Source organism: Martes martes, assembly GCF_963455335.1.
Source record: "Martes martes genome assembly, chromosome: 5".
Taxonomy (NCBI): domain Eukaryota; kingdom Metazoa; phylum Chordata; class Mammalia; order Carnivora; family Mustelidae; genus Martes; species Martes martes.
In genome coordinates this window covers 53,157,709-53,301,887 of record NC_137892.1, presented here as the reverse complement: position 1 = coordinate 53,301,887, position 144,179 = coordinate 53,157,709, and positions in this window count along the sequence as shown.

The window sequence follows — 144,179 nt, the reverse complement described above, 5'->3', positions numbered from 1 at the left end:
GAGCACTTACTATGAGCAGTAAAGGGAATATGGAGATATTAGATATTAACCGCAGAAGTCTTCAGGCAGAAGGAAATTAACATTATTGAGGGTCAACTATATCCTTTACTTCTGGATTGAGGATGTTTCTATCAGCACACTGATATAGACAATACATGGCTGCATATATGCTTCGCATAGACTCTGTAGCTATTTAATACATGGTATGAGCTCAAAGGATTGGAAGTCATTTGTGGCTGACCACAGAAGGCTTCATGGGGCAGTTGCTGTTTCTACTTGGAAAACCTAAGATTTTAGTTGATGTCTTTGGAGGCTACCCAAGGAGATGGAGATGGTATAAGCAGTCACTAGAATCTAAAAAATCTAAATATGTTTAGGGAAAGAATATAGTCTAAGTTCCCTAGAAAGAAAGAATCCTCTAGAGGTCTGTCATAGAGATGAAGTTGGGAGCATATGGTGAGGTCTTTAATGCCAATATGAGGCTTTTTATTAACTTGGTAGAGAGGTGGAGGCTATAAAGGTTTGATAAGGACATGTTTTAGGAAGATCAGTCTGTCGGAGATGCATATGAAAGACTGGATTAGGAAAAATTGGGGGGTTGTGTGTCCTATTGGAAGACTAACAACTAGATAATCTAAGCAAAGTTTACAGATTTCAGTAAGACACTGATTTTAAGTTCAGTATCAGGGAATATAGAGGCAAAATTAACAGAAGTACAGCATCTGAAAAAAAAAAAAAAACAGGTTGGAACGGCAGGGTGTGTGCAGTTGTAGGTTAAGTTGAGTTGGAGATGACCTCAGTGTATATGTACAGAGAGGTGGTGCTTTACTAAGGTATATCCTATACACAGTCAAGACGAGGCAAGCTCCATCCCATAATCTGCAACAATGAGCAGTATTACAAATTTCCACAACCGCCACATACAACAACACTGTCTTGGGGCATAAACCTTCTTCAAGTTCAACTGTGAAATGGAAATAAGTTGAACTTCAGTAATTCTTTTGATAAAATTATGAATATTTGCCAATGCCAAAGGAGAGCAGCACTTGATTTAATACTTTTCAGAAATGCATAAAAGAAATAAATAGAAAAACACAAGTATTTCAGGTCTGCTTGATTTGTTATTGTTCAGGGGGAAAAAGCTGTAATTATTTCATCTGGTTAAAAGAGAGAAAATAGTCTAGGGCTATACTGAATAAACCAAATTTAGATAAACTGTCCAAATAAAAGGAAACACAATATTGTAAGTTAAAATTTTATACCTCCCAGTCAAATAGTTTTAAAAAATTTCCCTACCCTTGCAGTTTACAAAATACCCAGGTGCCAGGTGGAGAGATGCCTATCCCTCACTGGCTCCTTGTCCTTCCCACATCCCATATCACCTTCATTCTGCCTCCTGCTTCCTCCTATATTGGTAGCACAATATGAACAATGTTTAGGCTTATTGGCTACAATATAAATATTTAACAAAGTAAGTAGAAGTTTAGCCACATGTCTGCCACTAACTTCACTTGTAGGAATATGATTAAGTTACTGTTTGCTTAATTAACCTCTAGGTCTGACTCATCATAAGGATTTAATAGTATGAACATTTTTAAACAACAAAACAAGGGTATCAACCTAATGATATGCATAGAGATCACTTTAATGTGTTTATTTGTATAGGTATCATTGCAATGACAAATCCATCCAGATTAAACAAGACTGAACAAAGGATAATTTGCAAGCACCTACCACCTGAAAACTTGGTCATGTCTATTTTAGCTAAACCGACATGGAAACTAAAGTCATTATCTGGGCAGCTAGAGTTTTGAAAAATGCTGTAACTACTTGAATATTTCAGGAACCGTGTTCTTGGCAAAAGGTATGAATTTTCTGGATTGTTAATGACATTTCTCCAACTTTACTTTGTTGTAGTAGATCTTTGTCTTTACACCGAAAACCTTATGTAACACCCCAGACTCTGTCTATTGCGTTGTTTCCACTAAACATGTTCAAAAAGTGATTGATCATATATATCTTTAGTGCTCCAGAGGAATGGAGAGTGAGAAGTAATCTTACAAATTTATTAATATTAACTGGTTACAGGAGCTACAATTTTGCTTCAGATGCCTGTCAGCAAAATCTCCATCTGAAATTACCCATTTTAGTTAATGACACCATCTTTTTTCTCTGACCCAATTTTCATAAGTACAAAATATAAATAATATCACAAATTCCCAGATATGTCTCATTATACCCATATCTCCAGTTCCATTTTAATAAAGACTTTAATCAACTCACATACAATTTCCAACTGATCTTATTGCCACTGGACTCTTCCCTCTCCGACTTTTTTAAGACTTATTTGCCAAACTAGTCCTCTCAAAAATCTGTTTGATCATGCATTTCCAAAATTTACAACATTTCTGGTACTTATTATATATAAATCCATAATCTCCAACAATCTGGTTCTATCTATGTAATTTTTTCTGCCTATATCATTTCATTTTCCATGACCTGCCAGCATGTGTCTTCAACTCATGTTTGATGAGTTTCATTCATATTTTCTGCCTCTTCCCCAACCAGGAATTCCTCCCATCCCTAAGACCCACCTCAGATATGGTTCTCCCTGGAATGTTCACTTGCCTTACAAACTGCACAAAGTTTCCTCCTACTGTCCATTTCACTTATCTTACAATTTCAGATTCTGCCTTGTGTTATTTTGTAATTCTTAAATGGAGTAAGTTCTTTCATATACAAATTCAGTTGCCTTCATAAAGAATGCACGTTATATTTGTATCTGACACAACTCAAAACAGAAAGGTGATCACATAATGGTTATTCAAACCATTAGTTAGATAATTTTAGATGAAGCTGGTACAGCCACTCTGGAAAACAGGAGGGAGTTTCCTCAAGAAGATAAAAATAGTGCTACCCTATGACCCAGCAATTACACTACTGGGTACTTACCCCAAAGACAGACATGTAGTGATCCAAAGGAGCACCTGTATACCAATGTTCATAGCAACAATGATTACAATAGCCAAATTGTGGAAGGAGCCAAGATATCCTTTAACAGATGAATGGATAAAGAAGCTGTGGTCCATATACACAATGGAATCTTACTCAGTCATCAGAAAGGATGACTACCTACCCTTTACATTGACATCGATAGAACTGGAGGGTATTATGCTAAGTGAAATAAAGTCAATCAGAGAAAGACAATTATCATACGGTTTCATTCATAAGTGGAATATGAGAAAAAGTGCAGAGGATCATAGGAGAAGGGAGGGGAAACTGGGAAGAAATCAGAGAAGGAGACAACCATGAGAAACTCTTGACTCTGGCAAACAAACTGAGGGTTGTGGAAGGGGAGGTGGATGGGGGGATGGGCAACTGGGTGATGGGCATTAAGGAGGGCATGTGATGAGCATTGGGTGTTATACACAACTGATGAATTATTCAACACTACATCCAAAACTAATGATGTAGTATATATTGGCTAACTGAATTTAAATTTTAAAAAAAGATAATTTTAGATCATATGCTATTCAGTCTGATAATGATTTTCCCATTTCCCAAGTCTTATTTTATTAGTTGACCCTAATCATCTCATTTCCCTCCATTTGTTTTAAATGTGTTAGTTTTTAATTCTACTTTTTTTTTTTTTTTTTTTGCCATCAGTATTATTTATACCATTCTTGTTTCCAGAAAATTTCTTGGCTTACAAGAACACAATTTGGTCTTGCTGCACACATTAGAACTAAATAAAAAAAAATTAGAAGAATATAAAATGTTACCTAAATTCAAATGTAAATAAATAAGATATAACAAAGTGATTTAGTAAGCAGATAAGCACCATGTTAAATTTTTCAACTGGCTAAGATTTCCATGCATATTTGATTTCCTTTCTTTACTTTGTGAACCTTAAGACCATCTTCCAATGGGGGTGCCTAGGTCGCTCAGTAGGTTAAGATTTGACTGGATTTTGGCTCAGGTCATGATCTCAGGGTTGTGAGATGGAGCCCCACATTGGGGTCCCCACTCAGAAGGCAGTCTGTTAGAGATTCTCTCTCTCTCCCACTCCCTCTGTCCCTCCTTTCCCCACTCATTCTCTCTCTCTTTCTCAAATAAATACATAAATAAATCTTTAAAAAAATACTTTCCAATATATTTGGTTCAGTAGTGATTCATTTTGTTTTAGTATTTTTATTTTTCTCTTGCTTTAATTTAAAAAAATCTATAATTTCAAAGAATTTAAGAGTCAAATAGTTCTACAAAGTTCGTTATGAAAAATAGCAGACCCCTACCCCTACTCCCACATTTTTCCCTCCTTGTGGTTACTCTTTTTATCTCTTTATCTCTTTAGCTGATTATGGTGTTATTTATCACCATGTCTCTCATATGCTTTTATTGGTATTTTTAGACAATTAGATTGATATAATTCACTGTATCTCAAAATAACATGATTTTTTTTGGCTAATTTTTGAGCAAGTCTTAGGTATCATTTATTTACGTACATACTACATAAGGTCAGCATTCAAAACTCTCTCCTCCCACTCCTTTATTACTCCCAACTCAGAATCATTCCATCTATGTCCTGCATCACCTTAGTTACATTGTAACCTGTTTAGATTAATATCCAGAGTATCTATTATTATGACAATAAATTTAACTCAAAGCTGATCCATATAATAAACTTAGTATTTATGTCCATTTTCTTTTTCTGTAGTTTTCCCTATAGTTATCACATATTTCTTGTTTCATTCATTTGCTTGGTTCCTTCCACCTTTATTACTAATTCATACTCTTTATCAGTTACTAAATCTCCACTCTAGAGGTTCAAAGACATCAGGTATGCTATCAGTTTCATCTACTTAAAAAGGAAGTTTTCTTGGAGCCTCTGACCTTATTCTTTCGGAGTAGCTTCCATGTACAGGTAGTGCACAGCTCTCATCTGGGAGCTTCCCTTCACTACCTATCCTTGTCGGTGGATCTCTAGCTTTGGCAAATCTCATGTCTTTATTTTTTCTGTTCTTTTTCTCCTTTGACTAGTTGCACACATTCTTCCATCTTATTAGATAAACAAATACATGACTTGAGGAAGTGAATAGTCAAAATATCCTTGATTTTCCCATCACTGGTAGCTTGGCTAAATGTACACTTTTAATTGGAAATTATTTTTGTTTAGAATTTTGTTGAAGTCAGTTCTCTATTGCCTTTTATCTTTCAATGTTATTCTTGAAAAATCCAGAGTTATTCTAATCATATATAGTAGACCTGTTTTTTTTTCTTTTCCCTAGATTTATATATTACTTTTTCTTTCATTTGTCTGCATAGTTGGGAAATTTTTTGATGGCATGCTTTGGTATGACTCCGCTTTCTACCTTTATGTAGAAACTCAGGAAACCAATACAATCTGCAAAAAAATTATCTTGGCTTATTCCAAGAAAATGATTAATGTTTTACTTTCTTGTTTTTCTTTAAATTTCCTATGGAATCCTTATTTTTCAGATATTGGACCTCCTGGACAGGTCCTCTAAATGGCTTAGCTTTTTTCTACCATTTTTAGTCTTATTGGCATTTTTCTGGGAGATCTTCTTGAATTTATCTTCCAATGCTTTACTAACATGTTTTCTCTCAAATTTTACATTTTCAACCGCTCTTTTTTTCTCCCTGTTTGTCCATTTTTGCAGTACCCTATTCTTGTTTCATGGTTAAAATGTTTCTTTTTTTTTTTTAAGTTTTATTCTTTGTCATCTGTTTCCTATCTCTCTTTTTCTGATGGTTTTGTTATGATTCCTGTAATATAAGTCAGAGGCTAACACTATAGTCTTTGGTTGTCTGTCAATATTTTTAGGGAATTATATCATTTTTATAAATATTTATTTATTTGAGAGAGAAAGCACAAGCAGAGAAAGGGGCAGTGAGGGAGAATTTCCAAGCAGACTTCCCACTGAGCCTGGAGCCCAACATGGGGCTCAAATCCACATCCCATGAGATCATGACCCAAGCAGAAACCAAGAGTCAGATGCTCAAGCGACTGAGCCATGAAGGCACCCCAATAATTATATCATTTCTGTTTCTCAGTTTCTAAACCCACTTCAAGAAAGGAAGTACAAGGCTTCTGATACTTAAAGATGAAGAGTAAAGAAAAAATAAAAATGTATATTATATATAACTTTACCCTGATAAATTTGAGGGTTTAGTTGAAAAAAAATTAAAGAAAAGTCAGTCAAAATAAGCCCTTTTAAATATTTTTTTAAGATTTTATTTATTTATTTGACAGAGATCACAAGTAGGCAGAGAGGCAGGCAGAGAGAGAAAGAGGGAAGCAGGCTCCCTGTGGAGCAGAAAGCCGATGCAGGGCTCGATTCCACGACCCTGGAATCATGACCTGAGCTGAAGGCAGAGGCTTTAACTCACTGAGCCACCCAGGTGCCCCAAAATAAGCCTTTTTAATAACTGAAGGAAAATAGTCATTTGCTGCAATATTTGGGAAAACTTTTACTCTAAAAGAGAAAAGACTTAAAGAGAAATCAGTTTTCTAGCCGCCAAATAGTTTGCCAGATAAAGAAAGTAGAAATTTTTGGCCCATAGAGTGCTTTCAGAGCAAATGAGATTTGTAGTTCTCTCCAAATGTTCTGTAGGAATTTAGATTAAAGTTAGAAAAATGAAAACCTCATTCACAACTAACTAATTTTAAGGGTCTATTAATATCTAGAATCTGCATATTCTTTAAGAGATAGGTAGATAGGTAGATACACAAATACATGATTTTATTCCTAAAGACAGTTTATCACATCTCTAGCATATTAGTTAACAAAGAAAGAAAAATAAGCACAAGATTAGTCAAACAAACACTACAGATAATTATTTTCAAATGACCTTCACATAAAGAGTAAGTTCTAGAATATAAAAAAGCTTAAACTAAAAACTAATAATTCTTTAAATTAAGTAAAATTTATGCATGTAAAATTACTAAATATTGTATTTATAAGAAAATTTGAGAACAACTTTTTAAAAAATTGTTACTTCAGACTTAGATTTAAAAATCATTCTCAAGCCTACAAAGAACCATAACAACACGATTCAAAACTGAACAAACTGAGTTACCAAAATTTTTTAAAATTCATTAAACAATACAATAAAAAAAACACAAAAAACCCAAATAAACCATGCAGAAGAATCAAAATTAGAATGGTATGTCTTATCTACTAACACAAAGAACAGTTATTCTTGGAGCTTGTTCCTTATTTGATTTCTCTTTGAGTCATAAGCACAGTAAATATGAAAAGACTGACAAATACACTTTACTAAATCCCAGAGTTTACAGGTATTAGCTGGAGAATTTTTAAACTTTAAAGTAATGTTTGTAAGAAAAAATAAATAATGTCTTAGATTAATTCAGTTGGATGTGGATTTCTTTCCAAAATGTTCAACAAAATTGATGAAAATGAAAATAATCTGAAGCCAATTAATACTTCTAATTTGAATAAATATTGTTTTACTAAACACATAAACATTAAATGCTATAAGAAGCAGTAACACTGTACACATTTCTGAGATATGCATTCTTTTATCAATGCATCTATCAAATATATGTACAAAATTTAAAATACACAAACCTCCAGCACCCTCTTCTTTAAACTTTTCAACCAACTTTAACTTAGAACTGAGTGACTCAGAAGAAAGTCATTGCTAGAATGGCATAAGATCCCAGAAAGTCTAGGCCTGTGACAAGGAGGCTTTCTTTGGTCTAAAAGAACAGCCTCCAATTCAGTCATCAGGCTTGTCTTCATTGTCACAGTCAATGCTGTTTTGCCTCAAAGAGTACTGGGAATGACATGAAAAGCATGGCCATGCTGAACCAACAGATAGAGCTGAAGATAAGACCCTTCTCTGAGAAGAACTGTTTCCAACAAAATATATTCAGTTCGTTTGATTGAAGGCTGGGCATTATCATGGAAAGGGAGTCATATTAGAAAGTGAGAGAACTGAATTCTGGTCACATCTTGGTCACAAATTCTGGGACTAAAACATTGAACCTATCTGTGTGCCAGTTTTCTCATTGTAATGGATTATGGTATATAGTGAAATCAGGTTGGGAAGTGGAATGAATTACAGAAGAAACTCTTATTAAACAAGAATAAATTTCAACAGCACACTTCATTGTCCAAAGTGTCATTACCAGAGGTAGTCATACTAAAAGAGACGTGGCAATGAGAAAAATTAGATAAGGAGAGGGGAATAAATAAAAGGGACAAGAAACCTACTTGACAGACAACTGACCTCATTTATGAAGTGTGGGAAGGATGGAGATCATTTCTCAGTCCAACCATTTCTACCATCAGCCATCTGACACTACTAGGCAGAATGTAATGGTTTTCTTTCCCAAGACTATGAAGGTGAAACTATCAGCTAATCAACCATCTTCAATCTAGATATCTACCTACACATAATGTATTCACTAAAAGATCTCTTTCTCAAGCTATTTGAAATGTTCTTCAAGAAGAAACATTTAGTTTAAACATTTCAAACTAAATTATGAAGTAAAGAAATGCTTTTACTTCGATTTTTCAAATCTCTTTGCAGACACTGTTAGTCTTCAACTTTATACAAAATTCACAGACATGATTTTTTTTTTTTTCATTTAAACCAAGGGTACTCAATGTATTTTCATTGATCAAGAAGAAGACTAGAAGCTGTTAAAAGTGAAATTTTGAGGAGTGTCTGGGTGACTCAGTTGGTTAAGTGTCTGACTCTTGATTTCAGCTCAGGTCATGATCTCAGGGTTGCAGGATCGAGCCCCACCTCTCCCTCTCCCTCTGCCCCTTGCCCCTTCATTCTCTCTCTCTCTCTCTCTAAAAAGAAAATAATGTAACTTTAAAAGAGACAAAAATAGACTCACCAAAGGATATACAATAAAATTTTTCACAGATTGTTCATAATACCATACTAAACAAGAAGGTATTGTCATTGCAATATCTGCATGAGAATGCAAAGAATAATTCCACCAGATTTTTATACCAGAATTCTAACAATTCTAGTCATGAGAGGTATTGTAAGCCATGGTTTCTGTAAATGGTACAATTTTATTTTTTGTTGCCTCTTTGTTTTGCAATGATACTGGCTATGTGCCTGGTGCCTTTTATAAGAATACATTTCTAAGTAATATTTAAATAATTTAGCTTTATTATATGGTATTTACAGGAACAATAATAGATATTCATTTAAAACATCATTTAATACTGTACATAAGTGTCTAGTTCCTTCCTTTTTCCCTTAATGGTTAATGGAAAAATCACTGTAAATTTTGAGGCATTAATAAATTTACTAGATGCTTTTTTTCTCTTTCTCTAAGGTTAACTAACTTGTTTTTAAATTCAGCATTTGTTAGGTTCTTCAATTCCAAGATTAATTTTTTTTGTTGCTCTAATGTAATGTTGCATATTCATTTGCAAAACAAAGACACATGGGCAAAAACTTCTGCAATATTGTCTGTCTAGGGACAGCTCTGAGGATTACAATATGCTCAGCTCTCAATTTTTTGAAACAACTTAGGGATGCAATCTTTAGTTGAATTTCAAAATGGATTCTAATTTTTACATGGATCCTTCTGGCAAGGAAATTCTGGGTACCTTAAGGAACTGAAATAAAAAGTATAAGGCATAGATTCTTGAAATCCCCCCTCCATCTAGATGAAAATGAGCATAGGAAAACATACTGTGATAATCCAAAACATTCATTATGAAAATCATGTAAGATTTGAAACTCTCTCTGCAAGCTGCATTTGATTACAAACTTCTCTTGGGACTATGCCTAGGTATTCTTGGGCTTGTGACCAGACTACATTGCTTAGCCTACCAACCATTACTGAACATGCTTTAATATTACTCAACTCCACAAGACCTATACTGTGGAAAAGTCCACCTTTGGCATACTTTCTACATAGCCCTGATTTCTTTCCCCAAAATGTCATATTAAACTTAGTAGTATTGTTAAAATGCTCACTGCCCATATATGCTGTAAAACTGCTGCTCTTTTTAGATTTCTGAAAGCAACACTTCTTTTTCCATTGGCACTCCATTAATATTAATCTCTCCCTCTTCTGTACCCATAGGTATCTGATGGCAATGCTAGCTTTACTCACACTGCAGAAGGAAATGCCCTGAATCTCATCCAGTAAGGACAGTAAGTGAGTGGCCTGGAATGAAAAGGAGGCTGCAGAAGGAAAGACGCAGGCAAAAGGGAGAAGCAGGGTCATACAGAAAATAGTTATTTAAATTATGCTATATTGAATCTTATGACCATGTATATTCACCAGAAATAGTATATAATCGAAAAATAACTAGGTCAAAACTGTTTTTCTCAGGCAGAGTATGGCCTGGGGTATGGACTAGAAGGGTACCCAGTCCTAAAGGAAAGTTGTAAAGAGGACTTTATATTCATACGGCAAGGGGCAAGGAAGGAGAAATTTTAGATTAATAGTCCTATAAAACACACTTTCATATAACTTAATGTCTCTGTTTCAAACTTTAGTTCTTCTTTAATTCTTAGAGGGTGATGATAATCTCTTAACTTTAACATTTAAGATCCTCCTTAGTTTGACTCCAAACTACTTTTTCAGATAATTTAACATGTCGTGACAGCTAGACAATTTACAACTTTGTTTTAATATTTCTTTCGTCTCTTCATCCTCCCTCTAAAACATCCTCCCCTGGCTTCTTTACTTAAGCAAACCCCACTAATCTTTGAAAATACAGTTAGAAGTCTTCTTTGATCCTTTTCCTGCTTACCTCAACTGTATTTATGAACTCTCTTCAGTGACCTCACCTTCTTCTAACATCCTAAAACCCCGTGTAATATTTATTTATTCATTAAAAAAATGCTTATTCAGTTCCCTCTGGTATAAAAGTGCATACCTGTACAAACAGCAGAAGTATAGTCCTCTAAGATTACAAGCTAGAAACATTAACACAAAGTCATATACAACTACAATTCAAAATATAAATGACATAGGTGAAGTATAAACATGGTGCTATGGAACATCAGTGAGGGAAAACTACTTTACATAGAAGACATAAATGTAACTTTAGCAGGCATACTTAAAGTATTTCTTGAGGGTGTGCCTACGTGGTGCAGTCAATTAAGGGTACAACACTTGATTTCGACTCAGGACGTGATCTCAGGGTTGTGAGATAGAGTCTTGCATCAGGCTCCATGCTGGACATGGAGCCTGCTTAAGATTCTCTCTCTCTGCCCCTTTGCCCCTCTGTCTCTTCCCCCAATTAAAAAAAAAAAAAAAAAGTCATTCTAGTTCACTGCTCCTTGAAGTACTTTTAATATAACGCACTATGGAATTATATTTTCAGCTTGCTTACACTCTGTTTTGTAAGTCCTTTTTGGATACAGGGCCTTTCTCAGTTAGTTTACCTCTGGCTGAAAGTAACAAGAAATCCCGATTCAATTAGCTTAAACAATAAAAAGCTTATTTAACAAATTTAGGAAATCCAGACATAGCATAGTTTCAGGGTTGGTTAAATGATCATTAAGATCAGGTACAAGGCAGGGATGTCCCCTCTCACTATCCCTTTCCAACACTGTACTGGGAGTTCTAGCTAAGGCAAGAGCACAAGAAAAGGAAATAAAAGGCATACAGATTGGGAAGGAAGACATAAAACTCTTTGTTTGCAGGAGATATGATTATCTATGTAGGAAATTTAAAAGAATCAATAAGAAAACTCCTGGAACTGGGGCACATGTGTGGCTCAGTTGTTTCAGCATCTAACTCTTAGTCTCAGCTCAGGTAATGATCTCAGGGTCCTGGGATCAAGCCCTGCATCAGGCTCTGTGTTCAGAGAGGATTCTGCTTAAGGATTCTCTCCCTCTGCCCCTCCCCCTTCCACTCTCTGTCTCTCTCCTCTCCCTTTCTCAAACAAATAAATCTTAGGAAGGAAGGAAGGAAGGAAGGAAGGAAGGAAACTAACTCCTGGAACTAATAAGGGATTATACCAAAATTGAAGGAAACAAGGGTAATTTGTAAGTCAATCATTTGTCTATACACCAGCAAAGAACAAGTAGAAATTGAAAGTAGAACCACAATATAATTTAGATTAGCACCCAAACAATGAAATACTTAGTTATAAATCTAATAAAAAGTGCACAAGATCTATAGGAGGAAAACTATAAAACTTTGATGAATGAAATCAAAGAAAAACTAAATAAATGGAGAGATACTCCATTTTCATGGACAGGAAGACTAAATATTATCAAGATGCCAGCCCTTTTCAATTAGTTCTATAGATTCAATGCAATCCCAATCAAAATGCCAACAGCTTATTTGTGGATATCAACAAATGAATTCTGAAGTTTATATGGAGAGGCAAAAGACCCAGACTAGCCAACCTGTTCTTCAAGGAGAAGAAAAAAGTTGGAGAACAGAAACTATGTGACTTCAGGACTTACTATAACACTAGGATAATCAAGATAGTGTGGTAATAGCGAAATAACAGACAAACAGATCAACAGAAAAGAATAGAGAGCACAGAAACAGACCTACATAAATATAGTCAACTGATCTTTGACAAAGGATCAAAAGACAATACAATAGAGAAAAAAATAGTCTTTCATCAAATAAAGCTAAAACAAGTGGACATCCTCATACAAATTAAAAAAAAAATGAATATAGACACAGACCTTACACCTTTCACAAAAATTAACTTAAAATGGATCGCAGTCCTAAATCTATAATGCAAATCTATCAAACTCCTAGAAAATAACATGAAAAATCCAGATGATCTTAGGTTTGGTGATGACTTTTTAGAAGAAATATCAAAAGGCACAATCTACAAAAGAAAGTATTGATAATCTAGAACATATTAAAATTTAAAACCTCTGCTCTGAGGAAGACACTGTCAAAAGAAGAGGATGCACAGACTAAAATGTTTGCAAAAGATACATCTGATAAAGGACTGTTACTCAAAATAGGCAAAGAACTCTTAAAATGCAACAATAAGAAAATGACCAATCCAATTTTAAAAACTGACCAAAGACTGTCGTAGCCACCTCACCAAAGAATATATACAACCAAAGAAGACGTACAGATGGCTAACATACACATACAGAGATGCTCAACATCACTAATCATCAGGGAAATGTAAATCAAAACTATAATAAGATATCACCTCACAGCTGTTAGAATAGCTAGTGTCAAAAAGACAAGAAACAAAATATGTTGGTGAGATTTTACAGAAAAGGGGAACCCTAGTGTACTGTTGGTGGGAATGTAAATTGGAGCAGCCACTATGGAAAACAGTATGGAGTTCCTTCAAAAAATTAAAAATAAAACTACCCAGCAATTCCACATCTGTGTATTTATCCAAAGAAAACAAAAACACCAATTTGAAAGATACATGCACCCCCATATTCATTGCAGCATTATTTACAATAGCCAAAATACAGAAGCAGCCAGTTTTCATCAATGGATGAATAGATAAAGAAATATATCCATAAACATGATGAAATATTATTCAGCCATAAAAAAGAATGAAATTTTGCCATTTGTGACAACATGGATGGACCTCATGGGCATTAAGTGGAGTAAGTCAAGACAGAGAAAGATAAATACCAGATGATTTCACTTACATGTAAATTCTAAGAAACAAAATGATTGAACAAACAAAAAGCAGAAACTGACCCATAAATACAGAGAACAAACTAATGGTTGCCAGAAGGAAGGAGGGGTGAAGGAATGGGCAAAATGGGCAAAGGGGAATGAGTGAGGGAGGTACAGGCTTCCAAGTACAGAATGAATAAGTCATGGGGATGAAAGGCACAGCACAGGGAACATAGTCAATGATACTGTAATATAGTATGGTGACAGATGGTAGCTATACTTGTGGTGAGCATAGCATAATGTATAGAGTTGTTGAATCACTGTGTTATATGCCTGAAACTAATGTAACATTGTGTGTCAACTGTACTTCAATAAAAAAAGAAGATATATGAATTACAACTATGCATATGAAAAGATGTTCTACATCATATGTCATCAGGGAAATACAAATTAAAACAATATGAAATACCATTACACACCTATTTGAATGTCCAAAATCCAAAGCACTGACATCATCAAATGCTGATGAGGTTGTGCAGCAGTGAGAAGCCTCATTCACTGCTGGGGGGTGGGGAAAGAATATGCAAAATGGGACAGCTACTTTGGAAGACAGCTTGTTGGTTTCTTAAAATCTGAACACAACCTTAACATATGATACAGCAATCATACTCCTTGGTATTTACCCAAAGAGGCTAAAAACATGTTCACATAAAAACCTGCACAAGGATGTTTACAGCTGCTTTATTTATAATTACCAGAACTTGGAAGCAACCAAGATGCCCTCAGTTACGTGTATAGATAAATAAACTGTGGTACATTTAGATAATTGAGTATTATTCAGCACTAAAAAGAAATGAACTATCAAGCCCTGAATAGACATGGGAGAACCTTCCACATATAGTACTAAGTGAAAGAAGCCATTCTGAAAAGGTTAAATCCTGCTTAATTCCAACCATATGACCCAGAAAAGTCAAAACTATGGAGACAATAAAAAGATCAGTGGTTTGTCAGAGGGTAAGGGCATAGGAGGGAAAGTGTTCTTAGGAGAGTGAAAGTACTCTTTATGATACCACAACGAGAAAGACACATGTTATTAAATGTTTCTGCAAACCCAGAGAGTATACAATACCAACAGTGAACCTTAATGTGAACTGTGGACATAGAATGATTATTATGTATCTGTGTAAGTTCATCAATTATAATAAATGAACCACTCTGGTTGGGAGATGTTGATAATGGACGAGGCTGTGCTCGCGTGGGGACACAGCTATATAGGAAATCTCTGTACTTCCCCTCAATTGTGAACCTAAAACTGCTCTAAAAAAACAAAGTCATTAAAAAAAGCCATTCACAAATGTTTTACAATAATATCCACATTTTGCAAGAGATCTGTGAAATGGATTATGTATTTTTATGTTATTAAAACTCTTCAATGAATTTCCACTACATTTAGAATAAACTCAAACTCATTAATGCAGCCTAAAATAAAATACTGGTCATTTCTAACCTCTCCAATCTCATTTCAGACCACTACAGCTCTTGGCTCTCAAGCCATACTAGCTTCTTTCTTTCCTTCATCTATACTAACTCATACTCCATATTGAGTCTTGCCCTTGGTTTTCTCTTGATTTGGAAACCTGTAGCCTCAATATTGAACAGCCAGCTTCTAGGAAAAACTTAGTGTTAGCATCCTCTCCACAAAGAAGTCTCTCCCGACTACCTAATCTAAAGCAGATTCCCTTAATCTTTATATATGATATCACTGCTTACTATCTTTAGCAAATTATCAATATTAAAAATTATCTTGTTGGGACACCTGGGTGGCTCAGTGGGTTAAAGCCTCTGCCTTCGGCTCAGGTCATGATCCCAGAGTCCTGGGATGGAGCCCCACATCGGGCTCTCTGCTCAGCAGGGAGCCTGCTTTCCCCCTCTCTCTCTGCCTGCCTCTCTGCCTACTTGTGATCTCTGTCTGTCAAATAAATAAATAAAATCTTAAAAAAATATTATCTTGTTAACTGTTCTGTGCACTCCTTTATCTTTGTCTATGTAATTCCTCTATAATAAAAGCTTTACAAAAGCAGGGATCTGGCTTATTTTATTTACTGCCAAATTTCTAGCACCTAAAGCAGTACCTAGCATAAACTACTCACTCAACAAATATTTGTTGAATATATGAATATCTATTTTCCTGTTTTCTCTAAAAATATGTTTATTTTTTAAAGATTTTATTTATTGATTTGAGAGAGAGAGAAAGAGACAACAAGAGTGAAGGGGAGGAGCAGAAAGAGAGAAGGAGAAGCAGGCTCCTCGCGGAGCAAGGAGCCCAAGGCGACTCAATTCCAGGACCCGAAAATCATGACCAGAGCTGAAGGCAGACACTTAACCAACTGAGCTACCCAGAGGCCCCTAAAAATATGTTTAGATGAGGATGGCAAATGTAAAGTAGAAACTGTTGTGTAGAGAGACAAAGATATGAATTGTCTTCTAAAGTTAATTTTATAACATTCTTCATAATCAACATTGTATTTCTGAAATCTTTTTCTCCTACCTAACTCTGTCAAAATAACATGCAGCATTTTCAAGTGAGCATATTTTTTGAAGTAAGTCTAGAAACCAGATTTGGCTACAATAGCATTTTTGCCCTTCTTATTTGGGAAAAGACTCTCATCTATAAAATAGAGCAGAAAGAATCCTTGTGAACTTACATGTGCTGCTTTTTCCATCCCAATGCATTTCTACCCTACCATGAAACATTAAACATAAGAAAGTCATGGAGGACCTAAAGGAGGTATAGGTACGTAGTTAATGCCCATTACCTTCATAATCTTCCACTCTCTTGTATTCCACTCTCACAATTCATCAGTCCATGAGTGATTCTATGTGTTCATAAATATCGCCTAAATTAACCAATATCCCTCAGAAATCAGAGGCTAAAACAAAACCTCATGTACTACTGTTTTATCAGAGAATGCAAACCCAGGGAAGCATAAGTGAGAGAGAGCAGAATGAGGCTAGGAAGAATAGACAAGCTAACAATTAGATATTTTTATGGAGCTGGTATCACATACAACTGGTTGCTGAACGTTGGAACCCAACACATTCACCATCAAAATGAAAAGTCTCTCTTGGTCACCAAAAGGGGAATATTTTTATCTACTAGTTCCATTCTCCATTGGTCAAAAGTTTGTTCTGCAGAATGAAGAGTTCTGGCCTCTAGTCCTCTGTTCCTTGTCTCCTCCCACCTGCACTTCTGGATACTTGTATAAATGCTAAGCTGCTCTATTAGGGTCTTCTTTCTCAGTATTACCAAGGAAGCCAGATGGCAAGAGGAGAAAACCTCAACATGATCATAAGAGGATGTATGGTCAAGTGATGTCTGCATGTAATTTGTCAGAGTCTAAGCAGAACTGGCCTCCTCAGTGGTGCCTGAGACAGGACAAGTTGCCAAAACAATGGAGACAAATAGGTACTACAGATCTCAAGTGAGCCTGGTACAATTACCCACTCCACTTTTCAGTCCTGAGTAAGTAATCTTATTGTAAATCTTGGAAAAAGCCGTAATTATTGAAATGGAAATGGAAAGCAATAGAATAAGAAGTACCTACCTTTAGGGGGAAAGAATCTCTTTATTGACTGATGGTTTTGTGACAAGTATTGGGCTGAGCTTTCTTTTAAGCACTTTCCATATGTTAATTTTAAGGTAGGTGAAAGTGAGGTCCTGCTGTTGAGCAGTCCTCTCAAAGCTTCTAAGAATCAGAAATGCTTTGGACTTTGGGCTACAGAAAGGAAAATGGGGGAAAAAATGAGAAAACAGGAAAGCAGAAAGAAAAGTGAGCAGGAGAAAGAAGTAGTCAAGTAGTTCTAGCGACTGTCCCTAATTACTTTAGGAGCGATTCAGAAACATCTGTGCCGCTGATATTTAACCTTTGACCTTAAAAGAGGGTCTAGACAGAAGAGGAAAGTGAACAATCATTTAGAAGGTAGGGACAGTTCAAATCAGCTATTGAACGCCGCAAGAAAGTACAAGTAAACCTTAATCAAAAGAACTTTGAAAACTTGATTAAAATAAGTACCATAAAAGAATCACTAATAAGTTCAAGCCCCAATATTAAAGAGGCCTGAATGCCTTGCATAACCAACTCAGGATGGTGAAAGACAGGATGATCATCTTGGTGGTTTTTTCATAGAATTACATAGCCAAAAGGAACTTTGGTGATCATGGGATCTCAAATCTTCAAATACGGAGAAGGAACTACAAACTTGAGGAAGTGAGTGACATATCATATCTATATATCTATATAGATATATAGATATGATATGTCACTCATTTATATATGTATAAATATATATATTTATATATAAAATGTCATTGGGCAATGACATTTTAGGCAAAAGTACACATGCAAAGAAATGTGTTTACTTCTTAATATTTGAACACAATTTTTCCCTAGTCATAAAAAAAGATTTACTGACCTGATAGGAAATTACTAGCTAAAATCAAACCCACAAAGAACCGTTGGCTACTCATTGCTTTGTTTCATCCTATTCAAAGGCTCCCATAAATGCTAAATCTATATCTATTCATAGAACAATGAACGGCCAGCTTCTGCTCTAATGTACCACATTATCTACATTGACCAGATCGCTGCAGAATCTTGGCAAGGATTCCTTCTGTTAGAAAACTAATTCATTGCAGGCAGACACATATTTATGCTTTATTTATGTCTATTGGACAAAGGATTATTAAACAGAATGGATGTTAAGATTACATCAAAAGGTCTGACAGAAGGCAGACCTTCAGAGTGAAGACTCTGTCCTCCCTTAAACTCAACCCAGTGAAGTCTCTGCGACGAACCCCACATAGACACACAGCCTGCTAGTTTCGCGATCACATTTGTCAGGGCAGAAACAGAGGGTTCACGACTTAGTGAAAAATCTTGCCCTCCTTTTAAACAGGATCATAAACAACCTTATTTTGTTTTGTTTTACCACATTGGTAGTGCTTCTGCTGTTCTAAAATCTGTCTGTGCCGCAAGGGTCCTGGAGGTAAGCTGCTGCCAGGGACGCAAGTGCCTTGACTTGCATTGACTCCCGGTGACCTCCCTGCAGGCAAAGCCCTGAGGACACCCTTCTGGAAGTACAGGTAGAGTTTAAAACACAGGTCCTGCCTGTATGATATTTTTAAATTGGCAGAGTTAAGAGAAAAAGAAGCAAAAATTATTACTAACATGCTTCATTTTCTCCCAAAGCGCCTCAAGAGTCTCCAGAAATATTTAGCAACACTCCCACTGCATTTGTATTATTTAGATTTATTTTACTTGGAATAAAGTCATTTCTTTCCAACCCACATGTCCGAGGTTTCTCATTATCCTTGGAGCAGTCACATGACAGATGGTAATGGCTTCTTCTGTGCTGAAAAATGTCAATTGTCACGCTGTAGAGAGATTTTACATTGTGTTCGAAATCTGCTGCAGAGAATGGTGTCAGTCTTTTAAACACGGCAAAAGGCTTGACCCTACTATTTCATCTGAAGAGCGAGTACTCACAGCTGAGAGGGATGTAGAAGGATCTGACTGCATCTGAGATATTAGCGAAAATATGTTATTTTTTCTTCTGATATTTGGGTGATTCAGAAAAAGAGCAGTGTGTATGGGGGAGGCATTATTTTGTAACTATTGTTGTTATTGTTTTTATATATGTTTGATTGGGTACTTGCTTTTTTTTTCCTCTTTTTTCCTGAATTGTGTGTAAAATTATGCCTACAAACACGAGGTATTTTAGATGCAGGCTGTTCTACCAAAGCACGCATAGAAACTTCTTTTTCTCCTACAAATAACAAATCTCTAACAAGGACCCTAGCAAATGTCTTTGGGAGTGTACCTTTATAGACTTGTTACTTTTATTTTATGGAGAGTAGAATCAAAGTAAATTTTAATCACTAAATGAATGCTTGTGGAAATTAACTGAGACAAATCTAAAGTGTGAGTTTCACTTGACCTCAGTAGGAACAGAGAAATAGACCCTGTGGCTCTAGGTAAATGTATCATGTGAGTTATTCCTTAATTTAAAGGGATAACTAATTTCACCATTCACTCACCTCTTTCTAAAACTGAAACAGTTCTGCAAGAATATTCTACTTAATCCCATTCTTCCTGATTTAAGTTGAATGATTTAGTTCAATAAAAATTTCTTGAGCATGTACTGAGCTCTAATGATACAAAGATGAGTAAGATCAAGATAGGTATACAAGTTACTTTAACATAAATCAAGTACTACTTAAAGGTATAAGCAAAATGGTTTAGAATCAGAGGAGATGGATTGATCAGCAAAGTTTTCAAGTAAAAAATAAGATTTTTACCAGCATCTTAAAAAATAAGTGTGGTTTCACCAGATGGAGGTAGGAGATGTGGAAAATCATTTTAAGTAGTAGTAAGAGTGTGAAGGTATCAAAGTATATGGAATACTTGGAAATATTTGGAAAATGTAAGTCATGGAGAAGCTATCCAAGGTGTCTGCTGTGTATTCAATGGCTTTGTTTGTTTTAAGCAAACTCGTCTTGGTATTGAGAAAATAACCTTGAGAGCACTGAAAAAGAAATCCATTTGAGGGGAGAGACACTGGGTCGAGTGGCCAGTTAAAAGGATCTCTATAATATTTTATAATAGATAAGGGCCTGGACTAGAAGAGTTATGTATATAGAGAGAAAGATAAGATTCGAAAGTAAAGGAGAGAATATGAAACAAACTGGATGTGGGATTTGAGAAAGAAATGAATCGGAACCTTTAAAAAAAGGTTTAGAGGGAGCAAGAAAGTTAACCAGAAGAGCTAATTAGAAACAGTATTCAGTCAAGTTAATGTGTTCGGCTGGGGTATTTTGAATTTGAAAGACCCAAGGCAGAAAACTTTGACAACTAACGACACAGTACTTTTCCCTCTCTGAGTGGGGGATTTAGATTTGGGGGGCATGAACCCAAGTGACAGAGAAGGCACGGGAGCAGATGAGGTCCTTAGAGAGGAGGTGAACTAAGTCAACAGCTGCAGGAGCTGAGCTGAGGAGTGGCTGTCTTCTCACCAGCATGTCGGGTCAGTACACCCTGCAGGCCTTGGCATATTCCATCTCCTAGGGCCACTGCTGACTTCTTGGTCCATTTCTCAGGCAAATCCCCACAGATTGCAAGGCCTGCAATCTTTAGTAAAAACCTCAGGTCCTAGTGAAGTTTACATCAATAAGCTGAGAATAAAAATAGAAGGTAGAATATTCCCCCTTAGCAATTTGGTTCAATTTTATTCCTGAAAATGATATTTATATATATTTGAGTTTTATCATTGAATTAGGCATGTAAAAGCTCTGCCTTTTATTAACTTTGATCATCAAATTATACACGATTTTTTTCTGTTGAAAATAAGTAAAAGCATTTCAGATTTTTTTAACAGTGCTATCTAAAGGCTAATATTTACTTAAGTCATTCTCACCTCAACATACACTATAGATAGTTTTTAAAGCTAGTGAAAAATCTGTCTATATACTTTACTCTTTGGCACCATTTTCCAGTGTTCACTGTTAATAACTTCTTCAGAATTAGATTACCACTTTGGTTTAGCACCTTACCTACTAAAGAAGCTCAACTGTGTTTGAGTATATTTTTTTCTTGGCTTGGGAAGTATTGAGTATAGATATTAAATTCAAAATTTCCTTTCCCGGACATCCAGGTGAAAAACGGGGGGGGGGGGGGAATCAGTATAACATTTTAATCAATGTTTAATTAAATCAATTTAATATAATTTAACACAATAATTAGTTTCCCAAGTCTAGCCATTCCTTGCAGTAATTCTAAACATTGTGTTTAGAATGCTATATACTATCTCACTTTTGTGGGTGATATGGGGAAATAGGAAAGCAAGGAAGTGATGCATGGATAACTAAGAAAAAAAATGCAGAAACCTCTGTGGTTTGTGATATGTGTTATAAGACAGACTTTAATAAAGCTTTCTACAGTACTTATTCTAATGAGAAAATTATATTCCAGACAAAAGGGCTAGCATAAATTGTCAGAAAAGTAAGAGCACATGGTTTGTTGTGTAAATAAGAAATAAATCTTAAAAATCCTAGAGTGGTCTTCGTAGAGCATTTAGTGTGTTCCTGTGTAGCCAAATCTCTGAGAGAGAGAAGGGACTCAACTTTCCCACGATGGCATAAGGAAAAGTAATAGGAATACAGCAGCCGCCGCTGATCAACAACTAACATCTACCAGAGTCTTTACCTTTGCAGAACTGACCTCAAATTACTGGAGCTGCTTTACCAGCAAAGCTAAAGAAGGAGAAGTTTCTGGGAATTTATACTGTCATTCCTTCCCTGACCTCCCCTCCCTCTTGTCCCTCTCCCTGCAGGGACTGATCGGTGCCAGAGTATGGAGAACCCAGATCCTTTGCTGACAGTAGCACCAATGGTGCTGTGTAATTTATGCTCTGGAGCTCCCCCGGGGAAGAATCAGGTTGAAGCTTTGCCTGTCTGACATTATTTATATATTCCCACTTTGATTCTTCCCCATCTCTGTCTTGCTCCCCTCTCTCCCTTACTGGATTTTCCTGGAAGCTCTGCCTTGATACATTCCATGCACACAAATCCTTGTCTGAGAGTCTGTTCTGGAAAGATACCCAGGATCATATCATGGAGTATCGTGAATGCCAATCTAAGGTTTCTAACTGAAATTGTTATCTTCCGAGTATTCAGCATGGTTTAGACATTGTCCTTTCTTGGCAAGTTAAATTCTAAATAGAAGTAGGCATGCCCCTAACATTTGTGGGGTTTGAGGCAAGAGTATTAATAAGACCCACATACCATAAATTAAACTAAAACCTCTAAAAAATGTGCAATATTTACTCTCCTATCTTTGTAATAGTTATTCAATATTGTAAAGTTGTCCACATTTGTGAATTCAGAATCACACAATGAAATGCAAAGAGAGCCAAGAAAATGGATGCTAGATACAAAGGGGAAACAATACATTGTTATGTAAGATTTTTTTTTCTTATCTAGGTAACACCCAGTCAAACCCTTTCACATTCTAACTCTTGGGCAGTGATACCATGCTTGATCCTTTATATCATTCAGTTACCTTTTATCTTAAAAAGGGTGGGAGGATGTTGAAAAGCATTTCCTGGGGCCCTGTACTATGCTCATCATGAGAGTAAACATTAAGGGATATCTAAACATCTGTGCCAGCATTACGTGCCCAATCCCAAGTATCCAAGGTGCCTATTTCCTTAATAAATTGTGTGTGTGTGTGTGTGGGTGTGTGTGTGTGTGTTTATAATCAGTGGGGCATTCTAAAACACAAGGTCAGGGCCTCACTTGCCCAGCTCTAGGGTTATATTAAACAGGAAAATTGCCATTTCAACTTTATTTTATGAGCACCATTTCCATGGGAAAATATGTTGAAACTGTTCTTTCTGAAGTTTTAAAAAGTGGAATCAATACGTAAAAGAATAAAGATTAGATAGTGTTTCAATAGAAGTTACAAACTGATGCACATGGTTTTGTAAGTTAAAATGCATTTCATCAGCTCGATCTCTTTCATATGAAAGATACTTACATTGACATACAATCCAGAATATATGTAAGCCACATACAATTTCAATGAACCTATATTTACACAATGCAAACAACAAAAAGACAAATTTTCCTTTTGTCTTGGAATTCATTACGGTAGACAGCATATAATGCCACCAGAACATTGTTTACTTAGTGGTATCGAAAAATAGAATTTCAAGAATATTCTTCAAGAGGTATTTATAATAAAAAGTAGTTCGATTCAGTAATGCATAGTAAGGTTAAGTTAGTGCCCCTTGAAGGATGTTTTATTCTAGTAAAGGACATCATTTCAAATAATATAGAATACAACTTACATGTTCTAACCCAAAAACGTAAGCTATGTGACAGAATGAAAAAGAATATAACAAGGAGTTTGGAGTCACTAGCTATTGCCCCAGGAGGGTCAGTAAGGCATTTAAGTCTGACTCTAACCCACATGCATAATCTCTCCTCTTTGGCAGGACCATCATGCAAAAGCATCCAGTGTTGCTATTAGAACATTGAATTGTAGAGCAAACATTTTATACTTGCTTGTTGAATAAATGAATAAATAAAAGATCAATCCATTTTGACTGTTACTTCCAGAATTGTAGAATGAGGAAGCTTACACTACTACTGAATAATTAGTTGTGTTTGTATACATTTGATCCAGGTTTGGGAATAATTCAATAAAAATAGGACCTCATTATACTATTCAATGTAACATTTTGAGATGGTTTGTATCTCTTTTCGTTTTCTAACCAGCAGGTACTTACACCCGAAATAAACTACCTGCAGTGCTATGGTTAACAGTAAGTTGAGGGGGATGTGATAATAGAATCCTAGGTAATTAATCTGTATTTCCTTTACTAGTTCTCAAATTTTTGTTACACTGCAATGCATTTACACTCCTGATTCAGAACTTCCAGTTCTCCTCTTACTGTGAAGAAAAAAAAAAAAAAAAGTGCATAAGCTATCTTGGGATATTCAAAACGCTGTGCATCTTGTGCCTGTACAGATCATAAGACTCTTTGTCTGAACCTCGTGTTACTTGCATGGAAAAGCATGAGTAAGTTTTTCTCTGAAGTTCTAAAGAAACGTCAACATGCATATGCTTGAAAGCAAATGAGCCACGAATTACAGAACTTCTCAGCATGCTGGCTTGTCCAGTCTTGGCTCTCAATTCCTTCTAAAACTCTTGGCTTCCGCGAAATAAATGTCATGTGCAGATTTTGTTCATAGCCCAGCAAAGGTGTCCCACAACTTTACAATGGTTTGCCCCGGCCTCAAACAAAATTGCTTGTGTCGGGGTAGAGATTAAAATATATAAATAAATAAATTTGTATTTGTATTTATATTTATATTTATATTTATACTTATATTTATATTTATGTTGATATGACTCAAGCCCAGATACCATTTATCACTATCCTTTCAATGTATTTTTTCAAAACCCAGGGCATAGGTCTGCCTGAAAGTTGAAAACATTTTTGACAATAACTTGGAATTTCCTCCACCCTAATATACCAGGTTCAAAATAAATTATGGAACCATCTTAATAGTGGATAGAGAGCTCCAAAGCAACTGCCTACACACGGACTATCTTACAGAAGACAGCAATACCTGGAGTGGGCAGAATAATTGGTAATGATGGTTTTTTAGGTAAATATACTGTTGCCATTCAGCTGAAAGGCAGAAATTTAGAAGAGTAAGCTTTAGACAATCATTTAAGAAGAAGAAATCAAATAATAAAATGCAATATAATGCTTATATGTTGGCAAATGTGAAATTTTTTTAGTCTTCACTTTCCCTCATGGGGAAAAAGTATTTGTTTTTGCTTACACATTTTTTAGTTTAAATAAGTTATCTCAAATATTTCAATAAATTTGCAGTTTTGAATCAGTTTAAACCGAATGAATGCTTATCCCTGTGGAATGTATTAGAGAGAGAAGGCAAAGTTCTTTATACTTCCTTCAATAACTCAAAATGTAATTGGAAAGACAAGATAGACCCATACAGATTAGTTTGTACTTGAGATATTTACAAATAGAGTTGGAGGAGTGTTTTAGTCTCCCCACTTAGATACCAAAGATCTGTTAAGGCACCAGAGCTAAATTTCCTTGTCGATTCATAATGAGCATCCAGTCATAACATTCTATCATCTTAAAAAGCTTGTTGCCTTTCCCTAGGTGTTAGGCAGGCAAGATGTAACTTGAAATTCATCTGACCATATCAGAAGAAACCAAGAATTCAAGATTAGTCTAGAAAGACCTAGATCTCTCAGTATTCATGGGTGGATTGATACCAGATGGCAAAATTCACTACAAGAAAATATAAGCTACTCCCAGGATAAAGCAGTTGAGTTAGTGGCAAGGTGAGTTATCCTGGTTCTCCCCACTTTCTCTACTTCTTGGTCATGAAGTGTGGGCATTGATAAGGTCCAGTTGTGAAAGGGGTGAGATCTACAGAACATGCAATGGCAGTCCGAAGGAAAGATCTCAGAGATCTTGGAATATGAGACTTTAAATGAGACTCAATGAACAATATATTTCTCAAGAAAAAAAAGGAAATATGGTCTTCGCATTCAACAGAAAGGACTTCGTCAGGTAACACTTGCAACAAAAAGTCTGCATTATCTAGTTTAGATAAGAAGGCATTTGATAGCTTTCATCAGTTTTGATGTTTGAATGCCAAAATTTACTTGACTCAAAGAGATTTCTTTTACTTAAATTCTTACTAAAATTTCTAATAAAGTCATTTTCCACTTTTCCTCTACTTTTCATAAAATGACATAATAAATAAACAAAAACAGGCAATTCGACACAAATGATAAATTACAAAGACTCTTTTTTTCTGGTATATTGAAGGTTAAGGACAGTTATATACAGATATACATAATTCCTCAAAGTTTTAACAAGACTGGCATTTCTTTCCAAGTGACTGCCAGGTTTCAGTTTTTGGGGAAAAGAAGGAAAGCAAATTGCAGCTTTAATATCATTACATTTTGCAACGCTAAGAATATTGGAATGGAAAGAAAGATGGTGCTATTTAACATATGTGGGAAAGAATGGGAAAGAGAACTAGTATTGGGTGGGCAGGGGAATGAAGACAGGTGGAAATAGTGAATCTGATCTTACATTTGACACATCATTAGTTGTCATGGAAGTATAATAAATTCCATGTGATTTTTGACATTTCAAATGGAATATGTGGAAGACACTGGAGATTTATGTGCTGAGCAAGGCCATCCATAGATACAAGGATCTCATCATAAAAGGAATGCTTAAAGTTGACAGATGCAGCTTCAAAAAGACTAGGAGTGGTGTGCTTGACCTGGTTTGTACAAGCTTGTGAGGACAGCTGTTGAAGTGTCAGAAATTTTGCAGGCAATTTTAGATGACCATTATTAAAAATTAAATGATAGAAACATAATTAATGAATTATATTATAAGGTAATAAATATTCAAAATACATCACTTTCAAATTATTTTACTTTTTTATTATCTATGCTCTTGAAATTATTTATGTACATCTACTGGACAATGTATTCTTACAATGTGTGGTACAAATGACAGTTGTGTCCTTTTCCCAATTCCTCACTTAGTGACATAAAGTGGGCAGTTAAAAAGCTTATTTTTACAATAGACTGCAGGCAAAATTTTGGAATTATTTGATAAAGTAATCCCCCAACTTAGAATGAAATCTTTATAGGAAAAGCGGATCCACATTACAATTAAACTGCTCTATAATAGTTTCTGGTTAGACTTAACGGTAGAAACTGAGGCCTCACTATAAGTGGTGATTGAAAATAAAAGCCTAGAAGTATCTGCATTTCACTTGATTACTATTAAAGAGCCAATAGACTTTTTTCCTTTCATTAAGGGAGGTAATGTTCCTAAGGAATTAATGAGTTTCTTCATCAGTTCTTGGGGTGCTTATAAAGTTCCTTTGAAATAACTCATCAAATGGTCATTTATACCCACTCTAGAACAGTATGCCAGAGACCTATAGAAATGATCCTTTCCTTCTTTTTCCTAGGTAAACAACAGAGCGGGCCCTGTTTAACCCCAAAAGGATTAATTTTTCAAATAAGTTGTGAAATTAAGATTCTTCTTAAAAATTATTAGAAAGGGTCCCTTCCCCCCCTTTTTTGGGGGGGGAAAAAAAGGGACCCTTTCTAACATTGCATGTTAGAAACCCTGTTAGAAAGGATATCTCTTCACATAGTAAGTAAAGGAGATGAAGGAGAAAGCCCTCAAGTTACTTCCAAACTCTCACAGGAACCCAGCGCCATTTCAGACCTGCGGTATAGAAAATGGGCTGAAGGCAGTGGGAGGATGTTGTAAGGACCAGCCCTAGCACATTCCAGCAAACTCTATTTTGTTTGCTCAAACTCCATTCCTAAACCTGTTGGCATGGATTTTCAGAGACATGTATTTGAGAGTTAATCCAAGAATAAGAACAGCTAAAACATGAGACAATATTTCAGAAAAGATCTGAGGACAATAGAAATATATATATTATTTCCTCACCTCAGAAGAAGCCTCAGTTATTTTGAATAGGAAATCATAAAATTTAAGTTAAGGAGAAAACTCAGAACATATTAGATCATCCAAGTTCTCTTAAAAGAGACAACGAGTACCAAGAGAAAAAAAAATAAAGATGAGAAATCCTTCCAAACTCCAGAGGCCTATTTAGTCGGCAGGTGACTTTCCAAATGTTGCTGTTACATTCCGTGTATATGTACTCTTAGCCTGAAAAGTAAAAAAAGATTTCAGGACTTAAACAACTCGTTATAGCACCTGGCTTTTTAAATTATGGAAAAAGTTGCCTGTAACCTAGTTTTCTTGTAAATTAGTTTTCAACTACTTTGGTTGAGTTAAAGGGTGTTGTCGTAGTAACTTATTTCTGGCAAACTCCAAACACCCATCAAACTCTTCTTTAACCAAAGCAACACAATCTTTTCCTCTACCCAAACCAAAGCAAGCAAATCATTTAAAAAAAAAAAACACAAAAAAACAGTGCTTCCCCCCACCTCGAAGATAAAAATGCATGGTGGATAGACTGAAAGAAAAAAAAAAGATGAGGAAGTTAGAAATCACACATGGACAAAGAGAGAAAAGGAAGTGATGCCATAATAAAAATGGTGAACTTTCGGAATTCAATGGAGTCTTTGCTGACCCTAGTGGTTCAGCCTATAGAACCAACAAAGGAAGAATTCTGAGGAGGCGTGAACTTTAAACAAAGGGCTCTTAAGTGCAGGTTTCACATGATAAAGCATTCACTCCAGCACTTCACTGGCTTCTTCAAGGATCTCTTCTAAGACTGAAAGTAAAGTTTATAAACAACAAAACAAAACACACACACACACACACACACACACACACATACACACACACACACTTTCTTTATCCCAATCAGCAAGGCAGGTGCCAGGTGCTGTGACTGTGACTTCTACAATATTGCCCCTATTCCCCCCACACCGCCCCACCCTCTCCACCTCCTACCACCTCCAACACTCACCGCTCCAAAAAAAGGGTAAAGTTAAAGAAGAATGTGTCTCACCTGAATGCCTGTGAATTCCTGTGCTAGAATTTTTAGTATTTTACCAAAAAAGAAAGTTGGTCATTTTGAAATATATAAAATGCAATCCTATTTAGAGCAACGGTGAAATCAAACATTGTGTGCTCACTGTGAAGTCTGCAACATTTGACAAATTGTAATTCTGTTCTTCGCAAACTTCTAAACACTTCCTGCTAAGTGACAACAAGCTTCAGCAAGTTTCTACAAACCTTCTGCAGCTTCTTCATCTCACTATAAAGAACAGATGCCGTTTAGGGGCTGCTGTGAGCTCTTCTGTTCTCTGTACAATATGTACACGTACAAAAAGGAATTCACATTCGATGAAAATGTGATAGCCAAGGCCTCCAGAAAGCTTTAGCAGTAAGTGCACAGCACTCCAACAGCTGGCCTAAATCAAGGGCTCTCTGTCAATCACTGAGAAATGTGACAGACTTGTAACTTCGTGGCAAAAGCGACAAAATTTACAGTTTTAGAGAATCACATCAATAACAAAATAATTTGTGTTGTTAAAATATACAAAGATGCTCCAAATTGTTTTCTAACAAGTTTAATGAAAGTGAATGTATATTTTCATATTTAATATTAGAAAAACTAAAAAAGTAGGTAAATAAATATAGTTCTAGTCATTTTCATGTAAATCATTAGAGAAAAACATAGACATGGCACTATTTCTTACCATGAGAATTAATGCCAATAAAATTCAAGTTATCAAAAAGGAGCGAGTGCATTCTGGGAAATTCAAGTTTACTGTGTACTTGATTTTCAAGTTTATTTTTTTAGTAGATTCAGTCCCCCCAAATACATATCTACTCACAGAGTTCAAAAATAGATATTTGCCAGTATAAAAATTTATTTTATAGGATTTTATATGGATTTTATTGTGCAATTTAGAATTTTATCCAATAGCCTCAGAAACAAGGTTTCTGTCAGACCTTGTGTTCTAGTCAATAAAACAAAAATCATTCCAAGTCTCAAACAGTGCTTCCCAGATATTCATGTTCTTAAGATCTTGATCTTAAGATTCATCTGTGATACTTGTCAAAAATAGCAATTACCAGGCCTCTCCCCTAAAAAGTCAAAGCAGCAGATTTGGATTGGGGCTCCCCAGGCAATAATTAGAATCAGACAAGTTTGTCACACAGTAGTCTTTAAAAAAGAAGACTGAGAAAACAGTTTTCTAAGAAATTTACTGGTATACAGTTCTAATAATTTTTAGTGCCTTAGGACAACTAAAAGAAAACAAATACATAAATCAAAAAGGGAAAAAAACCAAAATCATAACTTGATAGTAACTGAAATATTTCCATACCTATTTCTTTAAGTAAGAAATAAAGAAAAAAGAAGGGGAGTTTGGAAATCAAGTCAAAAATAGAGGGGAAAATATAGCCTTTATTAAACATACATATCACTTAGGTTTATTAGGTATATTTTGATACAAGATGTTCCATATATATGTATTATATATAAGTACATATACATATATATAATACACATATACAATACATATATAATACATACATATATGGTATATATATACATAATACATATATATGCCCATCTTGTACCAGAATTACTATATCCGTACGCTATCATATAGCATATATATATACTCATATATACAAATATATAGTTTTAGTGATAAAATTAGATCAGTATATATGAATATATACTCTCTATATATATGTATTTATATATGTACTACATAAAAGACCTAATTTTACCAGTAAAACTATATGATTTGGGGTGAGAGAGCCAATATTAGGAATTTTTTTCCCCAGGAAATAAATTACATATGTGATATCATAAATTTCTCCATACCATTCTTTGTTACACTAGATTTCATAATTGACATCTTCTAGATTGCAATTTAGGTCATAATTGGTAAAAACAGGTATTATTTGGGTTCTAAAAGCTTGATAAATATTTTGATTTAGTGCTTTTGTTAATACTATTTTTGTTAATTTTAATTAAGTCAATAAATGAATTAAATGTGAGAGGCCAGACAATATAGTGCTCTATCACTTATTTGTTCTATAATCTTTAGCAAGTTTCTTGATGTCTCTGAAGTTCATTCCTCTCATTTATAAAATGGTATTGGCAATAATGCCTGGCTCTTAGGTTTGTCATGAAGATTAAGTAAATTAAAAGATTTAAAGTACTCACAGTAGAGCCTGGCATATGGTAACTGCTTGATAAATATTATTAGTAGTTAAAGCAAGATGGCATCATGTTTTCTCAAATAACATGATCTCTACAATGACCACAGAATTTCACAAAACAGGAAATTTCTAGGAATAACCGTGGCACAACCAATAATTTCATGAGGACAGGGAAGCCTGAGTGGCTCAGTTAGTTAGGTCTGTCATAGGCTCAGGTCATGATCCCAGAGTCCTGGGATCCAGTCCTGCATCAGGTTCTTGCTCAGCAGGAAGTCTGCTTCTCCCTCTACCTGCCACTCTTCCTGCTTGTGCTTTCTCTCCGACATATAAATAAAAAATCTTTAAAAAATAATAATAATAATTTCACGAGGACAAAGTTGAAAACCTGAACAGTAACAGGAAAACTCCTTATCATTTAAATTTCATTAGATATGCTTTAATTATTCGAGGAAAAAAAAACAGACTAAGTAGAATAAAGTCCAGATAAATTTATAGAACATCATAGCTGGAAGAGAATTTAGAATCATAGAGCATCGTTTTGTTATTACTCAGATAAGTAATTTGAGGCCCAGAAAGCAGAAGGACTTAACCAAAATCTTAACGAGAATTGGTTTCTAAATCTGATAGGTAGGGTGGGCCAGAGTGACTTGGTTTGGTAATTCTGTTCATCACAAATTATCTTCAAAAGATAATCCAATACAGTATTTTTTCTTTGCTTTGTTTTTCCTAACAAAGAGCTAACAAAATTTAAACAAAGAACTAAGTTTCTAGCCAAGTGAGCTGGATTTTATTGTTGAGGGCCAGTCCCAGAAAGAAGATGGGTAATGGGAAAGAAACGAAAGGAAACGGTACCATTCCAGGCTGGGTGAATACTGCTGGCTCAAGCACAGTCTCTTGAGGGAGGGAGGTACTGGATATATTTTTATACACTTTAGGTAAATAAAATTTGTACACTGAAGATAGGCTTGAAGGGATTCTTTTCCTTTCTTAAGGCAATCATCTGTTAATCTTTGTTTTATTCTGTTTTGTTAGAACCACTCCTCCCTACCCCCACCTCCTTGATGAGTTTAAAACTGATTCTCCCTCCTGGCTGCAGAAAGTAGAGCTGGTGGCTGGGGATAAGCCAGACCTCAGGCAGAGAATCCCTTATCTATAGAGGATGCTGCAGAAATGGACACAGAACTCTAGTGAGGCCAATGAGAGCCCAAGAGGCTGAATTTTCAGACTTGGATTTCAGCTACTGGGACTATCTCATTTACTGAGTGAGGGCATTGATAATCCTAAGAATGTGCCACTCTGGAGGAAGTGAAATTCAGAGATGAACCCATATGGACCCCAAACTTAAGCTACATTTGATACCAGAAAGCTTCCAAGAGCCAATTTCTCACGTGCCAGTAAAAAACGCCAGTAAAAAAAACCAGATTTTTGTATCACTTACTAACTCACCTGTAAATGAACCTATGTCACCTTGTTGGACACTAAGGTGGAGGCCCTGGCCTGTGTTGAGGTTGGCACTGGAACCAGAACAAGCCTGGGCCTGCAGATAGAGCTCATCAACTGATGGCAAAGGAGGAAGAAAATGAGACAGGACTGAAATACAACCAAAACAATGGTTCTCAGGCTGGTTGCACATTAGTATAGTCACCTGCTGACCTTTGAAAATATACTCAGCCCCTCCCTTACAAGATTCTAATTTAACTGGTCTGAGGTAGAGCCCACACCTCAGATGATTCTAGTGTAAGGTCAGGGCTGAGAACCATGGCCTAGAATCCCAAATCCATGAAAAATTTCTCATTTCCTGACAACTAATGGGGAGTCCTCTGCACAGTGAGAAAGAACTTGGGCTGTGGCTTCATGTGGGCCCAAGTTTGAATCTTACAGTGCTTCTTGCTAGTCAGTTTGCATAAGTCTCTGAAACTCTTAAAACAAGAAGTTGGTTTGAGTTTTGCCCTGTTTTAAATGTATAGAAAGGGAAGTACTTGTTCACACTGCTGTGAAGATTAAATGAAATAAAGTAAGTCTTCTTTTTTTTTAAAGATTTATTTATTTATTTGAGACAGAGAGCATGCACCAGGGTGAGAGGAAGGGGAAGAGGAAGGATAGCATCCCGAGCAGACTCCCTGCTGAGCTCCATCCCACCATCCTGAGATCAAGACTCTGATGGAAGCTCAAACCACTGAACCACCAAGCAAGCCCCCTGAAATGATATAGCTCTTAACACATGGGCTTGACATGTGCTAAGTACTCAAGTGTTAGCTGTCTGGTAAAGGAAGGAGTAGTACAAAGCCAGGCTCTGCAGGCCGTGGCATCAGAACTCTACTCAAGAAGTACTCCATGTATGGCTTTGGACAAATAAGTTTCCCTTTCTGAGCTTCAGTTTTGTGAGTTATTCAATAGTACAATAAAATGACGCATTAAAAGATGTAAACATACATCTTTAGTTGGTTACATATATCAGATATGGTAAGTGACATTGCCTAGAACATAGGAGTCATTTTTTATTTTTTCAGTGTTCCAAGATTCATTGTTTATGCACTATACCCAGTGCTCCATGAAATAGGTATCCTCCTTCATACTCACCTCCAGGCTCACCCATCCCTCCCATCCCCCTCCCCTCCAAACCCTTCAGTTTGTTTCTCAGAGTTCACAGTCTCTCATAGTTCATCTCCCCCTCTGATTTCCCCTAACTCACTTCTCATCTCCGTCTCCCAATGTCATTTAAATCTTAGTTTGCAGTCTTATATTTTACTTAAAGCACAAATACAAGAAAACCACAACTTCTCTGATTACAGGAATAAAAATTTAAAGTTAAGTGAATTTGTGGGAGGTTTCACATAAGCATGGAAAGCACATGATAGAAAATTGATTCCCTTGGGTGAATTCATACTTCCAAGATAACTAACAGGAATCCCAGATCACCGGTGACAGAAAGTACAAAATGACAACACTAACAAAGAAATATATTACATGAGAGTTAAACTGACCTTTCCAGAATAGCAGGGTCAGGCTGAAGGATGAAAAGTATGTAACAAGAACACTTCTTACAAATGAATGAGAAAAACAAAAACCAAAACACACACACCACAAACAAAACAAAACAAAACACCCAAGACATCACAGGATGATTTCTTAACCAAGCTTTGGTAACCTGTCCTGTTGATCTCATTCAGACATAACGATCCCTTCCCCTATCTCCATGGTGCTGGTTACAAGGAAGGGCTGACTGAATTGATTGCTTAGTGAGCAATAAAATACATACATGAGAAAATAGATACACACACACACACAGGAATAAATAAAATAAATAATGAAGATCAACTTTAAATAGAAACATTGGTTGATGGCATTTCCACATAATCCATACCTGTTGGACGTGAACATTGAGTTGCAGCAGTTCTATGTACTTGAAGAATATTTTTGAAGAGTTCAACTTCACTGGGAGCAGACCTGTCACTGCCCGCCTTATTAGGGAATCCGATAATCTACAAAATTAGCAGAGAACAATGAAAGTAAATCTAAGCTTAGGAAGTAGAGTAGAAACTTTAGGATGGAATTTAAAAAATAATGGCAAACAATTATTCATTAAATACCCTTTGACACTCTAGTGTGAAATAAGACCAGTACTGAATAACACAGACATAATCACGACAGGTGAATTTTCTGAGATACATGTAGAAGGTGAGTTTGCTCTCCGGAAGTGGGGTGTCAGCTCTGGGATGAAGGTTAGTGACTTCTCTAGCAACATTCACAGGAACTCTGGATGTGTCAGCCAGGCCTGCATACTCTTTGCACTCAGTCTCAAGTCTCAGTTTTGAAATGTGTGAAAATCACCAAATTAGACAGTGTCATGTGAAAACTATGAACATTTTCCTTCTTGTTTTTAATTATTGGAAATTATAATTGACCTGTGTAAGTGATATCTGATGCATTGCTTAAATAGCCAAGCTCTGATGTGAACTCCTTTTTCATTGTTAATGAAGAAAGGGGTATTTGCTTCGGTAACCCAAGTGTGACAGAGGTGTCAACTACAAAAAAACATCACATTTTTATCCCTGAAACAAAGAATATTTTTTCTGTTGTATATTTTTTTCACTGAGGCACCATATGATCTATAACCATATGATCTACAAATCTGGTTTCCTTCACTCTGAAAATCTCAGGGATTAGAAATATTCTCATTCTTTCTTAATTACCTTACTCATTTCCAAATTAAGTCTATCTTTTTAATAATCAATTTGCATTCAAGTTCTGAATTCCTTCATGGCAGTAAGCCAAGAATGAAAGAAAATATTGTTGGTTAAAAAGGCTATAAGTGAAGCTAAGGAAGCCTGATTTATTTTTGTCCATTCTTGCTCATTTGTGCTTCAAGAGGGGTTTTTCTTAATTTCCCTTCAGTCAATTCATCTTTCTTCCTTCCTATAAACTTTAGGTAAGACAGCTGGATATCTTGGGATTCTGCATCTTCTACATCAGCAAAACTCAAAGTCTGTGCTATGAAAGGGGTGTGATTCTGTTTAATCACAGTGTTACATAACTCTGCAGATTCTCTAAGGTGTAGAGATATTTAGAGGCGACAGTAAAAGCATTACAATTCCACCAAGTGTTATACAGAGAAACCATGCACAGGGAAGGCTGAACACAACTAGTAGGAACATAATGAACTATTATTTTTTCTCTACATTTTGATCAAACAAAAATAGCTAGTTGAGATTTGGTCACAAACTTGCGATGCTGTTAAAAGATACCTATTCAGCTGACAAATAAATCCTGCATACTATTTATGGATGTTCAGTACTTTCATAGAATATACATTAAGTAGGAATTTAAAAAAATTCAAATGGACTAATGTGCAGTAGATATTTTTAGCCCTTCTTTGAATGAAAAAGACATTGACATATTTAGAAACGTGGCTAAATTCCCTGCATTGTTTTTCTTTTAAAGTATTTCTAAAGCCCTTTTTCACCGTGACAAGAGTATAGAGATAGTAGTACAAAGAACAGCAGCAGCGGCAGCAGCAGTAATAGTAGCACTAGTAGGATTTAGGTAGTGTTTTTAAAAATACACACTACTCATGGTATCCTTATGAAATTGCTTACAAATGAGAAAGCTACTGTTACACAGGTAAGAAAAATAATGTCATGGTGAAAATTTAAAGATGAATATAGCATTTTATAAAGTTTTGAGTTTATAAAGTTTCACCAGCAACTCTGAAATTTTATGATAGTCAAATATACCAGCTTGGCTTGCCAGCAGATCTTAAGACTTATTCAAATACAGCAATTAAGAGAGTGGATAGTAATTAAGTTGTGTTGATGGAAGGATAACGTAAGTCAGCCTCTCTTCAGCAAAAGTTGGAAATCATAAAGTAGCAAAACAAAACACCATACAGTAAGAATGAGGTATCAACAGAAATATTAGTACTTGGGATCCTTCTACTAAGAGCTGATTTCTAAGACCCCAGAGTAATGTAATACAAATCTACTTACACATTTTGCTAACCCCTAGCGATGAAGCATGTTGGCATTGTTGGGTAGAAATATAATATCTCCACAGAATACTTAGGAGGAAGTTCTGACGTAAATTTATATAATTCAAAATTCTTTCAACTTTACATTATCATTTAAAATCTCTTTTCATTTCAAACTTTCCTTGGGTAAAATGTGATAAGTCACATTCATAAATTCTGAGCAATGTTGTTAAGGAATGAGTTATAGTATGTTTTTCTTCAAGATTTCTTTCAGCTATATCTTTAGTTCTTGCTATAGTCTTATATGCCTCTCTAATAAACCACCATTTGGAATCTTTTCAAGATGGGATGCAAAATAAATGAGATTTTAGCAATATTAAATAAGACTGTAGTAATAAATCAAAGAAGAAAGCACTTTGTTATCTTTCCTGAAGAATATGAGGAAGCAAAAGATCAACTTTTACAAAATGATTCCCCAATTATAAAATGTTCTAAGACAAAGATGGCAAATTTGTGGTACTTAGGATACTTCCTCACAAGAGAACAGCCATCCCCCCCTCAAAACATAGTAAATATCATTCATTTTTCAGGACTTTTTCCTGCTGAGCATAAATATGGCCCCTGAGTTCTTCTCAATACTACAATCCAGATAGCCTTTAGCAATTGTTGGCACATAAATTCAAGTTTGACATCATAATCTATAGGAGAATTTAAGATCTACTAAATAGGATAGCCGATCTCACAAAAATAGTTTGCTATAGAAGATAATTCGTAATATCATAAAAATGTCACTTCTAGCAAATCCAAAGGAGAGACTAATGCAGACCAAACAGATCATGTCTCCTCAATTTGAGAATTTCCCTCTTAGGATATTATTTAAACACTTATTTTAGTTTCTTTTATTGATACTGCTGCTACTTTAGTATTTTGTTTGCTTGGGGTTTCAATATCCAAAAACCAGTATATCTGACTTCAGTTTAATAATTTAGATTAATAATACCTTTATGGACCCTAATTTTTTCTGGTCTGCTTAATGCAAAATATATGGTTTATTATTTGTTTGTTTCACGGTTATTTTGGTGTGTTTCGACTTTAAAATAAACTTTCGAAGCTAAAAGAACTTTCAAGAGATTTTAACACAAATGACAAAAGCTGAATATATGCCCCCAGAAAAAGCTGTCCTTTTACTATGGTGACACACAATGTTCTGATACATCTGATACGAAGTCTGATACAAAGTCCGAATCTAATCTACATTTCTAAGTGAATAAACAGTAAAAGACAAACCTTCAATAATATATCCAGTTAGGAGAGAATTCATCAGTATCTGTCACATGCCTGTGAAATATGTCCATTTGTCCAGGTACTTCCTCATCAAAATCTAACATAAAAAATATCTGAGTATTCTTAAGTTCACCCACACTTAATGATACAGAGAAATATTTAAGATGTATTGGTGCCTAGAGAAAACCCTTGCTTTAGGAAAAGAAACAGATAAAAAGTGCCCTAATCCTTTGTGCTGAATGGTTGGTGAAATTCTGAACATTTTTATGACACTTGTTCTGGAAGTAACAAGAGCAGCTCATTTAACAAGCTGATAAATATTTCTTAATGAGCCTCTTTGTACCAAACTGATATTTCTAATTAAAATAGAATGGGGCATCTTGTTTATAAGAATGCGGGCTCAGACTCCATTTAGATTTTCTTTTAAATTCTCAGAAGAATTCTATTGCCATAGCCCAAATTGCTTAGGTTAAACACTATGACTCACTGAGGGAATAATTTGGAAAATGCTAAAATTATAAAAATGTTTCCCCCTTAAAAGAGCATCTGAACCTGGCATCATTGATAGAATTATACAGGATAACTTCTCCTGGCCTCTAGGAACAACAGTCTTCCCCCAACCCCTGGGCCTCTAAATTAGGTACAACTTTCTCCTTTGTGTTCCGGCAGGCACATACTACACACTCCATCCAGCTGTGTCCATTTACCCATGGTGTACCCACCCACCACAGCTTGCTTTACATTCCAATACAAAATATATCTACTCAACACTCAGCAATTATATTTGCAGAAGCTGTTTGGTATATACCATCTGTGTAGAGATTACAAAGGGGCACATATTCCCTCAAACAATTTATAATATCTCAGAGCTGACTATGACAGGGTGTCAAGTTAAGAGCCAGACAAGACTTGAGAGGCTAAAGGGACTCCTGTGACCTACTTCAATGGCTGGGAAAGTCTTAAGATGTAAGGTAGCACTTCAAAGAGGCTCTGATCAAGTATTCCTTGCTATTTATTCTTCACGAAATTCCTTATGGGGATTATTTATGGGACATAAAACGACCACAAAATCTCTGTGGTTTCCAACAAGTATTTATTTCTCATTCATGACTTGTGTTCACTGCGGGTCAGCTTTATCTCTGCTCCAGGTTCAGAGAGCATTCTCCCTGGACTCAGGCTGATGGGGCAGTCATGAATGAAGCATTGCCTGTCCTTGAGGCAAAGGAAAGAAAGAAAGAAAGAACACTGTGAGTCATGCACTGGCTCAGAATCGTCTGCTAGGAAGTGGCTCATCACTTTCACTCACATCTCATTTGCCACTGCTAGTCCCTGGGTGATGCCTAAGTTGAACAGTGCAGGGCTGTGTAAGCCTCCTCTGGGAGGGGGTCCCCTGGGCGAAACAGTGAATACAGTAGAAGGGTTCCAATCTTCCACAGCAAGTCAAATAATCTCCACTGCTAATTTTTACAAGGTAGAGAAAGGCCAAGAATTATTTTAGTCAATTCTATTACATAAGCAAGTAAAGACAAGAGTGATAGTTATTGGGCACCTCCCAGGCTAAGTACTTTACATAATTATTACATAGAATCATCTCAACACAGAGTTGGATGGCATCAGCTGCTTGATTTTATGGAGGAGAAAATAACCATGCTAAGGAATGATAATGTTATGCTGAAGGCCATGAATATCAGATTGCAAGTGAATTTGATCCATTAAGCCAGGTATACAAAGTGTCATCCTCATCATCAAAAATATTTATTAAGAACTCATTTATATGTGATAGGAATTAATGCAGACATAGCCCCTTGAGAGTTGACAATCATATAGGCACATTTAGTACATGCACACTTTTAAAAATGACAGAATAAAACATGAATACAATACCCAAGTCAATGGGAAAATGTATTCAGTCCATAAAACAAGGTAAGAATTTATGAAATTTATGCATATATAATAAGAAAAATAGAAAGAAATCCATTCACTTTATCACTACCTTAAAAGCTCTATAACATTAGAGGACAAAGGCTAGGTGGAATCTCTAGGAAAACTAATATGATTTCTTAGTATTTTTAAGTAGCTCAACAAAAGGGAAAAGAGTAGCATTCATGTCCTCAACTTTGTTCTGAGAATAGTAAAACAACAAGGCATTTTTAAAATCACATGCATGCAGATTCCCCAAATCGACTTGGTAATTAATGATTAGGCCAGTCAGTCTCTATTTTTACAAAATAAACACATTTATTTCTTTAAACTACAGTAATTCTCCCTTGATAATGCTAATCACAGACAAATATTTTCGCTTTTCATCTGCACCCTTTTTGTATACATAATTCAGTGTGCTAGGCCTCACTTACTCACACAAAGCCATGTTTCTGGTTACACATTTGACTCTTACATGTTGAACATGTTGAACCACAGCATGAGCAGTTGGACACTACCTTGGATATTAAACTTTAGTTTCACAAGTATTACCTAAGGATCTTGTAAGAAGAAAAAATGAAAAAAGATTTCATCCTGTTCCTTCTCCATTCTGGTTCAATCTCTTCACTATAGAGAGGAGTCTAGGAATCAGCAGTTGAAATCAAGCCCTGGGGTGGGGGAACCTGAGGGCTTTCCCAGGCCACAAGAGGAAAGTTGACTCTCCATTGCTCCTCTGTTCTAATGCCACATTTTGATGGGTATTTCTAAGGATGTTTTATAGCACATTTTATTATCTCAGGCTAGAATGTATTTTCATTTTACACTGTAGGAGTGAATCACTGAATCCTCCAAGAAGCTATGAGAATGTGCATATTCAAGGTGAATTTTCAGGCTCAAAAAAAAAAAAAGTTTCTGCTTCTCGATTACAACAAATATCAGCTGATGGAAAAGCAATAAAAGTATCATGGAAGGAAAATCAGGAAAATCCAAACAAGCTCAGCTTGCAATGAAAAATTCTGATTTGTTCAATATAGGATAAGAAAATTTGACATTATTTTTGCTCCGAAAGGTAAAAAACTGCTATAAGGATCCTTATGTGCATATTTTCAAAACAGTGATCTAGCCTATACCATTAACATCTGGCTAAAGGAGGAAAGAACTTCCTAACCACGTCTCTTCATGTGCTCTACCTCAGGCCAAGCTTGGCCACCACTGGCGGTCCCCTGAGCCTGCCCTGGTTCCATTTGCCTTCTCTCTTTGTTACTTCCCACCTGTTCCTTCACCTCAGCATGTTTGAATCACAACTATTCTTTAAGACCCAATTCCAATGCTACCTATATCATCTATATCACTCCAGCCAGAAATAACCAATTTCTCCAACTTCCTGTGGTACTTTCTGTCTGCTCTGACATAATTAACTGGTTTCACTTTAATTCTAATTATCTTAATTCACAGATGTCAGTTTATTACTATAAAGCCAGAGCCAAGGACTCACTTATCTTTATATTACCTAGAGTGCCTAGTACAGACAAATATTCCAGTGTGTACAGAAAACAGATCAGTGAAGAAAGAAAGCATATTAAAATACTTCGATTACCAGTAGCTTCTCTAACTGGATGTAAGTGGAGACAGAGAAGAAATTGTTAAGAAAATATCTTAATAAAGATGAATATTTCAATTGTTTTAAATCAAATTATCTCAAACTCAACATCAACGACATTTTGAAGCAAACAGTTCTTTGTTGTGAGGTGATATCCTGTGCATTATAAGATTATTAGCAAGTGTGTTTGGCCTCTATTCATGCCAGTCACAAATCCTCCTTCAGCTGTTACAGCCAAAAATGTCTCCAAGATATTGTCAAATGACCCCTAGGGTACAAAATCACCACTGGTTGAGAAGAGTATTTAAGAGTATAACTGTTTTCTAGGACTACACAAGAAAAAGCCATGTATTTACCTGTTACTCATAGAGAATGGAGGAAAAGTTCAAGATATAGTAGAAACACTCTCATGGGAAAGACATCTGTGACATAGAGAAGAATGTTTACGGTGCAGTCTCATGTTACAGAGAGAATGAGAAAAATGACAGAAAAGTTGAGATGAGCAGCTTATATTATTTTCAATAGGGAAAAAGGTAGATACTGAAAAATCTGTGTTGAAAATCTTGTCTCTAAAAAAACAAGTTTTTGAAATATTTCCTGAAGTTGCCAGAATTTAGGAAGACATAGGTAGTCACTAGGATTAAATATGGGCCCAATTAAGGTCAGATTGCACCACACCGACTTCATTTCCTTTTATGAACATATAAATAAATTGGAAAATACTGAATGTAAACCATAAGAAATTTGATAAAAACTGGAACACCTTTTCAAAGGTGTTGGAACAGAAACTGAATGCCACACACTTGGGAGTCTTCTTTTTTTTTTTTTTTTTAAGATTTTATTTATTTATTTGACAGACAGAGATCATAAGTAGGCAGAGAGGCAGGCAGAGAGAGAGGAGGAAGCAGGCTCCCCATTGAGCAGAGAGCCTGATGTGGGGCTCGATCTCAGGACCCTGAGATCACGAACCAAGCTGAAGGCAGAGGCTTAACCCACTGAACTACCCAGGTGCCCCAGGAGTCTTTCTTCAAGAAAATGTATGCAGCAGATAAACAAGGAGACCTTCTATCGCTAAGATTGTACAACTGAAGATAGTACACCATAGTCAGGTCACATGTTCTTTTCTCATTTATTAAACTTATGAGGAAGAGCTCCTGGTAGTGCAGTCTGAGGATCATGAAGGAGTGGAAACTCACCCAGCAAAAATACATAAAATGAAACCTGAAAACTAGGATGCAGATCCACCACTAGACTGTAAGTTTCAAGAGGACAAGAATAGCACTGCTTTAGCTAGTTATTTACCTGGCCCATGGTAAGTGCTCAATAATTATTAATGAGGAAATGAATGTCACCATCTAATTTTACTCTACTTATTCACAAAGGTGGGGTGGGTGTCACTTGAGGAGCCAGAAGGCTACACCACACTTATTCCCTGATTGCAAGTTTGAAAGATATTAGACAACGTGAGAAAGGGCTTCCTGGAGGCTGCTTCTTTTGAAGCGATTCGTATATGAGCAAAACTATTATCCTCTAAAGATGCTACATTGGTGCTCTCCTAGCAGATGAGTACATACTACACACAATTTATCCCTTCCGTGCATGCTACCACCTCGGTGTGGAAAGTACAGCGGACTGTCTTTCCTTCTTTGACACAAAAGAGAGGAAGACTCAAGAACAAACATAACCATGCAGTCTGTTAGCACTCTCTGAGGGTCATGCTTACGTGTCCTCACATTTTCAGGGCAGAGGAAGGGGGTGGGAAGCCGAGCATGACAATCAATATCAAAATTACAGCTCCATGATAAGAAATGCTGTCAACGTGGTAATGACTTGTTTAAACATTTATTAAATCACTTCACAACAAATAGTAACACATGAAGTGTTATCTTCACATTTCACAGCGACATCACTTCTAAGCAGGAAAAAATGCTAGCCAAACTGTTTTAAAATCCTCATCAAGATATTATTTAGTTAATATTGAGGGGCTTAATTATTCTTGTTTGTTCACAACCTTTTTATAAACAAATTTGGCAACCAATGCAAGCATGGATGTATTATTATTGCTGAGAAAATAGAAGTCTAATATCAGGAGATTCAATATTAGAATATGCACGACAAAATAATTTTAACCCTTTATGTACTTCTCAGGCCTTCTCTATTTTAGTTTGACTTTCTATGACCATGGATTATAACAAATTATTATCAATGACAAAATCGTCACTAAAATTTATAAAAATCATGTGAATTTACTGTTCAATCAAATGTTGCTCTTTTCATCATTTTTCAAATTTATACTCCAAAGAAAAGAAACAAAGAAAAGGAATGAATTTTTTTTAAAAACTACACTCTTACTGGTCTAACCCAAAATGCCCCCCCCATTTTGGTACACACATACACGCACACACACACAACATACACACATATACATACATACACTTCTCACAAAGACTATTGACTGGCTTAGTCACTTTTTTAGAAGAGGTCAAAGAAAGTTATTGATAATGTAACACTTCTGTGTCTGCTTATTACCTGAGTCATTTATCTTTGTATTAACTGGGATATAAGGTTAAGCTGTCCAAACAAAGAGGACCTGGTTGAAAGATTCAAGGACATCAAGTTCAGAATAGGTAGTTTAAGGCTAGAGTGGCGGTTCCACAAAGCTAGAGACCCAATATCTTTCTTTAATGTCACTTCACCACCCACTGGAGTGTCGCTTGTCCACAGTTGATGGTGGTTCACCACCATGTCTACTGTGTCCTCATCCTAGCATAGAAAATTTGTGTTGGGTGGGGAGGAGTATAAAACAAAACTTGCCCTTTCTCTAAGGGCACTATTTAGAAGTTGTTCACATCACATCCCTTTGACCAGAACATAGTCACTCAGCCATTCTAAAATGCAAAAGAGATTAGAAAATACTGCTTTGATCTTGCAGTAGCCATGTGCCCAGCTATAATTTGAAGGATTCATTACAAAGGAAAAAGGAGAAATAGATACTGGGGATGTCTATAAGGCTCTGACAGACTTTGAACTATTTTTAGTATTTGACCCAAGTTCAGTCTTGCTGTTACTCTAGGAAACAGAAAATGCTTTCTTTGATTAGACAAAATACCTGATTCCAAACATGGCGAAAACAGCCCATGCTGGAAGACACTAAATAGGTTTTTTGTTTTAATTGTCTGACAAATTTTTCTCAGAGTGGCATATTCTGATCTCAGGTCCAAAAAGTTCTGACTGGAATGAGTCTGTATGCCACAGAGGCCTGGATGTTAGCTGTGACCACCATTTCTGTCACAAATGAGAGCACATTACAAAAGCAGGCATGATTTTATGCTGAAGTGAATTCAGGAGGAGCGGATATCCTCCCCTTTGCCTGACAAAGCATAAATCTTTTAGACACCTCTTTTTTCTTTGGACTCTGTGATTGGCTGAAGCTCATGTAGCTCATTAGTGGCAGATGCAATGACATCTACAGTCTGATTCCCAGTTTGGTACTTCTTCCACCACATCAAAGTGCCTGTAATATGGCAACCTGTATCAATAGAAATACAATGACCATGCTCAGGTTATTACATTGATATCCAAACAGTCCAGTGGGGGGCAATGGGATAGTAAAAATCTAGAGAATCAGAAGAGATTTTTGTTCACAAGAAAGGCTTAGACTTCTCTGCACTATAAGCTCCCCGAGGACAGGATCGTTGTGTGTTTTGTCTACTGCTATTCCTGTCACAGAGTACACACCAATATTTGTAGAACTGATGAACAGATGCCACCCCCAATCTCTACGTGAAGCTCAAACTCTGTAAACCCTGCTCTTATATTGGCTGTTCTTAGAGCAAGCAGCTCCCTTGGAACTGGAGGCAGCATTGTGCAAGAGCTCAGTCCTTGTCTTGGCCTCCCAGTCATTCCTGAGGAGCAAGGGTACAGCCATGCCCCCTTCTCCATAGGAGCAGCGTGGAGCCATCTAATCACATATATACACCATCAGTTCAGAGTTTCTCCTCCGGGAACATTTTCCTTGTACTGTCTAAAAGTGTTTTCTTTTCTCTACTGCCTCCCCGAACTCCCCATCTCTTCCACTTCTCTTTAGATGTCATAGTCAAACTGATCCTTCCTTCTCACTTAACCACACCCATATGTTTTTAAAAATAGAAAGTATTCTGAACTAATGAGTAACTCAACACTGAAAAATTCTCTAAGTAATTCAGCAGTCCCTGAAAATACCCTGGACCCTAACTACCCAATTGTAAAAATTCCTATTCACCAGAGATGCTCATGATGAACTACAAAAGACAAGCTATAAAAGTACTGTGGAGCTATCTCTACGAGTGAAAGAAAATGAAAGAAAAAGGGAAAACAGAAAAAGACAATTACAGTGCCTTGATTCTGCTGTTACAATAATAACAACTCAAGACTACTGAATTTTTGTAGTTTACACAATCCTATGGTGCACATAATTAAACCAAAACTCAGTATTATTAAGTGGGTTATTCAATATGATATAACTGATACATCTTGGAACATAGAACCAGACTGAAGCCTTTTGAGTCTAAATGTTATGTTCTTGTCAATACATCATGTTACTTTTTAAAAAATCAACATAAATTATAAAATCATAAAAATAAAAAAAAGCCTTACATCTTCTGGAAGTCAATGGACCCAATAAATACAACAGAATTTTTAAACAATGGTTTTATAGCCTAGTAATTTATCTTGGTCACTTAAGACATTTTTTTACAAGTAATTTATTAATAATAATAAGGTGCTATAGTTCAAGAGGGACTAATTTTTCTATAACTTAAATGTAGCTGTCATATACACTCATTCACTACAAGACACTTTTTTGGGTGGACACGAGATCTGTACAGTAATAGCTACAACCACCTGGACAGCATTTGCACAGAACTCTGCCTCCTCAATGATAGTGTACCTCAAAGAGAGGGACAGCATTTTTGCATGTGTCATATGAGAACCTGAGAACATCCTGGGTAAGAATAAAGAATCTGGGGTTACGAATTTTATTGTCATTCTTTTTCACTGACCACAGTGCAAATTTGTTCTACTCAATCATAAGTAGGACCAATGAAGTTCTCAACCTGGAAGAGTTCTGGGGTTATTATTGGAAAAGAAATAAAAGATAATCATCATCGTATATAAATGCTAGCATATTGCCTTAGGTGAGGTCCATTATTATGACTAAAGGGGTGTGGAAAACAGGGAAACAGGGTTCACCTTCCATTAGCCAGAACAAATGCTGTTTCTCTGAGATCTTCTCTGTCTACATCATATAATTTTAACTGACTTCTCCTCCCTCCAATGTTCACTGTTCTGTGCACTCATTAAATGCTATGACAGTTATTGCTCTGATAATTATTTATTGCATTTTTGCCTTTTCTTCAAATGTAGAACCTACTATAAACATCCTCCTGTAGGTTTCTGTGTGGATATAAGTTTACTTGACTCCTTTGGGTAAATACCAAGGACCAGGACTACTGAATTATAAGGTAAAAGTACATTTAGTTTTGTAGAAGACCACCAAACTGCCTACCAAAGTGACTGTACTATTTTGCATTCCAACCAGCAATGATTGAGAATTCCTGTTGCACTACATCTTCACCAGCACTTGGTGTTGTCAGTGGTTTGGATTTTGGCCATTCTAATATGTGTGTAGTGATATCTCATTATGTTTTAATTTCCAATGCCCTGCTGACATAAGACATGGAGCATCTTTTTACACATCCTTATTTGCAATTTGTACATCTTCTTTGGTGACATAACTACTAACAAATGTCTCTGGTCCATTTTTAAAAATCATATTGTCTGCTTATTACTGAGTTTTAAGAGTTCCTCAAATATTTTGGGTAAGTCTTTTACCAGACGCATCTTTTGCAAATATTTTCTCTCAATCTGGGGCTCTGCTTCTTATGCTCTTGACATTGTCTTTGGGGAGAAGTTTTACTCTTTATGTATGTATGTCTGTATGTATGTATTTATTTATTTTGGGGGGGGTTGTGAGGGTGCGGACAGAGGGAGAGGGAGAGAGAGACTCTTAACCAGGGTCTCCACCTATCACAGAGCCCAGCTCAGGGCTTGATCTCACAAACCTGAGATCATGACCTGAGCCAAAATCAAGAGTTAGATGCTTAACTGACTGAGCCACCCAGGAGCCCCCAAAGCTTTAAATTTTAATGAGGTCCAGATTATTAATTCTTTCTCTCATGGATTTTATTTTTGATGTTCCATCTAAGAAGTCATTACCAAATCCAAGAGCATCTGATTTTTTCCTGTCATTTTCTCAGAGTTTGATAATTTTGCATTTTACATTTAGATCTGTGATATATTGAGCTAATTATTGTGAAAGGGGTATAGTTTATGTCTAAATTAATTTTTTTGTATATGGATGCCCAATTGTTCCAGGATGATTTGTTGAATAGATTATTTTTGAAACTTATCGTATTGCATTTGTTCCTTTGTCCAAGATCAGTTGACTATACTCATATGGGTATATTTCTGGGCTCTCTATTCTATTCCATTGATCTATGTGCCTAATGATATCTTTCATTATTATTATTTTCTTTTAATGGAAGAAGTTACAGCACTGGTGCCCCAGTGAAGAGGGAAAACTTAATAACATAGCAGAGAGAAGGGTCAATTACTTGAATGAACTGGGATCTAGCGAATAACAAAGAGTTATATATGCATAGGAGTACAGTCAGCTGGCTGGTCTGCATTAAGAACAGGGAATGTCAAATATATGGCTCTCCCCGCACATGCGGTGGTAGATGTGGTGGTAGGACAATGGGAACAATCTCTTCAAATTGCTTCTATGATCTTAATGTAATATTACTCAAGATTATCAGAAGAGATTTAGAATAAGAAAGGATATGAGGCTTGAGAAGAGGGTAGAGATAATTAGGGAAAATAAGACAGACTAAGGAACCGTAAGTCTGCCTGACAGCACTAAAGCTCCCACTGAAATGATCATGAACTTAAAATGAGATGAGTAAGCATAAATTTTTTCTTAGTCAAGTTCAGCTATTTAGGTTTAGGCACAAAGTAGGCAGAGTTTTAAAGTGTTTAAACTCCACCACTATAAGCTGTGAGATCCTGAAAGACTTATTTAGTTTCTCCAAGCTTCTACTTCCTGATTTATTTTTACAGGTGTATTGTAAGACTCAGATGAGATAATATATGTATACTATGGTGATTAAGAACTCAAAACTGGAATTAGTCTGATTGGGCTTAAACCTGACTCCAGTGTTAATAAAAGAGATGGGGGAGGAAGGGCACTTGGGTGGCTCAGTCAGTTAAGTGTCTGACTCTTGATCTTAGCTCAGGTTTTGATCTCAGGGTCGTGAGTTCAAGCCTCACACTGGGCTCTAAGACTTCTCAAAAAAAAAAGGGGGGGTGACATGGGAAATGAGGGCAAAAGCAAAGTAATATTGATAATTACGAACCATGGAATCGAAGCTGGATAAGGAGAGAAGTGAGAATATGAAACAGAATAAGGGAAGGCAGTAAAATGTAACTGGAACAGTGGGAGAGTCTTGTTTCTGTTTTGGAGTCAGGTTATCAGCTGGAACCACTGGTAGTCAAAAAGTAGCATGCTAAAAACAATAACTAATATGTCTTTGGAAGTAAATTTCTCATGTAAGGCAGAGGAATAGATTAATGAACCTGAAGAGGTCAAGAAACTAAAAGCTGAGGTCCCCTGGGTGGCTGAGTTGGTTGAGCCTCCAAATCTTGATTTCAGCTTAGGTCATGCTCATGGGTCATGGGATCGAGCCCCCAGTTGGGCTTTGTGTTCACTAGGGAGTCTGCTTGAAAATTCTCTTCCACTGCTCCTCCCCCTACTCACACTTGTTTTCTTTCTCTCAAAATAAATAAATAAATAAATAAATATTTTTTTTTTTTAAGAATTTTTATTTATTTATTTGATAGACAGAGATCACAAGTAGGCAGACAGGCAGGCAGAGAGACAGAGGAGGAAGCAGGCTCCCTGCTGAGCAGAAAGCCCGATGTGGGGCTTGATACCAGGACCCTGGGATCATGACCTGAACCGAAGGCAGAGGCTTTAACCCACAGGTGCCCCAATAAATAAATCTTTTAAAAAGAGAAGCTGAAAGCCTGAATATCATCTCTGTGGATATCAAAATCACTAAGAAGTAAGACAGAGAGTAGCGTTGATAAGAATGACAATGAATGGCAAGATTTCATTCTTTTTATGGCTGAATACTATTCCATTGTGTGTGTATATATATATATATATATATATATATATATATACCACAACTTCTTTATCCATTTGTCAATCAACGGACAGTTGGCCTGCTTCCATGTTGTGGCTACTTTATATAATGTTGTTATAAATATAAGAGTACATGTATCCCTTTGAATTAGTGTTTTTGTATTCTTTGGGTAAAGACATGGATGGAGCTAGGAAGTATAATGCTAAGTGAAATAAGTCAGAAACAGAAAGACAAATACCTTGTGATTTCACTGATTTGTGGATTTTAAGAAACAAAACAAATAAGCATAGGAAAAAAATGAGAGAGGGGGAGAGTCAAAGCAAGAAACAGACTTTTAATTATAGAGAACAATCTGCTGATTACCAGAGGGGAGGGGGCTGGGGGCATGGGTGAAATATGGGTGATGAAAATTAAGAAATACACTTGTCATGATGAGCACAAGGTAATGTACCACTTAAATGTACCACTTAAATGTACCACTTTAAATGTACCACTTAAATACTATATTGTACACCTGAAACTGCATGTTACCTAACTGGAATTACAATAAAAACTCAAAAAAAAAAAAAAAAAAGAATGACAGTGAAGCATAAGCTAACGTACTTAGAAATAGGAGGGTCCTAAAAATGATTGTAACAAGGAGGAAAGTGTGGCTAATCTCAAGGCTGAATCTTCAAAGGCAGAGAGGAGTAAAAGAGGAACAAGAGAATGAAAAATACAGAGGAACGACTTTACCTGAAAACCCAGTAGTACAAAATATATGGGAGGAAAAACAGCCCCCACTTGACCGAGTGCAGAGCACATTTGAAATGTTCAGCTTCCTAAGACTCAAAAATCATAACCCTAGGTCATAAGCCAGCCACTCAACTCTCACACTCTGTAGGAATCCACCTCTATATGACACTGCATTTTTAGAGGAGTCTGGAGCAAACAAAATATTAACCCATGTAATAATGGGGTCCAAAAAATTGTGGAGATAGGCAATAGCGGCAGCTTCAGAAAATATGTCACCTGCCTAGTTTGCCCCCACAGTACTACAGTAGCGAAGTTACCCTGTAGCAAACAGGCAGCTGAAGGCAGTTGGCAATTATAATAGGCCATTATCAAAATGGCATTAAAATAATATAAAACTACAAATAACAACAATCTTGTTAAGTTTTTAAAATATCCTTAGAAACTATTTCACATCTGGAATGGCTAAATTGAGACGATCGTCACAGGAAAATTAAGTCACCAAAAATAATATGATAATAAACCATTACAACACACAGCAGCTTTATATCAGTGATGTTAAGCTAATGGGAGAAGTGCAAAAGTCTCAACTCTATCACCATTTAGCCTGGAATAAATAAAAACTTATGACAGAACAAATTAAGGAGTGAACGATTTAATACCGTAATTAGTAGTGAGAAATGTAAAAATTAGTAATTATTGAAGAAACCATATGTTTAATGTATTAACTGTAGCTATTAAAACTGTATTATATTATTTTGTCAGATTATGTAATGAGTGAGATTTTTCCAAAGTATAAGCTACTTCCTGGGAGGAAGATTAGGTTTTGGGGAAGCCTCATTATTTAGGCCACAGTTAACTGTACATTAGTTTTGTATTATGGTTTGCACACTGGGAGGTCTAATTCAATTGTAAAAATAGGTTTTTAGAAGAGTTTGATGAGGTGTCAAAAAACAATATTTAGCAACTGGTAACTCCCGAGCACTGAATAAATCTGGAGACTCTGTGTCTCCCAGAATCATGTGAGATTTTAGGAAATAGACCTGGGAAAGTTCTGGGTATCCCTCACTTACACAGTAATCCTTTGTCAGTTAAGACTTCAACCCATGCTCAGAAGTGCTCAAAATATCAGGTTAATTCCAGAATATTCCCAGGAATACCAGTATTTGCTAGATGAGATAAGTCCATTCGCAACTATGGAAATAGTTGAAGAAAACTACATGCAGACCCAGCTAAATTATTTAGGACATTTCTAACATTTCATGGTTTAATACAGGGAGTACTCTTATTCATCGATTTATTAATTCTTTACAAAATTTTAAACACCCCCACTGTAGCATGTGCTGGGATATAATTCCACTTATAGGCCTTATATTTTATTAGGGAAGAGACTAATATATACATGTAAAAATGCATGCATATGAAATTGAAACTAACTCAAAGTTGGGTTAAATGCTTTGAAAAGAGTTCATAAGGGACCAAAATATTATTGGGTCCAGGAATCTCCTTTATAAAGCCAGGGAAGCCCTCTCTGAGAAGGCAACATGAGCAACAACCTGCGAGAACAGGAGCCAGGCTTGACAAGTGTATCAGGAAAGAACACTCCAGGGAAAGCATGTGCAGAAGAATTTCTGGGAGCAGAGTAGAATTTGGCAAATATTCATGAAACAGAGAGGGTTCCATCATAGTTGGAATACATCAGAGAGAAGAGTACCTGTCACACACATACACAAAGACATGCGCGTGCACACACGCACACTGATTGCCCCGAAATACGTAGCACGCAAAATTGGAATAATGTGGTTACAGAGCTATAGAAACTGATATACTTTCAGAGCTATAGCCTTATTTGGGTTGGTCTGCATTCCATAAAATTCAATGTTAAGTGTCAGTTCAATTATTTTTTTTAAAGATTTTATTTATTTATTTGTCAGAGAGAGAGAGCATGCCCAAGCAGGCAGAGTGGCAGGCAGAGGCAGAGAGAGAAGCAGGCTCCCCACTGAGCAACGAGCCCAATGTAGGACTCGATCCCAGGACCCTAGGATCATGACCTGAGCGAAGGCAGTGGCTCAACCCACTGAGCCACTCAGGCATCCCCAGTTCAATGATTTTTAATAAATACATACAATAGTGCAACTATAACCACCAACCACTTTAAAACTTTTCATCACCTCAAAAAGTTGCCTCATGTACTTTGCAGTTAGTCGCTACTCCTATCTCCAGCTCTAGATTTTCTTTTTCTAGAAATGTCATATAAATTTAATCACACAATATGTAGTCTTTATGTCTGGTTTCTGTCACTTAGCATAATGTGTTTGAGGTTCCTCTGTCATTTCATGTATCAGCAGTAGTTTGTCACTTTTTATTTCTGAATTGTATTTCATTGTATGGATATACCACATTTTCTTTATTCATTTACCAGTTGGACATTTGGATTGTTTCCACTTTGGGACTATTATGCATAATGCTTCTATAAATATTGGTTGACAAGTCTTTATAGGAACACAAGTTTGGGGTAGATAATTCAAAGTGAAATTGCTCGATCATATGGTAACTCCACGATTAACTTTTTAAGAAGCTGCCACATTGTTTGAGCCGTATGTTTTTAATTTCTGGCTCATGGACTAGTTTTAGAGGATGACAATTACTGGAGAGCCTACTGGGATAACTGATGGAACCTGTACCATAGTCCTCTTATTTCAACCTGACAGTGTATCACAAGGAGCCTGGATATGAAAATAACTATTGCCATTTACAGATGGGAGACTTCAAAAGGGGGAGAACAAAGTGACCACCTTATGGGAAGTTCACATGAACTAATCAAATGTTTTTAGTGAACCTCACAGTTCATCATGTTAATACAGGGTCTGTCAAAAAAATTATTCAAATTATTGGAACTAAGGTGTGTGTATAGGTCCATCCAGCTTGGAAGTACACTTTGTGCTAAACAGAAATATTTCTCCACCATGTGGTCAAAATATAAGATTCTCCTTTCTCCTAGTAAGAATCCTTTCCATGATATTTAAGTATTTCTAGCTGCCCATCATCTACATCTGAAAATGGACTTCCCTATGATATCTTCGGATCTCAAAAATTTTAAAGGTAAATGAAATGCTAAAAGGGCCTGTTAGTAGAGAGTGGCAAAACTGATGAAGACAATGTGCAATGACTTTCTATATGCGGCAGAAACATGCACAACGCATAAAGAAAAAGAAACTAAATATATCTGATGTTGTTATAAAAGAAAACAGAGCCAAAAGCAATTTGTCTGTGCTTCTTTCCCATCTGTGTGGCTCCTTCAGTTAAACAGCCAATGCAGTCAAATCTGATTTGCTTTCCCATTATAAAAGTTGTGGCTTAACTAGGAGCTATGCTGGAATGTCTAGATAAAGACATCTTTACATAAATACTGTATATACATCTATGTTTTACACATATGCTTTCTACATGTGATTTTTATACACACACCCTTGTTTTCCCATCTTCAGGTAACATATTAGCCCACGAGAAACATTTAAAGGGAAGCTTTTCTTCCAGAGCTGAGAGAGTTGTTCTTTCTCCTAAACTTGACTACAACACCAGAAAAGCTACAGAGAGTTATCTGCCTGTTCTCATATCAGAAAAGAAAGTTGTTCTCTCCTTTACAGTCAAGAATGGAAGAAACAAACTGAATGACTTAAGAATATGACTGGGCAGATAGAAGGTATATGCACTGTGGTCTATGTCCATCTGATCGGGTTAGAAGCTAAGTCCAACATTAAGTGCTTCTCATGAGGAGTCAAACATGACATCAGATAGCCTTTCCTTCAGACTAGTGCTCCAACCAGCTGACCATCCTAGCTATAAACATTTGCCCCAGCTGTATTTTCCCACTCCTGGATGATTGTCTGCCTGGCAACAAGACGACAGAAGTACTAAGCCAAAATATCCTTATGTGGGCATAGCTGCCTCTTCATGGCAGAGCCAATTTGGAACCTATCCATTGGCAGGGATGTCCCAGAAGCAGCCAATTTTAGTTCAGCTTCTTTAAAACTCTGGATTGTAAACAAACAGTAAGATTTTCCACTGTGGAAGGAAGAATAATGAGAAGAAGGATACAGAAGAGAACCATTAGGTGAGGCTAACACCTAGTTCACCAGAGCAATTAGGAATTAAAAGAATGAGTTGAAACCTTTCAGGGACTCTACTGATAAGGCCCCAAATCTTTCACTTTTTAGAATCCATGAACTACATGTAGCTCTTCCTTCCTTTTCTTCCCTGCATTAAGTTATTAAATCTCCATATCATTGCTTGTTTTTTTCTCCTCCTTCTTCTTGATATTTGAAATAGTGGGTCAAAATTGGACATGTTTAATAGGTGGCTGCTGGTTTAACAGTAAGAGGTAGTTGCTGTAATTGCTTCGTTTGAGCAGCATTAACATGATGTCCTGGATTTCGCAAACAAATTTTCTAGATTAAAAGTTCTTGAAAAATAATAATTTTTTAGATTCAATAAAATTTAAGGCAAGTTCAGTTATATCCATTCCATAAATACATGTCTTCTAGAATCAAGCACAACTTTGATATGCATGTCTCACCTGTCACACTGCTCTGTAGTACAACAGAGTCAAAAGAGCAAGTTTAGAGTCAGATGGCCAAGGTAGGATTTAAAGCCTACATTACTTATTAGTCCTACAGCAATATTCTTGAGTTCTCTGAGCCTTGGTTTCCTTTTAACAAAAAGGGAATAATAATAATGATTACTTCACTGGGTTGCTATTAAAAACTAAGTGACTCTCTGCACCCGACAAAATAGTTATCGGAGTTGTTAATTATACCATCATTAATGTATTAGTATGCTGTTAATCAAAATGAATGTAAAATTACTGATTATCAGCTCACAACATGGATGTGATAAAAAAAAATCATTTCAGTTTGGAATCAGTAAGGTACCTCTGGCCAATAACATCATCTTAAAATTTAATGCATCGAGCACTATCTGTTACAATATTAAAAATACAGGTAACCCTGTACCACCCATTAATTGAGAAAATATAGTGACAAAATGCCATCTTGAATTTGGGATCTCTTTAACATGTATTTGTATTTTATTGATCATAGCAGTATTTATATGCATTTAGGAAAAAGCACAGTACATTTTCATGTTAGAAATATTTTTCAGATTACTAAAAAAAAAAGTTTGGTGTGCATATGGATTGGTGGGCTCTGTCCAACAACTCCATCACTCCTCACAGTCCCTTGGCACACAGACTGGGAATCACCAACGTTGGTTAAGGTCAAAACAGACAAGGGAGCCTTACGCTTACTAGTGCTGCTTGCCAAGTAGAAATGCTAACCTGCTCTTTCCCAGGATTTTAAAAAAGCATTTGAAGATATTTCACAAGATAAATGGAAATGGGATAAACACAAGGCCTTAAGGAAAATATACTTCTGGTGCATTTATTAAGCACTTGGATCTGATGCATGACACCTGCTTGAAACTCAAAGAATTATCACAGGCTTTGCCGAGGGAAAAAAGACAAGAATTATGACTGCACACAGGCTCATACTTCAGCAAGTCAATGTTTTTAAATCAATGGAAAACAATCCAGTGATTGTGTTTGCTTCAAAGAGAAAGCAATGTAAGATGACATACAGTATTTCAAGCTGTTCAAATTACTGATGGCAGAGTGGCAAGATATATATCCATTAAAACCAAATAGTTGTTTCAAAGTATGTTGGCCAACAGAGATAAATAGTGTCTCTCTGAAGTAAATATAAAATGATTTCTTTACTCAGAATTTTGGACCCTATAATGCTTTCAACCACAAGTACCTCTTACTTATTTTAGAAATCTTCAATTTGTACCTTCATTCAGGATTTCTTGAGTTAGCCCACCAAAATCATTTCTGCCTAGCAAAGAGGCATATGCATAGGAACAAAGTGTGCATATTTCTATAAGAGACTCTCTGATGGTCTTATTAATATTGATAAACTGATCATATCGAATGAGTTAAACATGAATGAGTTAAATGTGTTAAATGTAGAGGTTACTCTCAGAGGAGTATTACATCATCAATACTACCCCCAGGCTAGAAATTAATGAACCATGTTTAAGAGCATAATTTTTTGATAGGAAGAAGTATGTGCAATTTATCTTTCTATCTTGATTCTTCTCTCATCAGCATTTCCATGAATAAATGTAAAAAAAAAGAAAACTTTGATACACAAAGTACTAATCACCATCTAACTTTCCTCAAAGGCTTGCATCCTCCTGATCAGTGAAAATTATCCTCTCTTCCTTATCTGTCTAGAAAGTCCAAGGTAGCTAATAGGGGACCACAGAATACTGACCAATCAATAGCATTCGCCAATTTTAGATGTTCAAAACTTAAACAGATTTCTTCTATGTAAAGATTTTGTACAAGTGATGATTTAAAAATGACCTTAGTATTATTCCAAGCCCTTTTCCTCTCCACTGTAAGCTATGGCCCTTCCCATAAAACACAGCCTAAGAAAAAGAAATATAAATTTAACTTCCTCAAAACTGGAAAAAAAAAAACAATTTAATTTAATCTCTCCTACTATACTCCCTTCAAAGGAATGATTTTAAGTCCAGAAGTCAGACTTCCATTTTCATCAGAAACTTGGAAAAATGCAAGAGATACTAATGAATTCCGTTTGATAAAGACAACAAATAGAGAAGAGTGTAGTGTTTGTTGAAGGCTAGAATATATTATGATGTTTTCAAACAAAAGGTTAAAAGTATATGAATAAAGTGGATAATTGCTGGTTTCTTGTCTTTATAAAGAAAACCACACAGGATAATGAAAGGTGTGAAAATGATCAAAGTTTGTACTGATCGATGATATGAGTCTTAGAGACAACTGACTATGAGAAAGCAACATATTACTATGGTTAAAACAACACTGTGGTATATATATATATTTTTTTCTTTCTTTCTTTTTTTTTTTTAAACAGAACGGTCACAAAGCTTGCTGTGTGAGGGTTCTTTTTCTTTTTTTTTAAGATTTTTATTTATTTATTTGACAGATAGAGATCACAAGTAGGCAGACAGAGAGAGAGGAGGAAGCAGGCTCCCCGCTGAGCAGAGAGTCCGATGCAGGGCTCGATCCCAGGACCCTGAGATCATGACCTGAGCTGAAGGCAGAGGCTTTAACCACCTAGGTGGTGAGCCACCTAGGTGCCCCACACTGTGGTATATTTAAAAGAATGTAAACTTGTTAGTTAAATAACTGATCAAACAATAACACTACTGTTTAAATTTTTAAACTCTGAAATTTGGGCAGATATCTTAGAGACATGGCATAAAATATTAGCAAAGAATATTAAAATTTAGAAAATGGAAAAAATAGATTACAAATTCTAACCTCAAATTTAGTAATAATGCTGATGTACCTAAGTTTTCTCTATGAAGTTTTTTTTTCATTTTCATAATTCTATGCTTATATTGATCTCCATTTATGCTCAAGACCATTGAGTTCAAAACACCTAAGACAAGAATTAGATTCAGATATGCCTAACCTAGAGTCTGTGACCCTAACTACTATTCCAAGTTATACTATGAAATCGTGGTTTCACCTCTAGACCCATTTCTCCCTAAGTTTTCCTCATAATAATAAAGAAACCATCACCACTCAATTAGTCAAGCTTTAAGCCTAGGCATTATTCTTGACTCCCTCTTTTACCCCCACTCTACATTCAACCCAACATCAATAAGCCCTGACAACCTCTTTAAATTTTTCTCCAAGTTTCTACCTCTACCATCCTGTCCAGAGTCATCATTTTCTCTCACCCAGAATACTCAATATGCTAACTGGTATTCTTGCTTCCATCCCTCCTATAACACACAGCAGACTTGGTAATATTTAAAAATGTAAATCAGATCTGGCTCCAGAGGTTTCCCACGCTGCTTAGAATAAAATCTTAAATTTCTTTAGTGGCATGTCAAAGCTCCACATGACCTGGTCCCTCCCTCTCTCCCCAACCTCATCCTCTAGACTCTCTCTTTTTTAATGAGAGCCAGACATTCACACACTAAGTTTATCTCCATCTGTAGAGTTCTTGCACTTGTTCTTACCTCTCTCTACAGTGCCTTTGCTTAGGGCTGGCCCTATCTTATAGTCAGATCTCAATTTAGATGTCACCTCCCCCAGGAAATGCCTTTTCTGACTCCCAGATCTGAAGTAGCTAGCCATTCACTATTCACTTTACCCTATTTTAATTTTCTGCCTAAAATTTCTCACACCAGGCATTTTCTTGTTTTTGTTGGTTTGCTCATTTTTTAAGATTGATTGATTGACTGATTTGAGAGAGAGAAAGCACGTGCACGTGGAAGGGCAGGGGCAGGGGGAGGGCGGAGAGGGAATCTCAAGCAGATTCCCCACTGAGTCAGGAGCCTGGCACATGGCTCCATCCCATGATCCCAAGATCATGACCTGAGCTGAAACCAACAGTTAGAATCTCATGAGCCACCCAGACACCCTTGTTTATTGTTTCTACTCCCAAAAGAACAAGTTCTATAAGATTTTATCTAATTCACTGCTGGATCCCCAGTGCCCCAGACACTAATTGCCCAATGAATATTTTTTTAATGAAGCATGAATGAAGAGAGATGCTACTCACACACGGAGCATTTTACCAATAGCCTACACAGAATGATTACAGCATTGCTGAGAACTATCTTCCACGCTTCTTCCACCCTCCCTTATCCAATCCATAGATATTCTAACCCTGCAATTAAAATTTCAGTCTAAGAAAAAATGCTCTTTGTTAAAATTAAGATACCCACCCCCAATGGCCTATATTTTAAGCTTTAGCAGTCATTTACACCTCAATGTAAATAAGTTTAATGATTATATATCTGAAGATAGGGATGGAAAAGGTAAAAGAGTAAAATAAACTAAAAACAAAAGCCTGAAGCTATTAAGAGACTTAAAGTGAGGAAAAGGGGAACTGGGGCTTCAAGACATACCTGATGAATTAAAAAACGGTCCTGCATATTCTGAAAAGGAGCTTTGTCTAACAAGTGAGGCCTGGTGTAGAATTAATGTTTCTTAGAAACAGTTTTCAAGTACTGACAAAAGATGGCCATCTGTTCTTCTGATGCTACAGACAGACAAAGGGAGAAAGAATAAAATGCAGTACAGAGGGTTTGGATTAGATATGGACAAGGATGCCTACACAGAAATGTGAGGTGTTATACAATGGAACAAGTTTCTGGAAGAAAATAGTAACTTCTCTTAATATGCTATTTAGAACTAATTCAGATTTGTATCAGCAATAGATGCTTAAGAAGTCAAGAAAGTGGACTTTATTCCTCTGTTCTGAGTGGTATCATTTGACACAGTGAATAAAGACCAAAAGGTCTTGAACAATTAGAAATCCAGAGCAAAGTCTGCCTAAGGCAGGACTGTCAACTACATGATGCAGATGGGAGACCAAAAACGCAACCCAAACACATCAAGCTTTTGTATTTAATTTACTTGTATCAGAAGTCACCTTTTACATGACATAGACTTGCCTGAGTGATCTGAGAGTACCAGAACACAAAGCAAGAAACAAGAAACAAGAGTGCCAATGGCTACCATTATTTTTGCAACTTTCCCCATATATTTTTTTCCTTTCTTCAAATCCTCTTTTATTTGAGTATCCAACAAGCCACCAATCTGCAGAAGTTCATGTTCATGATGCAAAATTTCTCTTCTGTTCTATTAATTTCCATATTCACTCTATATTTCCAAGCCAAACCAATGTACCAAAGAATAGTTACAGGTTTTCAAGGATGCCAAGAACAGGGGTCTATTCATTTTGGTTTTGAAGCTCTGGAAATTTTGTTGTTTTTGATGCTTTTAATATTATGTTTTCTTTACTAAAAGAATTTAGGATACTGATATTAGTATAGTCCATCCAATCTACATGACTGCCTTATAACTAGGTACCTTGTTTACATTGGATCACATTCTATGGAACTGAAAGCCAAATCTGAATGAAGTTTGCACAATAGTTGTCATCAAAAAGCATGAACTAGTGGGGTGCCTGAGTGGCTCAGTTGGTTAAGCATCTGCCTTCAGCTCAGGTCATGATCCCGGGGTCCTGGGATTGAGCCCCACATCAGGCTCCCTGCTCAATGGGGAGCCTGCTTCTCCCTCTCCATCTCCCTCTGCCCCTCCCAACTTGTGCTCTCTCTCTCTTCTCTTCTTTGGGAGGGGGGGGGGAAGCTTATGGTTGTGAAAACATACTGACCAGAAAAAACCTGCCCAACAGACAACACAGCCTAGTCTGACTGCAGAACATCTTGCAATAGTTCATTATCAGTGCATACGAAAACAAATATGCCCTGGAGAATGTTTCATTTAGTTATCATTTTTATGATTATATTTTCCATTATGTACATATTCTTAAATTGATTGGCCCATGAAAGTAAAAGAGTAGCAGGTAAGATTAAAAATTCATTTAAAAAAGAGAAATAATTAAAGCAATGATGAATTACAGTACCTTGTATGCAAAAGTAAAAAAAAATTACATTGACAAAGAGTGACATGGTAAAAAAGTATATTCGTTACTTTAAAATATAACACAAGACCTAAGAGCTTCAATTTTAAAAAATCTTCATTTTTAGTATTTGTAACTTGAATAGTATATCTTTATGGTTTTGTTTGGACTTTATTTATACATTACGGTGCATCTTAGAACTATATAAAATGTATACTTTGCTTTATGCTTATACAGTATTTAAGAAACTTTATACTGGATATAATTTAAGTCAACTCTAAAGTCAAAAGAGTTTTTTGTTTTGTTCTTTTTTTTTCTTTAAAAGGTTGTGGAAAACTATCTAAGATTAAGAAATACTAGAATAACTGAGCCTTATATAGGTTAAAGGGAAAATGACTCGGTTACTTGATTTAAATAATGTACCCTGAGTCATCAAATAGTTACAACCATTTTTAAAGAAGCCTTTGTAATCCAAACAAATCTGCCCGTGTTTTGTGCCTTCACAGGTACCCTGTATGCAACCTAACTCAGAGCTGTCAGTAACTAGAATCAACTTCTCCAAACCCCGCAACACACACACTAAATAAGTGTTGATAAATCACATTGACTGATTTCATATCCAGAGAGAACTGTACTTCTGAAACTTGAGTGTACCTAAGAACCACCAGGGTGCTTAGGGAAAAGACATTCTCAGGCGCTTCTTCCAGATACTCTGATTTCTTCGATCTTGGTTAATCTGAGACTCTGCACTTTCCCCAAGCACCCCAGGTGGTACTGATGCAGGTGGTCCCAAGTCCACCCTCAGAGAAACATACTTTACCATGATATTGTGAAAATAAGAACAGGTTACATTGCATGCCTTGCAATTGTATCATCCAAATAAATGACTGGGTAAGGGAAATGACTGGAGAATTTGAGAGAACTGCGACTGGAGGAATGTTCAGGGCCACTCTGGTACAGAATATGAGTTAGTGATCATCGTTTAGTCAGTCTTCTATACTGACAATTTTTATACAAGATAAAATTTGCAAACATATCTGTCCTTTTGGTGCCCAATTATAAGTGTCTACATTTTTATGATATAAGAAGCTTCATTGTATAAGCTGTTAGAAGTCTGAGGTTTTGAGATTTACCTCCTGGAATCATATCCCAGTTACTCTACTTACTAGTTATGTGACTATGGACAATTACTTAACTTCTTGGTGCCTCAGTTTTCTCACCTATAAAATGGGAATGAAAATAATCTCATGGAAATAATGAGGAGGTGGAATGAAATAATAGTGAAGCTAGACACCTGCCTAGCTACATATTAGAAGTTCAGTAGATTTTAGAAGATCTTATTACTGGTATTATCTTTATCATAGCTATTTTCATGATCATTATATACATTTTTAAAATACATTAAAAAAAAAAAAAGAGAGAGGGCACTTGTGCTGAGAACTGAATGAGTAAAATATGGAGGTGAAGAGCTGAGAGCTTTCCAGACAGACTGGAATAGCATAACAAAACAAGAAGTTATAAAAATATTTGGGAATGTTCTTTAACAGTGAGTTATTCTGTGTGTTAAAGCATCAAGTACCCAGGGAAAGACAACTTGGAGATGAGCAGAAAAGATAGATTGGGGGCCACATGGTAGAAATCCCTAAATACCTCGTTAAATTTGAGCCAGATTTGAAGGACCACAAGAAGCAAATAAGAGACTATGAAAATGGGAGGGCTGGGACAAGAAGCTTAGCAAGATGTCCAGGCGTCATTTCAAAAATATGGACCATGGACCCATAATATCAGCATCACCTGGGAATCATTCGAAATGCAAATTCTAGGGCCTCTTCATAGGCCAACTGAACTAGAACCTCTAAGGATGCTGTTATGTGTTCTAACAAGTCCTCCAGGTGATTCAGATTCAACCCCAAATTTCAGAACCATTGCTGTAAGTATTAAATAGACTGGGGGTCAGTGGGGAGAGACTGGGAGGTATGAGGTCCACCGTGAACCAAGTGAACCAGTTAGGAAGCTACTGAGAAGCTACTGAAATTCCATATGAGAAGAAGTTACGGCCTGTACTAAATCAGTAGAAATAGAGATAAAGGGGTTGAGCCAACAGTATTGCAAAAAATAAAGTCAACACTCTTGGCATTTGTTAGTCTTTGCCATCATTAATTGAAGAAAAATGATTTATCAAAAAGATAACCCTTAGTTCAATTTATATATAGTCTGAAAATATGAAAGTGGGCTAATTGCACTAACTTTCTTCTACTTTAAAAATTTAAATTCCATTAAAGGAGAAAAGAGAGACGATTCTGCTGCACAACTATTAAAATTAGCATAGTAAATTTTGTATGAATTTGACAATCTCTGTTATCAGTAAATCTAGAACTACCAGACCTCTCTTGCTAAATTCCAACTCTATTTAGTTTCACACTGTGATTTTTTAATGGTCTTATTTGTGCATTATTTCAATTTTTCATTATATATTGTGCCATTTAGTATTCTCCATGATTATGTTTTCACTGAACAGATGCACTACGGTTTCACTGCACCAAATTCTATGATCCATAATTAGATGTCAATATGTTTTCTTTATGAACTAAATACATTTTTAGTTACTTGGACATTAATTAAAATCACATGCTGGATTGTTACATCCTTTCAACACATTTTTGAGGAAATATTTTTGGTTTACTTGAATGCTTTAAAACATTCAATTTTATACTATATAATTCTTTCTTCCATAAGAACAGATACTGTAGCTAATATATAAATATTAATTACAGAGTTACACCACAGAAGCCATTAATGAGATATAACCATTCACATGCAAAAACATCGACATTTGATGAATTAGGAGAAAAGAATAAATTCTTCTTAATTGTTGCTCTTTAAACATATCATGATCTATATTTATTTTCATGGCAATTTTAGGAAAAAGAATAAATGAAACAAAATTTCAGAATAACAGCAAACAATGACCACTACCAAAATACCACGGGAATAGAAGCAGTTTTAAAAATTCATAAAAATTCACATACAGATAACAACATCCAGGATGAAAAGGTGATACAGAGCTCACACTCATTACTCATGTTATATTGTACCATTTGAATATTCTAAACTCATGAATTTGAATGATGCACTTATCTTATGGAAAAATTAAGAAAAGACATTTCAAAGGAAGAAAAAAACATTTCTAGCCTCTAACAAAATGTTGGAAAATCTAAGCCCAGACAATGATTTTACTTACTTCCCATCTGTTTTTGTAAAGGTAGTAAGGAACTGACCAGAGGTTAGAAAAGAAAGGGAGGTAAGCATATAGAAATTATTCTAGCATGTCTCTATCATTCTATCTCTGTTACTCTACTGTTTACCCATTTAGATCTACATACAGCTCATGCAAAAATTCAGGTATAAAACTCCCCACAATGCAGTTGGTATAATGGAAACGAATGTGTTTCCTAACATTAGTTCCCATTCTACCTCAAATACAGGGAACATGAAGGAATAAGCAGTTACCTGTTTTGGAAATGTGTTTATTCAAAATGATTCCTCTCCTTGGGGTTTTAGGGAATATCACATATGGTACACTGAAATTTATTTGTTCATCTATGAAGCATGCTGAACTACATATATCTACATGGATGGACAAGGGAGCAGGAGTGAGTTTTAGTATTTCAGCATTTTAATGATGAGGTAGTATTTTGAGAATATGTTTCAGGAAGGGCTACCTATAAGAATTGAGCCTACTGAACCCAAAGCCACATTTTATCAGTGATATTTACAAGCATGCTTAACAACAAAGTTCAAAAGCTGAGAAAAATATGTCTGCCTTGAAGGTTCTAGGAGGGAGCAGCAGAAGGTTCTTGTCTATTGAAGAAAGATTATTTTTTGAAATTTCTCTTATATGAAGAGATTTCATGTTTACATTTAAAGCAGAACCCATTCATGTTAGAAATGCAGAATCTAAAAGAAAAAAATTAAATGGAAGGAAGGAAGGGAAAGAAAGAAAGGCAGGCAAAAGCTCATTACCCACCCATAGACCAACTAAATAAGAATTTACAGTTTGACAAGATACTCCTGGTGATTTATTTTGCACACTAAAGTGTAAAGTTTACTTCTCTAAGGCTTTCATTTAGCCAAAATATAGTGCTTATAAATAATACACTCCATGATATCCATACCACCTTAGATAACTGGGATGAGAGATGGCTGGATGAAAGTGAATAATTGGGACATATGCTTAAAAATGTTCACTATAGGGGTGCCTGGGTGGTTCAGTGGGTCAAACCTCTGCCTTCAGCTCAGGTCATGATCTTGGAGTCCTGGGATCGAGCCCCATATCAGGCTCTCTGCTCAGTGGGGAGCCTGCTTTCCCCCCCCCCTCTCTGCTTGCCTCTCTGCCTACTTGTCATCTCTGTCTGTCAAATAAATAAATAAAATCTTGAAAAAAAATTCACTATATATCTGAAATTCAGATTAACTAGATGTTCAGAACTTAATCCAGCAGCTCTATCTGGGTTGCACACACTGACTTTGTCCTTCAAATTATGCACAATAAAACTCCCCTGGTCTATCCAGAGACCCATGTCTTCCAAATGAGTATCCCACAGTCAGGAATCACTGTCCTATTTGGCTTGCCTGTGCTGAGACGATTCCCAGCATGAGAAAATTACTAACACCAATGGTAACTTTCTCTTTCTCCTCTAAGTTTTACTTCAATATTTGCTAGTCAAAACATAGTCAGACTTTCATTTCTAGCAATGTGGTACACCCACCTCTCCACTGAAGAAACTTCTGAAAATGTTAATAAGATATCTTCTTAAATGCCTTGATTAATTCAAAGGAAAATAAGGAATATTCAGACTAAAATATAAGTAAAAGGGGAGACTGGTGTTAAGAGGATCTCTGAAGTCAGTTTTCACCTTGAGAGATTTACTAAACAAAATAGAATTAAAACTTCCTTTTCATGGTCCTCAAGGGCTCAAGAGACAAGAGGCATAGATGCAATTCTGGCCAAGGTAAGGAGTCTAACAGAAAATTCTTAAATAGCTATGACTTTGACGTTCCTGCCTTCGTCGCACAAGTAAAGTTAAAGATATTCCCTGAGATTTCATAAGCAAAAGCTAGTTTTCATATGGGTTTATAGCCCAAATTCATACATGTGGGTACTGTGAAGATCTCAAGCCAAAAAACTGAATTTACATTGGTCCCCAACTAGGTAATAAACACAGATGTTATACAGAGGCAAAAAAAAATTCTCTCTTGAGCACCTATCTTCATTCAGGACTGAAATATTCCCCACAGTTGAGATTCCAAGAAACATAAGGTCATTGCTCAAAATTGCATAACTCACCAAATGCCCCAAGAAATCAAAAGAGAAAACAAGTATAAAAACAGCAGGAATGGACTTATGAATATAAAATATTAAATAAACATATATAATATGTTTTTAAATGAATACTTAAATATGAATAGAAAAATTGATAACTAATTAAAAGAAATTGACCAAGCAGATTCAAAAAATAACCAAAGAGAATTTATGGAAATAAAAAACAATTGTGATTTAAATTTTACCAGATAGAACTGATAATAGATTGGGGGGGGGGCGGGGGTGGTGCCTGGGTGGCTCAGTCAGTTAAGTGTCTGCCTTTGGCTCAGGTCATGATTCCAGGGTCCTGGGATCGAGTCTCTCATTGGGCTCCCTGCTCAGCAGACAGCCTGCTTTTCCCTCTACCTCTCTCTGCTGCTCTGCCTACTTGCACTTTCTCTCTATCACTCTGTCAAATAAATAAATAAAATCTTTAAAAAAGTAATAGATCAGGGATGGAATACATAAAAATATATATACATATCAGGGATACATTAGTAAATAGATGAGGAGTATTAAGAGAAAAAACCCCAAAATCTGTGACATTCAAAAGTCCAATCTTCATAGTAAAGGCAAAGTTAAAAACTTAAGTAAACAAAAACCAGTTTTTACATGGTTTTGCAGCCTTAATTCACACAACTGGAGTGCTCTGAAAAACTCATGCTAATATTTGAATTTACAGAATAGAAGAAAGATAAACTAAGTTTATAGGAAGTATTAAAAAGGAAATTTCTGAAAATTATCTGATACAAATGAAAGACATAAATCCACATATTCAAAAGGCACCCCAAATTTCTAAGTTAGGAAAAAAAGAAAACAAAACAAAACAAATCCTCACCTAGATTCACCACAGTGAAACCACAAGATAAAGAGAAAAATCTTCTGAGAATTAAAAAAGTCAAATTATTTTCCATAGAGTGAACTATAGGTTGATAATTTACTATGGAAATAATTGATAATTGACTATATGGAAAAATCATATGATAGTGTCTATTGGTCTAGAAACATTTAATAATTCAGGAATTATACATGATTAAAGAAAAAAAACCTCATAGCACACAAGAAATGGAAAGGAACTTCCTTGACTAGATAAAGGTATTTTGGGGGAAAAATAGTAAAATGACTCTTAATAGTAGAATAATGAAAGCTTTCCCTACAGCAACAGGAACAAAACAACAATGCCTCCTATCTTCCCTTCTATTCACAATTGTACTAGTTGTCATAGCCAGCATAGTAAGGCAAGAAAAAGACGCCAAAAGAAATGAAAAAAATAAAATTTTCATTAATCATCAATATACCTGCCTAGCTGCAAAGCCTAAAATATCAATATATATATTATTAGAATTGATTAGAAGTCAAGTTTACCAAGCTTGTAAGATACAAAATAACATACAAAAATCAATTACACTTTTTATACCTCAGCCACAAGTTTAGAATGTACAATATTTTAAAATGTTATTTAATGCTTTATAAAAATATATGAAGTCTGAGAAATAAATCTAACAAAAATCTATAAAAATTTTATAGTTTATAAACTTTATTAAATATTAAAGAAGACTTAAACAAATAGAGAGATGTAATAGGCCGGAAGATTTGCTATCATAAGTTTCAAATCTCCCCAAATTTATCAATAAAACCCTAAACAGTCTCTAAATAAAATTTTTTAAGTATAACTTGACAGACTTATTAAAAGTAGGAAAGCAAAGGTCTAAGATTTGCTAAGACTCTCCTGAATAACAAGTTGGAATGTATCTCCTATCAGGTATCAAGAATTATTTTTAATTTATTATAAAATTAAGACTGCAGTATTGCTGGAGACTAAAAAATAGTTCACCCAAATGACATGTCCCAGGAAAAATATCCACACATTCAAGGAAACTTGATTTATGACAAAGGTGATATTTGAGATCAATGGTAAAAATATGGAATTTACAACAAATAGTGTTGGGACAACTGGTTATCCATATGGAAAAAAATAAATAAAACTGGAGTTTTACCCCAATACTCTTCACAAAAAGTCAATACAGTCCTAACTACAGAGTCAAAACTATAAAGCCTTTATAAGATAATACAGAACACTATTTTATAAGCACCATAAGAACCCCATACAAAAAGTTCAATCTATACAAAGTGGGGTTGAAAATTGAAACACCTTCAGATTAAGCAGTTTGTTAAAAAAAGAAATGACACAATCCAGAATAAAAAGAGAAAATGTTTTCAACACATGTAATAAAGAATTAGGATGCAAAATTTCTAAAGAACGGCTAATAAATAAGAAACCACAGAAGTTGAGCAAAGAATTGCACAGATACTTCACACAAAAAGAAATCCAAATAAATGAAAAAGTAGTATCTGGAATTATTTTTCAGGGAAATGTAAATTAAAACTACAATAAGGTAGGCATTACATACCCACTAGATGGTCAAAAACAAAAACAAAAATAAAAACAAAAAACTTCTGTCTGACAACACCAAGTGTTGGCAAGCACGTTATGCAAACAAATTATTTTATACATGTATACAATGCTGGTCATTGTGTGAACTGGTAAACTACTTTGGAAAATGGTTTGACCTAATCTAACAAATCTGAAAGCACACATTTCTTTTGATGCAGAAATTCTATTTCTAGGTTTAAACTCTAAAGAAACACTCATATATACATGCCAGGAAAATGTTCACAATAGCACAGTTTATAATATCAAATACTCACTAAAAATATAATAAATCAGGGTGTGATCATACAATGGAATGCTGGAGAGCACTGAAAAGTCAATTAATTACATTTAACTGCATCAATGTCTAAACCTCTGAAACCTAACAATGAGTGAAAAAAGCAAATCACTGAATACATACAAGATTATTCTATTTATTGAAAGTTAAAGGGGCATCTGGGTAGCTCAGTCAGTTAAGAATCTGACTCTTGATTTTGGCTCAGGTTGTGATCTCAGGGTCATGAGATTCAGCCCTGCGTAATGCTCTGCATTCAGTGGGAATCTGCTTGAGATTTTCTCTCTCCCTCTGCTTCTCCCACCACTTGCATCCATGCACTCTCTCTCTAAATAAAGAAATAAAATCTTTTTTTCAAAGTTAGAATTAATGTGCAAAACTAAGCTATAAATGGTTTAACATTAGAAACATTGTTAAAAATACAAAGGTAAGGGGAGACAAGATGGCGGGGAAGTAGGAGGAGGCGCCTTTTCAACCTGTACCCTAAAGTGAGCTGATTACCTACCAAAGAACTCCGATCACCCATGAAATCAGCCTGAGATCAGAATTATACACGTCTGGATCTCTACGGGGGGCAGAAGACGCCAGTGGGCAGGTAAAGTGGAGTGGGAACGTCGGACTGATATCGGAAGATAAACAAAAGGGGGAGGGAGCCACCAGAGGCGACCGATTGGAAACTAATACCCCAATACGAGAGTGCCCTGCGTCTGGGGACCAGCATTAACTTGGAGTCTGGTTGAAAGCACTCAAAAGAGCAAAGGATCGCGGGGGGAAATTGTGGGAATCGGGGCGGCTAGGGACAGGGGCTTAAGTCCCCAGACCCAGGACAGTCTCCCCTGGCGCTGAGCCAGAGAGAGTGCGGCGGAGAAACCTGGTCTTTGTCCCTGAGCCACCAGTGCGCCCGAGAACGAGTGGAGTCCGGCTCCCGTGAGGGGGTGGGAGACACACCAGACGGCAGAACGCGCACCTTGCTGGAGATGCTCGCGTGCCTCACCCTCCCCTGAGAGAGGTGCACGAACACCCAGCCTAGTGTTCTCGGACCCACGCGGCAATAGAGCTGATAGAGCCGGAGATGCCGCGCCCCAAACCCTCCCCTGGGAGAGGTGCGCGCAAGCCCGGCACTCTTAGCCCCGGCCGGCGGGAAAATCTCAGTGTGCAATCGCTGCTTGGAACCTCTCTGGCGGTCAGGAGCTGCCCAGAGAGCCACCGCTGCCTTGGTTTTGCGTACAAGCAGGAGATCCTGCGTCCTCAGGGACCGCGACTCAGAACCTGCTCTGCCAGCTGCCCAGCGGCTGCAGCACCTGCAGGGGAGCAGACTGAGGCTTCTCTCTGAGAGGGAGGTCGGGGTGCAGTTTTCTTTCCTCTAAACCTCCAAAAACCATCAAAAGCTGTCAAGGCGAGAGAAAAGAAGTGAACAAACATAAAAACCTCCAGAGAACAAAAGCCTGAAAAAACTGTTTTTCTCAGAGCCCACCCCTTTGAGGGGGGTGGGAGGACTTAACTCAGGGAACAGCATTGACTGAAAACCCACGTGGCAGCCCCCTCCCCCAGAAAACAAGTCAGGAAAGAAAAAAAAAAAAAAGACTACAAGGGAACAACCACCACTACTTCATAGATACAACTTTTATTTTTAATTCATTCCCACTATTCTGGTTCATTTTTTTTTCTTTTTTTATATAGATAATTTTTTAACCTATTTACCATCACAGTGAGATGTCCAGTACATCAAATTCCATAATAAACTTCTAACCTGAATTTTTTGATACATACACATGTGTTTTTCTTTTGCTTTTCTATTTTTTTAATTTTTTAAAAAATTTTAGTTTAGTTTAGTCCAGTTTATTCCTTTTTTATTTTTATTTTCTAATATTCATATAGAGTTAAACTTCAAGGTAACCCCTTTTCTCCAATCAATGCTACCCCTATAGGTGAACCAATTTTTAATCCCCCTTTTTCTTAGGAAAGTTGAGTCCTTTAACAAAGATATCAAGATACATCCAGGAAGAATCAAAATAACCTTCCTCGCCCACACTGAGAATCTATAACCATGCTCCCATCTTTTTCTTCTGCCAGTGTCTCTGTGTATTTATGTTTGTCCTGATAGTATATAAATCTTACACTTGGGGTTCTTCTTGACGAGGTTCCTCCTTTTTTTGCTTATATATATATTTTTTTTCTCTCGTCATATACTTTTATCAGTCTTTTTGTTTGTCTGTTTTTGTTTGTATACGTCATAAATCTTACCCTGGGGCCCATTTGGGCTGAACATTCTCTTTTATCTTCCCTTTTTTTCCTGTCTCTCTCTCTCTCTTTTTTCTTTTTCTTTTCTTTCTTCTCTCATTTGGGTGGGGAATCCTGAGTGCTCAGAAGCGTTCCAGGGTGCACCTTGACGGCACCACAGTCGATACATCCAGCTACATCTGTCATCTCTCACCAAAATGACTAGGAGGAGGAATCCCCAACAGAAGAAAAATACAGAGGATGGGCCTTCCGCAACAGAGCTAACGGCTATCAACATAGACAATATGTCAGAAAGAGAATTCAGGCTAACAATTATCCAGGCAATAGCTAGGCTGGAGAAAGCCATGGATGACCAAACGGAATTGATTAAGGCAGAATTGAAAGCGACCAGGGATGATGTTCATAATGTTAGGGCAGAGCTGAAGGCCACCAGGGATGAGGTTCACAATGCTCTCAATGAGTTCCAAACTAATCTAAATTCTCTAAAAGCTAGGGTAACTGAGGCAGAAGATAGAATTAGTGATCTGGAGGACAAACAGAGAGAAAGGATCAGAAGGAAGCCTGGAACAAACAGCTTAGAAGCCACGAAAACAGAATCAGGGAAATAAATGATGCCATGAAACGTTCCAATGTCAGAATTATTGGAATCCCTGAAGGGGAGGAGAAAGAAAGAAGTCTAGAAGATATAGTGGAACAAGTTCTTCATGAAAATTTTCCCAATCTTGCGAATGGAACAAGTGTTCATGTACTAGAAGTAGAAAGGTCTCCCCCCAAGATTATAAATTCCAAAAAAACATCCAGGCATCTCATAGTAAAATTGAGGAATCATAATTGTAGATACAATCTCTTGAAAGCGCTAGGACAAAGAAGCTCCTTACATACAGAGGAAAGCCCATCAGAATAACGTCAGACCTGTCCACAGAGACCTGGCAAGCCAGAAAGGGCTGGCAAGATATATTCAGGGCACTAAATGAGAAGAACATGCAGCCAAGAATACTTTATCCAGCAAGACTGACATTCAAAATGGATGGAGAGATAAAGAGTTTCCAAGACCGGCAAGGCTTAAAAGACTATGCAACCACCAAGTCGACACTGCAGGAAATATTAAGGGGGGTTCTATAAAAGAGGAAAAATCCTAAGAATAGCATTGAACAGAAATATAGAGACAATCGACAGAAAGAAAGACTTCAAAGATAACACAATGTCAATAAAAACGTATCTCTCAATAATCACTCTCAATGTGAATGGCCTAAATGCGCCCATAAAACGACACAGGGTTGCAGATTGGATAAAACGACAGGACCCATCCATATGTTGTCTACAAGAGACCCATTTTGAACCTAAAGATACACCCAGACTGAAAGTGAAGGGATGGAGAAGCATCTTTCATGCCAATGGGCCTCAAAAGAAGGCCAGGGTAGCGATTCTCATATCAGATAAATTAGATTTTAAACTAAAGATGGTAGTCAGAGATACAGAAGGACACTACATAATTCTTAAAGGGACTATCCACCAAGATGATCTAACAATTGTAAATATCTATGCCCCCAATATGGGAGCAGCCAATTACATAAGAAAACTATTAATCAAGATAAAGAGTCATATTGATATGAATACATTAATAGTAGGAGATCTTAACACGCCTCTCTCAGAAATAGATCATCGAAGCAGAAAATCAATAAAGAAATAAGAGCATTGAATGACACATTGGACCAGATGGACCTCATAGATATATACAGAACATTCCACCCTAAAACAACAGAATACTCATTCTTCTCAAGTGCACATGGAACATTCTCCAGAATAGACCACATACTGGGTCACAAATCAGGGCTCAACCGATACCAAAAGACTGAGATTATTCCCTGCATATTCTCAGATCACAATGCTTTGAAACTGGAGCTCAATCACAAGGAAAAGTTCAGAAGGAACTCAAACACCTGGAAGCTAAAGACCACCTTACTTAAGAATGCTTGGATCAAACAGGAGATCAAAGAAGAACTCAAACAATTTATGGAAACCAATGAGAACGAAGACACTTCACTCCAAAACCTATGGGATATAGCAAAGGCGGTCCTAAGGGGGAAATTCATAGCCATCCAAGCCTCCCTCAAAAAAATTGAAAAATCCAGAATACACCAGCTGTCTCTACACCTTAAAGAATTGGAGAATCAACAACAAATCAAACCAACTCCACACGTAAGAAGGGAAATAATCAAGATTAGAGCAGAGATCAATGAGGTAGAAACCAGAGATACAGTAGAACGTATCAATGAAACTAGAAGCTGGTTTTTTGAAAGAATCAATAAGATCGATAAACCACTGGCTACACTAATCCAAAAGAAAAGAGAGAAAGCCCAAATTAATAAAATTATGAATGAAAAGGGAGAGATCACAACTAACACCAAGGAAGTAGAAACAATCATCAGAAGTTATTATCAACAGTTATATGCCAATAAGCTAAGCAACCTAGATGAAATGGATGCATTCCTGGAAAACTATAAACTCCCAAAATTGAACCAGGAAGAAATTGACAACCTGAATAGACCGATATCTAGTAACGAGATTGAAGCAGTGATCAAAAACCTCCCAAAAAACAAGAGCCCAGGACCTGATGGATTCCCTGGGGAATTCTATCAAACTTTCAAAGAAGAAATAATACCTATTCTCCTGAAGCTGTTTCAAAAAATTGAAGCAGAAGGAAAACTTTCAGACTCTTTTTATGAAGCCAGCATTACCCTGATCCCCAAACCAGGCAAAGACCCTACCAAAAAGGAGAATTTCAGACCAATATCACTGATGAATATGGATGCTAAGATTCTCAACAAGATCCTAGCAAACAGGATCCAACAGCACATTAAAAAGATGTAATCCCACCATGACCAGGTGGGATTCATCCCTGGGTTACAAGGATGGTTCAACATTCGCAAATCAATCAATGTGATAGAACAAATCAATAAGAGAAGAGAGAAGAACCACATGATCCTCTCTATTGATGCAGAAAAAGCTTTTAACAAAATCCAGCATCCGTTCCTGATTAAAACGCTTCAAAGTATAGGGATAGAGGGAACATTCCTGAACTTCATCAAATTTATCTATGAAAAACCCACAGCAAATATCATCCTCAATGGGAAAAAGCTTGCAGCCTTCCCATTGAGATCAGGAACACGACAAGGATGCCCACTCTCACCACTCCTGTTCAACATAGTATTAGAAGTCCTAGCAACAGCAATCAGACAACAAAGAGAAATAAAAGGTATCCAAATTGGTGAGGAAGAAGTCAAACTCTCTCTCTTCGCAGATGACATGATTCTTTATATGGAAAACCCGAAAGACTCCACCCCCAAACTACTAGAACTCATACAGCAATTCAGTAATGTCGCAGGATACAAAGTCAATGTCCAGAAATCAGTGGCTTTCTTATACACTAACAATGAAAATACAGAAAGGCAAATTAGAGAATCGATTCCATTTACTATAGCACCAAGAACCCTAAGATACCTCGGAATAAACCTAACCAAAGAGGTTAAAGATCTGTACTCGAGGAACTACAGAACACTCCTAAAAGAAATTGAAGAAGACACAAAAAGATGGAAGACCATTCCATGCTCTTGGATCGGAAGAATAAACATCGTTAAAATGTCTATACTGCCCAGAGCAATCTATACTTTTAATGCCATTCCGATCAAAATTCCACCAGTATTTTTCAAAGAGCTGGAGCAAATAATACTAAAATTTGTATGGAATCAGAAGAGACCCCGAATTGCTAAGGAAATGTTGAAAAACAAAAATAAAACTGGTGGCATCACGTTACCTGATTTCAAGCTTTACTACAAAGCTGTGATCACCAAGACAGCATGGTACTGGCATAAAAACAGACACATGGACCAGTGGAACAGAGTAGAGAGCCCAGATATGGACCCGCAACTCTATGGTCAAATAATCTTCGACAAAACAGGAAATAATATCCAGTGGAAAAAAGACAGTCTCTTCAATAAATGGTGCTGGGAAAACTGGACAGCTATATGTAAAAGAATGAAACTTGACCATTCTCTTACACCGTACACAAAGATAAACTCGAAATGGATAAAAGACCTCAACGTGAGACAGGAATCCATCAGAATCCTCGAGGAGAACATAGGCAGTAACCTCTTTGATATCAGCCACAGCAACTTCTTTCAAGATATGTCTCCAAAGGCGAAGGAAACAAAGGCAAAGATGAACTTTTGGAACTTCATCAAGATCAAAAGCTTCTGCACAGCAAAAGAAACAGTCAACAAAACAAAGAGGCAACCCACGGAATGGGAGAAGATATTTGCAAATGACAGTACAGACAAAAGGTTGATATCCAGGATCTATAAAGAACCCCTCAAACTCAACACACACAAAACAGATGATCATATTAAAAAAGGGGCAGAAGATATGAACAGACACTTCTCCAATGAAGACATACAAATGGCTACCAGACACATGAAAAAATGTTCATCATCACTAGCCATCAGGGAGATTCAAATCAAAACCACATTGAGATACCACCTTACACCAGTTAGAATGGCCAAAATTAGCAAGACAGGAAACAACGTGTGTTGGAGAGGATGTGGAGAAAGGGGAACCCTCTTACACTGTTGGTGGGAATGCAAACTGGTGCAGCCACTTTGGAGAACAGTGTGGAGATTCCTCAAGAAGTTAAAAATAGAGCTTCCCTATGACCCTGCAATTGCACTGCTGGGTATTTACCCCAAAGATACAGATGTAGTGAAAAGAAGGGCCATCTGTACCCCAATGTTTATAGCAGCAATGGCCACGGTCGCCAAACTGTGGAAAGAACCAAGATGCCCTTCGACGGATGAATGGATAAAGAAGATGTGGTCCATATACACTATGGAGTATTATGCCTCCATCAGAAAGGACGAATACCCAACTTTTGTAGCAACATGGACAGGACTGGAAGAGATTATGCTGAGTGAAATAAGTCAAACAGAGAGAGTCAAGTATCATATGGTTTCACTTATTTGTGGAGCATAACAAATAATATAGAGGACAAGGGTAGATGGAGAGGAGAAGGGAGTTGAGGGAAATTGGAAGGGGAGGTGAACCATGAGAGACTATGGACTCTGAAAAACAACCTGAGGGCTTTGAAGGGGAGGGGGGTGGGAGGGTGGGGGAACCAGGTAGTGGGTATTGGGGAGGGCACAGATTGCATGGAGCACTGGGTGTGGTGAAAAAACAATGAATACTGTTACGCTAAAATAAATTAAAAATTTAATTTAAAAAAAATACAAAGGTAAGCAACGATAAACACAAATTTAGACTAGTGATTTTCTTGAGTTAATGGGAATGGAATAGATTCAGAAAAAGGAACACAAAAGATTTCAAAGGCATAATGTTCCATTTTGTAATTCCGTGATCCATACATAAGCATTCTTTGAATAATGATTTCTATATTACCTATATTTTATAAACATTTTTGGAATCTACACAATATTTTCTAAGACAAAAGTATTAATATAAAGTGAATGGATTTATTAATCCTCCATATTCAATACAATAGATTTTAAAGGAAATATTGTCCAAAACCAGCATAGAACTAGAAACTGGAGTTTCCATAACATATCATCCTTCTGTGCCACGTGAAACACTGTAAACAATTTAAACAAATCCTCTAATTTCAGTCTCCACTTGGAGCTGTCACTGAATTCTATTTTCTTACTTGTATTTAGTAAGTGACGAACTAGGGCCCAAAGATGGTATGAAAAAGTCCACACAATGATTAAATGTTTATCAACATGTTAATGTATGTTAATTCAAAAAGTATTTGCTGAGTACCCAATATACATGCAAGGCAATATGTCTAGTGCTGTGGAATTCACAAAAATACAGAGGATACTCAGTTCTTCTCTATTTCTCACCTAGAACTCCTAAATAACTTCTCAGGATCTCACTGTCTCCCTGTCTCTCTCTCCCTCTCCCTCCCCCCCCCTCCCCATTCTGTCCCTAGCAAACCCACCCCAACCATCTTTTCTTTGCTCCCAGATCCATATTTCTATCTTACAGAGCCCAAAACAGTATCCAAATCATGATAAAAATTTTAAGTGGATTTCTCTGATTATTTTTTTCCTTGAAAGCCTCTGATGGTCCCCATCATGTTCAGGGCCCAGACATTTAAATGCCTATGAAGCCCAGGTGGTCATTTAGATGAAAGAAGTCTACTAATAGGAAGAAAAAATATGGAGAGCAGAAGCCCTATATAAAAAAAGCAGCAGCTAACCTGTTCCAGCCAAGTGCTGCCTCATAGGAATAGAGTCTCAGTGTTGTTCTTAAGAAAATCATGATAACTAGATTTTTATTGAAATCACCTAAATTTCAGTTCATTTTTGAAGCCATAAAAAGACCTATTGACCTACAAAATAGTGTTCCCTCCTTGACATAGCATGCAGGGCTCTTCAAACTCTGTTTCCAAACTAACTTCCTTCTGTCTCTTCCCACACTCTATGTTCTGCTCTCAGACATCCTGAACATGCCATGTTCTTTAACGGTTCCAAGATGGGTACACAGTTAGACCGTGGGCGAGTACCTGATCCAAGTCTACTCACCTCTAAGGACTGCACTCGAGACACCTCTACTTGGAAGTCTTCCTTAACACCTAAACGACAAAGTCAGTCATGGTTTACTGTATCTGTCTCCTTTCCTTTGTTCACGTACATACAGGCTGTCCCTGACTCTCATATTTTCAGCTTCTGAACAGCCAACACTTTCATGCATTATACATCGACACTCCAAAGTGCCTTTTGTATGCCAAATCCAGACTTTCATACATCAGCAGATCAACGAACATTTTGCACTAATGTGTGGTGGCACCGCCTGACAGCCAAGAGTTCTGTTTGGGCAGTCATGCCATCTTTGTCTGTAAGAACAGGCTTCATGTAATTATTTGAATGTTTTTTGCTCTTTGCCCTTATTATTTTGCCAAAATGAGTGGAAAATGAACATTGAAAATGCTGATAATGGTGATAAAATCATAGGTCTCATGAGCTTAATACAGTTGAAACAAAGATGAAATCATTAGTCATTCCCATTATGGCACATCTTTAACCCCAATCAGGCTCTTATTAGATTTAAACCCAGTCAACTGTGGTTCAATTATGAAGGAAAAACATAATATCAGGAACCTTGTATAAAATCCTGGAAATAAATTGTTGAAGACTGCATGTAAATGGCAAGGTATAATTAGAGATTATGTCATATATACTTTAGACCTCAAGGGAAAAAGAAATTCTGTATAACACATGAAGTCTATTTTTCTAATTTAACATTATGATTCTATTATGTGTTTAAAGAATGTATTATGTATGAATCCATTGGATATTGGATATGGATGAGCTCTTCCATTGGGAATCATGGTGCTTTTTACTACATCCTTAACTGTTGGGTGCCCTTGATCAACTGGCTTCTTCATTTGCTCACTCACTCACTCACTCACTCACACACGATCCGGGAGTACTAAAAAATCTAGCCTTATTTATCCTCTACTATTAGCCACCATTTCCAAGGTGGAGGCTAAAGTATACCTCCTGCCACCAGCAGAGATGAAATAACCAATTTAGAGCAAAGATGGCACCTATCTTGTGGACCAGAGATAAGACCTCAAGGACTACCCCTAAAAGAGTTCTCTAAAAGAAACTAAAAGAAGTTCTCTAAAAGAAAGAGTTCTAACAATTTCTGATGATATGTCAAGAACTGTTTTGATGTCACCTTATTAATCCTCATAAAAACTTGTCAATGGCCATTGAACAAATGCGGAAAATAAACTCAGAGAGTTTAAGTAACTTAGCCAAGGTCATACCTACACACAACTAGCCAAGATGAAAGTTAAAACCAACTGTATCTAAATCCAAAATGCATCCTCTTTCAGAAATATAGTGCCTTCGGTGTGTTCAGTATTACAGATACTGGCCAAGGCTAATTTTTTAAATTTTTATTTATTTGTTTGTTTATTTGAGAGAGAGAGAGAGAGCACAAGTAGGAAGGGTAGAAGGAGAGGGAGAGAGAATCTCAGGCAGACTCCACACTGAGCATGGAGCTCAACGTGGGCTCAATCTCGTAACTCTGAGATCACGACTTGAGCTGAAATTAAGAATCAGACACTTAGCCAACTATACCATCCAGGCACCCCTGGTCAAGCCCACCATTAAATATTCAAATGATGATGGTTCTTCTGATCCATCCTTTAAACCTGTCCCTCTGTTTATGATGATTTTTCTTTTTCAGAAAGTTCTATTGCAGCCATTTCCCAAACAGTTGGTTTGAATAGTTGCTACAAAGAAACATCTTGTCCATCACCCAATAGGTGGTGATTTATAAAATATTAAGTGTTTTACACAGTTCACCTAAAGTGAGTTTTCTGAAATGATTTCCTTTTATTCTTCTCAGGAATGAACTTAGCCTGTGCGCATCTTCTCACAATTTGTCCAGTCACAGAGATTTTAAATTTTATGATATACATGAAAGTGATGAATACTGTGCACAGTAAGATGAAAATCAAACCTACATTTCCTGCTCACAGTCATGTGTCATGTGATGCCAAGGAATCATGGGATCCATGGGATCATGGCAATTTCAGATTTTTTACTCTATAAATTGATCCTCAAATACATGAATGAATAATTGAAGATTATTCTTGTGGATATTTTACTTCCTTTCCTCAATTTCTCACTACCCTTTTCCTCCTTGAGGCATTAGTGCCTACAGATATAATAAATATATAGGTCTTAAAGGTTTCCAATATTCACCAATTTCCTTTGGCTTCTCTTTATAAAATTTAGCATGTACATTTTCTTTGCTCTATTTCTATCTTGTATTCTGGCTCTTCTGAAAAAGGTAACTACCAGATGTAGTGAAAACTCTGCTCTCTGGTTGCAGTCACTTACCTGCTTCTATGTATTTATTTTTACCAGCTCCACATCTACTGACCTCTGCAGATATTATTGGTGGCCCACTCAGACATACACGAGTCCCTTTTGCCTGCTGCTATTAGCTCTTATCATCAACCTCCTCAGACAATTAACCCCACAGGATCTGGGGGTCACCTAACTAAACATACCTGAGAGAAACACCCCACTTTGGGTGACTCCGAGCAAGTGCGTAGCTAATAAGGATACAGAAGCCCTACTGCCTCAAGGACAGACTCTCTGGCGTAATTTATGTTCCAGCACCTCCCTATGAGATCAGGCTAAAGATGAACACCTAAAACCAAGTCTTTGCTTAGCTTTTTCACCTTCCCTATCCTCTTCTCCCACTCGCATAAAAGTTTCTCCTAAACACATACTCTCCTTCCTTGTTTTAGACATTGTCTTAGGTGAGGCTGTACTTCTAAGGCAGACGATCTAGAAAAAATGCCCAAAACCAAAAGAGAGCACAAGGATTTTTTTCTCTGTAATCAGTGGCCATAACCCAGTTTACTGGTTGTGTGACTCCAAAATTTTAGACTGTGGGATGTTCCTCCTAAAATCTGTTACATCCAAATAGAGCTAAAAATGGATGTTGAAATCCAGCCCAGTAATATAAAAATCACTTCCTGTCCTCCCCTTCATGCCTTGGCCAAGCTTCTATATGTACCTGTTGCTCTTCTGGAATAAAAGGGAACCTGGTCATGTTGGTAGGAGAGAGATTCAGGACCTCAAGGCTTGTGGACCTATAGATGTCATGGCCCTATGGGTAACTGAGGAGAGCATCTTTGATAGCAAGAAGCCTCAGGATCAAAGAAAACAATCAGTGTAATTTTAGTCCAAGAAGACAAAAATAAATTCCAAAGCAAAGAGATTACAATAGGGTCAAGACATGGATCATGGAAGTTTGGGGGAACGAATTCAGGGCCGAGCTTGATGAAGTATCAGGAAGAACTGATGCACAGTACATAGATTCATGGCTTTGGGATAAGTAGTGACCTTCGACAACTAAGCTATTTTTCACATACCTCGAGGATGAAACTATCCGCTTTCTTGGAGATCAACTGACCTGTTTTCTCCTGACTCCCAGAATATACTTTTGAAAACTAAGCCCTTCTTACCATTCCACTACCATGAACCTGTAAGCTTGTGATGAGTTCATTTCAGTTAAGATTCTTGTAGGCTACTCTCCCTGAATATTTGACCTCCTTGCTGTAAGGACAATATAGAAGATAGATTTCCCATAATCTTGTATTTCCAAACCACTCTACTCTGTTGCCACACAAGAAATAATATGATAATTTTGCCATATTACTTTTGACCACTCAAGTTACTATATACTTTTTTTAATACTAGAAAATTTTTAAAGATTTATTTGGTGGGGGAGGGTACCTGGATGGCTCAGGCGTTAAGAGTCTGACTTCGGCTCAGGTCATGATCCCAGGGTCCTGGGATCGATCCCTGTATCGGGCTCCCTGCTCAGCAGGAAGCCTGTTTCTCCCTTTCCCACTCTCTCTGCTTGTGTTCCCTCTCTTGCTGTGTCTCTCTCTGTCAAATAATAAATAAAATCTTTTTAAAAAATTATTTTTTTTACATCGAGTGAGAGAGCACAAGCAAGGGGAGCAGCAGAGCGAGAGGAAGAAGCAGGCCCCCTGTGGGGCTTGATCCCAGAACTCTGGGATCATGACCTGAGCCAAAGGCAGACACTTAACCAAATGAGCCACCCAGGCACCCACAAGTTATTATATACTATTTTTAACTGTATATTAATACTGTATATTGGGGCACCTGGGTGGCTCAGTGGGTTAAGCCTCTGCCTTCAGCTCAGGTCATGATCCCAGGGTCCTGGGATCGAGCCCCACATTGGGCTTTCTGCTCAGCAGGGAGCCTGCTTCTCCCTTCCTATCTGCCTGCCTCTCTGCCTACTTGTGATTTCTCTCTCTGTCAAATAAAAAATTAAAAAAAAATACTGTATATTTAACTGTATACTCTTCTTGACTAGTTAAAAGCTCCTAGAAGAGCCATATTAATATTCCCTTCAAATTTTAGTATTTTGTCAGAGTAGACCTTTCATATTTTTGGATGAAAAAAAATAACATGTTATTTATTGAACAAGAAATGTTATTTATTGAACATGTTATTTATTGGACAAGAAATTATGCACCTATGCACTAGGACCTTTTCTACCCATTTGTATAAGTGTATCACCTTGAATGATACAAACATGATGGTCTGTTCACAGAATTTTACATTTGGTTGAGCAAAAATGGCCAGTAAATAAACCACAGAGAGTAGTTAAGTTTTATAAAAGCAATAAAAGAGAGAATTATGAGAGAAAAGAAGCAGTTTGGGAAAGAGGCCCCATTAGTTGGAGTGTTGAAGGGGCATTGTCTGAAGAAGTGATTCTCCAGCTGAGAAATAAGACAAGAGAGAGGAAGCTGTACTGGGAGGAAGCACTGGCAAGCATGAAGTTTCTGAAGTAAGAAGAAAGAATGTGTTGAAGAAGCAGAGAGAAGGTCAGTGAGGATGAAAGGCAGTGTGAGGAAGATGAGTTTTACCAGATGTAGCCTGTGAGGAAGGCAAAGGCAAGTCAGGCTAAGTCACTAAGCTTCTTAAGATTCACCAACATGTATCAGCGTGAGCCGCACAATTTGCAAGACCTGGTGCAAAATGAAAATGTGAAGCTCCTTATTTTTTAAAAATGGAGGGAAATGCAGTTTAAAGTACTTAAGTACTAAAACATAACCCATTTGGCTTTCCTCCCCAACCTATTTCAATCTGTCACAATGTCTTTTATTTGCTATTTAATGCCTCCCTCTCTCTGGCATGGAGATCCTTGTTAGGTAAGCCCACCAGGGCACCTAGTGCCATGCTCCATCCCCAAACATTGCAGAACGTAAGCCCTGACTCTCCCAGAGACTAAGATGATATAAAATCTCTGACTCAGAAAAACTGTTAATATCACTTTCAATGGAAAAACTAGATTGTGGAAAAGGTAATGCTTTGACTAATCAAACACAAAATGAAAGTACTTGAAACATAATTTCTAAGGAGTAATACACGTAAAATGACCATGTATTGCATCCTTCAGTTTGCAGGAAATACCTCACAAATCCTCGATCTAGAGACAGTCAAGAGAGAGCCGACGAATCTCTTCTAATTTTGTTCTTTTTTTTCTTTTCTTTTACTAAATCCCTAGTTAAATCCCAAGATTTCTGTTTAGACCAACATTTTCTCATTCAACATTTATTGAGTACCCACCATGTGCCAGGCACATACCTGAATACATTAACTCACAAACTAAAATGCAAACCACAATGTAACTAAAGCTCAGCTTTTTATAGAGTACAGTGTTTTTACAATGAGAGTTACATGTTCCCAATGAAACTGAGCTCTTAAATTTAGCATTTTTTAATGTCCTAAATACTGCTCCATCTTATTTAACACCTCATACTCTAAGACAGATTGCCACACTTGTAGATGAGGTAACTGAAGAGGGGAACTGTTAGGTAATCGGGAGGATGCACCAAAGGAGACTGAGCTTTCAATTCAGGTTTGTCTCACTGTAAAGACTTGGAATTCTTCCTATAAATCATCTTCTTCCCCTTCCTCCTCTTCTTCATTGAATTATCATGCCTCTTATATCCTCACTTTCAGAAGTCCTCCGTAAGTCAACAATTCTAAAATATCCATTTCAAATTTAAAAAAAAAAAACTATCTTGTTTGTGTTTACTTAGTTTTAGAAGAGCTGTACTTCACGTTGTTTGAATTACCTACAAGAAATACTGAATGCAATATTAGTAAACTGCAACACTTGTACACAGTATCCACTATAAATGTTAAACATAAATGCCTCACTGAAATACTCAAAATCAAGCGTGGAATTAGGTTATTCAGAGAGACAAGTTTGTGACTTAATGTTATTTATTACCTTATTCGCAAGGATCACATCTTCCCCAAACTCTAACAGTTGTTATGTCTGTTAAAGAGAGGTCTATAGATTAAGGCTGTGATTTTTGGAATACATCAAAAGTCTCAGAGCATTCCCAGGGATCTGCTGATTAACCCAGTAGGATATTAATTATGAACACATCTGCCATTCTTACTTTTTGTTCTTTTGCTTTAAATAGGAGTGGAGTAATTCAGATCTGTGTGTATGATTAGGTGTAGCTAGCAGTACATGATGAGCTACATTTAGATACATTTTTGAAACATTAGATAAAATGAAACAGTTTACTAGAAAACATAACTTGTATTGGAGATTAAATGCTTAAAGTAGAGAAAAGTTGGTTTTTTTAAAAGCTTAACCTTAAATGAAACAGCATATGAGGTGGGTGAATGTGAAAGAATAGATTAAGCTTCATTGTTTCTGGAGAACAAGAGTATTTATAGTGCCTTACCTTGTGACTCATCACTGTGCTGTAAAATATTTGGGGTATTACTCATAACTACAAAAAAGACATAGAATAGAACATTTTTATGTTAGGGTAAGGGACAAGGTGAACAATCTGGCATTCTACTTGTGACAGTCTCATCTGTAATAAATCGAACAATTTGTATGATTTTTGGCTGCTTTTCTTTCACCACGAAAATGAGTATACCACTTAAAACAAGTGATACTGAAAAGAAATAAATAAAATAAAATAAAATAAATAAATAAAAATAAAATAAGTGATAATCCATGTGCCTCAACTCTAAAACTATCAAAACTGGCAAAACGGAAATAAGATACAGGACTACAAGAAATATAGCAGATTATAATGAACCTCCTCCTCCAACCTCAGATTTTTTGAGCAATGTAAATTTATGATTATTATGAAGACATGCGTTGGGGAGCAAACATATTATTCCAAGGGCATTGCCTTCAAACACTGCTTCTTTCTACAGATAAAATGAGCACCAGAAAGAAGGAGACATAACAAAAATGGATGAAGTATTGATAATGAATGAGGAGAGTGACATGATATAAATCTTATAACATTAAAAAAAATTTTTGCAGATATGACTAGTAATTTTAAGCAAGAGCTTATTAATAGAAAACGATACATTTTATAGACCTTTTCTAGTCTTTTTCTCTAAGTACTAAATACATTCTAAAATGAAGTTAACTTTCCACAACAATATTAGTTCTTCTTAGAGAAAATGCTGATTAATTATCAGTTGCTCTAAACCATCTCAAGATAGAGAGAAAAAATATGTCAAAACATAACTAAGGGGCACCTGGGTGGCTCAGTGGGTTAAAGCCTCTGCCTTCAGCTCAGGTCATGATCCCACCGTCCTGGGATCAAGCCCCATATCCGGCTCTCTGCTCAGCAGGGAGCCTGTTTCCTCCTCTCTCTCTCTGCCTGCTTGTGATCTCTGTCTGTCAAATACATAAATAAAATTCTTTAAAAAAAAAAAAAAAACATAACTAACTTTCCAGGAACACAATTTAGTCTTACCTCTCTTGAAAACTATAGAAATTTTTGCTTTGTTACTAACTTTTGCCTATATTCACTACTGCATTTGGCCAATTATATTTCTAGCATTTTACCATTAAGATTTTCATCTTCCAAAAAGATTATATCTGGCCAAGTTTTTAGACTTTGTATTTGTTCTAATGAATAAACTGAACATTGGCATAACGGAGAAGCCACACTCTAATGGCCAAAGCCACTGATACTAGCTTATTCTCGAATAATGTTAGATAGTTGCTTTAATCCACTAAGCCACCCAGGCGTCAATGTTAGATAGTTGCTATGGGCTTAGAGTTGTGTTAGGGATACATATAATAGATGTATACCAAAATATATAAAATAAGTATAGCTAGAAACTTGGCGGGCTAGTTTCCTCCAAGGTAGTGAACTATCACTTACTGGCTTTATCTCCCAGAAGAAGAATCCTGGAAATTCCCTGAAGAAGGTGAGTGGATCTGTCAGTTCACCTAGAAACTGCTGGAAAATTCTGGACTAACTACAGGTGGAGGTTCTAGAATATGTCTGTGTGTGTTGGGAGGCAGTGTTCTCAACCTTGACATTCTCAATATTTTCAGTCAGAGAATCTTTTGTTAAGTGGGGATTCCCAGTGCACTATAGAATTTTTAGCTGCCTCCCTGTCCTCTACCCACTAAATACCAGTAGCATAAGCACCACCCACCCCTCCAGTCGTAAAAATCAAAAATACACCTAGACATTGACAATCTTCCCTAGAAGGCATTGAGAACCATGGATATAGATGATTCCAATGCATTGTCTCTTCTAAAACCTGTATCAGGACACTCCAATTTATGACACAGCAAAAATTCTGAGTCCCTAAAATGATTCACTGCAAAAATCAAATTAAGGTATGGCCTTTTAATTCAAACCTCATAGCCTCAAGGAAGCCACTATAAAACTGAGGAGAAAAAGATATTAGGATCAAAAACAGTAAGCATATTAAGGGACACTATCTAAAAAAGAATTTGGGGTGGGCTTCTGGAACATGAAAGTTACTGGAAACAAATAGATTTGAAGCTTATTAAGTTTGTAAAGCAATGGCATTACCTCAGAAACCACATGACTGATTGAAAAATCATCTGTCTTCTTAAAATTTAAGATCATTCTTTGGCCTTCAGCCTTCCAAGAGCAGGAAATGGGCGAGAGAAAAAGGTGCTAAGTTTAAGATGGCACATTTCTCAGCATCCACTTCACATGGGACTTCTGAGAACAATAGAAAAGGAATACAGCAGAATCAGGACCTAATTAAGGAAATCCCCACCCATTCCCTGCCTCCTTGAGGTAGGGGCCTTCACCTTATCTGTACAGGGATTTCACATTTGCTATGAGCCAAGGACTATGGTCTGTTTCCAATCCTTCCCCTTTCCTAATTAGAGAATTCCATTGTTCTATTTGCAGAGGACGGCAGATACAATTTGTCTTTCAAGTTTGTGGGACTCTGGAAAAAGCAAAGACACAATTAGACCTAATTCAGAGGCTACCATGAATCCAGAGTTCCTGAACTATGGGTTGGATTCAGTGATGAATACATTTTAGACCATCTCCTTGGGGAGGAGTTGGGTTTGTTATATGAGTGGGATGAAAGTAGCAAGGAGATACTTCATGACTGGAAGGTTGGATTGTGGCAGAACACAAATATCCATATGGTTTTTTACATTCCCCAGCCTCTCTTACAGTTAGATTAAAACTATATGACTAGTTCTGGCCTCCAAAGTACTATAAACAGAAGTGACACTTATCAGGCAGTTAAACTTATGCGGCAGTTTAGAGCACAGTGCTTCCTCTAAATCCTTTTCCCTTTGGCGGCCTCCTTGAAAGCTGTATGTTGAGATAGTGGAGACACAAAATGGAGTGGATCTGAGTCACTGTGTGAGGAAGAACTTCTGCTACGCTTCACCAGGCTTTGCGGTGTTAGACCACTGAGATTACAGGGTACATTTGTTACTGCATGGACTAAAGTGTTCTTTCTAATACAGTTCTTTAACAAAGAGTTCCAGCATCATCACAAACATGGACAGAGTTAGAAAACATGCCACTACTGTACTACTGTAGGGTTTAGCTACAAATAGAGGGGACTGCTGGCAAAGATGTATTTAGGATTTCATTTAAAATCCATTAGAAAGTATGTAGCAAAGACATGAAAGAGGTGTCTTTCCTTACTCAATGCATTCTTCATACCTCTATCAGATTTTTTTTTAATCAAGGTATCAATTACACAGTTTTCTTACTTAAAATCCAATTTCCCCCATTGCTTACTATACTACATCTTCATTCTGTCACTTAGAATCTTCTTCACTATAAACTTAGCCCATGTTTCTACTTTTGTATCTCATTTCTCTCCTACCTTTATCCTGCAATTCAGAAAACTATATTGTCCATTCTTATTTGTGCTCTTCTAAGCCAGGACTTTTGTTAATACCATTTCCTTTGGCCAAAATATTCTCCCTGTCTTCCAATTCATAGTCTTACTACCCTTCAAGATCTACCTCTTCAGGGATACCTGGGTGGCTCAGGTGGTTAAGCATCTGCCTTTGGCTCAGGTCATGATCCCAGGGTCCTGGGATCAAGTCCCATAGTGGGCTCCTTGCTCAGTGGGGAGCCTACTCCTCCCTCTGCCTGTTGCTTCCCATGCTTGTGCTCTCTCTCTCTCTGACAAATAAAATCTTAAAAAAACAACAAAAAAAGATCTATCTCATCTGTTACATCTTCAACAAAGCCTTTCCTAATCCCACAAACTGGTATTAGAGCCTCTTTTATTGCACTAATAAATTTTGATTTTTGGTTATGGCACTTAGTTGAAACCATTTTTTTTTAAAGATTTTATTTATTTATTTGAGAGAGAGAGAGACATAGAGAGAGGGAACACAAGCAGGGGAAGCGAGGGAGGGAGAAGCAGGCTTCCCACTGAGCAGAGAGCCCCCTCAATGGGGGGCTCGATTCCAGGGCCCTGAGATCATGATCTGAGCCAAAGGCAGACGCTTAGCAACTGAGCCATCCAGGCGCCCCTGAAACCATTTTTTGTTATGTCTTTGCATTACTTGAGTTACTATAATTTATATTAGTAATGTAAAGCCTGATGTAAAATAAAAATGTAAATTAAACAATTGGAATGAACTGGTGTATGGAAATAACATAAACAGTCTACTGCACTAGAGAGTCTTTGTGCTGCGACTCTCTCCATTTCTTTCTTCTCCACCTTCACCATAGGTATTTGAAAATTCTCCTCCTTTTAGGAACAGCATAATTCACATCGAGTCTGGAAGCCTACTATTCCTACTATTCTCACGCTGACAGCATTACCTAAGACACCGTCTTAAGCAAGTTTTCCTTGTCCTAACTGTTTGGACCCTGAATATCCCTGCTCTCTCACTTTGCTACTATTGATTGCTCAGTTCCTCTGCATTATAACAATACACTGCATCAACTCAATTCAACCCAATCAGGAGCTCACCAGAAAATGCACCTTCATAAATATTTTATTAAATTGATCTAAGCAAAATTCCATAGAGATTTAAATTCCCATCTAGGTTTCTGCATATATGCCAACTTTTGTAAACATGGCTACATATCATCCATGTCGGTAGACATGTAAGATGAACTCCCAAGATGGATTATTTTGAATGGATTTTTTAAGACAAATTCACACCTTCCTCTGCCCACTATCGGGTCAGATCATAGAACAATGATTTTAAGGAAACAATTATCAGTCTAAGGATAAGAGTGGAAATATCCATGATCCTCTTTTTAAACATGCCTTGACCTACATTCTAAAACTTAGCTACGAAGAGAGCTGTTCTATTCTGCCCATGAAAGTAGCTACTGGAGTCCATGGTTTGGAATATATAGGCCCTCCTCTCTTTTTCCAATGATATATCTACCAAACCATTTTAAAAATCAATTAAATAAAAGGGAAATATAACATGAATACCCGTACTCGAATAATGATAACGTATGCTTAATGCACATATCTGCATTCACTTCAAGGGAAGCCCATTGATAGAAAGAGAATAAAAAGTGGCTCTACTATTCCCATATCCCTTTCTTGGGTGACCAACTATTCTGGTTTGCCCTGAACAGAGGGAGGCTCCCAGAACAAGGGACTTTTCTGTGCTAAAGCAGGAAAGTCTCTCCAAATTAGGACTAATTTTTTACCCTACCCTTCACAGATTATTAATATGATAGCCCCTATTCTTTGCAAATTCCAAAATACAGGAACTTATTCTAGAATTCATTTTGCTTTTTCATTTCTATAAATTACAGAGGCCAGATATGATCTGTTCTTTAGAATTCCAGACATTCCTCCACAATCACAGTAGGTCTAAATCCCCTTTCTCAAAGTGTTTGAGTTTCTGGGTCTCAAACTATAAAACTCAAGGAAGTTTCTTAAGGAATCAACTGCTCTCCGGTGGTTCAACTGTATTAGCTAAAAGAGATCCTTTGCTTCCCTATCTTATATTTTCTGTCCCAACTCAATTACAAAATGAGAAAAAAAAATTGTCATGGGGCAGAAGGCTTTTTAAACTTCAGATAAATTCTCTTAGCTAAACTATTCCATTTATACATCTTAGCAGTAGTTAGCAGTGAAAAACCTAAAGAGACATGGAAAGAGAAATATATGTTTGTTTGTTTGTTTGTTTGTTTTTTCAGGAACTTCTGAAGTGTTGCAAAGTGTTTCTGTTTAAAAGCTCCTGACAATGACTGGCAGGACCTGAGAAAGCCTTGCAAGATGAGCCCCACCCTCTGAGAATTATTATCAGAACAGTAATTGGGAACACCTAATCAGTTCTAACCACAATTGCGGGATCATGATCTAATTGCTACTTGGTGGTCCTTCTCAAATGCCACAAGATAAAGTGAACAAAGCACAGATCAATACTAAACACCAAGGAAGGGCTACCCAACCTCACAGAAGGGGAGAAGTTCTACTATTCTAAACTAAACTGACAATAAAGACAGGGAAACTTGTATAGATTGATTGAGTGATTACTAACAGGCCCATTAGGCCAGTGTCTTCTCAAGAATCTGACATTTAAAATCAAAAATAGAACAGGCCTAATTTTAAGTTTTGCAATTAGGGAATTTAATTTAAATGTGAAGGAGAATGGGAGGTGTATATATCAACCCAATTTAGTGCAGACAGAAAAATAGACAGAAATGGAAATTACAGAGTCAATTCAGAATAGACATAATGAAGCCCATTTACATTTGATGTAATAGATGTTTAGAATATTAATGACCCAAAGGCAAAATTTGAGGGTACTGACTATCGAAGTATTTAAATACCAATTTTTGAACTTTATTTTTCACAAGCATCTTCTAAATTACAAATATAAGTAATCATGAAAGAGTTAAACGAAAATTTCACCAAAAAGTAATTGATCTTAAGGCCCTAAACCAATTTGGTTATGATTTAATCATTGGTGCCTTGGTAATAGGTAGCTCTGATTCTCCTAATGAATTGCTTTGAAGGTTAATTCTAAGTTCAGAAAGTTGATGGTCATCATCATTAGTGTAGAAAAACAGAAGCAGAAAATGGGCCTTTGACATTTATCATCAAACATGGAATACAAATGCATGAATAATTTATCTTTATCCATCTTTATGTAGTAATCAAGAAAGATGCCTTCTAACTCATTTGGTTTGTCAACCAGGCAATAGCACATGTCATCTAAATTTTAAAAGAATTACTTGGAAAAGAAGGAGACTCTAAGAAGAGGAATAGCAGACATATGCTCAAACTGTGAGATTTCAAATGATATGTCATAAGATATAATATCTAACCACACATATAGAAGGGACCCATTTTTTTGTGTGTGGAAAAGAAAAACACAAAGATATTTAAGCATCAGTCTGGTGCCTAGAGATAAACTACAAATTTTTTACAAACCTGGGAGACAAAATTAAGTGAAATTCTACTTCAAGTCAGATTTTCCTTCCAAACAAGAAGCCACCAGGAAAGATTGATGTCTGTGAGATCCTGCCACTTTGTTAACAGGGGGTCACAAGTCCTGGTAATTACCTGCTTTTAAAAAATATTCAAGAACAGATTGAGAATCTTGGACCCAACATCTAAGTGAGAACAATAAACACAGTCTTCAGATGCCATTACATAACTTCTTTCTTCATTATCGCACAGCAGATGATACTTGTTTCTCTATTTCATGTTTTGCTTTCTAACCTGAGCCACAGGCCAGATTCTCCTCCTCTGTAACTCTGCAGGGATTCTTTGGTTTGTACCTTTTGTGTAATTCTGCTTGGCATTCTAAATATGGCTCATTCCCCTAGTTTCAATATATTTCTTGATTTTTACCTGAGGACCTTCATTTTTCCAGCAGGAGAAATCTGGGAATATTATCAGTTTGGAGCTATAATAACTAAGTTTCTATTTCACAAATTGGAAAGGGGAAGAATCTTCTTTAAAGAATGACTTCTATCATTTTGCAATCCAAATTGCAATGTATTGCTACAGTGTCTAGTGACCACAGCCTATACTAATGTAGTATACTTATATTCCATTGAGATAATTTCCAAAATGGTTTAAAAAAGATGAATTACCAGATTCTAATCTTTGCCATCTGAGGCTTCTCAAAAACAAAGTTGGGTCTCTGTATTGCTCAAATTACAATAACTTACACCTCTTGTCTAAGAAATCTAATTTCTGAAATGAAGTCAAAATAACTTCAAATTCACTCAATCTTTGTTTAAAACAGGTGATTTTTATGTTCCAAGTGTTTCACATCATGTTTGTGTGAGGCGGTCATGCACTCTGGAAGTGCCAGGCAACTCTGACATAACCCTCAAGAGACAATCACATACTCTGTGAACATTTGTAATATTTTCAACCATTACTTTTTTCAGCTCCCTTTGATGATTCATGCTAAGGGCAGAGAACCGGAAGGGATATTTTCCTTCAAAGCCATAAAAATAGCCAAAACGGATTTTCTTTTAGCCATACATTTCGACATGCATAAACTCTCTGGCTGATATTTCTTGCCATTTGGTCCAACTATACTTCCTGAAGACACTGTATGAAAAGAACTAATCTAATTTAAGAAGGAATCTGTCCCTGGTAAAACAATACATACAGAAAGGAAAAAAGAAATCATCCAATTTAGCCAACTTCCTGAAAGACTTGATCTTAGAATCTGGTTTTTAAATAGAAAACTTAAACAGAAGTTACTATCCAAGTCATTTTGCTCTCAGTAGGTTTAGGATCAAGTTATGGAAAATAAACACAGTACATTTAAATTAATCATAAGGTCAATGAAACTTACACAATTTAAGTACATCGCTTCTACATGCTCCTATTCTACCTTGCTGGACTCAGGAATACTTCACTTTCATTTGTCATCAAAACTCTTATTAATAATTTCTATTCCAATGGTAAGTTTATTTGCAGAGAAATTTACCATAATTTTCCCAGAGATTTATTAAGATATATATGGCCTCCCCAAAGTGTGAAAAAGCAAGATACTCAGAAAATAACTTAATTCACAACATATGTATTCTTTATTTATGTGTAGGGAACCATATTTGAGTGATAAATCTCTGCCATTATCCTCTACTGTGGTTTAAATCACCTCTTTTGGAAAGCATATGAATTTTAGGAAAAGACAGTATTTTATGATTTTTTTTTTAATTTAAAAATTTACATGCACACAACGGAAGTAAAGTGCCTATTTACAGATTCACTACTCTGTTCAGATGGCAGTAACTGTTGGGACAAACACTCTCCTCACCCATGGAATCTGCTCAAATGAGAGTCTCAATCAGAACTGAGAAGCTCCAGCAGAAAACATGCTGTGGCTTATCATAAATTATTAACACTTCTGAGTCTGATTCAGTGGAGCTATTATTTTATTGGAAATGGAAATAAAACTCAGGAAGAAAAGTTCAACAAGTACTTAACAGGGTAAACATGATGATATTATTTGCTAGCCATTTGTTATATATGGGGAAAACACAGCCCTGAATTCTAGATTAGTGGTGCTTGAAGCGTGGTTTCTGTACCAGGGATTGCAGTATCTCCTGGGAACCTGTTGGAAATGCAAATTCTCAGCCCCACCCCAGACCAGACGTATCTGATCAGAAACTTTGGGACTGAGCAGAGCAAATTGTTTTAACAAGCCCTCTGGGTCATTCTGATGCACGCTTTTGTTTAAGAAACAGTGTTCTAGATAATCATTTTTAGGAGGTAGTAAATTCAAATATAGACAGAGTCACAAAATATTTTACATATGCAATAATAAAAAAACATTTATATAGTGCTTTGGAAATTACAAAGCACTTTCAAATGCATTAATCTTATTTGATCTCTTAATATTATGGTGAGATGGACTGAGGAGGCACTTGCATTTTTATTTTACACAATTAAATGGAGTTTGAAAGAGGTTAAATAAATTCCACAACCTCACAAAGCTTGTTAATAGAATTAGATTTGAACCCACGTCTTCAGGCAGTAAAACATGCAGGCTGCTACTAAGTTTTAAAAAAAAAAAGTATCTATGGGAATTAGTACAGATTCTTTGTTTCACAACCTCCACCAGCATCCAAACAATGCTGTAAACTCTGAACATTTTTAATTAAGTAGCATTTAAAAATGTTAAAAATGCTATGAAGAATTTACACTATACACATCCATTTTAGATTCATATTCAAGTTAAGCTGTATCTCTAACCAAAATCAAATGAGATAAATTCTCAAATTTACCAAAACTCTAGTTAATAAGTTTTTACTTATTAGATAAGTAGAACGATCATTCTTTTTTGCTCTTGTTGCAAAAGAGCAGTTAAGGGTCCCAGATGGTTTCAGAGAATTCTATTTTCATAAAAGCATAAAGAAGAAAGAAGCTTAAATTTGGAGGAATTCAGTTAATCATTTCCGAGTATTAATTCTTCAATTTATAGTATAGGAAGTAAGAAATGTTCTACCTGGAACTTTTGTTTCCTATCCAGAAGACAGATTCTACACACTCTTCACATAGTGGTTTCAAAATGAGTGGGAAGACATAACCTGGACCTGCTTCTTACCATTAGGTGAGTGTATCTCTTCTGAAACTTTAATAATCATAGCTACTTACTTTGAAAAGGTTTCTATCATGACCCAATCCCTTTTTATGGACTTCTCTCAACTTTAAAAGAGGAATTTAAGGATGCTAACAAAGTTGACATGTTTTCAATTCAGATTGGCACTATTCAAGACAGAGGTATAAATGGTATTTGTTCAGTAAAATTAATATATCCCAGAATCTGTGAGAATGTCTGATATCTATAGAAAGATTAAAGCACAATGCTGGAGAAAACATGTTTCAGACTGCTGCAGATGTTCTCAAATCCAAAGCATCTCTACCAAAAAAAAAAAAAAAAGTGTGAGATGTTTCTTTGAATGACACAGGAGGACAATTTAAAAATCTAGCCCAGGATTTCTCAAACTGGGATCCAAGAATGTATCCTGAAGAAACAGAATATCCATAAGAATATTTTAATTGTATAGTATTTGTAACTGTGATGGTTATTTAAAAAAAAAAAAAACTAACCAGTTGTAAAGAAACTTCTTTGAGATAGATGATCATTCACAATTGAATAAATAAGCTGTTTTCAAAGGCTGAACATATATTTATTTTTCTTAAGATTTTATTTATGTATTTATTTGTCTATTTATTTTAGAGAGAGAGCATGCACTAACATGGGGAGGGGCAGAGGAAGAGGGAGAGGGAGAATCTTAAGCAGACTCCATGCCCAGGGTGGAGCCAGATGGGGGACTCCATCTCACAGCCTGGAGATCATGATCTGAGCCAAAAGCAAGAGTCCAACAGTCAACCAACTAAGCTACCCAGGCATCCCTGAACACCTATTTCTTAAATCATTCTTTTCTAAACTATGGTTCAAGAAGGTACAACCAAATTAATTCTGAGGATCTTCCTTGTCCTTTTTAAAGATTTATTTATTTATTTATGTGGGAGAGAGAGACAGAGCATGCTCACATAAGAGTTCAGGGAGGGGCAGAGGGAGAGAATCTCAAGCAGACTCCCCAGTGAGTGTTGAGCCCAGTAGGGTGCTCAATGAGATCATGACCTGAGCCTTGAAACCAAGAGTCAGACACCTAACTGACTGAGTCACTCAGGTGCCCTGGGAATGTCTTTTTCAGGGGTACCTGGGTGGCTTAGTCATTAACCGTCTGCCTTTGGCTCTGGTCATGATCCAGGATCCTGGGATTGAGTCCCACATCAGGCTCTGTGTTCAACAAGAAGCCTGCTTCTCCCTCTCCCACTACCCCTGCTTGTCCCTATATCACTGTGTCTCTCTCTGTCAAATAAATAAATAAAATCTTCAAAAAAAAAAAAAAAGGATCAGTCCATCATTCACATTTGAGAAATAATTATAACAATCTACTTACTGCATTAAGTCTAATCAATCTGAAAAAAAAAAAAGAATTTTACACTAGAAAGTTTAAATAAATATAAAACAGTTTGAAAGCAACACAGAACATAGTGACAATGGCATAGTCCAGCTATGAATTCATGCAGTAACAGTTGGATCAATGTGATTAACCTTGCATGATACATCAATAGGACAAGACAGGAACATCCCATCTGCAGGAAAGAGCATTTTATCACCGAAAATGTTCAAATTTGCTGATGCATAATTATAATATAAATGAGACTGATTTTATTTGGTTTTATTATTTTAAAATTCTTTACAGACATGTCTTCTCTTACCATTTGTACCTGGTCTGTGTACTCCCATTGCCCATGGTACATTGCTACAGACGTTACAGCATACACGGTACAAAGACTCAAACCAGCTATTCAATAGGGAAAGACTCCCCAGTGGCAAAGTAAGACCACTATCTGAAGATAATCTTCAGGATAATCCAAGTATGGGGATGTTTAAAAGCCTCATGGGTGGGGCACCTGGGTGGCTCAGTGGGTTAAAGCCTCTGCCTTCAGCTCTGGTCATGATCCCAGCGTCCTGGGATTGAGCCCCGCATCAGGCTCTCTGCTCAGCAGGGAACCTGCTTCCTCTTCTCTCTCTGCCTGCTTCTCTGCCTACTTGTTTTCTCTGTCTGTCAAATAAATAAATAAAATCTTTAAAAATAATAATAATAAAATAAAATTTAAAAAAAGCCTCATGGGTAAAAATAAGTATGGCAGGGAATAAAGGCAACAATATATTAAAAGAGAGCGGGAGGGGTGGCTGGGTGGCTCAGTTGGTTAAGGATATGACTCTTGATTTTAGCTCCGGTCATGATCTCAGATTATGCCCTGTGTCAGTCTCCACACTGGTTATAGAGCCTGCTTACGATTCTCTCCCTCTCCCTCTGCCCCTCCTCACCTGTTCTCTCTCAAAAAAATAAGAAAGAAAGAAAAGAGAAAGAGAGAGAGATTGAGAGAGAGAGACTGTGAAAACATATAGGAAATTCTGTGTTCTCAAAAATTGTACTCAATGTACTGTAACTTCTTTATTCTGCCTTGTTTTTAGTGATTTCATTTAAAGCTGAAAACTATAGGGGCACCAGGTGGCTCAGTCAGTTAAGCATCCACTCTCGATTTCAGCTCAGGTCATGATTCCAGGGTTATGAGATCCAGCCCTGCATTGGGCTCTACACTCAGTAGGAAGTCGGCTTGAGATTCTGTATCTCTGCAGATACAGAATCTGCCTCACTCATGTACTCTTTCTCTTCTTTCTCAAATAGATATGTAAATCTTTCAAAAAACCCCTGAAAACTCTTGTGAGAATTTTTTAAGTAGAAACCTGGCCTTCTCTGACATATCAAAATATAGATAGCCAGCCAGATTTCTCATTGTCCAAGAACAGAGTTATAACTATGGGAAGGAAGGAACTCTGATGTTGATTTCAGACTGGAGATAATATAAATAGACACAGATAGATAATGAAATAGATGCAACTATGTGTATATAATGTATGTATGCATTTATGTAGTGTGTTGTGCCTTCTGAAAAAAAAAAGCTAGAGGCAACAATACCTCCAAAAGCAATGACCACACCTAGCATCCATATCTTGGGTTTTTATTTATTTTATTTTTTTAAAGATTTTATTTATTTATTTGACACAGAGAGAGATCACAAATAGGCAGAGAGGCAGGCAGAGAGAGAGAGGAGGAAGCAGGCTCTCTGCTGAGCAGAGAGCCCGATGTGGGGCTCGATCCCAGGACCCTGAGACCATGATCTGAGCCAAAGGCAGAGGCTTAACCCACTGAGCCACCCAGGCGCCCCCATATCTTGGGTTTTTAAACATCATCCTATACTAACAGGAAATTGAGCTTCTTGGCTAATTGGCTGATGCCAGGGTTGGGACTCGGAAGATACACAACGTTCTTGCAATATCTTGAGTCCAGAAAGAAAGAATTTTTGCCTTGCCCTCAAATGAGGACATGTCAAAATACACACACACACACACACACACACACACACACACACATAGTTTGTGTGGGCTCTAACTGGCTGATCTGAGACAAATTGTGCATCAAAATAAATAATGATAGTAACAGAATATAACTCACTGAATTAAATGGAATATAACAATCCATGAGGCCATTCTAATATAATAAATAGATACATAATTAAAGGGAGAAAATGAAAAAGTCATCCTTATATAAAAATATCAGATAATAGATACAGGAAAAAGTTATCAAACTAGAAATTCATTATATGGAAATAATCATTGTAATACTATTTGATTCAGACACAAATCATCAATGGATACTAAAATTAAAGGGTGAATATTTGATGAGACAGGATATTTACAAAGTCTCAAAGTATCTCTCCACAAGATACTTATTAATTATGAAGGGGGAAATAGTAACTTTATGGGAGAAACCTGGCAGACACCACCATAGCCAAATGATTAAAGTTAATTCACCAGTAATGGCACAAATGGACATCAAGTGCCTCCTGAGAAGGACACATCACTTTTGTGGTATTCCTGCTAAAAATGCATAACCTGAACCTAATCATGAAGAAATATCAGACAAACCAAAATGGAGAGACATGCTACAATACAACTGGTCTGCACTCCTTAAAAACATCAAGGTCATGAAAGACAAAGAAAAATTGGAAACCATTCCAGAATAAGGGAGACTAAAGGGATATGGCAACTAAATGCAACGTGAGATCCTAGACCAGAAAGAAATAATAATTTGTTATAAACATTATTTTCTTAGAAAAACTGGCAATATTTGAATAAGTTCTTTATTATTGTTTATTATGTATTTTTACTATAATAACATTGGATTGGATGTAAGAGAGGAAAAACCTTTTCTCGATCTTCTTAGGGTCCTTGGCTGAGTCTCAAAATTAAACTAACAAAGACAGATTAATAGGAGAAAAGCATACAAATTTTATTGTATTTTTACATATACATGAGAGCCTTCACAAGAGATTGAGACCCAAAGAGGTGACCGGAGCAGGAAACTTTCATACGTTTTAGACAAAGAAACCATAAATTTATGAAGAATTGACAGACAAAAGCCTGTGGGCTAGAGGTAGTGAATAGTGAAGAACTTTCTAGGAAGATAAGGATTAGCTTAACAAGATTTTTAATTTTCTGTCTCTGGTGATAAGAATGTCTTCTCTCTTCCTGGTCCTGGGAGGGTATCTACACAGTGGAGATTTATCTCCTTTCAGGGAAGAAACACAAGGAGGGAGAGGTCAGTTACCTTCCTGCCTCTGCAGTTTTCTCAGACTCACTCATTTTAATCAATATGCCGAAATGCCATATTTTGTGGTAGCGTGTCCTATCAGTATCAATGCCAATTTCCTGATTTATATAACTATACTCTGAATATTCTTGGTTTCTTCTTTCCTTGTCTAAGATTTTATTTATTTGTTTATTTATTTGATAGAGAGAGAGAGGGAATACAGAAGGAGAGTGAGAAGGAGAAGCAGACTCCCGGTTGAGCAGGGAGCGTACTTAACCTACTGAGCCACCAAGATGCCCCACTTCTTTTCTTTTCTCTTTCCTTTCCTTTTCCCTTTTCTTTTTCTTTCTTTTCTTCTTTCTTAATTTCTTTCAAGACAAACACACAGAAGCATTTAGATGTAAAGGGACAGAATACCTGCACTTATTCTCAAACAGTTTAAGAAAGGTGGTGGGGAAAGGATTAGCTCTCAGGGAAGCTGGGTGAGTGTTAAATACTTGTATTATTTCCTCAGTATTTCTGCAATCTTTTAAGATGGAAAGTTAAGAAAACAAAAACAAAAACATTTTCCTCCATTTGGTGGAAATGCAGACGATGGCACAGAAAATTCAGATGGAAAGTTGGAGAATAAGCTCAGGAGATAATGGTGTTATTGTCAGTTGTTACAGGGAAGCAAGAACAAAGGTGACTTAATCCTCTCTATCAAGGAGAATGATCTACTGGAAAACGCAAATTAAGTACTGAATTAGAAAATGAAAAATGCAAAGGCATAGTAAGAAAGCACCGTGCCATTTAAAATGTATGCAAACACTGAAATCTAAAGAACAACATCTTGGCAAAGTGGAAGGGATCTCTAAAGTTCTCTGGGAAAAGCAACCTAGTTAACAATTGCTAATGTGAAAGTCAGTTTATCCTTGGGGCATTCACAGAGACCAGTGTCAGGGTATCCAGGTGCTACACAGGAGACAAGCAAATGTTTTTATTCATCTTAAAAAAATGTAGATCTTAAAAGAGAAAGATAAGTTTGACATTATACAGACAAAATTCTGAAACTGATTTTCAAATATTTAGGTTATGAGAATTAAAACAAAACAAAACAAAAACAAAAACATAATCCCTGCAAGGATCGCTAAAATCAAACCAAAACAACTTTGTTTCTTTTTCTGAGAAGCTCAGGATGCAGGTCAGGATGCAGGTCTTTGCTACCAAGAAGCCACTGGCAACGTTCTACAATGAATCATCATGAACAAAATAGAAGGGAATGGGCTGATCACACATTCTAATACGGTCGACAGGAGGTAGGTTTAAAATCGTTTAGATCATTATTTCAAAGTGTATTCAAACTGGAGAGAAAGAGTTCGTACTGTAAAGAATTCCATCCTTATCAGTATTCACTAGAAAGGCAAATATGCCAAATTTATTGGGCATGGCTTCAGAATCGAACTATAGAAGTAGAAATGAAGAATATCTCTATAAGTTGGAGTTACTGGTTGAAGATAACTAGGATATTGGTTCAGTAAATTTTGCCTGATTATAAACTATAGAGATTTGGAAATTACTGAAAATATAAAAATAAAATATAACGACCAACATAGAGATTGACATTGTTAGTATTTTGATGGTTTTTCTTCTTAATTGTGTGTATATATGTGTATGTGTATTTTTAAGTGGAAACATACTGCGTATTCATTCATTACTTGATTTAGCAAATATGTACAGCATGCCTGCCAGTGCCTGGCACAATTCTACCGCACTGGGGACAGTCAACTATAAATAAAACAGACAAATACTCCTGAACTTATAAAAGTCACAGTCTACATATACTTGAATACTTCATTTTCTTCACTTAAAATTACAATGAGAGCATCCTTTGTGTCATTAAATATTTCTTGAAAATGATACTAAATAACTGTATAATATTTCATTAATGGTATTATGATGCATTTAACCATTTCCCTATTGTTGGATGTCTAAATTGAAATATTGTTGTCATGAATAACACTGAACAATTTGGGGCAAAAATCATTAATGTTATTTCTCATTAATCTCCTTATGATTCAGGAATTGTTATTAATGTTCAATCTTTCTTCTATATACCTAAACCAGTAATAAATGAAAGCCTGCATCTTTCTTTCCCATATTGAATTAAAATTTAAAAACAACTGACTACGATTTGGAAATTTGATGGGTTAAAAATATTTGTTTCATTGAGGTTTCACTTTATATTTTTAATACAGGTGAGGGTGGAAGTTTTATATGTTTAGACATCTTCATTCACATTTTTGTGAACTGTCTGTCATATGTTTTTTCTGTTGGTAAGTAAAAATGTCTGTCTTGTTTACATTATTTGTAAACACTCTTTATATAGGTAGGGAAAAGAATCCTTTGACAAGCTAAACTTTAATATGGAAAAAGAAAAAGAAAAATGGAGTTCTCCCAGTCCCTCCTAATCCCTTCCTCTTTCTCTCTCTCTCTCTCTCACACATATCCCAGCACAAGATGAATTCCTGACTTAAATATACTTCATCTTAATTTCAAAATCTGAGGTGTAGAGATAACATAAGTAAATAATGACCAACATTTAAATATATGAAGAAAAAAAGCAATATTAAGAGAAGGCATGTCTTCAAATGTGGAAGGTAATAATTTTAGCGGTTTTTAAATGTAAAAAATCCCCTTCAAATGTGAGTGTACATTTTAAGAGTGATATTAACATATAAAGACTTCAGAAAACAGTAATCAAAAACAGAATAGAGTTTAAAATTGTGTTGTGTCAGCTAAAGTAGAAGTGAGGATATTTGTATTTACAAATGTAGTTTTCTTCTCTTTCCAACAACAAAAACAGTATATACCAAAATAAACTAATTTTGTTATACTCTAGGGCCCTGAGTTTGTATAGCCCCTATACATGGTAAACCTCAACAAATAACCAAATAATTATTAAGTGCATGTATCAATGTGTGAGTGAATAAATGAATCACCAAATGAGCAAAACTGATGTGCTAAAACAAGTACACATTTCAACATACATGTTTTGAGTTGACACAAGGACTACTTTTCTAATCAGGAGGTTTTCCCAACAAAGAAAGGGCTGCCTCCAGCAACAGGGAGAGCCCCAGCATTTTTAAGGATAGAAGAAAAGGAACTGGGGTGACAGAGAGATGAATTAGCATCCAGCCAAACATTGAGTAAGGCCACTCTTACTTCTAGGATTCTTAAATTGTATGAAAGAAGACAAAATTTATATATACACACACACACACACACACACACACACACACACTCACATATATATATGGAATATGGAATATATATATGGAAAATATATATATGGAATCAAAAAAGGAATGAATGGAATAAGATGGAAGCTGAGAAATAAATAGACAAAACTCTGATTTTAAGCCTGAGGTAAAGACAATAGGTTGAGGAAGAGATTATTGTGAATAGCAGAGTATTTGAAAACATACTTCAATTTGGAAACCTGAGTGTCCAGAGCTCAGATTTTAAGCATCTTTTAAAGTAATTTATATCTGTTTATACTACTTTTTGTGTTTTAGAATGAAATCATAAATTTGAATGTGATATTTGACCAAAATGTTGAATGAATAGAAAATGTTAGTGAAGTACATTTCATTCATATTCTAATTTTTTGGTTTTGTGGGTAATAAAGAACACTCAATTAATATGAGGGTCTTTCATTTTTATTAGCACTCATCATTTAAACATAGCTGCATTGATAGAATAAGTTATTCTAGAGAATGGGTATAATTGAGATAAGAATCTTCCTCTAAACTTTTATACCTAATACATTAACTGCAATCATGTTTCCAGCCAAATTAATCAAAGAGATATATAAACTATTTAAGACGTTTGAGTGGGAGAGCCAGAGCCACTCTTTCTAGGCTCAGTCTGCCAAAAACCATTGGAGGCGTCTCTATTTCTAATATTAGATACTACAATTGGACCTCCGCCTCCTGTCTCCAGATAGCTACTCAGTAGGGCCGACTTTCTCTCGGCTTATGTGAAGCTAGAGGAGAACAAGATTTGTGACATTCTGGGATTTTGCCAGAATTCAGTGGGAGGTAGGACCAAGGCTGAAGGCCAAGTGACAAATCCACTAGATAGCTGCACAAAACATACCCTCATGCTTTTGTTGATTGAAGTGTCATATTATTTTTTTCCCCGAGCGTGGGGGTAGGGAGGAAATAATCTACTTTTTGCAAGTATCTCTCCAAGAAAAATAGTTCCAAGTTGAGGCTGGTATACTGTGAGGGGGGAAAAAAACAACTAAAATAAAAAGCTTAGCTGTAGTTCATTAACTTTAATTGGTTTTTGTTGCCTCTCCTCAGGTTTCCTGGATCTTTCAGCTATCTTCTCCCCCAACTCTCTGCTTCCCCTTCTTCTACCTCTCGCCTCCTCCCCCTCCAATCTGGCTTTCCCTCCTTCCTGGCAGCAGTTTTAGCTTTAATTTGATAGTAAAAAACTGAATCCAAAGTTACAAAATTCTTCAGATTCAACTTCTTTGAAAGAAAAAGAAGTTTCGGAAAAAGAATGGGTCTCTCAGCTTAAAACCAGCACTCCCTCAAACGCACTTGTCTCCACATGTTGCAGGTGCTCTAGGAAGGTGACATGGAGAGGACGAATGCCGGAAATCATTCATCCCTTTAAAAGTGTCTTTTGGGGACTGCTTAGTACAGGCACTGTTCTGGACCCAAGAGGAAAGCAGAGAACCAAATAAAAGTCCCCATTCTCACAGAACTGCAGTTTACTCAAAAGACAGACAAAAACAAAAGAGCAAACCACTATATTAAAGCCTGTTAGTGAAAAACACTATCAAAAAACATAAAGCATGGAGAAGGAATTAGAGCAGTGGAGTGCACTTTAGAGGGTTTGATCAACAAAAGCTTCTCTGAGGAAGTGACTCTTGAGCAGACACCTAAAGAAAATGAGAGTATAAACCGTGTGACCCCAGACAAGGAACACACAGCAGAAAGAAGGCCAACATATCTAGAGTGAAGGAAACACGAGGGACATGAGAGAAAATGAGGTCAGAAATAAATAGAAATACATGTGTCTGTCTCACACCCCTACCCCATGGAAAATAAGACTAACTACATTTTATCAGCCATGTCTGATATTTAAAATGCGGCTTCAGAAAATATAAGAACCTGCCTATTTTAGAACCACTCAGAACTCTCCACATATACAGATTCTTTTTAAAACCAAAGCAAAAACAGAAAGGAATGCTAAATTGCTTTTAGGTCCACTGGATGATTTCCATTAGCCTTGACTTATTTTAAGCTCAAGACTCACACAAGTGCTAATTTTCATCACTAATGTAGTCCAACCTGATCTATCCAGGCAGAATTGCACCTAAACCTCAGACTTAATTCAATGCTTCCTAATGGAAGTAGAAGCCAATTTTGGAAGAAAAAAGTTTTGGGGAAACAAAATATAGCAATTAATGACTAGGCAAAGAATATTGTCCTTCAACCAAGAAAATGGAGTTCTAGTCTCAGTATATGATAATCAGAAAATGAAATTATGTCTCTGAGTCCTCATCTCTATAAGAAGGATATAATGAGTTGATGATTTCTAAAAGTTATTTAAGATTTTAAATTCTGTAATTAAACTTCCAGTAGATTCAAAGATTTGAAATAGATTCTTGGATAATTAATCCATAACCATAACTTATTATCCTCTGGTGATTCTGTATCAAACAGAATATTGGTCAAGACTGACAAGTGTTCCTTATGGAAAAAGCTTTAATGTAAGAATACATGAAAAAGAAAAGCAAACTAAAGAAAGACTTTGAAAAGAAAAATAGGTTAGAAAAATGAACTAAAAATGAAATCAAAAGTCCAATTTAATTCTGTGGATATTCAAACTACTCACTGCATGCTGAGAGTAGAACAGGAAAAGAAGATGTCCATATAGTTCAATACTAGGAAGACAAAGAACTTCTGTTAATAGTTTATTTCCTTTGCATCCCACAGGGCTAGAGTCAAGTTGATTCAAACGTGTCCCGGGTCTTAAATACACACATATCACCATAAATTTATATATATTTATATACACAATATACTACATATAATATACACATGTATATAAAATATTACATGCTATATATATTTTACACATATGCGTACACACATGGTTCCCCAAATTAATATACTGGTTGAGGTTCGAAACTCTGGTGTGGTGGTATTAGGAGATGGGGTCTTCAGCAGGTAACTGGGTTTAGATGAGCTCATGAGGGTAGAGCCTCCACAATGGGATTAGTGGCCTTACAAGAAGAGAAAGACACCAGATATTCCTCCCCCTCCCCCCACTCTCCACCATGTGAAAATATAACAAGAGGGTAGCTATCAGCATGCCAGGAAGAAGGTCCTTACCAGAACCAAACCTGTCCACCTTGATCTTGGACATCTCAGCTCCAAAACTGGGAATAAATAATAGAAGTCTATTGTTTAAGCCACTTGGTCTATGATATTTTGTTATCGAAGCTTAAGCTAAGGTGCACTCATTGCCACATTGTTCATGAGCTATTAGATGAGAAAGGTCACCTATTAAATGAATTTAAACCCAGAAGTCTTTTTTTTTTTTTTTTTGAGAAGAGAGAGAGATTAAGAAACTTTACAACTTCCTTATTAAAAAAAGATATTGGCGGGTGGGGTGCCTGGATGACCCAGTCAGTTAAGCGTCTGCCTTTGTCCCAGGTCATGATCCCTGGTCCTGGGATCAAGCCCCACAGAGGGCTCCCTGCTAAGCTGGGAGCTTCTCCCTCTCCCACTCTTCTCTCCTCTTCTCTCTCTCCTCTATCCCTCTGTCCTGCTCATGTTCACTTTCTCTCTATATATATATATAAATAAATAAAATCTTTAAAAAAAAAAAAAAAAAGGTTTGGGAGGGACACCTGAATGACTCAGTCATTTGAGTGTCCAACTCTTGGTTTCAGCTCAGGTCATGATCTCATGGGTCATGAGATCAAGCCCGTGTAGGGCTCCATGCTCAAGGGAAGTCTGCTTGAAGAGTGTCTCCCTCTACCCATTCCCTACCTCTCTCTCTCCTTCTCTCTCTAAAATAAATGAATAAATCTTTAAAAATAAAAAAAGGTACGGGAGAAGGGAGCAAGAGAAAGTTGAGTAGAGACTTCAAGAGGATGATGCTACAAGCACTCCTCCATTTTGTATTCTTTCCCTTTAATATAGTCCCTCCTGGACCCAAGAGGGAACGATCAAAGGACTTTGTATCCTTCCAGAGAAGGAGGGATAGAATTTAGGTAGGAAGAAAAGAAAAAAGAAAAGAAAAGAGGAGAGGAGAGAGGAGAGAAAAGAAAGGAATACAGAGACATTGGGTTTAGCAAAGATAAGTGCCCTAATCCAAGAGGCTGATACTGAAACTTTCCCTATCCAGAAGACACTGGTCCCCATCACTGTGACAGATGGCATATAGTTGCCAGAATTAATGTTTAATCTATAACCATTTATCATAATAACACAGTCACTTAGATCAAGGTTTTTGAAAAATTGAGTATTTGGCTAGTTGTTTCTCAAATAATCCTCAAACTACTGCTTTTGTAACTTTATATCCCCTAGAATATTTCTTCTTCTTAATCTTAGTCTGATTTACAAGATCTTAGCTCTTGAGAGACAGGATTAACTCTGTTTAAAAAAAAAGAAAGGGGAGGGTGGTGCCAGGGTGGCTCAGTCGGTTGAGTGCCTAACTCTTGGTTTCAGGTCAGGTGGCTCAGGCCATGAGACCCAGCCTGTGTTGGCTCTGTGCTCAGCTCAGAATCTGCTTGAGATTCTCTTCCTCTCCCTCTACCCCTCCCCCTGTTCACACACTCTCTCTCTCCTCCAAATAAATAAATAAATAAATACATAAATAAAATCTTAAAAAAAAAAAAAAAAAAAAGAAGAGGGAAATCCTGCCATTTGCAACTACATGGATGAAACTGGAAGACATTATGCTAAGTAAAATAAGCCATACAGAAAAAGACAAATCCTACATGGTATCACCATTATGTAAATTTTTTTTTTTTAATTATACCACTCAGAAACAGTAGAATGGTGGTTGCCAGGGGTTTGGGGAGGGGAAGGAAATAGAAAGAAGCTGGAAAGGGCACAACTTTCATAAGGTATGAGGATATAGTGTAAATTGTGGTGACTGTAGTTGATAATACTGTATCATATAACTGAAATTTGCTAATAGGGTAGAACTGAAGTGTTCTCACCAAAAAAGAAAAGGCAAATATGTGAAGTGATGGATATGTTAATTCAATAGCGGGAATCCTTTCACTATATGTATATATAGATATATCTATCTATATATATAACAAATCAGCATGTAGTACACTTCAAATGAATAGGATAGTTGTTCCCTGGCAGTGCAGAATCAAAGTATGCTTTTAAAAGTAAGAATATAAAAAATGCAATTAATTAGCTCTTAAATGGATCCTTTGCCCCCTAATACTCTACTGTAGTAAACCTACAATAGCTTATCAGGAATAAAGGATATGATGCCTTGGGGTGCATTTTCAGCCATCTCTGTGAAAGAACAAAAAGGGAGAGAGAGTAACAGTTAAACATCTACTCCAGGAGAGACACCATTTCAGTTGTTTTACACACACTTTCTTAGTTACTCCTCAGGACAACACTATGAAGTGTGTATTATTCATTGCATTTTATAGATGAGCACATTTGAGATTCAGAGGATTTCAGTAACTTGCACAAGACCAAAAAATTAGTAAATAACAGAACCAAAATTTAAACCCAGGTCTAGTAAGCATTCTCTTTGACTAGAGATTATCAAAAACACAAATTAGCATGAATTTGCTTCGGTCATTGTCAGTCACCAAGATTTGTGGCTTTCAGTGCATTTGGACAAGAACCGGGCCCTTGTGGATGGGACAACATTAATCTTTCAGGAAACAATTTGCATGTATACTATGTAAAGAACACGAAACTAGACACTCTAAAGAGCTTATTTAAATATACAAATTATATAAATTATATAAATATATACATATACTTATATGTATGTACATGTACCCATTTCTCAATTATTTGATCATTAATTAGCACCTATAGTTATGAACTGTCTTTATGCATAAGCATACTATTTTTCTAAGAAAGGGACACACAATGTTAAAACCAAATAACACCAGTACATAATTTCCAGGGTTTGTTCTGGGTGTCAATAATCAGTTAACTCAACCTCTTTTGCATTACATATATAGTTGTACTACTGGATAAAGATAATTTCATATTCTGCGATAATCTTAGGCACCATGATATCTTCCATCATCCAAGTCTGAATCATGTTGGCTCTAAACTTATAGGAGTAGGAAAGCATATTCATAAGTACATTTGAGGAAAAGGGTTAAACAAAATGAAAAATCAGATTTTATTTCTCCAACCAATCTCCTCCTGATAAAACATGCCTTAATTTCTTTCCTAGCCGTTATGTGCCTAGTAAGAAAGAAGTGTTTTCTCTCAAATTTGATGACAAAATTCCCTAAAAGACTTTACTTCTGGTATTATCTCTGAGCTGCATATGGTGAGATATAGGTATGGGATTGTATTTTCAATTGCTTTGATCCCTATGTGTGGCTACTGATATTTATAATAATTTGCTATTAATATGATGTCTTTCCTAAAACAAAAATGTTTTACAACTTCATGCTCCTAAAATTCATTAACTATGTATGAACATGAAAGTTTAAAGATGACGGAATGTCATCCAGTGTACATGGCACACCTGCTCCTTGAGCAGAATAATAAACCACTTATATCTTGGGATATCAAGTTGTCACAAGTAGATTTGCTACTCCTTGAACTAGTCTCCTTGAAAACCTTCATTATTCTGACTCCTGCACCCCATACTGGAAGTTATCTGAAATTCCACTTATGGAATGCAATGTCTTTAGTTGAATTCTATTAAAATACTAAAGTATTATAGAGTGGTAAGAATGAATGAATAAGTAAATGAATGAAAGGATGAAACCACTGTTAATACGAGTTTCAGATTCATTCTTGAGAACGGACTTGGACTGTGAGGACATAGGGCCTCTTCTTGGTTGAATAATATTTCATTGTATGTGCAGACACAACAACTTCTTTATCCATTTATCTGATGAATGACACTTAGGTTGTTTTTGTTTTATTTTTTTTTAATTTATTTCACACACAGAAAGAGCGCACACACAAGCAGGGCGAGTGGGACAGAGAAAAGCAGGCTCCCAGGTGAGCAGGGAGCCCAATGTGGGACTGAATCCCAGGATCCTGGGATCATGACCTGAGCCAAAGGCAGACACAACCTACTGAGCCACCCAGGCAGCCACCCCACTTAGGTTGTTTCTATACCTTAGCTATTGTAAATAATGCTGCAATGACCATGGGGGTACAGATATCTCCTTGAAATAGTGATTTTGTTTCCTTTGGACATATTCCCAAAGGGGGGTTTACTGGATCATATGATAGTTCTATTTTTAGTTTCTTGAGGAAATTCCATACTGTTTTCCACAATGTCTGTACCAGTTTGCATTCCCACCAGTTATAGGAGGGTTTCCTTGACTCCACAGCCTCACCAGCATTTGTAATCTCTTGTCTTTTGATAATAGATATCCTAAAAAGTTTAAGTTGGTATTTCTTTGTGATTTTGACTTGCATTTCCCTAGCATTTAGTGATACAGAGCACCTTTGTCATGTACCTGTTGGCCATTTGTATGCCTTCTAAGGGAAAAAAAAATGTCCCTTTAGGTCCTTTGTCTACTTTTTAATTGTGTATTTGTGTTTCTGCTATTGAGTTGTAGAAGTCCCTTGCATATTTCAAATATTAAGCCTTTATTGGAAAGACAGTTTGCAAATATTTTCTCCTATTCCACAGGTTACCTTTTCATTTTGTTGATCATTTCCTTTGCTATGTAGAAGCTTTATGGTTTGATGTAGTCCCACTTATTTATTTTTGTTTTTGTTGTCATTACTTTTGATATCAATTCCAAACTTTGTTGTCAAGACCAATGTCAAGGAGCATACCCCCTACATTGTCTTATAGGAGTTTTATGGTTTCAGGTCTTATATACTAGTCTTTAACCCATTTTGAGTTGATTTTTCTCTATGGTGTAAGACAGAGGGTCCAGTATAATTCATTTGTTTATCTGGCTGTTCAGTTTCCCCAACACTGTTTATTGAAGAAACCATCTTTCCCCATGGTATATTCATGGCTCCTTTGTCATAAATTAATTGACTAAAGGGGCACTTGGGTGGCTGAATCAATTAAGCATCTGACTACTGGTTTCAGCTCAGGTCATAATCTTAGGGTTGTGAGATGGAGCCCCCACATTAGGATCAGCGCTCAGTGGGGAGCCTACTTAAGATTCTCTCCCTTCCCCTCTGTTCCTCCCTCTGCTCTTGGGTGAACTCTTCTGCAAATAAATAAATCTTCAAAAAATTAATTGTCTAGGGGTGGCTGGGTGGCTCAGTCAGTTAAGCATCTGCCTTTGGCTCAGGTCATGGATCCCATGATCCCAAGATCCTGGGATCAAGCCCTGCGTCAGGTTCCTGGCTCAGTGGGGGAGTTTGCTGCTTCTTCTCCCTCTCTCCTGGCTCATGGTCTCTCTCTCTCTCTCCCTCAAATGAATGGATATAATCCTTAAAAAAAATCAATTGACTAAATATGCATGGATTTATTTCTGGGCTTTTTGTTCTATTCCACTGACCTCTGATCTGTTTTTATACCAATAAATAGCATACTCTTTTGATTAGTAGAGCTTTGTAATATAGTTTAATATCAGGAAGTACAATGCCTCCAACTTTGTTCTTCTTTCTCAAAATCCCTTTGGTTGTTCAGAGTCTTTTGTAATTTCATACATCAGATTATTGTTTGTTCCATTTCTTTGAAATACACCATTGGAATTTTGATAGGGAGCACACTGAATCTGTAGATTGCTTTGGGTAGTGTGCACAGTTTTACAATATTAATTTTTCCAATCCATTAGCACAGAATATATTTATTAGTGACTTCATCAATTTCTCTCATCAATGTCTTCTAGTTTCTAATGTACAGGTCTTTCACCTGCTTGGTAAAATTTATTCTTAAGTATTTTATTCATTTTGATGTTACATTAATGTGATTATTTTCTTAATTTCCCTTTCTGACCATTTGTTGTTGATATACAGAAAAGCACTTGATTTTTATATATTGATTTTGTATCCTAAAGATTTACCGAATTCATTTTGTAGTTCTAGCAGCATTTAGAGTCTTTAAGGTTTAGATGGAGTCTTTAGGGTTTTCTATATATACCATGTCATCAGAAAACAGGCTATTTTACTTCATTCTTCCAGATTTTTTTTGCCTTTTGTTTTACTTCTTGCCTAATTGCTCTGCTTCTATTGCTATGTTAAATAAAAGAGGCAAGATTAGGCATCCTTATCTTATTCCTGTTCTTAAGGAAAAAGTTTCAACTTTTCACTATTGAGTGTGATGTGTGCTATGAACCTGTCGTATATGGCCCTTATTATGCTGAGGTACATTCTTTCTGTACCCAGTTTATTGAGAGTTTTTAATAGCAAAAGGATGTTGAATTTTGCCAAATGCTTTTTCTGCATCTATTAAGATAACCATGATTTTTATCCTTCGTTTTGTTAATGTGGTGTGTCACATTGATTGATTTGCATACACTGGACTATCCTTGCATCCTGAGAATAAATCCCACTTGGCCATGGTATATGATTTAATGTATTCAAAAGTTTTAGCTTGCTAATATTTTGCTGAGGATTTTTACATCAACATTCTATCTATCAGGGATACTGCCCTGTCAGTTTCTTTTCTTTTAGTGCCTGTGTCTGGTTTTGGTCTTAGGTAAATTTTGGCCTCATAAAATGAGTTTGGAAGTTTTGTCTGTTATTTTTTGGAAGAGTTTGAGAAAGATTGGTGTTAATTCTTCTTTGAATGTTCAGTAGAATTCATCTGTGAAGCTATATATTCCAGTATTTTTGTTTGTTGGGAGGTTTTTGATTACTGATTCTATTTCCTATTCTATTACAGATTCTATTTACCTCTCAGAGGGAGTTACAGACCAGTAATTTGTCTATACAGATTTTCTGTTTCTTTATGGTCCAGTCCTGGTAATTTTAGGATTCTAGAAATTTATCCATTCCTTTTAGGTTGTCCAATTTTGTTAGCATATTATAATTCATAGTAGTTTCTTATAGTCTTTTGTATTCTGTGGTATCAGCAGTAATACCTCCTCTTTTGTTCCTAATTTTCTTTATTTGAGTCTTTTCTTGGTAAGTCTAGTTAAAGATTTGTCAATTTTATCTTTTCAAAAATCAGCTTTTAGTTTCATCTTAGTTTCATTTTGGTTTGATCTTTTCTGTTGTCTTTCTAGTCTATTTCTTACTTCAGATCTGTTAACATTTGCTTTATATATTTAGGTGCTCCAAAGGTGAGTGCATAAATATTTACAATTATTTTATCTTCTTGATGAACTGACCAGTTTGTCATTATATAATGACCTTGTTTGTCTCTTATTACAGTCATTGGTTTAAAGGCTTTTTTTTTTTTTTTTACCTGATAGAAAAATAGCTATCCTGCTTTCTTTTGGTTTTCACTTGCATGGAATACCTTTTTCCATTGCTTCACTTTCATTTTATGTGTGTCTTTAAAGCCAAAGTGTCTCTTGTAGGCATATGACTGGGTCTTTTTAAAAATCCATTTAGCCACCTTATGTCTTTCCATTGGAGAATTTAGTTCATTTACATTTATCTTTTTTCAAGATTTATTTACTAATTTTAGAGAGAGCACATGCTTGAGTGTGACTGGGGGGTGGGCAGAGGGAGAGAATCTTTAAGCAGACTCTCTCCTGAGCACTGCCAGGCCTACACAAGGGGGTGAATCACAGGACCCATGAGATCATGACCAGAGCCAAACCAAGAGTCCACGCTTAACCAGCTGGAGCCATCCAGGCACCTCAGTTCATTTACATTTAAAGTGATTACTGATAGGTATACTTACTATTGCTGTTTTATTATTGGTTTTCTGGCTGTTTTGTTGTTCTTTTGTTTCTTTCTACCTCTCTTGCTTTCTTACTTTGTGGTTTGATAATTTTCTTTAGTGGCATGCTTAGATTTGTTCTTTTTACCTTTTGTGTACCTACTGCAGGTTTTTGCCTTACCATGAAACCTACATGAACTGTCTTATCATTATTCATAGTCTATTTTAGGCTGATAAGTAGTTGAAGATGTGCCAAGACCCATCAGGGTCCCAAAGGAAAGGATCTCAGTATGTAGATGCAGGCTGATTAGAAGCTGAACCCTCGGGATGCCTGGGTGGCTCAGTTGGTTAAGCAACTGCCTTTAGCTCAGGTCATGATCCAGGGTCCTGGGATCAAGCCCTGTTGGGCTCCCTACTCAGTGGGGAGCCTGCTTCTCCCTCTCCCTCTGCTGTTCTGCCTGCTTGTGTTCTCTCATTTTCTCTGTCAAACAGATAAATAAAATCTTTAAATTTAAAAAAAAAAAAAAAGGAAGAAGAAGAAGAAGAAGAGGCAGCCGAACCCTCAGATAGCACCTGAGAAAGTATGTACTGACGGCTTTTCCAGGGAAGAACAGGGAGGTGGGCATTTTCACCTGCTTCCTCTGCATTGGGTCCAGGTATATAGCTGCAGGGGAAGTGGGGGAGAGGGGTGCTTCTGTTCTTGTATGAAAATTGTTTATTTATTTATTTTTTTTTATAGACTCATGAATGCAAGCCCCACTGACTGTCAAAGCTAGGTGATTTACCCACCCATCCCTTGGGTAGCAGTTATAAAAGTTAGGACATGAGATGTTTGGACAAGTTTATACAAGCAACTTGTTTTTATTGTTGGAGTAAGCCAGACAGAGGAGGAAATGTTCACTGGCTTCCCTGTTCTCTGGGAGAATCACAGCCAGCTCATAGATGCATGCAAATTAGAAGCTGAAACCTCACACAGCAGTTTATAAACTATGCATTCAAATCTCTTCCAAGGAAAAAGGCAAGGGGACAGGTCTTGCTGCCTTGCCTGCTCCCCTCTGCCCTGAGCCCTGGGAAGAGAGTCACAGGAAGAGCTTGCACACTTATTAAGAACTGCTTCTTTGCTCACTACAGTCCTTTGGATCTTGAAAAGGAAAGCCCCACACACTTTCAGAAATTGTGTTGTCGGGGCCCATCCTTGCTGTGGGAGCTTAAAAGTGGGGCACTAGAAGTGCAGTCCAAACTCTCTGCTGCTCAGAAAAAAGCTGGGAATTGGGGGTTCTCTCCCGATTATATGTTACCGTGTCAGGGAGAGTATATGGGAAGAGTGTTGTCAGCCTTTCCTACCTGTTTCAATATGTGTATTTTCTCATTTGCCCAATGTGTAGGACTCACTTAGCTAGTTTCAGAATTTCTCTCTGAGGGAACTGCTCCATGGGTGTCTGTAAATTCAATGTCTGTGGGAGGAAGAAGTTCAGAAGCCTACGATGTCTGTATCCCTACCTACTGTGCTGCTCTCTTTTCATCATACTAGGGACTGATGATTACCCAAGGCTCATGAGTCTGTTTCTCAACCCCAGAAAGTCTGATTTATTTTTTAACCAATTTACATACTGTTCTTTAAACTCTATTATACATGTTCCTGCCTCTCTAAATCAAGTATTTTGAATACTCGAATTTTTTATATCAACAAATGTATTTTCAAGCAAAATATTGAACCATTGAAGTAAAAATATTAAAAAAAAAAAAGAGTCTTAGCCCTCGTGAACTCACAGTCTAGTTAAGGAGATAAGGATGTTAAGAAATAACTACGCTATAAGGCCCATTCCCAACATTTGCTGGACCTGTTCCTGATGTTAAATATTTTTTTAATTACAAATTAAGCTATAAACAGTTAAATATATATTTTTTTAATTCTACTTTGACAAATATGCCTTCTTAATAACATGGACTACAAGGTTCAAATTTAGAATTCCTGAATTCCTTAGAGTTCCAGGTTGGAGATCAATGTCGTCGAATATGCTGGCCTTCAGCCCCAGGCCTGTAACTTTCCTACCTTCTCTCACCATCCCATAGTCAGCTCTGTCTTTTACCATGAAGAGCCTTGGGCACCTGTGTGTGGACATCATAAGCAGCAAGTCCAAGCTCCAACCACATTCCACCCAACCCTCAAACTTAGTGGTGCTCACACCAACTGCATGGACTACTTCAGATGTAAAGATCCAGAGAAAGGACTCCCAACAGTTGCTGGGATGGTACTGGGGCCATCTGGGCAGGAAGTTTTATGGTACCAGGTATCCAGAGCATAATTCAGAAAGGAGGAGGTTTGGATAACACCCTTTTGACCACATGGACATCTCCCAAGCTAGAGGATGATCAAAGACCTTTAAGTCGGGCCCTTCTAGCCCACAGTTGGGGGTGAGACTATCTACAATTATCTTAAAAGAGACGTCCACAAAAAGCTAGTGGATCTCTGAATGGCAGTTCTTCTTTGCAGAAGTGGGGAAGTTTTCAGAGAGGAGATGGCATTTGAGCTGGGTCTTGCAGCATGAGTGGGAGTTTGCCGTGCAGAGAAAGGAGGGAAGGGCACTCCAGGAAAAGAAACAGCATATGGGAAAATACAAAGTTTGAAAGAGTGGCATATTCAGAGAATGGTGAGAAGTTCCTTGTGGCTGAAGCGTAGGGGGCATGTGGGAGATGAGAAGAGATGAGGGTGGCAGGGTTTGTGGAGGGGAAAGACTGGGGAGGCATCATGATGAATGTCGTTCTCCCAGAAGACACTGGAGATTATGTAATGGTAGCATGGCACACTCTAGGATCAGCCTCAGAGAGGACTTCGGGCAGCGTGGATAGATTAAAACTGGGGAGACTAAGTGATGGGCAGTTGCATCCAGAAAACAATGACACACAAGACCCCTTTTTCAAGCATTGACAGACTATATGTGAACATTTTTTGTTACATCTAATCTATGGGACTGGATATGAAATGTGAAGAATGAAGAATAAGGTCTCAAATGTGCAATAATCCCAAAAATAAAGCTGTGGCTATTAGGACAGGGACCCAAAATGAAGATCTACTTAAGAGGGAGAATCAATAGGACAAAGCTAATTGGGTAAGGAAGGAGGGGGAAGGGTAAAGGAAGGACTGAGGATGTCTCAGAGGTTCAATAATTTGCGATGCTGTTAACTAAGATAAGACTATGAGAAGGGGAACAGCTCTTCTAGAGTTGGCAAAATTCATTTCATTTCTATGATATTATCCTCATGCAGAAGCATAATGTCAGATCACAAGATTCCTGGCATACCCTGAAGGACCCCCCAAATTTTGCAATTTTTCCTTTTTTGCTTTTTAAAAAGTTCTCTGTCCTGGTCCTAGTTGACAGATTGTCACTCGTCCTACCTTCATGTTGTCAAAGACCCAAAATGGCTTGTAAATGAAATCACTTCATATGTTACAACTACAAGATTAAAAGAGGGTCAAAAAATGGACTCAGAGACTCCTCTAGATTAAAATGTGGAATCTTCAGGGCATCCCTTGCATGATTTCTTTCTTGGTTGCTTAAAAGCTCTCGCCCAGTAAATGGAAATTGTCGGTTTTGACCTCCAAATAAGAGGTGTAACTGCCAAAATTGTGCAAAAGAGGTCTTGGGGTAATTTGAAAGAATGGGGTATTTATTTTTTAATTCATCTGTCTATTGGCTTTATCTTCCATGAAATGCTCATTTTTTTCTAAACGCTCATTTTATAGTCTCCTAGAGCACACCAACATTGTTGGAAAATTTTTTATACCAACTCAGTACATGCTTGAGATATACAGGCAAACTTCAACTCAGCCATTTCAATTTCTCCCTCCCATTTCTCCCAAACTGTTTGGGTATTTTAAAGGACTCTAGGAGAAGCATGTACAGCTAGCTCGGTCCTAAGAGAACAACAGAGTAGACTGACCTAGAAGTAAAGCTGGCACCTTCACCCGAGGCCTGGTAGAAATCTTGGAGCAGGCGCCAGCGAGCTCCGTCGAGTTACCTCACCAGCATGGGGAGGCACAGCTCCACCCGCGGTGGCAGGGCCGGGAGGGGCTTTCCCAGTCTCCGCTTGGGCTGCCTGCATGCTTCTCACCCTCCCAGCCTGTCAATCTGGTACCACTCGGTGATTACTCAACAGCCAAAAAATCAAATACAAGGAGAACAGTATCAGCCCAGGAAGGAAGACGATGATAAGAAGAGTATAGATACATTATCACCTACTGCTTTCAGCTTAATAGAAATATTTCTATAAAACAGAAATATTTTAATAGAAATATTTAATAGAAATAAATAGAAACAGAAATATTTTAATAGAAATAGAAATATTGCTTTCAACTTAATAGAGATATTTGCTTAATGGAAATAGTTTCAGCAGCTTGAGTTATGTAGATACCTGCGATTGGGATTGCCATATATAAAAACAAGCATGAATGCATGTTTTTTTACATTCTTTCAGGCATATAATTTTTTTCAGGCATATAATTTTAAGGAGATTGTTTTAAAGACCAATTTTTCCAATTATATAAACATATTGAGAATTTTCCCATGACTTCTTAAAAATATTTTTATTCCTCCATTTTTAGGTTGCTAATTAATTCAAGGTTTGGGTTTTTTTTTTGTTTTTGTTTTTTTCAATAAAAACATACTTCTGAAAGACCTCAATTATTTGCTCTTCCTAAATGTTTTTCATTGCAAGGATTAGAGGTGATAAATCACATTCAGTTTATCTCCTACGGTTTCTTCTAGCACATTGTCAACTCCCCTCTCACCCTCATGTGCGCACCCCCTGCATAGTAACTGCATATGGGACAGTGTAAAGGCTGTGGGATAAGTGACACTATTAGCACAGTGTGGTGGCTTTGATGTGTAGCTCTCTGCAGGGTTGCCAGAAGAGTGACAGACTCCTGCTCTAATGCAAAGACTATTTCTCATTTACTCGGTTCACTTCTAATAGTCTTATGCTACCATTAGTAGCACAAAGCAGACAGACATCATGGCTGAAAAATCTTACATCCTTGGTATTAGATTATTGTATTAACTGCCAGCTTTCTGTATGCAATAAGCCCTTTAGTAAAAAGAAAAACAAGGAAAAATATTTTTAAAAAGAAAAATACTCAAATGAGGTCAATCATTTTTACTTTAATTCAAATGAAGTGTGTTATGTCCTACCCACTACCACCACTCCATGCTCAGGGGTAGGAGAACGGAAAACTCAAATTTTTCTGTGCAATTTTATAAGGCAAAAACTGTCCTCATCTCCCTGCATGTGCCAGTGTTCCACAAATTTAGTTTGCCAGTTTCTAAGCCTTGAGCAAAATGCTGTTCCCAAACAGGAACAAAAAAAATTAATGAATAATTTTGTATCTAAAAATAAACCATATTAACAGTTGAAAATTGGAAAAAGAAAAAGAAAAAAAAAAAAAAAGGATCAAAGGCACCCAGGAAAATAGAGTGGATTGCACTCTGTGAATGAAGGAGGAGTTAACCAATGAGCAGTTAACCAGTAGGTTTAAAGCAGGAGCCAAGCTACCTATAAATGTGGGAACATTTTAAGTGTGAGAAAGCTGTTAAAGGGGACTTAAAAGAACAAAAAGTACCATTTGTTCCCCTAATTAACTTTGAAGAGTCTAATTAAGGGCAACATAAAAGCCTAAGAAATGCTGGTTATTAGGCATGTACTTTAACTTGATCAGTGAGATGGTATTCTTGTAAACAAAGATGCTAATTTCACCCAGCCCAAAATAAACTTCTCTGCAAATATCTCACAACATAATCATGCAGTACCTTGGGAGCAGAATTCGTATTTAGTATAGGCTGCCTCTTGAGGTTCCCAATTCTAGGCATTAATGGCACTCAATTTAAAGACGCATGGGAGGATAAAGAACATTCTGATAATCTGGTCTGAACACAGACACTCGTTGGAGGGTCTTCTTTATAGACATATTATGACTTGCTTGGGCAGCTCCAAGAATTGGCCATTTTAATCATAAATAGGTAGAACTTTATCTCCATAATGGAGAGGAGCAGGACAGAGTTAAAGAGTATTTATATCTGATTAAAACAATACAGCAATATTATTCAAGGTTAGGCTAGGCTTTGCTTTTGCTTCAGGAATATGTTTAGATTTAAGTTTGAACACTCAGATTTAGAGAAAAAAAGACAGTATTTCTTTTCAGAAAAGGAATCTGGCAGAATCATAAAAGTTATTAAAATATTAGAATAATAGGATGATACAATGATGTTTTTATCAAGTTTTCCTAAGTGGAGTGAACCCTCATCCCAGAGTTAAAAAGTGTGACTTCTGGGAAATTGTTTCATGTTTTGATTTGGTGAAGATCAGTGTCTTTAGTTGGGGAAACCCAGAGAAGCGTATTTTCAAGGAATGCTTCACAGGGATGCTGTAAAAAGACTACTTTAAAGAGCCCTGCATTTCTTATAGAAATGTATGATGATTCTTCTTATTGTCAATACAATGCTAAGCACAGGAACATGTATACGTAGATAACTGTGGCTTTATGATACAATCCCACCAAATGGGATTCCCTGTCTTATTTAGTGTTTGGAATTAGCCATAGCCTGCAGCAGCTCAGGCAGTCTGGTGAATGGCATGCTATTAAAACTAACCCTAGGGGCGCCTGGGTGGCTCAGTGGGTTAGGCCTCTGGCTTTGGCTCAGGTCGTGATCTCAGGTTGGGATCGAGCCCCGCATCGGGCTCCCTGCTCAGCGGGGAGCCTGCTTCCCCATCTCTCTCTACCCGCCTCTCTGCCTACTTGTGATCTCTGTCTGTCAAATAAATGAATAATATCTTAAAAAAAAAACAAAAAACAACAAAAAAAACTAACCCTAAAGCTTGTAGTTAGGAAAAGAGTGGCTTCTGTGATGCTTTGAGACTTTGGTTCTAATATCAGCACTCAAAAGGACAGCTTTCAAGAAAGGGCAGTGCCTAACAGCCCTGAGATGAAGGATTACAGATTATAAATAGAATGAGTTTTAAAAATATATTTTGGCATACACATACTCCTAAGCATTTTCTCCTGCTGGAGTCTTAAGAGCTGACTGCCTGTATTTCACCTGGCAGAACCTGTAGGGAGAGCTACTTTGCTGAGGGCTTTCTGCCCCTGGAGAACCAGCTGAACGTAGACATTAGAGACCACAGAATGACACATTTCAGAGTAAGACTGGAAGAGTTACAAAATTAAGCACCTAGACTTGGTAACAGAGCGACCTAAACTTTAAATGTGAAAACAATGCTCTTAGTTGTCTTGTGCGTCAAAATGCACAGAGTAGGTACAGAACTGCTTGTACTGTATAGAAAACACTGTGTGTATGTTTTTAAGAACAGCAAAAAAGTGGGTAGAAAGTAAACATTGGAAGCAAGAAGACAGAATCACTGAATCACTCCCTTTAAGCTGAGACCTTTTAATTCAGCTTTCAAATTAATATTCAGAAATTACTGGGCCCATGCAAATTATGTTGCATTGCTCCAAACTGCAATTGTCTTGTCTGAGAATAATCCTGCTGCTCCCCACCCAGCCATTTCCATTCCCTCCCACTGTAGTTCTTTCCATCACTTAGGTAAGAGAATGCTGTCATCTTCTAGAACCAGATACAGAAACTCGGGTTACTCACACGAAATCTCTTGCAAAAAACTGACAAGAATGAAGGACAGAATCCACTTCAGATCCCTTTCCAAATATACTTAAGCACCACCTAAGATATTATAAGCCTTAATCATATCATTATTAACTACTTTTATCTTCATATTCCTCAACAGTTAGTGATCAGAATTATCCCAAATAAAAGCAATGGAGACAAGAATCATTATTCCTAGTGAAAGGGATTAGAATATAAACATTCTATAGGTTTCTGATTAGAATATTCCTTTCTGATTTGACCAAGGCTATTTATGGTATTTTTCTGCTACACTGGTCTGTGAGCCTTTCGATATGCCTATAGCACTCAGTGTGTCTTTACTTGCAGCAAGAGACTAATTTTGTGCTAATTGCTCAGTGTTGTCATCAAACAGTCAGTGTTGTCTGCAACACCTCACTACCTGTGCATAGCTTTGTATGGGAATGCTCAGTCTGCACATATACATGTTTACTAGCCTTTTAATTCATGATAGCCTTTATTTTCCACCTTGGCCATATTAACATCAACAACAACAAAAATAGATTGTTACTGAGAGCACCATAAGTGCTGGCCTGATAAGTAATATATGGATCATTTTTCATTCCTTTCCAGATTAAAAAGTTTAAGGAGAAAATAAAGAACTGAGAAGACCAAGATTCTGAATCTCTTATTCAATGTTCTGCATAGCCATATACACATTTTCTTAAAACCTCCACCTTTACACCTTAGAGTGTAGGGAAGAAATACTTCCCCAGCCTTCTCCTTATCAGAGGTTAGATGATTACGTATGAGATCATGTAGCAAAGCTGAACATTCTTCTCCCTATCAAAACAAAATCAGGAGTCACTTCGAAATCGAATGAAAAGCCAACCTGCTTCCTCCCAGTTGTTTCTCCGGGCATCTAGAAGCATGCTTCTTGGGGTTGTCTTACTCAGCTTTAGGCCCAGTCTGGATAGAAACAGAAAATCTTCCTCAAATTCCATTAAGCATTTCTCTTCAAAGCTGCATTTCTTTATAGGTGGTGTCTGAAAGAGTACTTAACAGAATTCTACATCTTTCCATTGAAAGACCCTGAATGTTTCCTAATACCGTATTCAGAGAAGCTGTGGGAGCCACAGTTTAGTCTCCAGGGTCCAATACCACAGATATGCTGGTCAACCCGCATCCACCCTGCTTGATACTTGAATGGGTGAAACAATTTATTCAGATGTTCTAACACCTTGGGTATAATATATGACTACCAAATAATACAGCAAGATACACCAGAATACATTTTTGCCGTGTTGGGATCAATGATTTGGGATGGAGTTACATACGCCCACATTCACAGGTAGCAGCATGTTTCCTAGTATAGGTGGAAGGAAACTCACTGATGAGAACAGTGTATACCAAGACCAAAGAAATAGCACTACAAACCCACTTTTTATGCAGTACACACTTCAGGGTTTCTACACACGTGAAGCAGTGGAACTGTACTAATCAATCCATATTCTGCTTCCCTGTCTCCTAGTGTGGACCAACCACATCTACCCAGGATAAGTAACAGCAGGTTGAAGTCTCTTTGCAGACATGGGGGCAGAGAGGAGATAATTCAGTCTCAGGGATACAGACGTGGAATCACTGAGAGAATGCTATATCTAATCCACTGAGCTAACCATTTGGACAAGGGAAGGAGTGGTGCTAGAGTAATGTGGGTGGGCCAACACAAATTTTTTGTAAGAATTGTTATACTTCAACCATTTAGACTGGCACATCCCTGAAAAATGGGTTTCAAAAGCATGCTGCAGGTGAATCCAAGTTGCACAAATGAAAGAAGCAGAAGCAGCAGCAGCAGCAGCAGCAGCAGCAGCAGAAGAAGAAGAAGAAGAAGAAGAAGAAGAAAAATAAAGGTGATAAAGATAAAAGTGCAAATTTACATACTGTCTCCTAAAAGTTATTCATTATTAGCATTGTGAAATACCTGAAAAACATTTGTGATTTCTGTGTGACTTGTTTTATTTTTTAACAAAAATTCTGCGTTGGTGTTAAACAGATTTTCAACCCTCAACAAACCAGATGGCTAATCCAAAATTATTACATGAAATATGAATAGGAAACTAAGAACTGTACTCTACAAAAAGATAATGAGAATTTTTCAGCATTTACATTTTTACCAAATAAATTATTTCTATTTCATTGGTATCTACTTTGGAATTGTAACAAATAGTCCCAGTGATAATTACCAAATGTCTATATTTAGGGAAAACTAGCACATGTGTATCATAAATAATAGCACAAATTGATATTTCTGAATTGCCTGTTTTTCTAGATATAGACATTTGGTAATTATCCCCAGAGTTGGCATGTAAAGAGGTGTTCAGACAATTTTAAAAATGCATATTGCTTACTCAGACCATGCACTAATGATATTCTTCAATAAGAATCCAGATTTAGGTATGTTATGATAAGGTGAGATCTTGACCTCATAGATAACGAAGGAGAAGTATACACTTTGGCTTAGCGGGCACAACCACTTTCCTTCAGGCCCACCTAAAGCAGTCCAGTCTGTGCCTGATAAATCACCTGTTAATCTAATAATGGTCCCAAGGTGAAATAACTTTGACCTTAAAACGAAAATGTTTACTGCCCAAATATTATTTTTGTACTTTGGCACAAAGAAGTTCATTAATTCTGCATCGCTTTGTCTGTCTCCTGCAGCTTTTAGTTCTGACTTATTGCCTGACTGGCAAAGAGTAACTTCCAACAGAGAAAGGCTAAGCACAACTTGGCCAGAAAGGGCTTGCTTTTGGCTCCACCTGGTAGTACTGATGTCTGTGGAAGCAAGTCTCTTTCTGCTCAGGTTATATGCAGGGTATACACAGACAGCACATGCAGGCAGCAGATGGAAGAGTAGCTTGATTCCGTCCACTATCATGTCTGGCCAACTCTTGGCAAATATTATTCTTAGAGCACAGGGAAACACGTGAAACAGCATCCGCCATTACCAGGTGATGCTAACAACAGTGAGGAAGCTGTGACTTGGGCAATGGGGAGGACCAACTGGCTGGTGGTAAGGGGGAGCTACTAAACTAAAGCCTTTTGCTTGTTGCCACTGTGAGATGATGATGCAGCTCAGTGGGCTGCTAATGAGAAGCACAAGAGGAATACAAAGGCAATGCCAACAGGCGAAAGAAAAGGAAGGAAGCTAATTAAGAGGCAGCATTTAAACTTCAAGTAAAATCTAAATTCTGTAGCATTATGATTAAGGAGCAGGCCAGTTTGGACCTACTCATAATAAGAATTTAACAAATATATACATGATGCTTAGGCGATAAGAACAATAATATAGCATAACAAAATAGTTGGAATGGAAAAACAAGAACAGGATTTATAAAAACGTAGTTAGTAACACAATTAGGCCAAATACCAAAACGACCTCAAGCCAGGATAAGTTAGTATGATGAGGTGCTTGCTGGTTCTTGACAGGTTTCTAAGAATTGGATAAAATTTTTCTAGATTAAATGTCTGCAATAATCTATTCGTTCAACTTAGATGATGAAATGTGCATATTGTATAATTAAATGATTGTTCTCATTCTTCTCACACATCAACTCACAGGGCCATTGATTCACATCTCTTTTTTTGTTGTAGCTGTTAATGCGTAAGGCCTCATGAGACATAGTATAATGATCTCATATCCTGACAGAGACAGAGCTCACCTATTATTCCACACGCTTCCGCGCAGTGTTTTTCTTCTTCTCCTCCCCCTCCCCTTCCTCCTCCACTTTTTCCCTCTTCCACTCCCCCCCTCTCCTCCTCCTCATTCTCATTCTCGTTCTTATTCTTATTCTTATTCTTCTCAGGAGTCTACTTGGCTAGCTACAGTAATTCAATCAAACACTAGTAGGTGTTGCTGTGGAGGAAGTTTGCAGATTAATTAAAAAAGCCACAATCAGCTGAGTTGAAGTAACAGATTATCCTGGATAATTTGGGTGGGTCTAATTTAATCAGTTGAAAGGCTTTGAAAACAGAACTGAGGCTTCCGGAGACAAAAAGTTCTCCTGTTGGGGTGCCTGGGTGGCTCAGTGGGTTAAGCCTCTGCCTTCGGCTCAGGTCATGATCTCAGGGTCCTGAGATCAAGCCCCACATCGGGGCTCTCTGCTCTGCGGGGGCCTACTTCCTCCTCTCTCTCTGCCTGCTTGTGATCTCTGTCTGTCAAATAAATAAATAAAATCTTAAAAAAAAAAATAAAAGTCCTCCTGTAGATAACAGCTGCTGCCTCTGCCTGTGAGTTCTGGCCCACCTGTGATCCCCACGTAGTGGTGGCCCTCTCTGTGGATTTCAGATTTTGCCTATCCAGGCCCAACAATTTTATAAACCAATTTCTTATAATAAATCTCTTGATATCTGTATCTCTACTAGTTCTGCTTCTCTAGTCAAACCCTGACTGATACACCCCACACAATTTCCTCACCTCCTCTTACAATTAGGTTGAAACTGTGTGACTAGTTTGGCAGGTGGACTAAGAGGTGAGAAGGGATACATGTCACTTGCATACTGAGGGAGCTAAAATAAAAGCCTCCTCTGTCTCTCCTTTGTCAGTGGCAACCTTAAAGGCCACATGTCTAGACGATCAAGCCACAGACAGAAGCAGCCTGTAACCTTGAGACCTGTAAAGGAAGTGTCCTTTGAATTTCATCAGACTTGGTGAAACTGAGAAACACACCTTCCTTCTATTAAGCTTCAGACTTCTTAACCTCATTCACGGGTTTATTTGTTATGTCAGTATAGCTTTCTTGTCCCACTTAACATATTCCTGTCTTCCAGATCTCTATATTCATAGATGGAAGGTACACAGAAACTCACTAGGCACATTTTTGTTGTAAGCTACAAAGAAGTAGCACTAGTACCCGATGATAGGAAACTTCATTTTTGTTGGCAAAGATTTACAATAAAAATAAGACAAAGATGGAAAACAAAAACTAGGTCAAAAGCATGAGTTGTAAATACTGAACTGACTCTAACTATTAGCAGGACTTCTGTCACTTTGTATGCTGAATTTTACACTTGCTTGTTCTTAGTTTCACTATAGCCCACATTTATGACAATCTAAAGAGGCTCTTATGATCAGAGTCAAACATGTAAAGGGCACCACACCACAGGAAGAAGGATGAAGAATTAATGCTCTGTTAATAGTTTTCAGTCTTATCAGATCCTGCTCTATGTGGGCCATGTGGCTGGGCTATTGATGAATAATTTCAGATTAGCCCCTTTGACTCATGGACAGTGCTATCAGTCTACCTGAAAGTAACAGATGGCCTGCTATTTGTGCAAAGCATTATTTTTTTAACTGTTCTCCTTACTAGATTTTATTTATTAAGACAAGAAAATGTAAGGAATCTGAAAATGTGTTTTTAATTTAGAAATAGAGTTTTCATATACAATGTAAGGTGGACTATGTAACAGAATGCATACATAGAGACACACACATGCATTTGACACACACCTAGATATAAAGAGGAGAGTAAGAACACTAAAACTTTCACCAGTAAGGAAGATGACTGTTCCTATGGGGGAATAATAGGCAATTTTAAAATTATTTTCTCTGCCCTCTTATTTTCCAATTTTTCTAAAATGAAGATATATTATTTTAAATCAGAGGAAATTTTTATAATATAATAAAGGAATTAATTAAATATGAAATACTGAGATAAGCATTGCAAAAGATGATAACATTATAAATATAGGTCCTTGCATTTATTACATTTGCTTTCTAGATAGATCTGCATGGAAAATTCATAGCACTTGGATTATTAATAAGTACCTTTTCTACAGAATTATCAAAAGAATTTTTTAATGAACATCTAATCTTCCCTAGCAACTAAATGATTACTTTATGCAGTAAAATCTAAATCTGAATGCACATTTCTCATTTTAACAAATATCTACTTAGCTTTCTTAGCAGATTTTTTTTTAAACAAATGGGTAGGACTAAGTTGTAATTAACATCATCAAATGTGTTTTATGTTAAAAGATGCTACTAAATGCATAAATACGCTGGAAAACACTTTATTTCTAGTCAGTATGAACATTACATTCACTTCCAAAATATATAAATATTAGCTTCTGCTACCTCCTGCTAAGCGAAAGTAGAGTTCAACTAGTCCCCACCCAAACAATCACAAGGTCCTGATTTGCAGGAACTTACTAGCAGGTTTTAATTTTAGTCAATTCTCCTGCCACTATCACATTTACCTACTTTTTACTATTAGTTTATTTTTCTTGGCAATAGCCTTAATTTCACAATTTTATTCTATTAGTTCCACTCACGTCATGGAAATCATTTCTAGCCTTCATATACATGTTATTCCCTTTCATGTGCTATATTTGTAATAACTGATTTAGGTTTTTCTCCATTTTAAAATCTTTACCACTTATGAGGTCAATACAGATTTATCTCCATGGATGCAGAATTGCCATAAGTAAGTAAGTAACTAAATAAGGAAGCAAATAAATAAACGAATAAATAAATTTTTAAAAACTAACCTATTTCAGAGATCAGCTGATAGTGTCGAAGGCACTTTGTGACTTGGAAAGGTTTGAAAGTGTTCAACCTCAGAAGTGAAGGGACAAAGGAATATGAAAGTAGTTTTAGTCCACTTGAAGTTTTAAGGTCCCTACAAGTTGAAAGGAAAAGAAGAAGCCAATTTACGATGATGGAGTTCAGGGTAGGCCTCCTCAAAATATACCAGTTTGGCATACTAATTATTTTGGATTTAAATTACTTAAGAAACAACCAATGCAAGAAGGATACACTCACCCTCCTTTGTCCCTCTGACAGCAGGAAGGAAGTCTCCCATGTGAAAGGTGTCCTTTCTGAACCAGGAGAAAGACATCCTTATCAAGAGAAATAGGAAACTCAGGGCAAGAAGGCTATATTAATAAACCCCGCTACTTCACTATTTTACTAATCCAAACCTGAACTTCTTTCTTACTAATTCTGCACAAATCTACTGTTACTTCAGCTAAAAGGTATAAAAGTTGCCTGCTTTGGTTACTTGAGTCTCATAATCTATGAGCTCTTATACCTACAAAATTAAATTTGTTTTTCTCCTGTTGATTTGCCTTTTTTTTTTTTTAAGATTTTATTTATTTATTTATGTGTCAGAGAGAGAAAGAGAGCACAAGCAGGAGAAGCAGCAGGCAGAGGGAAAAGCAGGTTCCCCTATGGGCAAGAAGCCAGATGAGGAACTCGATCCCAGGACCCTGGGATCATGTCCTGAGGAGAAGGCAGACGCTTAACCAACTGAGCCACCCAGGTGTCCCATCTCCTGTTAATCTGTCCTATGTCAATTTAATGATTAGACCAGCCAAGGACCCTAGAAGGGAAAAAAAGAAAAGCTTTTCTCTCCTACAATTATTGTCTGATCTGTTCTTCTCTTTCCTTTAACCCTTAACTCTTCACCAACCTCAAAATACTGCAGTGTTGCTTTGTCTACGTCACAGTATCAGCCTGAAGACCAAATATAGTTCTGGTTTAAACTGTTTTACCAAGAGGCTCCATGGTTTTGAGGCCTTTTCTAGACTAGTTGGGGGTTTGTTTATTTTAGAAAAGCTCTTTAATGTTTTTCAAAAGATAAGTAAACAAGAACAATTATACCTTTTTCTTAATGAGCAGGAGGAATCAAAGGTGTCCCTAAGGCTGTGGTGAATAAAAGAGCAGCTGAGGTGAGGGCAGGGGACTGTCTCCTTCGAAGGTATCATTGTGGTTTTGTTGGAGAAGTCCAGGAAAATGAAAGCTTTCTGAATCTTAATAAATGTAGTCATGTCATCGCTACCATAAACATGTGTACAGCCCTGCCACTAGAGAAAAACTACAAAATTAATGACTTTTGGGTGTCTATCTACTCATCTAGATCCCAAGACTCTGGCCACAGTGCCCACACCCCTATAAGTAGTTTTTGAAATTAGAAAGCCACATATATTGCCAACCATATATACAATGTGTGTACAGAAACACAGCAAACACAGCCCCATGATATTTTCAATGAACACTTTCCCAAAATACCAAGTGACTGTTTGCTGTTCCAGGGCCTATTTACTGAGAGACATAAATATAAAAATACAAATAAACATACAAATAAAACACAGAAAGTAGCCTCTTAGCTTTGCAGAGAGAGAAAGAAATCATGTTCTCACCATGTGCAGTTACTTGTAACAATGTAACCAACATTTATTTAATTCTAAAATAACGACCCAGCTACCAAGTATAGAAGTTTTTTCACTTTAATTTTTTGGTCCCACAATGCTGAGTTACGGCAGAAATTATTGATGACCTTGGGGGAAAGTGAAAAGTCTTACATGATGGAGGAATTAAATAATAATGATAAGAGCCAGCCTACGAATCAACCCAGTTACTGGCTTAAAGTAAAGACAGTCTCTTCTATACTCAGTTTCACAGAATAAAAGAGAAACTATTTCAGATGCCAAGGCAAGCATAGATATGCACACAGAGTAGTCCGCCTGTTCATCTTGAAATATGTACCAAATGTACAAAGAAAAAAAATAAGATTCATTATCATTAATTAGCTAGCATGTAATAAAACCCAATGACAATTTTTTACAGTTCAGCATCACCCCTCTACACTACAGCTGAGTATTTTTCTTCTTCCTGAAGTGCCACAGCTGTTTCTGATTCTCTCACTATTGTTATAATTTAAAGACCAAGAAGTTTGTTTTCATTTGCAGTGTATTAGGTTTTCAAACTATTTGTTAAAAACTGCACTCTAATTTCTGCTGTTACTGTTTTTCTATTTGAATAGCATTAAAAAGTCAACCTTTTCTTGGTGCTCCAATTATGAGATGGTACCAAAAAAAAGTATGCCGACAGAAAGACAACAGTCAAAATAAATCAACCATTGCCCTAAGGAATTGGACACCTTTCTCATTTCTGTTCCTCCTCCAATCAACAAGCTTGTGATTCTACCAGATCTGCTGGCTTTTTAGAAACAGTAAATCAAATGCCAAAATGGGCCACAAACAGGATGTAAATAAGGGGTATATTTATATATTTGATACACTATATCAAGACCTAAAGAACTTAACAAAAATGCAATAATGTGGAAAAGTGTTACTTTTTCTTTATTTTCTGTCAATTTATGTCTTCCGACTTAAAGGATTATCAACTATTTAGCAAATGTAGTAGCAAAATTAGCATCCCTCTCTCCATTAACTGTGCCCTCCTATATGTTCTTTTCCTGATGGAATAAGAGCAGAATACATTTCCTTTATCACAATTATCTCCAAATAACTTTCTACAATCACAAATGAGCTGTTTGGCCTTGCACAAATTATTTAACCTCCCTGTGCTTCAATCTGCCCAACAATGAAAGCAATAATAATAGTTTCTATGCTATAGGGTTGTTATAAATAATTTTTTAAATTAATAAATACAAAACAGAACAGTTCCTGGCATGCAGAAGGACTTGATAATTGTTAGATATTGTTTTATTTTTATTATCACCATTATTCTTTCATCATCATCATCACATTTCACAACAATGTAAGGTTTATCACAAATTGTCAAGCACGACAAATATTTCAAGACCATGGAACCCAAAAAGATCTTAACAGTAATACCAGAACCCTGTGTTTGGCAGAGTTCCATTCTCATGATCTTCTTTAATACTCCATATTCCATATTTGGATTAAGTCATATCCTTCCATCACAAAAGAAATTTCTCCTAAATTGAGTTAATTTTTCAAATGTTAACATAACTTTTATACCACATAAATAAAAATTACATTTGTGGGTAGAGGTCACTTCTATTTGGAAACTTGAAATATTTAATTATGTCTTATAATTCCTATGAATTTCTAGAGAATAAAATATTCGTTGGAAATGTCAATTGGACACTTTAGACTGGTTTCTGTTAGATCTGTTAAGTTGCACACATGTGTTTCTATGTATGTGAAAATACAGCCAATCTCCAGCAAAAGAAATAAATCAGGTTGGACTTTTATCATAACCTGTTGATTAACTACTAGCAATCTGTCATGTTCTGAGTCACATTACTACAGAAAATGGAACGTCACCTCCTGGAGTGCCCCTTGGAGAACCTCAAGTTCATGGGAATGAACAGTAGAAGGGACCTCTGAACTCTTTCCCACAGCCAAATGACAGCTGTGATTCTTTGGCCTCAGCTCGCCTTCTTAAGCTGATTCGGCACAAAATTTATGGTGCTTCCTCCACAGTATCCCATGTCAGCTCTGAACATTTATTATCCTGGCCAGTTATTGAAGGATATATGTTTTTCCTATCATTCGGTTTGATCAAAATTCCAGCCTATAAGATAGAAGGAACAAACCACAGCTGAGCAATGAGGTAGGAGTGTATTTGATACGCTGCCAAGTTTTGTTCCCTGCATCTCAAATACAAACTTAAGTACACTTTAATAGTGTTTGTAAAAAAGTCATGATAGGGCTTCATTTTATCAGCAAGTTTCTCACATCAGAAGCATGTAAAGGGGAAAAAAAAAAAAGACATCAAAGGGGCAGATGAAGACCTCAAACTTATTTACAGGAATGTTGGGTTTCAAACTTTTCAAGCTTCTACTACTTACAAGAACTGTAGAATCCCCTAACCTCATTAAGCCTCAGCTTTCTCATCTGCAAAATGGAAAAAACAACACACGGCTCACAGCATTGTGAAATTCAAACAAAATAATAATGCTAAACATTTCATACAGGAATGATTCAATGAATATTTGCTTTTACGACTATGATTAATGAACTCTGGGTTCACATGTATTTGGTTTTGGTCTTTACTGAGATTTTTGAATGACTGACTTACCTCTTGAATACTTGAGGCTTAATAAGCTTGTGTACTAAGTCATTTGAAACTGTAAAATAAATTAATTTTTCATTCTTAAATTTCGTAATTAAATGAGTCATTAAGTCTGATGAGTTTTTCCATTTTATTTGCACATAGAGGAAAGTATTACTACACTTCTACAGAGAGGAATTATTATCTTGGTTTTTATTATTAATTCTATTTTTTGTTTTGTAGGATTTTTTTTAACTATAAGAAAACAAATGTCTTCATGAATTTCATTTCAATTTCATAAAACCAGCATATGAAGCTTTATTTGGTGTAGCAGTATTAATTCAACCAGTATTTGTTGAGCATCTGCTTTGTGCCTGGCACCATTCCTGGCACTGAATAGTCAATGGTGAAAAGGCATAGTCTTTGTTCTTGCGAAATTTACATCTTTGGGGAAGGCAGACATAAGTTATACATAACAGACTGTGCAGGGTGATAGAGGAAAAATAATAAGGTGAAATGTAATGATAGAATCTAATACTGGGAGAAGGGGTTTGAACAGAGCCCTCTGGATAGGGCTTTTAGGTAGGTGGGCATGAAATGACCTCTAAAGAGTAGCATTTAAAGTGATTCACAAGAGGCACACCTGGGTGGCTCAGTTGGTTAAGCCTCCAACTCTTGATTTTGGCTCAGGTCATGATCTCAGGGTCATGAGATTGAGCCCCAAATTAGGCTCTGTGCTGGGCATGGAGTCTGCTTAAGAATCTCTTTCCCTCTGCCTCTCCTCCCCCCACCCCCAGCTCCCCTCACCCTGTTTTCTCTCTTTCTAAAAATATAAATAAATAAAGAGTGATTCACAAGAGTTGAGAGAAGGAGCCAGCCACATGAAACTTTGGGAAGGAGCAGTGTAGGAAGACAAGGTAATGCTGTCAAACATCAAAGTGGTCTTTGTGTGTTAGAGGAACATGAGTAGGCAAGACAGAAAAGCTAGATGATGCAAGACTTGGAAGGCCTTGAGGAGAAGCTGGTTTTATCTCAGGAGTAATGGGGGATTGCTGGATGGGAAATGGTCTTATTGGTCTTTGAAGTAAGTTAAATAAGAGAACTATGAAAAAACCAGCAGGGATACCTGTCAGAAGTTACAAGAGAAACAACAGAGATGTGGATCAGGGTAGTGGTGAGGGAAACAAAAAGAAGTAGTCATATCTAAATACTATTTGTAGACAGAATCAAAAGGACACTCTGATGTATCATATATGAGTGTTGAAGAAAAGGTAAGAATCAAAGATGGCAAACAGTGGTCCCATTTGCTGAGATGTGGAAGAAAGAAGAAAACTGTTTTTTGTTTTTTAAAGATTTTATTTATTTATTTGACACAGAGAGAGATCACAAGTAGGCAGAGAGGCAGGCAGAGAGAGAGAGAAAAGCAGGCTCCCTGCTGAGCAGAGAGCCCGATGCGGGGCTTGATCCCAGGACCCTGAGATCATGACCTGAGCTGGAGGCAGAGGCTTTAACCCACTGAGCCACCCAGGCGCCCCAGAAGAAAACTGTTTAACTGAGGTGTGAGAATGGAGTATCAGAACTTCTCTTCTGCGACATGTTATATTTATGAGGACAATTTGACAAGCATGCAGATGTAGTCAGGGCTGAGCTCACTGTAGATCATCAAGGATATCATCATATTGATACGGGGGAGTCAGTCTTAATTTAGCCAAAAATGCCCTTCAATGACCTTATATAACAATAAAAAGCCCCTCCCATACGAAATTCCGTTAATTAGAGTGTCAAACATATACTGGGGGAAAAAGTTTGCCTGCTGCATAACAGGAAAACAGAACTCTGGCTGATTGAAATTTCTCTATTAAGCACATAGCCAGACACACCTTAGTCATTTATCTAGGCCTGATGCATGGATTACATAATCAGTAAGGTCAGGTGTGAGACATGGGAGATTTGGGTAGAGAGCAAATCAATCAGAAATCTTAAGCATCCAGAGGACATTATTCAGTGTTTTTGTAGAAGGTATTTCTGGAGATGGCATCCAGGATAGCTAGGTAGGGTGGAACAAATCAACATCAGATGTAAAAGATAAATTTCTTCAGAGATTTCGTTTGAAATGGTAATAGGTGCAGTCAACCCTCAGTTAGGGAGTCATGAAATCTTGTGTCTCCAAACATTTATGCTACATATTAATTTTAAACTCCTCCAATTTACATTTATAAAACCATCAACCATTAACCAGACACAGACTTATAGTGAGCTTTGCATTTGTTTTCATTCTTTTCCTCAAATAAATGTGCTAATAAAATGTAAAATCTAAAAAAAAAATGCAGCCAAGGAGAAGAGACAGTACAGTCAATGACATTCCGTTTCAGGATAAACAAGGCTTTGTGAATACTCAGAACTGGGTGGGTTATTTTCAAGCTATTTCTGAATATCATGTAGTATAAAATCAGTGTTGCTGTGCATAGAATGTTAAAACATATCTTGAACAATTTTCCTCCCTCTGTCCAGAGAATAATTCTTCATAAGGAAGGTGAAATGTGCATGTGAGTATGTGTGTGTGTGTGTGTGTGTGTGTGTGTGTGTGTGTGAATATATGTGTGTGTGCATGTGTGTTTGAGAGAGAGAGAGAGAGAAGACATTGTGAAACGCATCCAAAATATTATTTAAATTCTAGCATGGAACCATAGCAATCAGTCCTTTGAACCCTGGTGAGCCTGAGGTTGGCGTTGGAGCTCCTCGTCTAATGTCCCCTGCGGTGTGGGGGTGGATCCTGCCACTGAGCCAACAGAGTTACACGTGCTTTTGGTCTCTCCATCTGAGCCGCTACACAGAGAACAGGTTCTAAAAGCACGAAACCATACAGACTAAAGCTTGGTGCTCCGAACACTGACACATTCTCACTTCCACAAATGTTTAAGTAAAAAGAGAATGTGCTAAAGGAGGAAATTATTCTTTTCGTTTCCTTCCTTTCATTTTCTTTTCCTGTACAAGCACACCTTGTATGGTTCTTTCGGAAAATGAAAAACAAAGATTAATTCTAAAACTGCTAAGGGCATAAAAACAGGATTTCCAAAGAAAGCAAGTTTCTTACCCTGGAAAAACTTCTGAAGAGAAAATTTCAACCCTTGCCTTAGAATCTTTCCTCTGAATAAAACAGGTATTTGGGAGAGATTTATCAGAATATATATTTCTTTCAAGAAAACCCACAGAGCAAGTATCTATAGGAGTGTATGTAAAATTAGTATAATTTCTAATACAGAAATATTCCCCTATGTAGATTTTCATTTAAGCAGATCTTCAATTAAGCAAAATATACTGATTTCAGATAATGATCACTGGAATTAATGTTGTTAATATTAATGAAATAAGATCCATATTTCTCTTAAGCCAAGGAAAAGAAAATAGAATGGGAAGACCAAGTAAATTCAAAACCATTTCCCAATGGCTAACTGTTGCCAGAAATCGAAGTTGAAAAATCTCATCTCTGATTTTTTCCAGAGCTTTCTTACCATAGCTCCTAGATCTGACAAGTCAACCATGAAAATTAAGAAGGCTCCTCCTCTAAAATATTATTCCTGACAAATTTAGGAGGAAAAATTATTTCTATTGACATTTTGGATAAAAGTTTGGTGTCTTTCTGATGGCAGGCTGTACCGCTCAATTTGGGGGCATACACTTTTGGTGTTAGCCATTGGTATTGAGTTTTGCACCCTAAGCACATTGCTTATTGCCCACTCTCTAGGAGTGAAAGATTAAATGTGTGTATGCATGGTTGACTTCTGAAATAATAACCCCAGAGGAAACATAACTGTAGTTGGTATCTTTGGGAAGAAACTCACATTTTTTTAATGAAAATTATTTGGTGCATTTCTGCATTTTGATTGTTGTAAAAAGGAGAAAATAATGTTGGCCCTGCAAGGGGATGTTTATTTTTAAAAGCTACAGGAATAAGTTGGTCAATTACAATTTACTGACAAATGAGAGAATAACCTAAATCAAACTTCAAAATGTACAGTATAATCTTGATGAAGAATACAAATCAAAATGTTCTTAATCATTGGCGAGTTATAAGTATCCCAAGGACTGTGGAATAAAACACTCTCTGCTTCCACCATTCTAATGCTTCCTCTGCTTTGTGAGCCCCTCGGGAAATCACGGTTCTCTGTAAGTTGCACTTTCCCCTTCAGCCAAGTAAAGTTATTATGCGATTACACTGCCATTTAATCCAGTATAATTGTAGTAATATGTACAGTAGGGCCTACTCAGCAACAAGGCCCCTCTGTCCAGGGAGGCAAACGCCTCATGGAGTCTGGGCACTACAGTGCCAAGGAAGAAGCAGCCCCCGTTGCTCAGGATGGTGAAATCACTTCCCGCAATGGCTGGGACTGAGGAGTATATGGGCTTCATTTTCTGATGAGATGACAAGTTAAGTAAATCGTTATGGGAAAAGACTGCGGCAGGTTTCTGGATACATGCTAACGAGACTGATGCTCTAGTAAAGAAAGGGGGCATAAAACATCTGAAGACTAAATAATGTTACCTCCAACAAGCTTGTCTCTCAGTGGTCACAATGTTTTCACTCTTGCTCTCTTCATCTGCTTTTCTCTGGCAAAGTGAGAAGTGAATCACTTTTGTTCTGCTGTGATTATTTTTACCCCTCAAAACACAGCTTAAGGGCTCCATTTTAGGGCATAATTGCACACAGAGCCAACTTGCTCAAAAGGTTAAAAAAAAAAAAACCCTCCTCTAGTCTCAGTAAATATCAAGCAGCAGATGAGTCAGGTTCAAGGGAAAGCCGAGGAAACATTAACTATTTCTTACTAAAAACACGCAGTACATACTTCATTACTCCTCATCAACCTCACTCGGCTATCTGTCCTTCAGGTTTCCTCTGTGCAGTACACACAATACAGTCTCCATCTTTGCAAATAGCTTGAGATCCAAAAGCACATTTGTAAATTAGTGAGCTCAAAAATGTGTCTTACCATAAGAGAAAAATACCCTATGTGGGGTTTAGGTTTCTAAGCTATCTGAGGGTGGTTAATTTCACTTTGATGTATATAAAATGGTGAGTATTATATTTGTGGTGGAAATTGTAGAATTCAATATTCTTAGAATACTAATAATCCTATAAAAAGAAAAACATCTGAACTGGTGCTTTGATTTTTTTCAAGGTGGAAAGCCGAAAATTAAAGTGATGAAAGAACATGAGATTTGGGTAGAGGCCTTATAATCATTACGTCTATGAAGGAAACTAACTTAAAGAGCTAGGTTTTGATATTGCAGAGAACAACAGGATCAAATTCAAGCCAATCATATGCTAATAAATTGTAAATTACATCAACAACACATGTATTTATTTTGCATGTGTCTTCTTCTGGGAACAAGAGGCTAAATCGTACCTGCCAATTGTTATTTTTTTAAGATTTTATTTATTTATTTGACAAAGAGAGATCACAAGTAGGCAGAGAGGCAAGCAGAGAGAGAGGGGAAGAAGCAGGCTCCCTGCCGATCAGAGAGCCCGATGCAGGACTCGATCCCACGACCCTGAGATCATGACCTGAGCTGAAGGCAGAGGCTTAACCCACTGAGACATCCAGGCGCCCTCCTGCCAATTATTTTATTTCAATCTCCACACCTATTGTAGTTTTCAATCCTCTTTGGGCCCCAGATAAATGAAATTATCTCTCAGACAAAAAAAAAAAAAAAAAAGTTCGATGACCACTTTGAAGCTTTCCCTGATCTTATACTGCATTTCATACCTGACCATTGAGAAAGGTCTACCTGAAGACACTTTATATCCTTGTCTTCAAGACCAGCAAAAACACAATATTCCAAAGTTGTCCTCTTTCCTGTTCAGATCCTTAAATTGGGCAGTGGTGGGAAAAAAGGCATACTGGAATGAAAAGATATGTATGGAGCATGAGGAAAACCGTATCATCAACAGGTTTCCCTGCTTCTACTATTTTTTCCAATAATCCATTTTCACACAACCCATGGGGATTTTGTAAGATATTGCATCACAACTCTGTCCAGATCTTATGCATTCAGTGGCTTTCGTTCCTACCTGGAGAAAAATCCAAACTCAGTACCGTCACCTTCCAGATGCCATCTGACTAGCCTGGCCTCCATCACCTCTCTGAGCCCAGCTGGCACCACTCTTTACCTCATCCCCAAGCTCTTCCACACCTGAGCACCACTTTACTCTTCAGCCTGAAGTGCTCTCCCCCAGATCTTCCTATAGCCTTAACACAGTTCTGCTCTCTGTAAAATATCATTTCAAATGTGACCACCGTTTTTGAAACTGTCCCTGACCTTCTTCCAGAAGGTCATCTATCATCTTACCCTGCTTTACTTTTGGGGGGTCATTTATCACTATCTGAAATCATATTACATATCTTACTTGTTTCTATTTGTTGTCTTTTTCCTCTCCACTAGATTATAAACTTCATGAGGACAGGGACTATTCAGGTCACACCTGACACTGTTTCCCTAGCACCCAGGCTGGCACATAGTAAACAATAGTTGTATTAAATGAATGAACAGCATTTATGTTAAAAAAGACATCCTTGCATTTATGTTGATGTCTGTAATCATTACATTACTGTTAAACGTTATTATAATTAAATCATATTGTGGCCTAGCAAAAGAAAATCACACCCTTTTTGACTGAAATGCCAAGTTCAAGGGGTGAGAGTTCAAGACACAAAGTCTGAAAGCACTTTAAGCCAATTCTTTCACAAATGAACTGAAAGGAAAGGTTAAAGGGATAGAGTTTTTTAGTCTACCAAATAGAAACTCTAAGAGATTAGTTAATTATTGTCTTCACATATATGGAGACATTTTTATCATGAAAATGTCAAGCTTTTATCCATCTCTGAAGGGGAAAGAAAAGGAAACAGATTTCAATTAAAGCTAAAGGCAATTAGGGTGAACGGAAGACTCACTCGGCCACAATAGAATGGGCTACTAATAACGGTTTGGGAATATAGGGGCCAAAATTCTGACAGGCCAGAGTTGAAAACATCCATTCTGAATACATGGGCAATAATTTGTGGGGGAAGTGGGCATAGCTGAAATTCCCAGACGGCCTCATTTGGGTAAGGAATGTTTGAGCAATATAAGATGAACACAAATCGATAAATGTTTACATAAAATAGTTCAAATTCATACAAATGTCTATAAATACGTGCTTCACTCTTTTCTAGTCCTCTGTATCCAACTGATATTCTCTACCTGTCTGTCCAGATAAGCAGTTTATCTTCCAAATAGAAACTGAGTGCATCATAATTCTGTCACAACTGATTTCTCCTTCTCCCTCCTCTCCTCTTACTTGGTTTATGCAGTATATCCCACAGGAAAACAGGAGAAGATAAATGTCCAGTCAAACTTAAAACCACCTGTTGTATAAGAGGTATCGCTCCTATCTATTCTGTGATACCGGAACAACAGTTTTTCTACCCTAACGTTAGCTAATAATACTGAAAGTTATTGAATATGTATTATTTGCTAAGTGTTTTTCAAAGGGTTTGCATGGATTACTTCAGTCTTACAACTATTTAGGAAACTAAGACTCAGAAAGGTGAAATTGTTTGTTCAAGTTGACTTAAGAGAGTAAACGGCAGAGCCAAGCCTAGAACCTGCCCTGTTTGACTGTATTAGCTATGTTCTGAATCCCTCTGCTAGATTAAGTTGAAATAGACAAGGAACAGGCAATAATTCATCACACACAGGTGGCATTTTCATTTATCAGAGAGCATTAGCATCTTCCTGAGTCCCATGAGAAACTGATTATTCCTTTTTTCTCCCTTAATCTCTCCTTTGAGAATCCCTTCCCATCCAACATTATCCAAAACTGGCCACCAGCCAGCAAGTATTTTTAAATCAGTCCATTTAAATATTGGACAGACAACCATGCAGAGACACAGAACAGTTCCAAGAGTGTGAACTGGAGAAATGCCCACAGTCTCCAGCTCTGTTTTCAGCATCTCCTCGTTGCACTCTCTCTGAGATGCCCAAGTGGGATTATAGTTAAATGACCTCTATCCCCATGCACACACTAAAGAACATTGTTATTCTGTGCAGAGACATAAGTGCCACCTTAGTTGGGGTTTCTTGAGGGTAATATAACAGGATATAACAATTTTTTTTAAGTGTATATCATGTTTGCCCTAACAGTTCTACAAATTCACAAAGAATGTAATCACAAATGCACATAAAGTTTAGAGTGCGTGTGTCAACATGTATACATGGGGGGAGGGAGGTGCAGAGGGAAAAGGAAAGAAAGAACCACAAGCAGGCTCCACACACAGCACGGAGCTGATCCCACAACTCTGAGATCACTACCTTGAGCAGAAATCAAGAGGTGGACACTTAATCGACTAAGCCATCCAGCCACCCATATAGACAAGCTTTCTAAAAGTCACATGATTACTTTCATTCTGAGAAAATTAAAGAAAAAAAAATACAGTCTACTATATTGTCCTAGCATAATGAGTATAAACTCTTCCTGTTTTTTGGTTTTTTTTACTCCTCCCGTTTTTTTTAACAAGATTACTATTTGTTTCAAATATTTTAATAAAACTATATGCCTAGGGATTTGGCATTTAGTCAGAAGTAGAATGAAAGACTCATCATAAGTTTAAGATAACGGAAATTTCTTGTTTTCATCTCTTCATGGAATTGGGAAAGAAAATGTGACATTTGATATTTATAAACCTAGCCAGCACCTGAGCAACCCCTGTGTGGCAGATGGATGGAGAAAGCCAGCCATGGTACCCAGAAAGAAATCACTGAATACATGTTAGTGAGTTGAAAAACAGCCAGAAATTAATTGAAAATGAAATATAATAAGAGGTACCATTATGCAGAGTATCAGAATATTTTTAAAGCAACAGAATACAGAAATTAATCTTTGTATATGGATTTCCGTATATTCAATATATGGAAAAAGTGGAATTTCAAATCAGCTTTAAATGTTGAGCTCTTTAATAAGTGATGTTCAGATAACTGGGGAAAGAAAAAGAAGAAATTAGATTCCTACCTCACACCATTCAAAAAAGTAAATTTGATAAAGATCCATACGTATGAAGCCAGTCTATGAAGAAGTTAAAGTAGTGGAAAGTGGAAATGGCTTTTGATGTCATATGTGAAAACGCCAAGAAAATCAGTGATAGAATAAAAATTAAATATAATCTAAAATTCCTGGGATGCAAAATATAATTTAAACAACATAAAAGATAAATGACACTTTTGGACAAAATTGTAATGTTTAATGCATAAAAATCAGCCGGCATTCTTAGTACGTGCTAAGCTCTCACAAAACAGTAAGAAAAATAGAAAGGGTGCATAGGAAAATAAGCATAGGATAAGAATAGGCAATCTAAGAAGTAATCCAAATAGCTAATACATGAGTTTAAAAAAATTTAAAAAATGTTCAACGTCACTACTAACTGAGTGAATGCAAATTAAAAATGAGACACCATTTTGATCCCTGGAATAGTAACCAGAATTGTTTTAATTAGAACATACTGAGGGTTTGGCAATGCTGTGGTGAAATGAAGATGTTCATACACTGGATTAGTAGATTATACTTAAGAAACATCCGTTTTGAGGATCAGAATAATATTATCTATCAAAAACTTAATTGTACTTCTAGGTATCTATCTCTAAGAAAACCTCATAGCTATAAAGACATGCATACAGCCCTGTTGCTAGTAGTGAAACTACAGGTTAATTAACATGGGAATGGCTGAAGAAAATATACCCCCCCAAATACATACAAAAAGACCTATATGGGGACGCCTGGGTGGCTCAGTGGGTTAAACCTCTGCCTTCGGCTCAGGTCATGATCTCAGGGTCCTGGGATTGAGACCCACATCGGCCTCTCTGCTCAGCAGGGAGCCTGCTTCCTCCCCTCTCTCTGTCTCTCTGCCTACTTGTGATCTCTCTCTCTGTCAAATAAATAAAAAAATTTAAAAAAAAAAGACCTATATGTACTTGTATATGTTTGGCAAATATATATATATATAAACAAATGCAAATATAAACCCTAAAACAAAGCATAAGTCTAGGGAAGTATAATCTCTACACTGTGTGAGGGAAAGAAAGGATGAAACCCAGGTTATTAAACCTATTGTTCAGCAGAGGACTGAACAGCAAAGTGCATTACCTTCTCTTTTCATATGTGACAAAAAACTCAATTCTCAGTTTCAGAGAAGGACCTGGAGAAATAAAATTTTGGGCAGAGAAACATGGTATTAGGGCCAAAGGACTCCTAGGAACTATAATGAATAATTTCATCTTAAATTGCTTGTGCTATTGTGGCATCAAATACTCTACCTTCTCAAATTTGCAGAAACATCTGGTCTACACAAAAAGTTGGTGTGTATGTAGAGGGCATGTCATGTAGGTATGGGTGTGTGCAAATTGAGGAAAGGGTCTGAGTTCCATGCTTTGTTTGGACCCAAGGCATAAATAAAGAAATAGTTAGAAGATACAGCGAATTTAGGAAAATAAAAAGAAGCAAGGAAGCCAGAACCATGAAAATATAAGCCTACCAGTAATACTCAGAAATCTTGGAGGTGGCACATTACTCTAGGTCACAAACAGGGGTTCGAGAGTATCTTGTCTAAATCATAAAAAGTAGAGATGTCCTCTGGTATGCAAGTTACATATGCTTGTAGTATAAAGTTTACAACATTCAAAAAAAAAAAAAAAGGAATATACACTGGTTAAAAAAAAAAATATATATATATATATATATATCATAGAATAAAAAGAGAAAGCCCCTTAGGAGGCCTGGGTGGTTCAGTCAGTTAAGTGTCCAACTCTTGATCTCCATTCAGGTCTTGAACTCATTGTCATGAGTTCAAGCCCTACACTGGGCTCATACTCAGTGTGGAGCCTACTTAAGAAAAAAAACAGAGAGAGAGAGAAAAACCCTTTTCTCCCTAGCTCCTCCCAGTCAGTCCCACTCACTCATATAGTGCAGTGTTTTAGATATTCACATATTCATTGATTTATAGACTGAGTTGAACTGTTACTATAAATGTTGATGCTTCATGACTCTCCATGAACTGCTCTAACCTGCCTGCCAGCCTGACCAGGATATACTAACAAGTGATATACTAGCTATCTCTATTTAGGCACATAAAATAAGTATAACTGTGCAAATTAATTGACCAAATTGAGAACTAGAGATTCCTAAAATGTAGTTAGGCCTACAGGTCCAAATGAATCAGAGAATGAAGAGAACTTCATCTATGTAGAAGATGAGCTCAGCGAATAAAATATTGTTTTGTAGAAACTGAGAAAATGAACAGTCCAGCTGAACAAACCTATTGATTATTAAATTCAGAAACTTGTTACTTTGTAAAACTTAAGGCTTATAGGGTGCCTGGGTGGCTCAGTGGGTTAAGCCTTTGCCTTTGGCTCAGGTCATGATCTCAGGGTTCTGGGACCAAGCCCCGCATTGGGCTCTCTGCTCAGCGGGGAGCCTGCTTTCCCCCCTCTCTCTCTTTGCTTGCCTCTCTGCCTACTTGTGATCTCTCTCTCCGTCAAATAATAATAAAAATAAAATTTAAAAAAAACTTAAGACTCAAAGTTTGACCATAAACTTGAAACTCAAGTTTGACCAGAGTTAGAGTCTAATAAAAAACAGAAAGACTAGAGACATCATGATGATAAAAAGGCATTGACAAAGACATCTCTTAAGATCTGACAAACCCAGGAATAGAATTAAGAATCAATTTGCTGCCAGCACCTGTTACCTCAACATATCAGACATTACTAATTGATCCCAGCCCTGTTTGCCCTGTTGTGATAAATTCACAATCTTTCTTTAAAATTTGTTATGCAAATTAAATTTAGTTAACATATAGTGTATTATTAGTTTCAGGGGTATAATTTGTAATTCATCAGTTGCATATAACATCCAGTGCTCATTACATCAAGTGCCCTCCTTAATGCTCACAACCCAATTACCTCATCCCCTCACCCACTGCCCCTCTAGCAACACTCAAGTTTGTTTACCATAGTTAAGAATCTCTTACGGTTTGCCTCCCTCTGGTTTTTTTTTTTTTCTTTTTTCTTTTTTAAGACTTTATTTATTTATTTATTTATTTTTAAAGATTTTGTTTATTTATTTGACAGAGATCACAAGTAGGCAGAGAGAGGCAGGCAGAGAGAAAGAGGGAAGCAGGCTCACTGCTGAGCAGAGAGCCCAATGCGGGGCTCGATCCCAGGATCCTGAGATCATGACCTGAGGCGAAGGCAGAGGCTTAACCCACTGAGCCACACCCAGGCACCCCAAGATTTTATTTATTTATTTGACAGATTGAGAGTCCACAAATAGGCAGAGAGGCAGGCAGAGAGAGGGGGGTAAGCCGGCTCCCCACTGAGCAGAGAGCCTGATGCGGGGCTTGATCCCAGGACCCCAAGATCATGACTTGAGCTGAAGACAGAGGCTTAACCCACTGAGCCACCTAGGCACCCCTCCTTCTCTGTTTTTATCTTATTTTATTTTTCCTTCTCTTCCCCTATGTTCATCTGTTTTATTTCTTAATTTCCACATATGAGTGAAATCAAACGATATTTGTCTTTCTCTGAGTGACTTCTTTTGCTTAGCATAATACCCTCTAGTTCTAGCCAAGTAATTGC